This window comes from Drosophila eugracilis, unplaced genomic scaffold (assembly GCF_018153835.1).
Source record: "Drosophila eugracilis isolate 14026-0451.02 unplaced genomic scaffold, ASM1815383v1 contig_90, whole genome shotgun sequence".
Lineage (NCBI taxonomy): Eukaryota > Metazoa > Arthropoda > Insecta > Diptera > Drosophilidae > Drosophila > Drosophila eugracilis.
Window position 1 is genome coordinate 1,051,846 of NW_024573812.1, and position 102,297 is coordinate 1,154,142.

The 102,297-nt window shown below is 42.5% G+C and overlaps 19 protein-coding genes and 1 non-coding gene across 22 annotated transcripts; 11 read left to right on the forward strand and 9 right to left on the reverse strand.

Annotated features, from left to right (window-relative positions):
- Positions 1-11,403: 11,403 nt before the first annotated feature.
- Positions 11,404-13,276, forward strand: LOC108106708 (guanine nucleotide-binding protein subunit beta-like protein 1). Its single transcript, XM_017213939.2, has 3 exons — positions 11,404-11,620; positions 12,063-12,576; positions 12,642-13,276. The coding sequence occupies exons 1-3, from the start codon at positions 11,483-11,485 to the stop codon at positions 12,959-12,961; spliced, it is 972 nt and encodes a 323-aa protein (XP_017069428.1). The 5' UTR covers positions 11,404-11,482; the 3' UTR covers positions 12,962-13,276.
- Positions 13,277-13,343: 67 nt separating this feature from the next.
- LOC108106707 (sine oculis-binding protein homolog) lies at positions 13,344-26,012 on the reverse strand. 2 transcript variants are annotated; one of them, XM_017213938.2, is made up of 4 exons: positions 25,737-26,012; positions 24,262-24,411; positions 15,987-16,461; positions 13,344-15,294 (listed from the first exon to the last, which is right to left on the reverse strand). In XM_017213938.2, exons 1-4 carry the CDS (start codon positions 25,815-25,817, stop codon positions 13,544-13,546), a joined length of 2,457 nt encoding a protein of 818 aa, XP_017069427.2. In that variant the 5' UTR covers positions 25,818-26,012; the 3' UTR covers positions 13,344-13,543. The 2 variants fall into 2 exon arrangements, with proteins under 2 accessions (XP_017069427.2, XP_041675624.1); XM_041819690.1 differs by lacking the exon at positions 25,737-26,012 and adding an exon at positions 25,391-25,717.
- A 1,990-nt stretch (positions 26,013-28,002) lies between these two features.
- On the forward strand, positions 28,003-28,622 carry LOC108106768 (LYR motif-containing protein 2). Its single transcript, XM_017214007.1, has 2 exons — positions 28,003-28,117; positions 28,302-28,622. Exons 1-2 carry the CDS (start codon positions 28,079-28,081, stop codon positions 28,533-28,535), a joined length of 273 nt encoding a protein of 90 aa, XP_017069496.1. The 5' UTR covers positions 28,003-28,078; the 3' UTR covers positions 28,536-28,622.
- On the reverse strand, positions 28,557-30,632 carry LOC108106765 (membrane-bound transcription factor site-2 protease). The gene is made up of 3 exons (XM_017214005.2): positions 30,338-30,632; positions 29,844-30,281; positions 28,557-29,780 (listed from the first exon to the last, which is right to left on the reverse strand). The coding sequence occupies exons 1-3, from the start codon at positions 30,410-30,412 to the stop codon at positions 28,767-28,769; spliced, it is 1,527 nt and encodes a 508-aa protein (XP_017069494.1). The 5' UTR covers positions 30,413-30,632; the 3' UTR covers positions 28,557-28,766.
- Positions 30,633-30,816: 184 nt separating this feature from the next.
- Positions 30,817-31,456, forward strand: LOC108106766. Its single transcript, XM_017214006.1, has 2 exons — positions 30,817-31,124; positions 31,178-31,456. The coding sequence occupies exons 1-2, from the start codon at positions 30,909-30,911 to the stop codon at positions 31,361-31,363; spliced, it is 402 nt and encodes a 133-aa protein (XP_017069495.1). The 5' UTR covers positions 30,817-30,908; the 3' UTR covers positions 31,364-31,456.
- A 366-nt stretch (positions 31,457-31,822) lies between these two features.
- On the forward strand, positions 31,823-39,065 carry LOC108106610. Its single transcript, XM_017213809.1, has 6 exons — positions 31,823-32,605; positions 35,546-36,527; positions 36,595-37,047; positions 37,103-37,705; positions 37,894-38,020; positions 38,084-39,065. The coding sequence occupies exons 1-6, from the start codon at positions 32,573-32,575 to the stop codon at positions 38,463-38,465; spliced, it is 2,580 nt and encodes an 859-aa protein (XP_017069298.1). The 5' UTR covers positions 31,823-32,572; the 3' UTR covers positions 38,466-39,065.
- Positions 39,066-39,353: 288 nt separating this feature from the next.
- LOC108106609 (nucleoprotein TPR) lies at positions 39,354-47,919 on the forward strand. The gene is made up of 5 exons (XM_017213808.2): positions 39,354-39,639; positions 40,417-46,546; positions 46,601-46,929; positions 46,984-47,117; positions 47,394-47,919. Exons 1-5 carry the CDS (start codon positions 39,489-39,491, stop codon positions 47,685-47,687), a joined length of 7,038 nt encoding a protein of 2,345 aa, XP_017069297.1. The 5' UTR covers positions 39,354-39,488; the 3' UTR covers positions 47,688-47,919.
- Positions 47,920-48,200: 281 nt separating this feature from the next.
- Positions 48,201-48,806, forward strand: LOC108106355. Its single transcript, XM_017213335.1, has 4 exons — positions 48,201-48,331; positions 48,381-48,466; positions 48,520-48,652; positions 48,702-48,806. The coding sequence occupies exons 1-4, from the start codon at positions 48,223-48,225 to the stop codon at positions 48,761-48,763; spliced, it is 390 nt and encodes a 129-aa protein (XP_017068824.1). The 5' UTR covers positions 48,201-48,222; the 3' UTR covers positions 48,764-48,806.
- A 514-nt stretch (positions 48,807-49,320) lies between these two features.
- LOC108106299 (extensin) lies at positions 49,321-50,041 on the reverse strand. The gene has a single exon (XM_017213270.2). It carries the CDS (start codon positions 49,996-49,998, stop codon positions 49,402-49,404), a length of 597 nt encoding a protein of 198 aa, XP_017068759.1. The 5' UTR covers positions 49,999-50,041; the 3' UTR covers positions 49,321-49,401.
- A 721-nt stretch (positions 50,042-50,762) lies between these two features.
- LOC108106318 lies at positions 50,763-51,796 on the forward strand. 2 transcript variants are annotated; one of them, XM_017213287.2, is made up of 4 exons: positions 50,763-51,028; positions 51,093-51,175; positions 51,235-51,373; positions 51,427-51,796. In XM_017213287.2, the coding sequence occupies exons 1-4, from the start codon at positions 50,926-50,928 to the stop codon at positions 51,504-51,506; spliced, it is 405 nt and encodes a 134-aa protein (XP_017068776.1). In that variant the 5' UTR covers positions 50,763-50,925; the 3' UTR covers positions 51,507-51,796. The 2 variants fall into 2 exon arrangements, with proteins under 2 accessions (XP_017068776.1, XP_017068777.1); XM_017213288.2 differs by having other exon boundaries at positions 51,273-51,373.
- Positions 51,797-52,632: 836 nt separating this feature from the next.
- On the reverse strand, positions 52,633-53,937 carry LOC108106304 (caspase-6). The gene is made up of 5 exons (XM_017213275.2): positions 53,752-53,937; positions 53,624-53,671; positions 53,361-53,568; positions 52,889-53,300; positions 52,633-52,822 (listed from the first exon to the last, which is right to left on the reverse strand). The coding sequence occupies exons 1-5, from the start codon at positions 53,782-53,784 to the stop codon at positions 52,753-52,755; spliced, it is 771 nt and encodes a 256-aa protein (XP_017068764.1). The 5' UTR covers positions 53,785-53,937; the 3' UTR covers positions 52,633-52,752.
- Positions 53,938-54,327: 390 nt separating this feature from the next.
- LOC108106280 (caspase-3-like) lies at positions 54,328-56,212 on the reverse strand. The gene is made up of 6 exons (XM_017213247.1): positions 56,153-56,212; positions 56,049-56,093; positions 55,429-55,518; positions 55,117-55,360; positions 54,645-55,056; positions 54,328-54,503 (listed from the first exon to the last, which is right to left on the reverse strand). The coding sequence occupies exons 1-6, from the start codon at positions 56,192-56,194 to the stop codon at positions 54,386-54,388; spliced, it is 951 nt and encodes a 316-aa protein (XP_017068736.1). The 5' UTR covers positions 56,195-56,212; the 3' UTR covers positions 54,328-54,385.
- A 1,101-nt stretch (positions 56,213-57,313) lies between these two features.
- On the reverse strand, positions 57,314-75,012 carry LOC108106611 (midasin). The gene is made up of 13 exons (XM_017213811.1): positions 74,776-75,012; positions 74,493-74,713; positions 73,476-74,436; positions 73,259-73,422; positions 68,037-73,200; positions 67,810-67,969; positions 65,939-67,755; positions 59,473-65,868; positions 59,286-59,412; positions 58,744-59,215; positions 58,572-58,677; positions 57,829-58,512; positions 57,314-57,771 (listed from the first exon to the last, which is right to left on the reverse strand). The coding sequence occupies exons 1-13, from the start codon at positions 74,890-74,892 to the stop codon at positions 57,595-57,597; spliced, it is 16,566 nt and encodes a 5,521-aa protein (XP_017069300.1). The 5' UTR covers positions 74,893-75,012; the 3' UTR covers positions 57,314-57,594.
- A 531-nt stretch (positions 75,013-75,543) lies between these two features.
- Positions 75,544-77,055, forward strand: LOC108106723 (protein cutoff). The gene is made up of 4 exons (XM_017213960.1): positions 75,544-76,104; positions 76,169-76,295; positions 76,355-76,568; positions 76,639-77,055. Exons 1-4 carry the CDS (start codon positions 75,567-75,569, stop codon positions 76,897-76,899), a joined length of 1,140 nt encoding a protein of 379 aa, XP_017069449.1. The 5' UTR covers positions 75,544-75,566; the 3' UTR covers positions 76,900-77,055.
- On the reverse strand, positions 77,001-80,403 carry LOC108106722 (protein disulfide-isomerase A3). The gene is made up of 4 exons (XM_017213959.2): positions 80,096-80,403; positions 78,265-78,705; positions 78,006-78,119; positions 77,001-77,945 (listed from the first exon to the last, which is right to left on the reverse strand). Exons 1-4 carry the CDS (start codon positions 80,242-80,244, stop codon positions 77,180-77,182), a joined length of 1,470 nt encoding a protein of 489 aa, XP_017069448.1. The 5' UTR covers positions 80,245-80,403; the 3' UTR covers positions 77,001-77,179.
- Positions 80,404-81,342: 939 nt separating this feature from the next.
- On the forward strand, positions 81,343-84,786 carry LOC108106543 (elongation factor 1-alpha 1). The gene is made up of 2 exons (XM_017213696.2): positions 81,343-81,448; positions 82,807-84,786. Exon 2 carries the CDS (start codon positions 82,827-82,829, stop codon positions 84,216-84,218), a length of 1,392 nt encoding a protein of 463 aa, XP_017069185.1. The 5' UTR covers positions 81,343-81,448; positions 82,807-82,826; the 3' UTR covers positions 84,219-84,786.
- Positions 82,364-82,438, forward strand: LOC121530540. Its single transcript, XR_005993986.1, has one exon. It is a non-coding gene; the product is annotated as a small nucleolar RNA snR61/Z1/Z11 (small nucleolar RNA).
- Positions 84,787-85,362: 576 nt separating the features above from the next.
- Positions 85,363-93,118, reverse strand: LOC108106588 (microcephalin). Its single transcript, XM_017213769.2, has 9 exons — positions 92,698-93,118; positions 92,285-92,531; positions 91,820-92,041; positions 91,562-91,754; positions 88,088-88,231; positions 87,873-87,961; positions 86,483-87,800; positions 85,993-86,211; positions 85,363-85,929 (listed from the first exon to the last, which is right to left on the reverse strand). The coding sequence occupies exons 1-9, from the start codon at positions 92,897-92,899 to the stop codon at positions 85,525-85,527; spliced, it is 3,039 nt and encodes a 1,012-aa protein (XP_017069258.1). The 5' UTR covers positions 92,900-93,118; the 3' UTR covers positions 85,363-85,524.
- Positions 88,693-90,545, forward strand: LOC108106590 (zinc transporter ZIP11). Its single transcript, XM_017213771.2, has one exon. It carries the CDS (start codon positions 89,115-89,117, stop codon positions 90,138-90,140), a length of 1,026 nt encoding a protein of 341 aa, XP_017069260.1. The 5' UTR covers positions 88,693-89,114; the 3' UTR covers positions 90,141-90,545.
- Positions 93,119-93,482: 364 nt separating the features above from the next.
- Positions 93,483-102,040, reverse strand: LOC108106589. The gene is made up of 5 exons (XM_017213770.2): positions 101,647-102,040; positions 94,990-95,128; positions 94,759-94,916; positions 94,012-94,672; positions 93,483-93,931 (listed from the first exon to the last, which is right to left on the reverse strand). The coding sequence occupies exons 2-5, from the start codon at positions 95,095-95,097 to the stop codon at positions 93,617-93,619; spliced, it is 1,242 nt and encodes a 413-aa protein (XP_017069259.1). The 5' UTR covers positions 95,098-95,128; positions 101,647-102,040; the 3' UTR covers positions 93,483-93,616.
- Between the last annotated feature and the right edge of the window lie 257 nt (positions 102,041-102,297).

The window sequence follows — 102,297 nt, forward strand, 5'->3', positions numbered from 1 at the left end:
CTAAGTTAACACTTCTACCATTGTACATTGTAATATGTTTTATTCCTAAGCCGAGCATTAAATGTAATTATTTATGTATAAAAGCAAAATGATTCTTTCGCCCATGTATAACACTTTGCGCCCTCCTCTCCCCCCCACAATTCTCATCCTCTCTATCCAAGTCTGTTTCCCACTCCCCATTCTCTATTAATCTCTATCTTATATATACGAATATATAAACGACTATTTAATTGCATTTCTTTGTATTAAAACGAGTAACAACACACTAGAAATTGAATAAAAAGCCTCAACAAAATATTCAACACTTTTCATTTTTCTTATCAGTTCGCTTCATTTTCCAACTCTTCAAGATAAATTCTCAGTTGTTTCCTCTTTTCTTTTTTTGTTGGTTTACGAATGTGTGCAGAAAAATCGTATAAATAAAAAATATATATAAATTCAAATGGAATGCGATTTTTGAAATTTATTTCTGATGGAAGATTACTATGGCCTGTAAAGTAAGTATTGAAATTGCTATCCTTTCCAGTAATAGTTTCTCTCCGTGCATTGGTATGAATATATCATAGTCATTGGCCCTATGTTCCTCTGATTTCGTAGAATATCAATTGCACATTCCAGCTAGCCATGTTGGTCGGACTTGTAAATTGCAGCCAAGAACAAGATAGGTGGTCCCCCGCCTCTGGTGACAAATGTTCCTCGAGGCGACAATGTAAAGGGAGTCCGACGACCACCGACGCAGAGTCCTCGACAGACCAGGTTTCCTCCTCCTCAAGATGACAAATCACATGTGCTGACATTTGACATCGGTGCTGGGGGATTAACATGTTATGGCCAGGGCCCTCGACTCCTTCGGGGCAGTAAAAGTGTTGGCCATCGCCCAAGGCAAACACAGTTATTAAGGGGAGACCTGCCGATGGTATGCTTGCTCCTCCGCCACTTGGGCTCCTCCTTTTCATGACCAGCAGACCATGGACAGACCACACAAGTAGTGGCCAAGTGGCTCCTGCTTTGCATAAATGTCCCAGCCTCCTTTGATTCCAGCCTATCTTCTCTACCGGCGGCGGCCTCATCCACATCGGTGGCTTGTTTAATTAAAAAATTAAGTTCCAAATCCCAGACCATTAAAAAGATTTTTATTTATACCTTTTAATTTCATCAATCGTTGCGACGGCAGGTGCCGTCCACATCCACATATCCATGTTCCAGGCACCGTCCTTCGCCATTTACCCACTCTCCCCGCGAAGTTTGTTTTCTTTGCCTTCCACTCTTTAGCTTTTAACAGGAAACAATTTCATTTGCGAGCAGAAATTCTTTTCAAATCTGCCGCCGTTAAGCAAAAAGAAAACATGCCAAGAAATAATAATAAAAAAATTGAAAAAAAACCTATAAGGTGACTGAGAAAAACCAATCGCTGCTCTTACAAAAGGTATTTCGACTTTTTGAACAAAGTTGATTGGATCGATTGTAAGTTTGAGAGAGAATTTACATAATTAATATATTTTATTCCATTTTAATTTTATTTAATCAACATTTTACTTTCATGATTTGGGCAATATTTTTTAACAAACTTTTTCTTTACTTTAATTTAAAGATGTTTAAAAAATATCGAAAAATCCTTTTGAATTTTTTAAACCTTCGTTTTGGGAAGAAATCGTTACCCTATTGTCATAGTGCATATCAATTTCGATATGGTAAAACCCACAACAATTTCCCCACCTTATGGTAAGTTTGGTTTCCTTTTTGGCCAGAACGTTTTGTTGGCCGTTCGGCTTTTGGCCAGCCCGAAAGCCAGGCCAAAAACCCACGGGCTGCAAGTCAGTTGCCTTTGGCTTTCGAGGAGACTCTGTGGCTCAGTTTTGGTTTATGAATGTCGCCATGTTGCTATAGCAGAGTGGTGCAGTGTGTTGCCGTGGCACATTCCACACACACACACATACTCACACACACAGACAGATCGACAGGATGAAACTGTTGCCTGCATACGGCATGCATATTTCGTATTTTTAGTACAGCCATTTAACATCATCAACTTAAATATGCGTGCAAGATTTATGCACACGTCGCTCGGTCCAAAAGGGGCGGCGGTCTGGTCGGTAAGGGGCGTGGCCTGGCCAGACCTGGAATGGATTGGCATAAAGAGCCATCGAACTGTGGCCCAAAATGAAATGCGAACAGCACGAGCACGTGATACTAAAGTATTATCGCATTTGAAAAGCCAAAAGCCATAAAGCTAAATTTCCATAAATATTATTTTCAATAAATAGTTCTAACAGATTAGTGACAGTCTAGATGGTTCTTTTGGTTTTTTTAACTTCTAAAACTAAAAAAAAATAACTATATAAGACAAACCTTATTGGCAAACTAAATCTAAAGATCATACAAGAGATTATTCTTTATCAAATTATTCAATTATTGCAAATCATATTACTCCATTCCAAGAATCTAAAAACCAATTTGTAAAGCTAAATAGTTGCATAAGCAGATGGCAAATAGTTTATTTCTCGTTTGCCCTGTCAATAACTCAGACAGCCTATCTGCATATTAGACATTAACATATGCTCACTATTTATGCATTTCCCAAAGTAATAATCAAGTGATTTCAGACCAAGAGTGAGACTGAGACTGAGATTGAGATTCACCCACATACTGTTCTGTGCAATTGAATAAAATCATTATGGAACGCTGTCCGATCTAATGACATCTGCAACTTGCACAAGCCGAAAGATACTTTATTGATTTCTGACGTAGTCCGAACATTTTGCGCAATTCCGAGCTTGAAACCAAATCCGAATTGTGGGTAACTGGGTAAACATCTTCACCTGCTGTGCCGCCTGCTGCCGCCGTTCAATATTGTGGTTAATATTTAATGAAAAGCCCAAAAAGCCAAATAAAACCGAAATATTCAAAATGAATATGCAAGAAATAAATGACATAAAAATAGCGAAGTGGCGCCGGCGCATTTGTTTATAACCGCCAACATTTCGATGATAAATCGACGATGCCGCGGCTAATTACGCACGGAGTATGAGCAAAATCGGGTCCCAGATCGGAGTTCGAGATCGGAGTAAATACACCGAATCAGCAACTAAATTTGTCTTATGCTTAACGCTTAGTTTAACCCACTGATAACCGGTTGGTCTTAACGATTTCCATTTATTTGTACTTGTCAATGGCAACATGAGGACTTTGATTTCAAGATTCATTTGCCATCGCATATTTCTTACTGGCGTGTGTGTGTGTGTGTGCCTAATTAACAGCAAATGAAAGACCTGGATTATACCTAACCAATGCATTAACTAAGGCTTGACTTGACTGGCGAATTTGTAAAAAGATTTTTCCCTTGAAACTTTTTATATTTGGTTATTTGTTTCATTTACAACTTTGATATAAAATTATATTATGAGCAGTTTGGTGACACAATCGACGGGTGATATTTATTTCTTATTTAATATTATTTTTCCAATTTGTGTATTTTAAAGCTTTATGCTGTGAATTTATTGAGTGATAAATATTTAGCCTGCTAGCCATTAACATTTTTAATAAAAATCGAACCGATCTGCTGGATTTCAAATTAAATAGTTTTATCTTTACTACTTGGCTTACATAACTTTCGCAGACTCAAATCAGTAGCCAAACTTCAAGCTTAAAATTTGTTCATAAATTAATTGAAAATGTTCAATAAAGTCTAACTAATATTTTAAGCGGTAGTAAACGAAACTTTTATGCATTACCAGTAGCGGTTTTTAAAAAATTAAGATATTTTTTATGTTAATCTCACAAACTATAATCTCCAGAGTAACATCCTTTAAGGATCAAACTTAAACCTACTAAATCTACAATCTTATAACATAGGAAAACATATATTTTCCTCAACTCTCCCGTTTCCCCGTGACAATGTTGCAGACCACCGGTGGTCACCTGGCAAATGCCAATTGATAAATAACTGTCATTAGAGCCGAAACTGCGGTTCATTTTCCCATGGTTCCGTTGGCTTAGTTGGGCCGATAGTCCAGATCATTTTGGCTTGTTGCAGCGGCGAAAACTTAAGCTATAAATAAAAATTAATGCTTTTGAATAAATTGTGCCGGGCGAAACGAAGCGATACCCCTACTTAGCATATCGGGTCGGTATCTTTCAGTTCGGCTCAGTTCAGTTCCATTCGACGGTGCCTCGGGGTAGGCATTTAGCAAAGTGTCAGTTGCGAACAAGGTTAGGCTTTGGGTATTAGAGGCGTCCCACGTCGCCGCCGGGTGGTTTCACTTACCACTAACTTAACTAACACCACACCGTGGTGTTTCGTTGGGTTTTTTCTATAGTTGGGTGGGTGGCTGGCCGCTTACGGGGTTTTAATTAATTTGGTGCAACATTTTGCACTGAGCCGTGCCAAAAAAAAAAAAAGCCCGACTTGGTCAATGGGCACGTATATATCAAGACAATCGACTGATTGGCAGCCGCATACATTATCCACATCCCAGGTGGTTGGGGAGTAGTAGTGGGGCTGGGACCCACCTGTCAGCGGTGCTTATGATTAACTGTCAGTTGTAACTGGTTATGATGGATTTATTGCTGTCAATTTGACAAATCAATGCAGCAGTTGCCCGTCCATCGAAGGCGTTCATTGAGGCGATCAGTGTTCAATTCGCGACGAGTTAATTGGAAAATCAACCAAGGTTTTTGGTAAGGGGAATGGGGAATGCAGATTAGACAGGGTGATGATGCAGAGGTAACTCATTGGACACTGATCAACCATGTTAACACACCTTTATGTTCTATGGATTAGGTGGTATTAATGTAAAAAAGGCTGATTTAGGAATTAAATTTGCTTAAAATACTTTATCTTAGAGAGAGTAGTTATAAAATTAGAAAAAAATAATAACATAAATTTAAAAAATAAGTCTGTAGTGTAGCTTATAAATGATAACCATTAACTTAGTATATCAAAATTGACATGTTTTCTAACCAATTTTATAGATTTGCTGCAATTTTTAATCTTCAAAGATATTCTTAATATTTAATCTTTGAAAAATTGTTATAAATATTTTCCGCAACTTCAAATTTAAATTGATTATTTCAACTATTGAATAGATTTATTTATGTAAACCCCAATAATTCAAGTAAAACATATGCCTAAATCCTGATTTTGTAATCGGTTTATTCCTCAATCAATCAGCTGAATTTTGAGACATGAATTTTTAGCCGCAACTCCTTTTTAACTTCCCAGACTAAAATAGATGAAATAGAGAGAGAGAAACTGTAGAGCCCCTCGACTCTCGACCAGTTTCGTTTTTACTACCGTCTGTCACCTGATGGCAGGCAAATATTAATTTACCGATATATCTTTTGCCAGTGATTTTGTTTTGCTGCACAGTTGGCTAATGAAATCGTAAGTGCTTTTATCTTGCAAATAGTTGGCTGGCCAGGTTCGGTTTGGGTTTGGGTTTGGGTTTGGGTTTTCGGAGTCAATGGTTTTTCATTCCTGTTTCTCTACCACCGGTTTGATTTTGATTTGCAAACTGCAGCAGCATTTAATGAGCCACTGGAGTAATTGCCTGGATGTTTTAATAAAGAAAAAAGCAGAAGTCTTATTTCCAACCAAAATGACCAGCTAATGGGTCAAGTTTCACTTTTCATAGAATCGAAAATCAATCTGACAACCGGACTGTGAAATATTTTAACGCCATTTATCAAAATGCCAAGGAAAATTGCAGCCCAATTCTGAGTGCCTGACTGAATGACTGACTGACTGACTGACTGACTGCAGCTTGAATTCGCTGGAAGGCTTTTGGTCTGTGAGGCTGCGGGGTTCTCCAAAAGACCCAGACAGCCACTTTGTGTTTGTGTCAGTCAGTCACCGTCCGTTGGGTCACTCAAGCACAGCACCAAATGAATTATACGCACTTCAAAGTTTCAACACATGCAACAACACCATCGGGCGCAGCAGCAACATGCAACAGCAGCAATATGCAACAGCAACGGCAACAGCAAGAGCAACATTATCGCCCACACACAGCTGGCAAAATAAATTATCATCGAAGCTCACATGCCCTTAGGCGGTGGCCATCCCAATGACAGTCGACTGATAAAGTCATGGTCGCCTCACCGACAGTTACAAATAGTTACAGAAGTAGGTAACGCCAGCGGATTGAATCTTAGCTGGAGATATGAAATATCGAAGTTATTTGTATGTCCAGAAAAAGCAGGAAGCTGGAAGATATGGGTTGGATACTCAGAAGCTAAGATCACTCAATAGTGGAATGGAACTCCCACAAGGATTTAGCTGCCTAAGCTCATAAAGATTGCCCTGATTTGGTAGGATAGCTGTTTTGCTCGCATTTTATGTTATATACGAAATATATTTCTAAAAGTATCTTTTGGCTTGGGTCTTATAACATAAAGTCGTTGTTGATCACTATCAAAAGATTAGTTAATAAAATAGGTTATATGAGATATAACTTTCCTGTCAGCTAAGTACTGCCTAAACTCAACTTAAAATACTAATAAAATTAGTTAGTACCCTGCTCCATACTTAAGTTGCCACCTGTTATCTCATAGCTTACAACACCCTCTTCAAGCCTGAATAACTTTCGCTGGCTTTAACTTTCTTTAACTTATATTTTTCCAGCCGACTGCTGTCAATATTTCATGCTGCGACTTCTGTGTAACTTTCGGGCTTAGTTGTTTGCACTTTCGGTTGGTTGGGCCACCAAGTTTGATGGCCCTGAATAATTGATGTTGCATGCCACGCAAAGACAGCTGTCGCTTTGGTTTCGTGGAACTGGGTCACCTAATCCTCCGGGGTGCGATGGCCCAATGTTGCGATTGTCGTCGCATTTAGTGGCTCATTTTTGAATCAGGGGGCTGTGCAGCAAATTACAGTAATTAACAGGCTCATATTTAAGGTGTTTATCGGATGGCAGGAGGTTCCACATCCACTTCCAGGCCACCAATTACCGATGCTCGTATGCACAATGAGATGCTGATGCTGATGCTGATACTGATGATGGTGATGGCGATGGTGATGGCCTCGCCCCATGATGACGGGCTTTTGGCACCGCAATTTGGTTTGGGGCCACAGATAAATTGATTTCTGTCGGTCAGTCGGCGGTGTTTTAATTAAACGAGCGCCGTTCATTATGTCCCGAAATGGTAATGGAAACCGCAATTTCATTCATAGCCATGGCAAAGAGAGTGCTGATTGATCCATTAACTCTAGCCACCAAGTGGCTAGTGACACCTCTTGGCATTCAAATTGCACACTCCACCTGAAGAAGATATTAACTTCATAATTGATAATTGAAAGTAGTTCTTGTATGCAAAAACACCAAAACCCAAACTCCAAGTCATACCCATCTCAACCCCCTGGTTATGTCAGCCAACAGCCTGGCCAGTAGCAATTTAAGCCGCTCCCGTTTTTCATCCTGCGTTGTCCGTTCAGACATGATTATATGCCCTCGGGGCCAGTGCTTCATATTGTGGATGCATTGGAGAACTGAGAGCTGGCCACTGGTATACTGATACCCAGGGACCTGCACTTGCAAATGAGCTGCATTTTGAGACATTAAAGGGCACTTAGCATAATGATTTACAACTTTGATTCACGCAATTAAATTGGAATTTCTGAGCAACGGTGGAGCAAGCTTGATCTTGCTACATAAATCAAACATTAAATTAGTTAATATATTGAGGTTTGAAAATTTTAAACAAAAACAAATTGGTTCTTAGGTGCCACAACACGTGGTTTAGTATAAAACTTAGAAGCCATAAACTATAAATAGAGTAATGTTTTATGTAATTCGATTAGTGGTCTTAGCATTAACATTAGCAATAAGCTAGTACTTTTAAGTAAAATATGTTTTCAATTTAATCTTTAATTTAACAGCCTCACCTAATAACCAAATTCCAGCGTCCACTGTACCGCTTCTACCAGTTCAATGGAGCTGAAAACGCATTCACATCATCAATGGCCGCAACAACGACCAGAACGACGACAACAATCATGCCCGGAGGCAGTCACACGGACAATGTTATTGACACCCCAGCGACAAGGTTTCGATTTCAGGCCCTCCGACATCCAACGTCCAGTGCCCCATCCCACTGTACCTATCTCTACTCGACATTCACACCCAGGATTATGGGCAGACGAACGCATCCTTTGTCGACATGTCCTGCGCTTGATTGGCACTTTTGCTGAGTGCGTCTGATTGCCGCTCCGAGAGTCCGCATCGGGGGCAATCAAGTGGAATGTCGTCGTTGTCGATATGTGGGTGCACCTTCACCAGGTGCCATAACTCTCTAACCTATATGGAGATGGTGGGTGCTCTGCCTGGTTAAAAGACAAAACGGGCACAAAATATGTTATCTAAAGTGGCATTTCATTAGCCAAGCCCTCGTCGAAATTCATAAATCAGTCGAAGATCAAGTGGCCATCACATTATCCAATTCAATCGGATCTGGGCAACCTGCGGGTCTGCCAACTTCTCACTTCTTTTGGCCAAACTATCCGATCCGATACAAACCGATTCGATTCGATCTGATCCGGTCTGGCTGCTCGGCGGAAATTGATCAATTACAGAGAGCACTTCGCCTTGCATTTGCCGTTTTGTGGACCAGTTTTTCCCGTCCGGCAACGGATAATTTGCATAAATACGAAGCAAAGTTCAGACGCAAGCTCAAGTGCCCCAAAATGTGACTCCATCTAAGTTTGGCCACCAGCGCATTGGATGCCATATATCCGAGGCCTTAATCTCGTCGTCGACAACGACGTTGGCCGGCATGAAAAATGGCCGAAACGCCTTTAGTGTCAATTTTATGTTATCGTTTGATTTATAATAACGCTGATAGACGTCGATTTTTAATTGATTGCGCTTGCTTGGAGTTTCCAACTTATTTTTGGGGAATCTGTAGTCGGTTTCTACAATGATTGCATCAGTCGGTGACAATCACTTTCTATAAGCTTAAAACAAAAGACAAACGAAAGCAAAAGTGGCTATAAATTGTGGCGGTATCTGTTTGCAAGTGCCTAAAAGTAGTTGGAGAGATTTATTATGTGTCTAATTATAAAAATGGTTATTTAAAAGTCAAAAATATCCTTGGACAGAATCTCTTTAAGTACTCAAAGATACTCGTACTTCTCAAACAAACTAGTGGACTTGAGAGTGGTAACAAATATTATATTCTATAAACTTCACCTCACCTTAATTCCTTTTGATTCTGGAACACCTTCTGCCCAGCGAACTTGAAATCAAAATACCAGCAGCTAGACCCCATGGCCACCCTTTTACCCATTCGAGTGATTCATGGACATTGCAAAGTAATGCGAAATAAAAACTCAGCACAGTAAGGAGTAGGGATCCCAGATTCAAGGCAACAAGAAGGTGCGGGGAGTAGAACAAATCGCCGTCTCAATTTCGAGTAGATGAAGCTCCATTAAGGTAGCACATAAATAAGTCGGGTAGTCATCCAAGTGTCGTCCTCTGTGGCCGTTGCCATTTAATTTCCGACTAATAATGACAACCATATAAAGTTATTGGTGGCAGGGGCCGGGAGCAGACATTGTTTGTCGCGTGATAACTTCATTTGCATAGCCCGCCTCGCAAATACGCGGAATACTCGCCCAGCTGGGGGTATACCCCTTGGATATATAAAGACCATTATCTGCTATGAGGACGTATCCTTTTCGGAGAGTGGCGGCCTACACCAGAGACCGACTCTGTCAGCATATATCAGCCTAAGCCTGATTAACTATCGGCCAACGGACGCGTACATATGTGTGCCAAAACACTTGGTATACGAGTATCCGAGTGGGTCTTCTATCCCGAAATGGAATTCCTTAGAAACCTGTAGCTCCATCGACTTGGACACCCGACTCCAAAATGGGGAACTTCTCTTCTTCTTCTTATTCTTCTTCTTTTCCTGGCCAAGATGCCCCGAATGCGATAGCGAAAATTTATGACTTCATTAAGGTAACAAGCCAATATGTTTTCAACTTCGAACTGGGTTGGGTTATTGGAAACGTTTAAGGAGTTTTATGAGCTCGTTGTTCCCGTTGCCGTTCCTATTGTTGTTGTTGTTGTTGTAGTCGTTGACCCATTTCAAATGGATTACCCAACATGCATAAATAGTTTAAACGCCTCACTTCCAGCGATTCGTGCCTTTGGTTCTGTGGCGAAAAGATTTATGGACTTGTCGTTCAGCTACCTCTCCCCCCTCTCGAACTCCTCCTTTATCCTGTGGGAGACAAAACAAAAAAAAAAAACACAAAAATTAACCGAGTCGAAAGCAAATGAGCTGGAATGGTCATACGGGCTTGAACCCTTTTTATGATTGGCTCAGCAGTTAAATGAACTTATAGCATTTTCAACTGTTCACCAGACGCCTGAATGGGGGCCAAAAGGGTTGCGTTTGTTGGGTTAGGGGAAAACGTGTTAACTTGTTGCATCCAAATCGAATTATGAACTGCGTCTGGTTGTCTAGTCAACTGTGGAAAAGTACAAAATCGAATGTATCAGGAAATTGTAAATACGTAATCGATTTATCTGAAACTAACAAATGGTTTTAAAAATATATCTTTTTAATTTTCTTTACTTTAAATAGGAAATACATTATTTTTTGAAGATCTAGAGATTTTAAGTAAAAACTCTATTACTTAAAAAATATTTAAGCTTAAGAAAATATTTGCTCGACACTTTTTCCAAATCATAACCCTTTGAAAAAACTGCAAAAATTTCAAATAAATTCTTGCACTCAATTAAAATATAGCGCATTTTTTTGGGACAGTAAATCATGCTGAGCCTGCGGCACAACAGGAGTCTCGGACTTATTTGCCGTTTGCGCTGGTGTTGGCTCGCTAAAACCACTTAAAACTGTCAACTTAGCATTGATTAACGAGCTTATGGCATGTTTATTTTGCGATCTTTGTTGCGGACGGCCGGACTCTAAATATATATACATATAAATATATATATATATATATTGGGCCGTTTTCTTCGCTCGCAATCTGGCCAAGTGCGCGCGGCTGACAAGTCTTTTACGATTTGGGCCTTACCGTCTAGGCCACATGAGAGACGAAAGACCGCTGACAAAGTCCATTAAAGCCGCGTAAGCCTTTGGTGCACGTTATGTTTTTTAATAGTCTGCGCATTTAGAGACTTAATGATTTTTCGCTGTAAAATTTTAAGCTTGTTTTCTCCGCAAAAGGCTACCACGCTTAATGAAAAAGAGAAACATTCGCCAGGGTTACTATATAGCGTATAGGTCACACAGCTGCGGGTGGAGAATCATTTGAATTTAGTGAAATGCGCGCCAATAGCAGCGCCCTCTAACGTTTTTTGCGAGGAACTATGACGCGATATGGCAACTTTGTACATATTTAATCGATAACATAGGACTTATATTTTAAAAAGTTCCCACAACGGTCACACTACCACGAGACCAAACAAAAACAAACTCATTTAAGTTAATTAATTTAAATAAATTTTAAAATATGGCTGTGCTACCACCAGATCCTGTATTCAGCCTGCGATCTCCGGATATGGGAGCTGTGAATTCGCTATGTTTCCAGGAAAACGAACGACTGTTGGCGGGAACAGTTAAAGGCAGTGTTTTCCTTTGGGACTTACAGGTGAGAAACTGTTAACTTATCTATTTCAAAGGTGTATTACGTTGGCATTAAGGGAAACGGCTAGTGATCGCAATTATATATTTAAAATGCTGTATTAATGACCAAGATTTTTACCTGTTGATCGTTCCCGTGACTAGTAGTTCGATCCTGATCCAATATTCTTGTAATATTTTTAGCACTATCACAGTGTCAGGTGCCAAGTTTAAGGCAATTATATTTAGAAGAAAAAAAAACATTTCTTATTCAACAAATCATTCATTTGAATTCAATGTAAAAACAATGGCTTCTTGAGCACCAATTATCTTTTTTCAGTGACTAGACTAGGATTATCGCTTAATTAGTATCTGTCATATGCCAATAATTTAAAACAATCCCAAACAGCACTTACAATCACTTTTACTCTCTTTTAATTCAATAAAATAACCAATAAATCCTCCTACAGACCAACCGCTGCGCCCTGCACTTTGAGGTAGGATCCGACCCAATAACAAACCTACATCACACTCCCGATCGACTGGTGACCCAGGAGAAGGGCGGAACCATCACAATGTTCTCAATCGGTGGCAGTAGCTACGTTAAGGAGCGCAGCATTCCGGTCAACCATATGGGCTTCTGCCGATCTGCCCTGCACACGGGCACTAGCAACACTAACGAACAGCTGCTGTTCTATCCATGCGAGGAATCATCCATCGGAGTGCTACACGTGACAGATGCGGCAGCTCCCACCCAAATGCTGGTCCCAGATGATCCCCAACTCCCCAAATTGGGCAGTGTCACCTGCTTTAAGCCTTTTGAGTGCGCTTCACAGTTATTTCTGCTGGCTGGGTATGAGAGTGGGCACTTCCTTACCTGGGACATCAGTTCTGGCGTCATAGTAGATGTGCTTGAGCTAGCAGTAGATGCCACGTCAGTGGACTATGACCCAGTCACTAATCGCGGCATTGTGGGTAGTCCGAGTAAGTCAAATTTTCAGTCTTAAAAGATTTCCTCTGTTACTTATAATATTTCCCTTCCTCTTCAGCTGACAAACTAATTAGTTTCAGTTACCAGCGTCCCTCGATGCAATTGCAGCGTGGCTCAGAAATATGCATCAAGAATCCGGGTGTGAACTGCGTTCGGATTCGCTCCGATCAGAAAGTGTTTGCCAGTGCCGGCTGGGACGGACGTATTAGGATCTTCTCCTGGAAGAGCCTTCGGCCCTTGGCCGTTCTAACGCAGCACAAGAACGGCGGCGTAATGGACCTGGCCTATTCCAGCCAACCGGTGGCCATGTGGCATGCTCCTATCATGGCGGCGGCAGGCATGGACAGCCAGATATCATTGTGGGACCTCTACAACTGAGCTATCATTTAGTCTTAAGTGTTACAATGTCTGATCCAAATTCCCTAGACTGCAACGGTTCAGAAATCCTCTTGAAATAGCTTTACGTTTACAAGTATTTTTGTAATAACCTTTGGATGTTTGCTTCGGTTCAGAAATGGTTAATGAATTTGGTTACTGTTGAGGCCAATTAAAAGTGTTGGCAACATATCTTCTTAGGTGCCTGCAGCTATTTTGGTAATATTAAGTAAATTGAATTCAATTTTGGTACCACTTGAAGGAAGAATGGATATTTTTATGAAGTATATCTTATTAAAGGTTATATTATATTACTAACCATTTAAAATACTTTTATTTAATTAAGTGGTTAGATTAAAACTATTTCCGACCAATAATCATAAAAGTTTCCTTTTAATAAGTTATGTTTTAGTTTATTAAGATTCAATTCTGATTACCGCATGCACTTTGTGCCTAACCGCTTGCTCTCCCTCTCTTTATCTTGACTTCATTTCCGCTTTCGCTTAGACAAACACACAGACACACTCACACATACATAGATAAATACATTCTACTACTTTTTAAGGGTAAAACTAAGGTTTATGTCTACTTTTTAGCTTTAGCACTACCACTGTTGCTGTGGTTGCCACTCATATTGCACTCTTCATCCGGATCCGCCTCCTTGTTGTCGCTGCCGTTGCTGTGGTGGCTATCGCTGTTCACTTCCGGCTCCTTAATGGCCATCTTCTGGAAATCGCAATCGATGATCCTCTTGCGTTTGCGCAGCGGTCGACTGCACTCGGCCGCCGCCTCTTTGGTTTGGATGAGCGTCCTTTTGGTCTGCAGCCGCGTGATCTTCAGCTTTGGCAGTTTTTGACTGTCCGACTCTGGTTCGGATAGAGCTGAATCCCTTACGATGCAGTGTGTCTCTTGCGTTGAGGACGATGATTCCTGCGAGATTGATGGCGAAGCCGGGGTGGTCTCTCTATCTGGATTTGTCTTTGGTATGGATTCCTTCTCATCCTCTTCCTGATCTTTGTCTATTTCCTCATGAGGCTCCTTTGGTTGCTCCACATCTGGCTTATCCTCCTCCAACTCACTTCTGGTTTTGCTGCAGTCCAGTGGCTGTGGCTGTTCCTGTTCTCCTGGGTTATCTCCCCTGCTCGAGGCAGCCCGTTCCTCGTCAAAACGCTTCCTTTCCTCAGGAGTTAGGTGTGCCTTATAGAAGTCCATCACTGGTAGGGGAACGGGAATGGGTATCGGCAGGGGGATGATAATAGGATATGGCACCATCACGGTCACTGGTGGAACAGCACCCAGCAAGGATCCTAGCTCGGGCATTTGTGGCGGAAGAGGTGGCCCAAATGGCGGACCGAATCCCCGCGGCATCATTCCGTGTGGAGGAGGATGCATAAAGTGATGCGGTGGTGGTGGAGGACGGCCTACAAAAGGATGTCCCATGGGCACACCATTTGATGGCGTTGCAAAGTAGCTGGCCGGAATGGCCGTAGGTCCACGTGGAAGAGCTTGTGGAGGAGCCACCTGAGGTGGAGCCTGTTGCTGCTGTGGTGACTCCTGCATGTTTGGCATGGGTGAGAGAGGAGGTAGTGGGACACTGGATCCCGCAAAGTCAGCTGTTAATGTTGGAGGTGCCTGATGTTGCTGCTGTGCCTGTTGCTGGTGCTGTTGCTGCTGTTTCTGCAGCAGACTGGCCACTGTTTCGGAACCCGATGAGGAGGAGAGACCTCGGCGCTTCCGGCGACCCAACTTGGCACCCAAGTGCCGCTGGACAGGTGGCGGCGGAGGTGGTGGAACTCCTGCAGGACCAGGACTCTTCTGAGCCAGCAACTTGGAAACGGGAGCCACTGAGATCAGAGGTTTGCTGGGATGTTGACTAGGCGGTGAGTCTGGACAACGACTGGATGCTGGTAGAGCAGGTGGTCCAGGAGACACCGAGAGCGTAGAGGCAGGCGAAGCCGAGCGACTTCGGCAGTTGCGTAGCCACAGATCCGGGGTAATTAACCCAGCCTCACTGCCCGCATCCAGAGCCTGATCCCGCAGGTGCGGATGCATGTCCAGGTGGGCCTGTGTTTCGTGGCAGAAGATCTGCATCTTGTACTGGTTGAGGCACTTCTCCGAGCAGAACTGTAGCTGGGAGGCACCGTCCTGGAAGTCAACATAGCTCACCGCATGTCGGACATGTTTGCACCAGTCGCAGGTCTTGGCCTTCTTGAAGGATGCCCTCCGGCTCTGGGCGAAACAGGATTCCGAGCAGTAACGCGGTCCGTCGCAACTAGTCAGGTAATCTGGCGCATTCTCCGCAATCGGTCGATGGCACCAGCAGCAGTTGCTGAAGTCTGTAAAGGAGACAAATAGATGTTAGTGAAGGGCTAATTGATATTTAATAAAAAGACTAACTAAAATTAAACTGCAAGTTATAAATGAATTGAAGAAAGAAAAGCAAATTTTAAAATCATAAAAGTACTTTTTAAACTGAAATTGATTCCTTTCGAACTGCAAATTTGATTTTCACAAGCTGGCAGAATATCCAATTCCTAATATAGCCGTGTTCCTCCTGCTCCCTGGTAGCCAAAATTGTGTAAACCATATTTGGGTCTTAATGAATCTGTTATTCGATAATGCAGGCATCGGCAAACTCTGAACGGAGTTGATGAAAAGTTAGCACAGTTTCAAGCCTGTCTGTGGATCCAAATGCACGAAAGGATTGGAGGGATTGCAACGGGTATTCGGGGAAGCACAAAAGTCGAAGCTATCGAATTCCGTTCAGTTCAGAAAACAAAAAGCACTCGATGATGAGTGGGTTGTGGCTACGGGAGTTTTTTAGGTCGGTTACAAAATTTTTGATTTTGACTTTTGCTGTCGATTTTCGGTTACACTCTACTCGAATTACCTGTTATATGCTCTGCTTAGAAACTATTTCTTAAATTTCTTTAACTAAACTACGAAACAGCTCATCTTCAAAAAGCATATTTTACTCTCTAAGGCTTAACTAAATTCTTCTTGGTGTACAAATTTCAAAAATACGCACCTATTTTCTCCTCCGTGTGCGGTACTACCGCTGGTTTTTCGATGGAGTGCGGACTTTTCGAGTCCTCCTCCCGTGAGCTGCGGGTATCGTGGTCCGATGGCGTGGTGGTGGTGCTGCTGCAGTTCAGCAGACCGCCCTTTCTCCCACTCACACCACATCCACTAGCACCTACTCCACCGACTCCTCCTACATTATTCTTGTTGCTGCTGCCATTGTTGTTGTTATTGTGATAGGCTGCTGCCAAAGAACTGCGACTACTGCGCAGGAGACTGCCCCGCTTCCTTTCCAAACTTGAATGCTGGTGCTCCATCTGGTGAAGCTGGTGGCTCTGATGGTTCTGTTGATTGGCCACCGCAGCAGCAGCAGCACTTTGCAGCAGGCGCGACGTCTTGGCGGTCAGTTCCAGACGATCCACATCAACACCCTCGAATCCATACCAGCCAAGCAGCTCGTTCATGGTGTTGTGAGCGAATTCCTGGAATGAAAAGACAAAAACAAAAAAATGAGTGGTGGAAAAGTGGGAATCGCTGACACAGTCCCCTGGATCCCTTTTACATGACCCTCGGGACACCCGATATTCACGGAGATCGAATCAGTAGGTATACACTAAGAGAAAATTTTTAAAACATGTTTTTTAAAATCAAAAAAGAATATGTAGATGCGATTCTTATTAAGGCTTACATTTCAATTTATTTGCTCAAAAAAACTATTACTAAGAAATATTACTCTAATAATATCCCAATTTAAGCTTTTATTTCTTGTTAAATATTTCTTAGTGTCTTCTTTATTTAACTTGCAGCTGAAACATGGACAAATACACAGCCAAGCAGGTGTAAAATTGTGGCCAACTACTGGTTTTATAACCGAGGACCATGAAAACTTAAAGGGTAGAGTGACCAAGAACAATATCCACCGACCGAACGTTACTTTCACTAATTACAAATTGACTTGCCCGTTGACCTCTGATCTTGATGTCCAATTATGCGACTTCTTATCTAACCATATCAAAGCAAGTTTTCCCCGAGGCTAACAAAAGTTGCAGTGTAATCGATAACTTTGGGGGAAACATCCACGCATGAAACACCTCCACACACACCTTTTACACCTCGTACACCCGATTTTCCACAAACATATCACAGCACAAACAGGTAACAGAGAGCTTCATTACGGCCAGAGGGCCGGACTAGTTGGCTTTTTCAGGTGGCTGGAGTGGGCGTCATTTGCATATTTCCCTTGCAAGGGTACGGGTATCCTTCCCCTTATCCCCCACATCTCTTTGTTTTGGTACTCCCTGCATCGACATTGATATCCAATACCTCCGGACAAACTCTGTCCGCTTTGCGTGTGTCTCCTGCCTTATTGCCTTTAAATTTAAGCCGAAAATTCAGCCTCAGTCTGAAGTCCAAGATGCAGAAAACATTTGCGGCTTTTGAAGTTGTTTGTTTTTTTTCTTTGTCATTTTGAGGCTCTTCCAATTCCATTCCTATACCAAGGAAGATATATGTACATATGTATCATTCTGTGCCCGTCTGTGGTGCACATAAAAATTTCACACAAGGCTGTGAGAGCTGCACAAACTTGGGGATCGGGTTACATTGAAATTCTCAAATTCAACGTGGTTTTTACTGCACAAAGTCTTTAGCCAGAGGCGGGGCTAAGAGGGGTCTCACTATTTGTGATATCAAGTGGGTAGAAGATAAAATTCCACAAAAATTAAAAATACATTTTATTTCTTGATTATACCCGTGTTTCTCCCCCTTAAATTATATTTAAAACACCTAACCAGATTTAGCCCAGATTATTCCGATTTGTTACCAAGTTGTTTCTCTTTCCCTTCAGTCTTTTGGTTTTCATTTTCTCTTAGCTACTTCTGCGGAATGCCAAATTGCTCATACGCCATGTGACCACAAACGGTGTCCAATACTGAGATTCAGGGAAAATTGGTATGCGCGACAAAGCCAAAGCCACAATTGGCCAATGCTGGCCAAATGATTCATCGCCTTCATTGCATCTATCATAAAGCTCCAGACAAACTGGATATCCCCGGCGACATCCGATACTCTTCAAATTAAGCGTTGCTGCCAACTTGCTGACAAATGCAAGTCGTCTAATAAGTCGCCGTCTCTTTCGTATCCCCTCTCGTTTACACCACAACATCCCTCTCCTGCACACTCTGACTCCTTTCTCTTTCGCACTCGATAAACAGCGCTCACACGCTCGCTTGGTTATTTTTTGTAGAGCTGCAATTCGCGTATCGGTGACAATCGTATTCGCATTCAGGTTTTCGCTGTCTGTCGCCTCGAAGACAGAAAAGGCGAAAAAGAGTATTAACAATTCGCACGATAAAATCTACGGAGTCCGCTGCTTCAGCGTATCAATTACACGCCTCAGGTGCGACCTCGTCCAGGTGGGATGGAGAGATATACGGCTAAAGGGGAGGAGTGGGCTATGAGCGACGCACGCTTGGCTCAAGTTCAGCATCTTGCAGTAACCGTAACCCGAGGAACGGAGATACGACTCCACTCCCTCCGTCTCTCTCATTATCCCATGCGCCGTCTCTTTCGGCAGCTCGGTTTTTAGTATCATTTGTCTGTTAATTTATGTTCGGTTTTTAATTTCTGATTTGTGCGTTCGTTCAGTTTTTCAGCTCTTTGCTGCCTGACAGTGGCTCAACGGGTTCGAGGGGTGGGCCAGAAGGGGCGGACAAGTGGAGACATACACAGCGAAAAATTTCATGTACTAATACTAATACTAAAGTATATTTATACAATATTAAAATGGTCTAAATTTAACTTATTTAAACTATTGGAAGATCTTAAATTTCATAAATTTGTTCAACAGAAAGTTTATAATTACAAAATAAATGTTATTGGCTTATATTTTTTAAATTAAAGGACATAAACTTGATCTTTCGCTTAGTAAATGTCCAAAATAATGAACTTGGTAAACATTTTCCTCAGTGCATTCTCCGCAAGCGACATTCAAACTCGCGCCCATGCTTGAAACTCTACACCGAAATGCGAATAAAAATCAATTAATTAAAAACTGAAATCGTATGCCGTCTGTTGTTGTTGATGGAGTTGGGATCTGATTCGCTCTGCCCGTCGAATGGTATGATATAAAAGTATTTAAAAGTTTATATATATTAAGAAAAATACAAACACACACGTCTACCTTTACATTTCCAATTCGAATTTCCTTTTTTCATTCCCACCCCCTGTCTCGTCAAGCAATCAGATCTGTTCAGATTCTTCGGTTGGCTTTTCATTTCGCTTTTTTTTCGTAATTATTGCCCAAGAATCCAGTGGATACATTTGCAATACTCGTTCAGTATCTGACTGTTCAAGTTTGTTGTGTTTTCTTTCATTTTGCAAAATCTCAACTTACAAAAACATATCATATTTTCGTTTTTACTATGAATCGTAATGAACCAACTTGACGGGTGAGAGAAGTGGGAACTGGGAACTCCAAGCCGACTGCCAAGTTCGTTATATGTCTGGCATTGAGCGCACTGAGAGAAATAGTGAAAGATCTAAGAAGAGTTACTTTATCGTAAGTAACTTCTTATAAAACCTTCATAAACTAAAGCATACTTTTCTGAGCTCTTGTGGGCTAAGGATTCTGGTATCTATTTTTGATTCCTTAGTTAGAATTAACTTTAATTATAAGATCTTAGTACTAAAGCTCTAAAGTAATATTACTATATATCATCTTCAGAAACAACCTATCCTTAACTGATTAAAGATATACCCCCAACTATCGATCGAAATTGATTTCGTTTTCCTGACCTACTTCCGAACCCATCCGAGGTGGACATTCAAGGGAGCTTATCCCGCTGCAGTGGAGCCGGCTGTTATGCGAGTGGCTCGCATTAATACACGTCTAGAGTTACCGTCGAGGAAACCTAATAGAATAATGTAAAGTACCCGACGCGGCAATGCTGGCAGTGCCAAAGCAACGAGACCCAGACTGGGTGACTGCGGCGGAGCGGGGATAGGAGGAAGAGGAGCGGGATTGGCAACCCAATACGCTTATAATAACTCACCCTGAACCCAGTAAACTGAACTGAGACTAAGGCGAACTAAAACCGAGCTGCAGCAGAGCTGGTGTCCGTACCCCAAACCGAATCCAATACCAGGCCCCTCGAATACCACCCCGAAAAAGTATATATGGTCGTCGTCGTTGTCGTCGGGCAGTGGAAACAACACCCAATGGCAACAAATTCTAGAATTACGCTAGTTTTCTCAGACACATATATAGGTACATACATACATACATACAAATGTGAGTCGAGCACAAAGTCAGTCGGTTTTTAGTTTGCTGTAATCGAATATCGATAGCTCAGGATTGAATGACGCGCGTCCTTCTTTTGAATTCTTACATGACATACTTGGCCTTTGCCGTTTGTTGCTTTTGCTCAGCGAATTTTCATTTCCCTTCCAATCCCCCTTCCGCCCTTTGTCAGTGATATATTCTATTTCATTTTAATGTACACCAGATATGGGTGGCTCACTGTTCAGACGGAGATGTATATATCTGAGCCAAAAGCACTCAAAGGGTGGAGTCAGGAAAGGAGAAACCTAAGGGTTTGCCCTCATATGCACTATTATTAATCTGTGAGGTAGGTCAAATAGAAACATTTTAAGGTAAAATATACTAATATAAACTAATTTAAATAACCAGGCAAATCAAGAAAATTTACCTTGCTAAGTACTTATATTTCCCTTCAGCAATAACTTTAAATGGCATTTGCCCAAATAATTTTAATGATTTAATCCTAATAAAATTTAAGAAACTGGATATCATGCACTGTGAACATCGATGCCTTTACCTGCAGCATTTTGAACCACCTACAACCTGGCAGAGTCAAGGGTTTTTTGCCACCCATTCATCCATCTAGCCATCCGTCCAACCATTCATCCATCCATTCATCCATCCACATAGCCTCTTGGCCACTCGGGTTCGCTTTCGTAATGCTGGGCCATCAGCAGTGGCTCGAATTAATTTAACGCTATTTTAATTTGAGCTGCTGTTTGGGGGCAAAGTGTGGGGCATGTTGCATGTGGCAGGCAGCACAGGGTGCCTCACGTTACCTGTGCACACTACTATAAGGACCACTCCCCCACACCCCCCTCCTGTCACACCTTTGAGCTCTGGTTCCTGGTGTTTTGTGTAGAATTTATCATATTCTATTTTGTTTGTAACTCAATCTGCGGCGCTGTTATTAAAGTTCTGCTGCTGCGGCGACATTTGAGCCCAGTTGCCACCGCTGCCCCAAAGCTCTCCTCTGTTTCCCCCCTCTGTTCCGCCCTGCCCTCCTGAGTGGCTGCCTGTCATTGTGTCATCGTCATCGTCATCTGGCCCCTCGCAGTCTCCCCGTTCCATAGACACCCGGTTGTGCGGAGTGTAATCCAATCCCTACTGTCGGAACCCTGGGTTATATGCATAGAATGTTGCTTAGAGTCTGCCATCACTTAATTCGGTGGCGATTTCTAGACAGATGCATATTATATTTGCAACACTCTTGCCAGTGCATTTGATCAGAACTTATGGAATAGGCTAATTGCAGCTTTGGGCTAAACATGTTTGTGATTCCAGGAAATATAAGAAATAATTACTTTTAAAAACCTGAAGATATGTTATGTGATATGTTTTACACATTATTATTAATTTTATAGTTATATTTTAATGTTCGTAGAAGAAATTAATAAAATAAATAAAATTAATTTCCCAAAAATAGTAGACACCTTCTATTTTTGTAAACAAAACATTGTTTACCATTTCTTTCACATATTCCGCCCACAAAGAGTTATTGATTTCATTTATTGATGGCCACCTTGCACACTTTGTCACTCTACCTTCTACTTCCCAGGATAATGCCTCGAAGACATCCTTTTTGGGTTGATATATATGTATACGTATAAGGCCCAGCCTCAGCGTCGGTTTGACATCGGTCGCAAAGCGGAAACCTTGAAGGATATCGCCTTACCACAGTCCTATCAAATTGCACCCATGAAGCGCGTACACCTCCCCTTATCCCATATACCTTATCCCTTACCCTCAACCGATTTATTGTTGTTGTTTAATTACGCTGTGTGTTTCTGCCTTCGGGCCATTAAATATAAAAAAAAATTGTCCTGGTTGCTGTCTTTGCAGTAAATGCAGCTTGTAATTATGGCCAAAAGGGGAGCTGGCGGAGGACTAAAATATTGAAAACGACACCGAAACTGGGTGAGGTGAGCGAAAATGGAAGGTATGAATTACAATATTTTTAATTGATATTTTTAGTCAGCAAAGTGTTGCATACTCAAAGGAGGTTGGGCGACATTAAGATCCTGAATGAAAGGAAATTTCAGGCCAACATGGAAAAGAAAAATAAGAGACGAGAAATTGATATACAAAATGGTAATTTCTGGCAGGAAATAGTTTAAGGTGAAACAAAGTTTAAAGAAATCCCTCTACATACTCTACTTAGAAATAAGTTCTTATGAACTTATAACGATTGTTATGACCTGACTGAAAATTACACTTGACTACATATTAATCATGCTTTAAAAAATATATAGAACCAAGATAATGCTATCATGTTATTATACTTTCTAATATAATGTTAAACGTTAAATATATTACTATGTCAGGGACCAAATCCAGTTTTATAAACCGACAATTGCATTACAAATATCATGAGATAGACATAAATAAATATACAGATATCCATATAAATCCCACGTTTACCTAGAAAACCAGTCGGCAACCTCAGTCCCCAGCGGATACTCAGTTCCCAAGCCCCCAACCAGCTCATTCATTATAATAATTTTGGTTTTGCTGCTGCCACTGTCGTTGCTTTTGTTTTTGTTTTCCCTCTTTATGCCCGACAATAAGTATCATTGCGCCCAACTGCAAGTCAAGGGGTATAATTTCAATTTGCCGATCAGGTTACACGTGCTGCAAAAATGTTGCTTCGGGACTCCTCTGCCCCTCTGTCTGCTGTGGCATTAAATTAATTTTGCTCATTTGGCGGATAAAGCAAATATGAATGGATGGATAAGGAGGGAACACAGTGCGGAATCGGAATGGGAATCGGACCCGCTCACTCGTTAAAATGATTATAAAAATTTATCAATATAATATTACCGCCAACTCTACCGCTCGACTTACGAGAGTACGTCCGTCCGCGTAATCGCGTTATCGCAATTCGCAATCGGAATCTCCTCAGCTGGTTGCAACTCCTCTTACAAAAATTCCGTACCCTGTGTCGGTCAGGCAACAAAGTTGCAAGGAATTTTTGTGCAGCACAATTCTACGGGCGGGTGTTGTGGTGGTGTTGGTGTTGGTGTGGAAGTGGGGGTGTTGGATTATCATTGCCATTGCATAAACATTTCCAAATACCACAAACTGCAAAAGCAGAAAGCTGAAAGCCGAAACGATTTTTAGTTCTCTGGCCCAGGCATTTCGAATCCGATTCTTTGATTTCAGTGCTTAGTTGGAAATGCTCGTTTAGCTGGATTCGCTCGGTTTGTAAATGGAAACTAATTATGTGCAACATGCAGTTCCTCAAATATATTTCGGGGCTCGTTAAGCAAGTAACTTGGTAACGCTTTGGTAACTATTGCCCTTAAGGATGGTATACTTGGGAGAAGGGATCTGATGCCCAGGTATTTCAAGGGAATTCATGTGGAAAGTTCATGTTAATAACCTTAGTTCCTAAAGCTGATTTCTGCGGATGCAAATCAGTAGTTGGAAGTGGAAACTAACTGAAACTGAACAAACTTTTTAGATTTCAAATTACCCTCTTTAATAACCTTAATAATTTTACACCATTTAGAATACTATCTCACTTTCGTGATAAAAATAAATCTAATAATTTATGAAAAAAACAAATTTAATATTTATTCTCCCGTTATGTGCAGCCGAATAGTAATTTACCTCCCACTTGATATGGGATCCACTTCAAAGCTACTGCTAACTTGAGATATAGATGCGCAAATTGCGAGTGGGTGTTATTCACCTTTTCCCCCATCTAAACACAAAAACAAATAATAATAATAATTCGGCGTATATGCAATTCGCAGCAATTCGAGTGAAAATGTTTTGCGAAAAGCAGAACGAAAGAAAATCGTTTCTTTATTTTTAAATTCAACGCACACGTTGGCTTCCATACTTTGTCAGCATCCTTGTTATTGAATATTCAGCAAAATAATGTGCAGACAGGGGCAATTAATTAGAAGAAGCAAGAAAGTATCTCAAAGTGTTTCATTCAAGAAGACGCACTCACCTTTATCTCATCGCTGGGCAGTTCTTTTTTGATCTGAACGGGAATTGCACTAGAGGATCCCACGTTGGCATCTCGAGAAGTGGACGATGGCGACGTCTTGGTGGACATTTCAGTTGGATATTGTATGTGTTTTTTTTTTTCGGGTTGAAACTGGAACACAAGAGAGGCCAAGGGTCAGAGTTGAGCCAGCAGATACATTTTAGATAGCTAACGGATAGGGGGTATGTATTTATAGGGCGCCGAGTCATTGATCTTGGCCACTGTAAACAAATGAACTTTTGGCTACATCAATCATTGGATACTGTTCGGCCCCAAAAACAATTAATTACATCGGTTTACAGTTCCTTTTCGATACTCTCGATTCTCGGATATACGTATGTATATTCTTGGGCCCTCCGCTTTGCAGGCCGATTCGCATCCATTGGATACGCATGCGGCAGAATCGGACTGCGATATATTTATACACCTCGCTGTATATGTAAGTATCTGTGTGAGCGAGCGTGTTCGCTTGGCGCGCACTTTGGTGTCTTGTAATTCAATACCCTGTACGAAACGAAACGTTACCACCTATCGCATGACACAAGACTACAAATTCGAATTCAAATACAAAATACAAAATACAAAGCACCAAGACACAACAACACTGGCGATATATACTTGTATATATATGCATAATGCGGACTGTATTTATTGTTGTTTCAAAGGAAATCAGACAGAAAAGAGACTATAATGTCGCTACACAGAAAAAAATATTAATAAGATATCTGTCCTTTGGTTCGTTGGTATTTTCAAACAAAAATTTAAATAAAAGCTCTCGGTAGGCGTTGTTTTTGACGTCTAATTCTAAACTACAATCACAATATTTACATTTACGTTAAGAACCAATTTGATCTTATTTTTCCCTGTGGAGCTCAAAAGGGAAGTAATCGGAATCTGAAGGGAATATTTTTGTGTATCCAAAGTTGAGCAATGGGTATTTCCGGAAATTTACTAAATTTATATATACATGCACTCCAGTTTTAGCTATAGAACTGGAAGCAATCCTTCATCAAGTTCCACCAAGATCATTTAAGTATCCCCACTGCTCATCTTTAATGCGTTCTTTCTTCGTTCAATCCGATATATCTACCCGATCTTCATCATTTCTGATTGCCCATTAAAAACATTTCACTTTAGCTGTTCTTTCGCCTTGGATTATTTTCTTTCTTTTTTTAATTTGTTCTTTTTGTCTTGATGACTGTTTTGGTTTTTTATTTTTGAGAACTTTTCGAAAAAACGAGATGCAATTTATATTAAAGCGTATATCTTGGATTTTTAAAAGATTATCATTTTCTCGAGGTTTTTTGTGTGTTGCTTCACTTGAGGTATAAATTTTTCAATGCAGCGTGTGGGAAAAAGCAAATATATATTCCAAAAATAGCCAGATATTTTCAACATTATATTTTTGGCGTGTGTGTTATTCAGCTCTCACTCACAATTGGCCTTTCTGCTTTCGCACGCTCTTTTACAGTTTTCTTGAGATGGATTTTCCGAAAGCGAACGTCAAGGAAACTCATGCACCGTTCTCATTTTCATTCTTCATTTCGTTTTCACTTTCACACATGCACGTACCCGAGAATTTCGTTTCGAATAAACCGATTAAACCGATTCGGATTTACAAATTGTTTTTTCGAAGCGGTTTCGCGCAAAACGACGTCCACACGCGTCCGCGTTTCATGAACATTTGAGGCACCCGTCCGCTGGCGTGTGGATTTTACTTGCTTTTCTGCTTCTGCTGCTTTTGCTGCTCCTCTGCTGAGCCGCTGCCTCGGTGTTGTTGCCTTCGTTTCTTCGTCATCGTTGTGCCGCAGCTGTGGGTCGGAATTTGATGACGTAGGGCCCACCCCCTCAGCGCCCAAAGCAGCAGCCACACAGAGAAAAATACACCCTTAGTTAACTTATAACTTAAAAAACTTAATAAAACTTTTAAACTATAAGTTGTCTTTTAAAAGTGAGAAATTTAAAACCCGTTTGTATTAATTTGATATTTCTAATAAATATACGATATAAATATACGTATATAACAATTAAAGGGATGCTTCCAATTAAAACATAAAATCATTTAAAAAGAAACAAATTGAATTGTTATTTATTATAAATAGAGCTCGCATTTTCTCACAGTGCAATGACTCAAGAGAGCAGCGCAGACGCTGGCATCTCTGGCGGATGAAAACGAAAACGAAATTGCACTCGGCTGCAGCGCGAGATTCTTTTGCATAATTTCCTATATGTAGGAGCATTGGGCAGTTAAAAATAAATCGCACCGCTTCACCTGCCTTCGTTTTGTTCTGCCTCGGATATTTATGTTATGTCCAATTTTTGTTTTAATTTGCACAAAATACTTGTGCTGGTGGGGAGAAAAACGCACTTGGGGCAGAGATCAGAGAAATGGCTATGGGAAATTAATGGGGAGCAACTTAAGTAATGCGAGGAGAAAATGCATTTTGACAGCCAGAAAGGTCGTATATGGCGTACCGAGGATAAATAATATCGAAATTGATCAACCGTTGGCTTGTATTTTGTATGGGAATTTCGATCTTTTTTTTTAATATTAATTATGTCTTTTATAAAATATGAATTATATCATAGAAATCTTGTACAAAGAGGGAAATAGGATCGGTTCCAACTTTTAGAAAAATATTTTGAATATTTTGTTATCATTATCAGTGATTTGCCAACCATTAACTTTTTGCAGTGCAGTACCAGGCGATATTGCTGGCTCTGAATTTTAAATTAAATAATTTCTAACCTGGGTGAATCACTTACTCTCTATAGGGCCCAACTGCTGGCCAACAGAGAAGCTATTGGTAACTGTAAGTGACCATGGTACTGGGTCTGGAAAAACAGTTGGCAATTCTATCAATACGACCGGTACTTGGAGGAGAACTTACCACAAGCCGATGCCAAGTACCAACTATCAGGAGATAATGCCAGTCCCTTTCACGACTATTGTTCTTGACGGTTAATAACCGAAATGACCGAGGAAACAATTGAATCGCTTAAGTAGAACATCATAATCAGAGAAGAAACAGAGGCGAAGCAGCTGGCGTGCCAATCAAGCAATGTATTCGTCTAGATAAATGTGGCACTTAATGCCGAGACTTTAATTTAAATTGAACACGAGCCAGATAAATTTAGTGTTAGATGTCACTGCCTTCGTTCCCACGCCGCATCAATGCGCAAAAACATAAGTTTGTTAAGACATTACAACAATTTATTTTATTTCTGCGACTGACTCATTAGTGACAGTTGATGAAATTTGCAATTTAAACATTAATTGCCTTTGACTTTTGGCTACAGATTGTTTCCCTGCCACGAAAAAAGTAGATCGCCTTAAGTGCAGCCAAATCTTAGTCTCCCAAGATAAGACAAATGTATATCAAACATTATTAACATTATTTTCAGGTGCGTAAGTGTATATTAATACAAATAAATCATGGTAAATTATGTTTCATAATACTATTACATTTAATCAGCAATTAACGGTTACCGCCAGAATAAAAGATTTCGGTGTATTCACTTTTAAACGCACAAGTTATATTCAAATAGAATTTTAAATTGTAACGTGCTTTTATAAACGTAATGAACTATCGCCAGAGTGCGAGCTCTAGAAAATTGCTCTCATCTCTAAAAAATTAAGCAGCTGGCAATCAGCTGTTCTTGTTTTCATTTTGCTTAATTGGTTACAACAATTTAAGAAAATGGATAGCAAATTTTATTAATAATAAAAATAATAATTATCATAATATAATAAGCAAATAAACTTTTAAAATCTGAAATGTCCAAGTTACCAAAGGCATCTCTTAGTTTAAAGCAGGTACGCAGAGTTATAAAAAGCTCTTTTTTAGTTTTGAATAAAGATTATGCGAATTTGATTCCATAATAGTTAAGTTTATGAGTTGATCATAGTGTATAAAAAAAATACTATTCGGAAATCATGCCAAATTATAAATCAATTTCCAGAAATGTTTCATTCAAATTTTTTAAAATTTTTACCTCAGTTTATGCTGCGCCAGGAGGTCTTGAAGCTCTATCGGGACATCTTCCGTACCATTCGCCAAGTTCCTGACAAAAGCAGTCAGGTAGAGTTGAGATCCTGGGCGAGACACGATTTCCAGACGAATCGCCATCAGAGCGACGAAGTGGCCATAAAAATGCTCATCCAGCACGGCAGACGCAGCCTCACAGAACTAAAGACTAGCCTCCAATTGAGTGGAGTCAGCGAAGGCAAATAGAAACAATATTAAAGAGAAATCTTAGCTTAATTTGATTTTATTTTTGAGCTCGACAACCGTACGAAAATAAATACGAGTTAAGACTAAGGACTATGACAAAAAGCTTTCGAATCTTAGAGGTGCTACAATTCGCTGTGTTTTCGTGTGTTTCGTGGAGGTGAAATAGCAGTCTAGCGTCTTTGGAGGGAGTTGGACTCCGAGGTTCCATAGAACAGTTATCAATATCAGTTCCTAAAGCAGAGGTCGCAAAAAACTCAGCCAAGCCACCTTAATCAGAGCCAATCCAAAGAGCAGAGAGCCCACGCTGGTGATGATCACCGAAATGAGATCCCTCTTGGCATGCTGATCAACTCTGCCCACCAAGAAGCTGTGAATCACGGTGCTGGTAATGTGGGCGCCATCGAAACCGAAGCAGGGAATGGCATTGATTAGGGCCAATCCTATGCTGAAGACCACATTATACTTGAGGAGCAGCAGCCATGCATCTGGCCAGGCAGCCTTCACAAAGGAGTATCTCGGCACAAATGCGGATACCTCTACTGTTCGTGTGACATCCCACGGATGACCCACATAGATCACCGGCGGCAATTTCTCGCCGCGTAAATTCTGACGCTTAAACGTCATTATGGCAGTGATATTCCGTATCAACGGACGCAGGCAGAATCCCTCGTTGCAGACCCCCGAGGAACAGTGCTCGGTAACTTCCTCCACAGTTCGACGCACATTGAGACACACGTGCTGCGGCAGCTCTACGGGCACATCTCCATTGGCATCCTCCACCACCTCGAAGCAGCTCACATTGGGATTCAGTTCATCACAGCACTGCAGCTGTCCATCAATGCTGTGATGTGAAATTGCACTGCTCTCGTCGTTAAGCTGCACGAATTCTGCACTCACACAGTAACCTGGCTTCAGTTTTAATGAGTTCTGCAGGCAGGCCACCCAAGACTCCTCACTGTTCACCGGACACCCGTTCACTTGGGTGATTTGGTTGTCCACCTGCAGGCCGCGTTCTCCTCGCAGCGGAGATTTTCTTGTTAGTTCAGTGACCACAACGTGTTGGTTGTAGGCGTAAAGTGGTGACATGGTAATGCCCACCGTTGAGATTAGGAGGTAGCATACACCAGCAAACACAAAATTGTGCCAGATGCCGGCGCACAGAACGCGTAACTTGCGGAACCAGCGCAGGCTGTTAAGATGGTCGTGGGAGAGCTCCGTGTATGCCAACGGCAGGCAGAAGATAAACTGGAAAGTAGAGGAGTTCATTAGCACATTGTCATCAAATGCATACCCAAAGCAAATTCTCACCTTAATCCCAAACCCTGTGACGGGAACCTCCTCCATTACGGCAGCCAGGGCATGGCCCATTTCATGAACTACCAAGCAGAGCACTAATGTGGTGATATAGTAGCCTATCTCCTCAAGCGGCAGATTGACTCCCGGCAGCAAAATCTCCAGCTGTACCGGCACTCCAACGGCCGAGGCTGCGGATGAAGAGCTGTCCTGTTCGCCACTGCTGAAGATGGTTGCTATGAGCAGGATGAGACCAATCGGGAGCAGCGAAAAGGTGACTAGGACACCCGCATTGAAACTGGTAAGCATTACTCTACGCGTACAGCTGTTCCCAGCGGATCCCCACCGGAGGAGAGTTCTATTAAAGGCACTCGTATGCCAATGGAGGCTCAAAAAGTTGACACTCAGTCCGGTATTCTTGAGGAAGGCATCGTATGGATAGTGCATGCAGCTCTACGGTGTTACCATTTAATATTTAAATAGGGTATACTGGATATAATAGAACGCACCTTAAAGAAGCGATCGAAAAAGTAAAGAATGCCATATAACGAAGCCAAAACGATGAGGAACAACAACGGATCCATGATTTGTGCACTCTCAAGAGGTCATCGATGTTATGGTCTGATAATACAGGTGTATTAGAACCTATTTCGGTGGCAGGACTGCTTGTTGGCCTCCCTTCCGCCCGGGAATCTTGCCCGGAAACGTGATTATCCGGTGCCTAATCGAAGAACTGACACTACTTTAAAATCCAGACCAGAAATCAACATTAATCACGTCTGGAAATCTTGTGCGCAATTTAGTCTGCGTAAAAAATATAAATACTAAAAGCTAATCGCAAAAGGGTTAACACTTTAATCGATAGTTGCTTAAAATATCGAAAGCTACAGATATGTGCTGTCAATATGCGCGGTAAAAGTTTAAAAATTACCAGATAACATGTTAACTGTCAAAAACCAAATAACTTATTTCAAACCTATCAGAAACATAAAAATAGTAAAGAAAAATGAATTCCCGATAATCTTAAAATTTAGTTTTCGAATATCAATAATATGAACCAAAATAAAAAATACTTCCCAAATGAGCGAACACGAATTTACCTATAGAAGACTTTTGCCGACAAGCCGGATGGTCGTCACTATAATGGCCTGTATATCCTTCATGTCAGGTTTATTCGCCGGTTACCTATTCATGACCACTTCTTCGGGCGTTTCTGAGGCAGTTAAAATTGTTTGGACCACTGGATCGGCCTTCTATGCATTTGTCTCGCTTTTGCTAATAATTGGAGTTTGGAAGGTGCTAACTTATTCAATTAAGATCATCTATCTAAGAATCCTTTCACTTCACAGCTAATTAAATGGCTGATTTATCCGTACATGTGCCTGCTACTCATGGCAATCGCTGTCTACACGATAATCCTACAGTGGTTATTCAAGAATCTTCCGGTTGCCGTCCTCGTATCCGTGGCTATCAGCTTTATATTTCTGGGAGTGGCTTTGCACATGACAAAAAGTCTGGAACAAATTCGCAGATAAAATACCACCTAGCTTTAGGAAGTATTCAAAATTGTAAAGGTGGAATTTTTGATTTATATAAAATTTGTAGTGTAATTAAAGAGTGACATATTTGAGAAATTGGTAAAAACTTATGTGATTAAAACAGAAATACAGTATCAGGAGTCCCATTAACATTTGTTTCTTTAATTTCTAGTTCCCGCAAAAAAGAAGGTTCATTCATCAGCTGTTGTCAGATATTAAAGTGGGTGGTTTTTCGTGAGGTGGCATTGTAGGCAACAAGCGGCCAAAAGAGCCTAGCAAAACAAAACGAAAGATGGACAATCGGAAGGAAGAGAGGACCTCTCTCTCTGGTTTTTCCTTTTTCTATCAGTTAATCCACCTTCACCTAGCTCACCACAATTGAGTTGGATTTTCCACAGTCCTACAGAGGACACGAAAATCATCAGTTTAGTCGTCAGCTTGAGCAGCAGCAGAGCAGTCGCATCCGCCGAAGAGGGCAACAAACGGAGAGTTTCAAAGGAAAAAAGGGTTCTGCAAGGGTTTTTCCCTCTCAAAGAAAGTCTTGGCCAACTTCTGGAAAATAAAGGCACATCTTTGACTGATTTAAATGATAAAAACGATCGAATTGTACATGGAGATTGGTTAAACTTAATACAAAGGACTTCAGCTGGAATCTGGCCACATATCGATTTGTTCCAAAAACTGCATATTCGCCAAAGAGTGAGTGAGAGAGAGAGAGAGTGCGCTTGTGCTGAAAACGGTATCGGAAAGGGGCGACAAGGAAGCGGAAACGGAAACAGCTGCTGCATAAACAAGAATAAAAGGGGAACTGTGTGTGTCCTATTAACGCATCATGACGCCCGAACAGCAAGGATATCGCCCCTAAGAAAACCCATACAAGTTCCTCAAGGAAGCCATCAAGTGAAGAAACTTAACGAAGAAATCAAAATCATAAAGAAACATTAAAAGTAAACCCATCAAAACGAACCCGCAAAGGATTCAGTGCCAAAGGAGCCGGTGCGGCAGAAGCAGACGTAACAGCAGAGTAACTAAATTGGGCCAACCGGTGAAGGCCCGCGAACGTCAGCTCTTCAGGATTTTAAGGACCCAAAGCAGAGGCAACCCAATGCATTTGGGTGCACAACAACAACGCCCCAAGCAACAACAACAACAGCGCGAGCAACAAGAGAAACATCAAAGGCGTTTCACGTTCAGTAAAGGACGGCAATGTCGTCCCTACAGCGTGACTGGCATTTACAGGTGAGTGGTAGTAGTAGTAGTACCCATCCATCCAGCAGCACATTCCTTTCGCATCCTCTTATCCTTTCGGGAAGGTCAAGAAACTCCCCTTTCCCCCGTTACCAATTTCCCATTTCGTTGGATTCTGGGGAGTGGGCCAATGGCAATTTTATTGAGGTAGCTGGAGTTTGAGTTCCTTTGGTGAGCATGCGCAGTGGCCAACAGATAAAAGAGTCTGCCTTACTAGTACGTAAACATTGTAAGCGATACGAGAATGGGTCAACGTCACAAAGCGCATCCATCATAATCACTATCGAAACGGGGACAAGGAAGTAAACAAAGCGTGGCCCTGACTGCACAAAGGATGCAGTTAGCAGGGGTTACACTAAACCACATTTCATTCACATATAAATCTTAACCAGAAAGCTAAGAAAAATGTAGTACGATTTGGGTCAGGGTCTTTCTAAGACTTAGTAATAACGCAGGTGTTTGGAAGAACAGCAGCTTTTCAAGGTAATAAACTATAAATTTTTAGAACCTTTAATTCCCCTTATTCAATCATTTAGTGACTTTAACCAACTTACTTATTTTTAACCAATTTAGATTGCCATTGGTTTGTTTTTGTGAATAGTGCACTCTTACACAATTGTCCTGTTGATTGCATAAACTGTTTGGCCTACTTGGAGGCCTCTGTGACCTAATAGCAATCTTTACAGAGAACTGGCCATGGCTGCCTTCTATCCTTTGTTCAACAAGTTGTTAGTGGTGCGTTGAATCCACCCCAAACTAACAAACTAGCAAACTAGGGGCCACCCTTCTCTCACCTTGACCGCTTATCGTACAGGCGCCCACACACGAGCCACACTAACTTGGCCCGGGGGAAGGTTCTTCCGTTTCATTAAGCCCGGCCAAAGGCCTTGAAATGTTAGAAAATTGAAAACAAACAGCGATTGCAGAGCTACCCCAGCGTAAGCTCACTGACAGCTTAAGCCGGATACCAGTTGACAGCAGGAGGCGGTCCTGGCGCCCAGGATATGCTACAATGGTAACATACCAGGCCGACTTGCGCTTTGACATTCGACAAGGTCACAAGACTATGGATGCTGTGACTCATGCTCTTGTGGGGGAGTTGTCAAATGCCAAGAGTTGGCCAACCCTCATTAGCCCTGTCAGATATTTCACAACACGTTGCATTCGTCTTTGAATGTTGCATGCCTATTATTTGGCATTCGCTATGGTTATTTTTCGCCATCAATATGGCAGGCAGTTCATTAGCGGCACGTTCACGAAATTCGACACACGCTACGTCAGTTTCACTGTACAAAAATATTATATAATGAGTTTATCTAATAAAGAAACCTAACAACTTAAAATGAAATTAAAACTTAAAATTAAGAAAATATTTAAAATTAGGAATTAGTATTTATGATTAAATATCTATTTTGCTATGTTATTTTCTCATATACTGAAAAAGAAAAAATGAGTACGTCACCTGTTTTATATAGCAAATGAGTTAACCCAAGGCCCCATCAACTTTCCAATGGGCTTACGCGCCGCATACTTGATGTTTGTTGCACAACAGTATATCAAATTACGTATACGTCATGGCGAATACCAAGAAATAGGTATGAGAAGGATAACAAAGTGCTAAACAAAAAGCTTTTAGGAAATGAGTTAATGGGAATTATTGAAGATTAGGTTTAGATAATGTTAGCACATACATATTTGTAGGTGCAGGTAATTCGAACCAATTAGGAAAGTGTTTCAATAATCAAGCAAAATCTATAGGTTCAGGTACAAAAAGAAATTCAATTTTATTTATAACTGAAATATTATATATTAAATAGTTGTATCAAATTCTAAGGGTTGGCCAAGTTAGAAAAAATCCAAAAGTATTCATTTAGTTCATATTCAATCTGTTCGCCAATAATACCTAAGATCAACATGCAAAATCCTTCATTTGACTGCATTTCGAATTGCGTATTCCTTCGAGGGCTTAGCAGAGCTTAGTGCTTTGCCTTTCGGCGTTATCAGCATGGGTATTTCCTGGCCATAGCCTTGGGTTCGAACATTGCATCAGCCTTGGATTGGAGCGAATTACCACTCCCCCGTTCGCTGCCAATCGAACACCCCCATCAATTTCCGGCAACAAAGACAGACCCTAAAAAACAAAAAGGCAACCGCAGGCCAGACCGCCCCCAACCGCCTTGCACTTGACCCTGAATTGTTGGAGAACGGCAGTTTTTAGTTGGAGGAAGTGGGAGAGGATCCCGCAGACAAATGGAAATGGAAAATGGAAAATTCCCAGACGTCATGCTAGCCCGAAAGGCACAGCATGCACCTTGCAGCTCGGCATCGATTTAACAAAGTACATATAACAATATAAGCAAACATGAAAATCCGCTCGGTCCGCGGGTAATTACAGGCCCCCCAAAAAGGAACGGAAAAAGGGGGAGAAAAGCGGGATGTTAACTCAATTAAACAAAACGTATTGCATATATTAGGGCGCTGCAGGGATATCGTCTTCATAAGACGAAAAGGTCGCGTGTCCTCCTCGCATTTCATTTAGCAATGCAAATTGGGCTAAGTTGTTGCTTCCTTGACCCGCCCCTTCAGTCGATTTGTCAACAGACCCGGATTTATGGCAAGTTAACCCATTTTTTAATGGTACGGAATGAAGGCGGAATTTTTGATGGATGCAAATTTGCGACATTTAACTCATTATAATAAGTGCTTGATAAATACTTTTGCAAATTAAACTTTGTCAATTTAGCGGTGACAGTTTATTAGGGATTACTAACAAAAAGGTCATGCAATGGGAATATTAATAAGTGTACTTTTTTTCTCGGGCTTGATAAGCCGAAGAATACCATAAATATTTTAGAAATTAATAAAATTGCTTCTTACTCTTCTCCCTTACACTTAACAAAAAACTTATAAAAACCAAAAAAATATTCGCAGGGTTCCCGGGGATCGGTATACTGCGCGAGTGAACCGGACCCAGCTGGTGGAGTCCAGTACGAGTCGGGAGGGCGCCTTCTCGACACGAACCAGGTTGAGGGCACCGGCGGAGGAGGAGCAGGCGTGGATGTTTCCGTCGGAGGCGTGGGCCTCGAGTGCGGCTCACTGTTCTCAGTGGTGTCGGCGCCACCGGCTCCACTGCCCGACATCATTGTGCCCACCGAGCTCGATGTCAAGCACATGGAGTCACTGGGCATGCCCGCCGCCTTCCGGTCCGGATGCTGCTCACCCAACGCCTCGCCAATGCGTCGACCCGCCACCCTTAGCCTGGATACCCAATGCTGTCCCAGAACCCTGCACGCCAGCCTCTTGGAACACCAGATCTCCGAACTGGAAGAGGACGACAATGAAAACCTGCTGACCGTATCCAGCATCACGGCACGTCCGCTGATCGCAAAATCGCACGAGCTTCGCAGTAGTCGAAAGTCCGGTTCCGGTTCTGGAACAGGTTTAAATACGGCACGGAGTAAGTGCGTCCGCAGGGCCAAGGAGCGAGAACGGGAAAGAGTTGCCCTACCGAAACGAAGCAAGCAGGTGGCCAAGGATCGGGACTCCTCAACGACCACGACGGAAAGTGGTAATGGCAATGTGGAGCCACCGGATGGTGGTTATGGCTGGTTTATCGTCTTCGGTGCGTTCTCCGTGCAGTTCTGGGTGGCCGGATTGGTCAAGTCGTATGGTGTGCTGTACGTTGAAATCATGGAGACGTTTCCCAGTTCCACGGCCACGGTGGCCTCCTGGATTCCAGCGATCCTATCGGCTCTTTGCCTTGTCCTTGCTCCATTGTCGAGTGCCCTGTGCCAGCGATTCTCCTGCCGGGCAGTGGTCTTCGTCGGCGGCATCTTCTGTGCTATGGGCATGATACTCAGCTACTTTGCCACCAGTCTGCTGCACCTGCTTTTCACCTTTGGCATACTTACAGGTGAATTGAAGATAGTAATTGCCCTTTAGAAAAAGTTTATCATGAAAGTTTCATATTTCTTGTACAGGAATTGGTGGAGGACTCTCGACAACTCCGGGCATTGTAATAGTGTCCCAGTACTTTGATAAGCACCGTGCTCTGGCAAATGGCATCTGCGTTTCGGGCACCGCAGCTGGTAGCTTCATCTTGCCCGTGCTGATAAAGCACCTTGCGGAGAACTGTGGTTTCCATGGCACCATCCTCATCCTGGGCGGCTGCATGCTGCACGTCTGCGTCTCCGCTACCCTGTATCGCCCAATCAGTGCTTATACGGATCAGGACTCGGGGCAGGGGCAAGAGGAGACAGCGAAACCCCTCAACGAGGATATCAATCCGAGTACCACGGGCATACTGACCACATCCACCTACCTGGACACCTGCGAGGTGGGTGCGGGTCATGAGCTGAGCGACAAGTTCATTGAGCATCTCTTTCTGGAGGAGTCCAAGAACCACCTTAACTACTACGCCAGCAAGCAGCCAGGTGAGGCAGATAAGTGTTCCAATGTCCTGATTACTTAATCGAATTTTTACCTCAGCCCAGGACAAATCAGCTCAGGAGAGCGACGACGAGGTGAAGGACATTATTGGTGAGACCACCTTCATCAAGCCCATGAAGAAGGTGCGCAGCTCCGGGCTACTGCACTCTGTGGAGGATCTCAGCACGGATTCCACATGGGTGTACCGCAAACACTCCGGCACGGATTCGAATCGTGGAAGTCGTCGTCGGCGCAATGTCTTTGCCAACGACGAAGTGATCTCAAAGATCCAAGCCCATTTGGAGAAACCTCTGTCGCCACCGAGTGTGGTTAGTCGTGGTCTTAGTAAGAGCATGGAGATTCCCACCCCGGTGAGCAACCTTAGTGATCTCAAGCAGCAGCCGACAGAGCAAGCGGAACACGTCATCCTAGACTCCCAGCTGGTGGAGTCCATAGATAGCGACTGCCATGGCGCCGTCGATGACGATGACGAAGATGACGAGGAGCAGGGACCACGCACTTGCTGCGAACGCATAGAGATGTACCTGGATATAAGCCTACTACAGGATCCGAGCTTCATCCTGATGTGCCTCTCCGTTACTCTTATGTCCGTCGGATGTCCCTATATGCTGTACTACCTGCCCGCACACGTTATCTCGATAGGTAAGAAAATAATTTATTTTCCGAGATCAGAGCTTTGATCAAGCTTAACAAAGGCTAAGATCAATACAACAATATCTAGATTATTCAAGTGGGTAATCTTTATCCTTTAGTGAGAGATCTAAGTACCTAAGGATATCTTTAACTCAAACTTTGCTTAGAATTGCTTACACATTTGATTTTTCTTTCAGGTTACAATAAAAGCGAAGCTGGATACCTGGTAGCCATTAGTGCGGTCCTGGATTTAATAGGACGATTGGGACTCGGCTGGCTGTGTGACCTGCAGCTCTTTGATCGCAAAAAGACCTATACCTTGTGGTTAGTAGAGAAATGTCGGGCATTTTTTGATCCAAACTAAGATGATTTTTTTTCTATTGACAGCATTTTGGGGGCCGGATGTGCTGTCTTAACGATACCCTTCGCCAAGACCTTGATTCTGGTTGGTCTTTCGGCTGCTGTCTACGGTCTTTGCCTGGGCAGTTGGTATGTCCTGATGCCCGTTCTTCTGGCAGATGTATTTGGAACGGACAGGATTAGCTCAAGCTATGGGCTAGTAAGAATGTTCCAGAGCATCGGTGCCATTTCAGTGCCCCCGTTGGCGGGACTGATGCGAGATCTCTCCGGGGACTATGAGATCTGTTTCTATTGCATGGGATCCTGTATGGTGCTAGGCTGCACTCCGCTGGTAGTGTGGTCCATACTGGAGGCCCGCAACCATCGGTTGTTTGTACATCGCGAGGAGGAGGACTGCGAGGAGGCCTAGGAATAGGTGGTTGCTAATTAGTTGGTTGCCCCCATAAGTTAATCGTGTTTTAGTAGCGATCAAATACTAGTTGAGTTCCTGAGTTTCAGAGTTCGAATGCCTCACCGATATTGCTGATTCTACCAGTTACTATTAATACTATCCGAACGTTCTCATCCCTTTAACCAGTCTTAACCAATCCATGCCCACTCGCACCCAAACGCTTGTTATCCTTTGGTTGAGCAACAGCAAAAGGATGTGTGAGAGGAGATTCAAACGAAGAAACCAAAATGTAAAACAACCAACCAACAACTGAGCACCAAAAGTTGCGCAAAAAGAACTGAGTTTAAAAGACATGAACTACAAATACCCATATATAACTTTATAATATGATAGTTACGATCCATGCCCGATTAGATGGTTATATAGGCCGACTATAGATCTAGGTTCGCATGCCCATATCAGAACGAACTCAAACGTGGTGCAGGAAAATAAGAAGAGGCTATAGCAAGATCGGTGGCTTGACTTAAGAACATCGCATTACATTACCCTAGACTTAAATTAGTTGTTGTGAGACATTTACCCAAAAAAAGGAATTACAAAATAAACACCAAATCAAGAGGTTTAAAGAGTTTTATGGGGTTAAATAGAACGAATATGAAAAGCAAATGCAAGTATTCTTATGTTTATGATTATTTTCCATTTTCTACTCGTTTTTTTTTATAAATATGGATCGTTCGATAACTTTTCAACCACAGTTATACAAGTTGGCCTGTGTGAACATCCTACACCTAATTCCCAAACAGCTGTGCATGGTCGTATAACAGTTACGGTAATCGGCAAGGAAGACATCGATATTACGAAACTGTCGATAGTATCGTCGATACATTTTTTGTTCCATCGCTACAGCGTCCAGTCACTTTATTCCATTTTTTCGCGTCTCTGGCGGCTGAGTGCAAATTTGCAAAAAACTAAGCATAATTTATATATTTCGCACCGCTAAACTTGATATTCACCACTGCTTGACAAGGACCAACTGCGAACATGGATCTCAGCGGTCCACAATCTCTGAACCAAATACTTCAGCCCGACGAGTTGAAACTCGTGCCGGAAGACGTTCAGACGAAATTGTCGGCGTATATACAAAAATTTTCGGATGAATACTGCAATAACCGAGCGGCCGCCAATCGGTTGGGTGAGTTTGTACAAGTGCCTTTTATGTATATATTGTCCGCTTTAGGTCTCCTAATACCTGTGAGTTACATTGCAAGTTTCTTAGAGACTCCCATTTTATTTTTGCCTTGCCGGCTCATTACTACTTGTAGCTTGCAAAAGAAAGCAATAAATTGGCTTGGCTCAATTTTAATCTTGGGTTATGAAATCCACATACAATCCACATTATTCTAATATACATTCACTCATTTGTTGCATTTTCATTGACATTTCGGCTTCTTGCAACCGAAAAACAATGGCTGCTGCAAGTACTTTTTTCTGCTTAATTTTTATCTGCAGGCAGTGTGGTAACACCGGCCTAGCCATTTTCCCACCAAAACATTAAATCGCCGCAATATTCAAATCTCATTTTGAAATCACTTTGCTACATGGTGGTAGATATTAGAAGTCAGAAAATCAGGTGCTGGCAATCATAGGCGTTTATGTCCGATACATGTAGGTTATCCAACATGGCCTTTATATTCCTTTATTCATTTGGATACAGCTAATGTCAAGAGTAAAAATATTTTACAAAGCCATGTCCCTATAAGAGCCAATGTTCTTTAAAGGACCCGGTCGAAAGTTTTTAAGAAAAAGAAAACCGTTTTCTTAAAAATAATTATATAATTTGTTAAACCTAAAACACTATTTCTTTGTGGCACTCCAAGTTATATTTTACAAAATAGTTTAAACTAATGACTCCATTATACTACATTAAAAAAAAGCATGGTTATTAATCATATTTTCCTTTTTCCCACAGCCGAAGCAGAGCAAAAAAGCGAAGAAATGGGAAACAAAATGGAGGACTACCACGTCAAATTCAACAACTTTGAGAAAAATGTTAACGAGCTGCGCGACCAGCTGGACCAAATGTCATCCGAACGTGCTCAGCTCCTACTAACAGTTGCCAGTGCCGAGCAGAATGTGTCTCAGTTGCGTAAGGAGAAGAGCTCTGTTGTCGAGGAACGGGATTCGCTGATGAACGTGATCGAACGCCAGCAGGCCGAGTTGGAGCGGGTAAAACAAGATCTGCATACCTATCAACAGCAGCTTAGCAACGCCATTGCTGCCAAGTGCGAAGCCATAGCCCGCTTAGATGAAATCCAGAGCAAGGAGGTGGCTCTGGAGCTCAAGGAGGGCCGCATGGAGAGCGAACGTCATATGCTGCAGAAAGAGATCCAACTGCTAAGCGCAGATCTCAACAGAAACAACTCTGAGCTGCAAAACATTCGGCGTGAGCATGCACTGAATATCATGCAACTGGAGTTGCAGGTCAAGGAGAAGACCGATTCCTTGCAGCTGATTCAGGGTCAGTATGACCAGGCGATCAAGAACATCGAAGATCTAAACCGCAAGGTGGAGACACAAAACGACGTCACCTACAAGCAAAATCAGGCGTCGGAAGAGTATGTGGAGACGCTAAAGAAAGAACTCGATGCCAAGGAGAAACTTATCGATCTCTTCAAAAACACCGAGGCTGACCATATGTTCCAACGTGAGGAACTCCTACAAGGCATCGCCGAGATGAAACGCCTGGTAGAGGAGGGCGAGGAGCAGGGTGCCCAGTTACAGGCGGAAATAACAACTCTTAAGCAGAAGCATGCCGCTGAGCTGGATGAGCAAAACCAGAAGATTGAAGCTCTAAAGATTGAGTTGGCCAATGCAAACGAATTACTAAAGGCAGCTCAAGAGAGCACCCTGGAAAGCGCTATTTGTAAATTGTCCCCAAGTGCGGCGGTGGCCAGTCGCCTTATGCGCACCGATCTATCACTCACAGAACTTTACTCTATGTACGCTAAGAACAGCGAGGAACTAGAGTTGCGCAACCGAGAAATCCAGCAACTGAAACTGCAGGTGAAATCGATCCTTGGGGAGATCAGTGAGAATGCCCCGATATTGGATAAACAGAACGCCGAATACAACAAGATGAAGGAGGCTTACGGCCAGCTAATGCAAGAGCATGAAGAGTTGGCCGAGCGGAAGATATCCCTAGAGCATGAACTTGACCGGACTCAGTTCAATCTGACTCACTGCCAAAAGGAGAATAAGAAGCTTAAACAGACGCACAACGATCTTGGCCGACAGGTGTGCATGTTGCTGGACGAAGTGAACTGTCTAAGGGCCGGAGTGCCTCACATCCGCAACCAACAGTCAAGACAGCCGACCACCAGCGAGCATGTGATCAACGATAATTTGGTAACTTTCAGTTCTATAGAGGAGTTAGTCGAAAAGAATGGCCAACTCCTAAATATTTCTCGGGATCTTGCAGAATTGTTAGAGGCGAGTGAAAAGAACCAACACAAGCTTTTGCTGGAGCAATCTGAAGAGCAAGTGAACAAACTCAATGCACGTTTTGCCGAAATGGAGGTGCGATTGGCGCAAAAGAACAACACAGTCACCTCATTGACGTCCAAGTGTGAACGGTACAAAAAGTTCTATTTCGCGGCTCAGAAGAAGTTGGGGCAAAAGACTGTGGACTTGGACGACTCCAATCTTGAGCTCAACGACTCTGTGCTCGAAACATCAACGCAGTCGACCGCGAAGGCGGAAGAGATCAGCAAGCTGGAAAAAAGAGTTCGCCAGCTAGAGCAGCAGTTAGAAGAGGAGGTCAGGAAGTATGCCTCTCTGAAGGAAAACTACGACTACTACACCAACGAAAAGCGTAAAAACGAGGTTCTGGCCCAAGAGCAGTTCGACGCTATGCGTAAGGAGGTGCGGGAGCTAACCAGCACAAACTGTAAACTGATGAACGCGACTGAATTCCAGAAGGAGCAAATAGAACAGGTGCACAAAATGATAGAAACATATAAACAACAGATCGCCACTTTAGAAGAGCGCACCAAGAGTTACGAGAAGACCATAATCAAACACGAGCAAACTGTTCACATGCTCAAGGATGAGGTGATGTCCGCCCACCGTAAGCACGCAGCGGCCGAGTCAGAGGCCCACAGTCTGCTCCAGGAGAATCGCATCCTGAAGGACACAACTGCCCGTCTACAGGTCGAAAAGGAGACCTACTACCGGGAACAGCAGAGCCAATCCCTGCTCTTGAACAGTCTAGAGTTTATAAAGACCAACTTAGAGCGATCCGAGATGGAGGGACGCCAGCGCTTGGAGCAGCGTTTGGATGACACGGTACGGGAACTGTCTGCCCAACGGCGTCACTTCCAAGAGGAGGAGGAGAAGTTCCGTGAATCAATTAACGAGTTCAAGCGACAGGCGGAGACAGCTATTAAGCTGAAAGAGGAGGAAAAGCAACAAGCCGAGAAGTGGCAGGCGGAGCTTACTAGTGTCCGAGAAGAGCTTGCTCAGAAGGTGATCCAGGTCAATACCTTAAGCAAAAAGCTACAGGACAGCCTCACGCCCTCGATTAACGAGAACCCCATCGCGGCAGCTAATAAGCGAGCCCGGGAGTTGGAACTCAAACTGGATCAGGCCACAGTAGAGATACAGTCGCTTACCAAAGAGCTGGCAAAGGCTCGGGAGCACGGAGAGCAATTCTACAAGATGTCACAGAGTGCCGAGACCGAGATCAAGCGTTTGCACGATATGCACAGTGAAATGGTGGCGCAGCAGGAGGAGGAAATTAAAAAGCTTAAAAATTCCGAGGCTGAACTTAAGACCCGGATCTCCGATTTGGAAGCGGAAGCTATGCTGTCCAACGTCACCGAGCAAAGCAAAACTACAAACCAGTCTAGTCAGTTACAATCAGCCCAAGAGGAGCTTAAGAGTGTGTTGGAGAAGCTCACGGAATCTAATCGCACCATTCGCACACTGCGTAGCGAAAACAGCACGCTGGCTGAGTCGCTAAATGCCGTAGAGGTTAAATACGCCAACGGAATGGTACAGCACTCCGCGGACATCCAGGAGCTAACCCGTTACAAGACCGAATTCTATAAGGCCAACGACGAGCTCAATCAACTGAAGTCCGGTCGCGAATCACTGCAAGCCGCATACGATGAACTCGTGCGTTCCAATGAGGAAGCCAAGAAGCTGCTCGACAAGGAGAAGGAGGAATCAGAACAGCGCTTGGCCGATTTGCATGCTTTGAACTCCAGTCTGCACGATCAACTCGAAGCCCTGGCCACCAAACTGGCTGTTCTGGCCAGTCAAAGCCAGAATCCTAACACTACGCTGAATGAGTCTGTCGTGGACGCAGATCAGAGCTTAAATGCTTTTGGACTGACCGGTGGCGAAGAGGGTAAAAACAACGAGCAGCTACTGAAAATCATCAAGTTCCTCCGCAAGGAGAAAGATCTCTTCGCGGCCAAGCTGGACATCTTAAAGGCAGAAAATGCGCGTCTGATGTCGGAGCACACCATTCAGCAGAAGAAGGTGGATGAACTCAATGGCTATCTGAACCAAGAGCGTACCAAGAGCCAAACGGATGTAGTGTCGGCCAATAAGCATGAGGAGGTGCTGCGAAAGATCGAAACCCTGAATGCCATCACCGACAGCAACCGCATTCTGCGTGAGGAGCGAAATACTTTAACTCTTCGCGTCACTGAACTCACTGACCGCATCAGCAGCGTGGAGAAGGAACTTTTCCCACTGCAGTGCGCCAACAAGGAGTTGACATCGAAGATCGAGGAGATTAATGTGGAGAATTCCTCGCTGCGCACCGAAGCCCTCAGGTGGCGGCAGCGTGCTAATGCGCTTGTGGAGAAGAGCAATCGCAATCCCGAGGAGTTCAAACGGCTGCAGGCTGAACGCGAGCACCTGGCCAAGTTGCTCACCGCCGAGAAAGAGCTGACCAAGAAGCAATCGGATGAGTTGACCTTGCTGAAACAGCGCATGGACACAGAGATACCATCTCTAAACAAGCACCTGCAACAGCTTGACGAGGCTCGTAAGAAGCAGGTGGACGAATTCAGCAACCTTAAACAAAACAATGCGCGCCAAACCCAGGACATCATGGAACTGAAGAATCGCTTGCTACAAAAGGAAGAAGAGCTCATAAAAGCTAACGAAGATATAGAAACGAAAGACAAGGCCATTGCAGACAAAGACACTAAGGAGCTGCAGTTGCGCAAACTGGCCAAGCGCTACAAGGACTACTACATTGGTCTACAGGCCCAAGCCGGAGGAGCCGAGTCCGTGGCGGAATTGGAAAAGATTCGCGGCGAATTGGAGGAGGTCAATAATCAACTTCGAGCATTAAAAGAAGAACATGAAAAGGTTACCAAAGAATTCGAGGAGCTGAAGAAACGTTCAGAGCCAGAGACTGATGCAAGCGCTGTGCGCCAGGAATATAAGGCCAAGCTGGACAAACTTGTACTGGACCTTACCGTGGCTCGTACTGATTTGGCCAACCAGGAGACAACCTTAGCTGGCACCAAGTCCTCTTACGACGAAACCATAGCGCGTTTGGAAAAGGAGCTGCAGGAGAACATTGCTGCCAATAAAGACATAAATCAGCGACTTACACGTGAAAACGAATCCCTTCACATGAGAATTAATCAGCTAACCCGTCAGTTGGGATCGCAGCAGTCCACCAAACCGTCAACCAGCTCTGTTGCCGAGAAGGGCAACATCTCAGAGAGTTCTCCACGTACTGCCAACGTAAAGCCCATGTCCGGATCGGCCACAGTGCAGCAATCGGCCACCGTGACTCCCTGGCGTGGCGGCGAAACTCCTTTGGCCAGCATCCGTCCCATTTCTGTGCAGAACAGCCGCACGGCCGCTATTCTGCCTACCAGTCAACAACCTCCGGCTGGATCCAGTACGTCCACTTCTTCATCATCTTCATCGACTTCAACTACATCCGCTGCAGCCAGCGGAGGGAGCTCGGCTGTTGCCCAAACTGCTCTAGTGCCACCGCAGCAGCAGGTACACACCACTGGTAATGCCGCTTTGGAATCGATGGCCTCCTCATCGCCCACGTCCTCGCACACCGATTATATGCCATCCACCAGCTCTGCATCTGTGGCCGTGGCTGCTATTCCACCAATGGGTGCCTCATCCGCAGCGGAAAGTTCCCAGGAGGCGGAGAGCATCCAACATCCGCAGCAGAACGACTCACAACTGTTCGTGGGCGGAGCCCAGCAGCAAGTTGTGGCTCTCGTATCGCCTCGCGTGGAAGGATCGTCATCTTCATCCAGCTCCACGTCTGTACCAAATGCCACTGCTCCCAGTGTACAGGATGGCGGGAGTCAAAGCCAACAACCCAGCACTTCGGGCAGCAGCAGCAGCTCATCTACGGTGGTGAGTAGCCACAGCAGGCACACCCCATCCAGCAGCAATGTGACGACCACCCAAGCCGGCTGCTCATCCCAGGGCATCAAGCGACCACGCGACGTGGAGGGTGACTCTTCTACTACCAACGAAGAGGGCGTTCCCGAAAAAATGCCAAAGATGACAAAGCGACTTCGCGTACCCATGCATAGTGGAGAACTCTCCGCTGGACACATTGGCGATTCCGGAATGGATGCCGATCAGATGCCAACATCTTCGCAGCGCGATCAGGAGGACGACATCCAAGTTGTTGACTCAGATGACGAGGAAGACGTTCTAGCCGATGCTGATGATGGCCCCATTGACGGAGGTGAGGCTGAACAGGAGGGTTATGAGGATTCCTATGAGCAGGACAACGAGATGGACGACAACGAGGGCGCCGACGATGACATGGCTGTAGATGCCCAGGACAACAACGAAGTGGATATCGAAGAGGTGCCTGAGCAGCATATGCAAGCACAGGAGGAAAGTCAATCGCTAGATAGCCAGGCAGTCGCGACCGCATCTGCTTCTACTCAGGAGAACAACCAAAGCCAGGCCATTACCAGTGGCAGTGGCGAGTCCTCGAATCCGGTAACTTTGCCACAGGCTGAAGCATCTAACTGGAAACAGGCAGCGGCCTCAACGTCCACAGCAGCCGCTCGACGCAACGAAAGGTAGGTAAATCGATTTTCATTTATGGGCAAAACTAATTGAATTGATCTTAACAGCTCCGTTGAGATTGTGAGCTCACCGCAAGTGTCAAACTTTAGTGAGCAGCCAGCCTGCTTGGAAAACGCCGAAGTCGACGGCACCGCCGAGGTGGCCGAGGCTGCTCCGCACGATATCGCAGGACCGAGTGATGAGGGAGCTGCCACCGCCAGTTCTCCGCAAAAACAGAGTGATGCAGGAGAAAGCAGTGTCAGCGACGCCAACAAGGCAACTCACGAAGGTGATCATGCTGGGGAAGCAGAAAATGCCAGCGAGGCAGATGAGGCTTTCGCCGAAGAGACAATGGCTACTGGCCAAGAAGAAGACTCACAGCCATTAGGAAATGATAGTAAGTTAGAAAAAGTGCCCCTAAGAAACAATAACTAATAATTAAATCGTCTAGATCCAAATGTGGGCACCAGTCAATCTGAGGTGTCCCATAACCAGGCCAATCTTGCCGAGGGCAACCCCACCGAGGACAACGAGGGCGCCGATGGCGTCTCCTCTGAGGGTGAGAAGCCGGCGGTGGGTGTTGAGGTAAGGACGAATTCTTGTCCAAAATAGCAATTTCTTTGATGGCTAGATAACGGTGGAGAAAAGCAGGTTGGTCCGAGTGAGACCCTGCATGGGATTGAATCTGTTTTGAATGTTACTAATAACTCCGAGTTACGGTTTTAGCCATTTCCCACCATTCGGATTTAATTTTAACTTCGTTTTAACATTAAAAGCAAGTGCAAAATTTTCGATTTATAATTAGCTAAAAAGAAACTTGTGTCTGCGCCAACTAACGTGATGATTTTTCTGCCTTTCTAGGAGGAGGGTCGAGAGGCAGAGGCCACCTCCCCGTCGGAGAACACGCGTTTTCGGACACTGCGCAGTGCAGTTCCCACACGACGCGGTAGTCGCGCAATGATGCGGGGAGGCAGCCCAAACAATCAAAACCGGCCGCAGCGCATTGTCTGGCAAAGGGAAACATCGCCAGGAAACATGCAGAGGGACCAGATGCCGCCAGCCAATAATCGCCAATTCTCGCAAAGGTCCCGCAGTCGGCGTCCAATCCGTCGTCCATCCCCAAACAACTTCAATAGCGGCGGACGATTCCCCTAGGGCGAGGAGTTCGGCGGACCCGAAGACGAAAGTCCGCTATAGGCTGACTATAATCATTGCGTGTACGGGCCTAGTATTTAAGAATTCTCCTCGCATTTAACTATTATTAATCTAAGTAGACCTACAACTACACTTTTTACACAACATTCTTTTCGCCTGCCAAGACGCAAAGATCTTAGGTTCTTGTACATTCACCTAGCTATAGATATCCGAATAAACAAATATGTATGGTCAAAAATTTGAGGCTTTTATTCTGGTTGTTATTGGAAAATGGAATTTCTTTTATTCGCTAGACCCTAATTTTGTATGGTTTATTTCTCTAGTAAACTATATAGACTGATAATCTGGCACTGCAATTCGATGACATTGACCCTAATTGGTGTAAGCCCACAAAAAGCCTATTAATTATGCAGACCGCAATAGAAAATTAAACGTGATCAGAATTTATGCCTCGAACATAATTACCGGCTGTTGTAAGACAGTTGGCCAGGCGTAGAGTATCTAAGACAGCATTGAAAATCAAACTGAACCGAAAATGATATACACGGACAATTGCTGTTGCTGTGTAGAACTTAAGTGTGGCTGCATTCTGATAGCCATCGTTGAAGTACTCATCCGTGGGTTGGATCGGTTCTTTGTGGATCGTAAGTATCGACTCACTATGTAAATGAATACTTAACCCTACTTTGCAAGGCGACAGTCTCTTGGGACTTTTCTCTCTCATCGTAAGCGGTACCTATGTAATCTGCTGCTTATTCCTTCTCCTTGGAGCCGTGCTGGTGAGCTTTTGTACTAGTTTGGAAATACAAAATACAAATATTTGTAATTTTAGGGATTAAGATGTTTTCTGTTGCCGTACCTCTCGGTTTCCTGTCTTCGTTTTATTCTTTTGGTCGCCGAGGGCATATTTGTAGCCACAGAGGGAATTGTCAATGAATATCTTGTCTTTGATATACTCCAATCCCGTAAGATTTTATTTATTTTTAGGTATTTGTTTGTTAAACTTCATTATAGTTCTTGGCTTGTACTTCTGGTTGGTGGTCTTCTCCTATTTTGATCGTCTGAAGGACTCCTGAGTTTAATTTTAATTGATTTTTAATTTAAGACCAATTCGATTGATTACTTTACTTATATTTTATATATTATATATACAAATTATAATAATGATATACATAGCTAGATCAGCAAAAAATATATCACCAAAAAAGGTATTTCAATGGATTTCAAAGATTAGAAAGCCTATCTATCCTTGCCAATTATAAAATTTAATATTCTTTTTGGTGTACCTAAGGTTACTCAATGTTTATTGAGCACAAATAATAAGTATAACTTTCCATTTGTTTTTCTCACTTTTTTTAATTGCAATTATCGTTTCTCAATCTCTTGTGTAGGTGCTATTTATCATAAAAATAAAGCCTCATTTGTATGCAAAAAACGCCTTTTGACAAACAAAATAAATATTGAGTGCTGAGCTCATTTTGCTCAGAGTGACATGTTGACTTGCCATTGTTCATATCTCAAGCTTTCGATATTTACAAGGAACATCTTAAATTGCCGTTTACCAAGTTATCCCTTGAATAAGTAATTATGCAGTCTGTGATATCCTAAAGATTTAAAGATCCGGCTGATTTTGCATTCTATAAACTCTCTTTAATGGCAGCGATCATAAATAATATTTACATTCATGGGCTGTGGACCTAGGCGATACTACAAACTAGAACTGCTCGACGGTGCGTGGGGCAGGTGGTGCTCCGTATTCCTCCGAGGGGGCAGAGGGCGGTGGACCGTACTGGGTAGCAGGCTTGGCCTGTTGCTGCTTGTATTTGATGAAGTACACCTCCGGCTTGCTAGGCTCCGTGGGCTCGGGAGCGGGCAGGATGAGGGGCTGTTGCTCTTCGGGCTTCTTCACCAGTACATAGACCAAGGTCTTGTGCTCATCCTGAACCGGTGGTGGGAGCACCTGGCGCACGGGTGTCGGTGGGTTCGGTGCCTTGATAAAGATGATCTTATAGTGCTTCTTGGGAACGGCTGTCTGGATGGGCGATGATGCCGGATAGAATTCCGGTTCCTCTGGGGGCACATGGACATACACGTTCTTGGTAACGAGAGCCTCCGAGGCAGCTGGCGGTCCGTAAAAGGCTGCTGGTGGTCCATAAACGGGTAAAGGCTGGGCCGCTTGAGCCGGAGGACCGTATTCCTTTTGTGGAGCTGGTGGTGGTGGTGGTCCATATCGGGATTTCGGTGGTTCCGGACGGGCCACACATATGGCCAGACTGACGGCCAAAAGAAGGAGGATACACTGCGTCTGCATGTTGTTGATCTTGTCAATGGTTCGGCTGCGAATGAAGCTACTGCTGCAGGTCAATCAAGCATTTTATATGAATCCATAGCCACAGACATTCGCATTACCCCCGCCTTTGCATAATATTTCCGATGGCTTCCCAATCGCGTTACGCGGAGCTCTTCAATCCCCGCCTGCAATTCGCGATGCATACAAATTACCCGACGACGCATTGTGCCCATTTCGGTTTCGTTTTCGATTCGAGTTGACTTGCATTCCGTTTCCGATTCGGATTCGAATACGGTTTCCCTTCCCTCCCATTAGTGATGAAAACGAAACCAAAAGCTGCCCAGGCCAACAGATGAAATGGTCGGGAGGGGCCCGTCGTCGTCACGTTCTGTTTTTTGTTTTGTTTGGGTCTTCCCGGCTCCTTTTCGGCCAATATTTGCGAAAAGCATACACTTTAATGGTCGATTGCGATGTTTCACTTGTAATTTATTATATAACTCGATTGACACGATCGCACGTTCCGTTGTTAGGCCAGGGACGGTCATTGCGATCGACGATCTGGCACATAAAAATTAATGGGGTGCTCGGGCTATCGAAGGGTTACTAACCCATGAAAACGGGTAAATACCATTAATATACTTGTTCTTGTGATGACATCAAATCAAGGATATTGATTAGGTTATACATACTTATAATAAAATAATACATTTTTGACGATCCTCGTACAAATCTTGTATTTATATCAGTAATTTTAGTATTTAGTGTCAAAATAATACAGTCTTGTTTCCAATCAATTTAAAATCCATACTTATTTACTATATTTGTAATCCTTCCAAAACGCATTATGAGAACATATATTCCTATCTTGAGTTCTAAGCCCATTGGTTCTCTGACGATTGCTGCGCCTTTTCAATCAGTTTTCTAGCCTTTATTGATCAAAATTTTAAGATGCTCAAAAGATGCTGCTTTTGCATTAAATTGCGCAAGGCCTGCATCATAATCGCTGTGTTGGATTTCCTCATCAACGTGGTGGTGCTCAACCTGTCCGGTCGTAAGTGTCTGATTGATATATCCATTCATAATCCCATTCTTGTAATGCAACCCCCAACATTTAGAGGAGTTTGTTGCACACATTGAGCAGGCAGTTGCCATCTGCCATTGCATTGGTTGCACCTTCTTACTGGGCGGAGCTTTAATCGTAAGTCCAGGCACAATCAGTAGCTCATCCCATTATCCTAACTCAAAAATGGACCATAGAAATCAACGATCCTGCTGATGTTCTTTCTTATCACTAGCCTGACCAACTGCTTAATCATGACTGTGTACTGCATCTACCAGCTGGTGAACGAAGAACCATACCGGGAGGTAGTTGTCCCTGCATCGGTTATATATATTTGTGAGTTACTTGTGGATTTTTGTTACTGCATGCTGTAAGAACATAACTTTCAGGCATTGCTATATACTTTTGGCTCGTCGTCTACTCGTTTTATGTCCAAGTGAGAAGTCCTCCAGAAGTCAGAGAAGCTTGATTACCTCGACATAAGCTCTAATTGTTGACGGATTGTTTTATCCTTTTATCCAAGGGCTACTATCCCCAATAATATTTGAGTTAATTGCAATACATTGTATGCATCTATTCAGTTAACTCATTTAAAATTGAGATATCCTTTGGGCGACTCGATTTACAATCCGAACACGACACTAAAAAACCTAAAGTTTCTGTATCCTGCTATCTGACAAAATCGACTCAACGATAGTTAAACAAATGGACTAGCTTATAAAAAATTTTAATTCTAAATCATTAAAAGCTGTACGTCTTTTAAAAAGTGTTTTGAATACAGAAATATCTGTTTCTTGGAATAATCGCTATAAAAGAAAACAAAAACTTACTAACTATTAAATATTTGTTAAGAAATATTGTCAGCTTGTGTCCTTACCTATCAGAATTCCTCTGAAGTGATCTGAAGATTTTCTTCATCCTCCTGTTAGGATACAACAATAAAAATAGTAATTGATGGCGCTTAGTCATTTTTAGATAAGCACCTCTTCACCATATAACTAACTTTGGCGTTAAGAGCGATCAGCCATTTTAAAAGCCGCTGGCGCATTCTTAAAGCTTTTCTAGAGTTACCACATCTCTGAAATATATGTTTAAAAAAATTAGTTTTTATTGGTCTGATGAATATAAGAGTGATTGGAGTAAAGTGTATTATTTCAAAAATTTCGATTATTATAGTGTAGAAAATTGTTAATATTTCTGCAATAAGTGAAAAAATATTTTACAATTTAAATTGATTCTTTTTTAGTAAACAAATTATCGTTTTAAGCACTTGTTATTTATTTATAATTGTTTTTAAACAGTTTATTTTTATACTCGTATGAAGTTTGATATAAGGTTGGTTCAGTTAAAGGGTTAGTCTTTTAGACAACTGGAGTACTAGTTACTATCATTGTTTGCATTTCCAAAGGTTCATTCTAATCTTTTAGTTGTAAAGATATCGTTTTTTAATTGCTTTCTATGAGTCACATTTTTTTTCAAACATCTTCATGTTAAGTGTCATTAATTACTAAAAACCAGTGGGTAAATCAAATTGTTATTAATTTATTTATAACTAACCAATGGACAGGGTAATGAAGAAAACAATCAAAAGAAGATTTTAAGAAATATGTAAGTCATTTAATATCGTTATCATATAGTTTATACAATTTTATAGGCTTTTTAATATTTTTGGAGACCTTAAAGTAATTTCTTTTCGTGCTCACAATTTATTTACTCTATGGATCATAGTCTCCAAAACAAAATGGTTTTGTTAGATTTGAGCACACAGAAGGTGTTTGCTTGCTTCTGTAAAACAAAGAAACAAAGTTAGCATATTAATAATGAATTCAAAATAAATTTACTATAGCATACCCTTCCAATTTGGATTCATTCTCGACCTTCTGTTTTACATTCTCAATGATTTTCCGGAAATCCTTGGTAAGGCCGTCATGATCCATTTCGTTGCACAAGGTTTGTATAAAAATCGAACCTTTAGATGGGCGACGATAGCTAACAAAACCCTCGGAGCTGCTGTAGCACTTAATATAAGGTTCGTTGTTTCTTCTTATTAATGCCGCATCTGCTTCCCATTCGCCCTTGCAGGCCTGCACAATAAGGATCTTTGGCTTGCCTCTCAAAGATTTATTTGCGAACAGCGGAAAGAGAATGTCATCATCCAAATGGTACATGTTACTGTCACATGCCACAATCCTCTCTCCTCGTCCTCCATGACTCAAGATGACGATGACGAATCCGGACAGACGGTCGAATGATTTTCCAGCCACTGTAAACTAAAACTTTTGAATATCCAAAGCAAGAAATAATGGTCAATTCTTATTCTTACACTCCCTAATTTTATTCTTAACCTCAGCCGATGTGGGATTGGAAATTTCGTTAACCTCACATTTCATGTTCTTAAAGGTTTTACGCAGAGCTTGGACGTCCGTTGTGCTGCCTGGTCGGTTTATAGATTTATTTGTGAATTCCTCGTGGTTAAAGATATATACAACAGGTCGTTTTAGGTTCCCATTAAATCTTTGAGCATCGGAACCCTGATATATATATTATATTAAAATAGTTCGAAGGTGTCGTATTACTAATACATACTCTTGCAATGGGATTATACTGCTCATTCCCTTCATAAAGCTTTGTAATCTGCAGATTTTAGGTTGCAATAATATTATTTATAACACTAATAACATTAATATTTGCATATATATATTTATAATACGTACTTTTTGGTGCTCAGGCTTAGGAGGGAAATACATGGTGTTCGTTTGCTGTCGTACAGTAAACTGATTGCCGCAATTGCAGTAATAGACAGTAAATTTTTTTACAATCGGTTCCTATCTTTATACAAATAAATATCTATATAAATTCACGTATCCGGACGAAGTGAATCAATATACACAAAGGCGGTGGCAAATGCCAAATGGAGATACGCTACTCACAATTTCTTATTTGTTGTTAACCTTATATTAGTTGATAACGGTTATTTCAACATGTTAAACACATTGCAACATTCTGGGGTGTTCAGCAACATCTGTGCCAGTGATGCCCGCAATACGATGTTGCTGAAGTTACCTGTTCAAAACAATGTCCAAAGTTTCAAGGCTAACATTACCCAAAAGTTTCATATTTATACAATCTCGAAAAAAATGTCGTACTCTTAAATTTTACGTTTTTTATTGATAAACTTAACAAAAAAATAGAGTTAGTTAGTCGCCGCTGACCGCTTTAGTTAGTAGACATTAGGTAGACAAATTTCTCCTTTTACCTTTTACCTTTTTTCATCCGTTTTTAAAGACTGATTGGAATAATAAACTCTTTTATTTCTCTCTCATTTTTAAAAAATATATATAGGTTAAATTATTGTTGATTAGTAGTTGAAGTAGAAGTAGAAGTAGAAGCATATGCGTTCGATACAAAATCTCCAAAGCAGAATCTTTCTCTCAGTGTCGATGTATATGATGGAATTTGCTTCAACCTGGAAAGCAACGAGATAATATTATCAAATTAATATGTATGTACTCTTAAAGTAAAAGGTTATAGTGTTGTGCCTAAAAAATGTTCAAAATTCGATTACACATTGAAAATTATTTTCCCGGATCTCAAAAAATACACTCACCCTTCGGATAGGCATTTATTTTTGACCTCAGTGTCCACCCTTTCAATAATTGACTTAAGGTCCTCCACAAGGGCATATTTATCCATCACTTTGCTTACGGCTTGTATAAAAATCGAGCCCTCTTTTTCATGACGATGGCTAACAAAACCCTCTGTCGAGCTGTACCATTTAATATAGGAGGAGGGATCCCTTTTAGTTGTCACAGAATCCACCTTCCACGAACCCTTGCATGCCTGTACTATTAGGATTTTAGGTTTTCCAGCCAGGGAAGGATTTTCGAAGAGGGGAAATAAGACATCAGAGTCCAAGTCGTACTCCCTGTGGTCGCACGTAATAATTCTTTCTTTTCTATCGCCATGGCTCAAGATGACGATGACCAAGCCAGCTAATAGTGCAAAATCCATTGAAGACACTATAAACAGATGTAATTAATATTATTAAGTTCATAATGAAAATGAAAAAAAAAACCCACACATTGCAACTGTCTCCTTGACCTTAGCTAATGTCGGATTGTCAACTTCTGTGATTGAACATTCCAGCTTCCAGAATGTGTTGCGCAGAGCCTCCACATCCTTGGTGCTCCCTTTCCTTTGCATTTTGGGATCATTCTGAAAGTCCACGTGATGCAAAATGACGACAAAGGGCGGCTGCAGCTTAATTTTAGAAACTGTGCCGAATGTTTGCGCTTCGGAACTTGGGAATCCCCCAAGTGCATCCTATTGAATGAATTTGAAATAAATCATATTTTTGGATAGTTTTTCTTAACAAGTAATAATATACTTACAACTTGAAAAACCATTCTCTCAGGGCGCAATTCACTTTCCTTGGATCTATTATCAGGAATCCAATTTCTATCTCGGGCAATCTCTCCGTTCTAAAATAATAAAAGAAGAAAAAAAGAAAACCATGCTGGCTGTTCTTGTATACTATATATCACAGTGGGGGTTTCAGTCAAGGTAGTGACGAACAGATAAAGAAATTGTATGTTCTTTCCAAAATCTAAATGGTTGAATCAATGCTTACATTATTTACTTTGGATTATTGTATGCATTGAATCTTTATTCTAAGATTTTGTCTTATCAAAACAAAAAAATAAACATTGCGCATTAAAGGTGCTACGTCACGGTTTCCTGACCTCGATAAGAGTCTTCTGATTAAAAAAAAAAAGCAAAGTAAAACGCTTATCTGTCGATTTTGGAATTCTCTGGAAATTAATTTAACGAATAAATATATGTATGTAATTCAACTTCATAGATTCAAACTAATAATTGGTGCTTGGATTTTGGATAAATGTTAGTCATTATGTAGTGTAATAAATAAAATTGATTTATTTTCGTTTAATAAAAATTTGTAGGTTATAATTGAAAGCTTTTAGGGGGAAATTTTGTTGCCTAGCGTCCTTACCCATGAGAATTTCATTGAAGTGGTCTGTAGTTTTTGCCCATCTTCCTATTAGGATATAAAAAAATGATGTTTAAATGAGCTCAGTTATTCTTTTAGATAACCACCTCTCCACTTTCTTTGTCCGGCTCTTGCACCTTCGAGTCCATTGTGAGACTAATCTTTTTGTTTATACTACTAGCGATCAGCCACTTTATTCAGACCAGAGTTCCCACATCAGATCAGTTTAAAATACATATTTCTGACTAGAGTTTAAAATATAGCTTCATAATTGTCTTAATTTATAAAGACGGTAAATGTTATTGTGAACGAAAAATGTGTTACAGCTTTAATTAATTCTTATTAGACCCAACGTTATCGTACTTAAATTCTAAAATATTTATAGGCTTAAGGGGTATCGTTATCATTGATTATTACATTATTATTGCATTCGTCCGACCTCTTAATCCACTGATACCAAATGTGTATTCTATTCTTTTAATAGTATAGATTAAATTTTGTTGAGGCCTTGTTTAATGATTCCCAACTTTGTTAAGGTAAGTTAAGGGTAAGTTATAATATACTAAACGAACAACTGAAAAAATACAAATTTTATTAATTATACTAAAATGTAATTTCAAGATTTAATTTTATTATACCCGTTACTCGTAGAGTAAAAAGGTATACTAGATTTGTTGAAAAGTATGTAACAGATTGAAGGATGCGTTGCCGACACTATAAAGTTTATATATTCTTGATCAGGATCAATAGCGAAGTCGAGTCCGTCCGTCCGTATGAACGCTGAGATATCAGGAACTATAGCAGATACAAAGTTGATTAAGCATGAAGATTCTTGAGGTCCCGGGACAGCGCATCCTGCCACGCCCACTCTAACGCCCACAAATCACGAATGCAAAAATCTCGGGAACTAAAGAGCTAAAAAGTTAGTGTTAGGAATATGTATTTTAGAGATGCGATACTCGACTATAACGTTTCCTCTTGTTTTTATAATAGAGAAAACAATAATTTGTATTCTTTCTGTTTTACATTTTCAATAATTTTCGGAAATGCATTGTGAGACCATCATGATCCATTGGTTGCAATAGCTAACGAAACCCTCCGAGTTCATTACTAAAACATATTAATCTGGAGATTAATGTAATCTGGAGATTTTAGGTTTAAATCACTAACGGAGTTGGTATCTCCCAAGAAATTAAATATAATATTAAGAGCTCTAGGACTCCAATTAAGAATCATGTACTATCGTACTTAATCAAACAAAACACGAGTAAGGTTTATATACAAATTTTAATTGAAAAAATATAATATGTAACATTTTCAAATAAATCCAAAACGTAACTAGGAGCAAGACAAGCTCTGTGCTAAAACTAAAAATGGATACATTTTCATTGTGTACCACTTGTTATTTACATAGGCATTATATCTAAATGTGTCAAATATTAAAGATTGTTTAAGCTCTAAAGGTATTGAATGATTATAACTTCGCAATAAGTCATTGAAAATTAATTTTGGTTCTGATTTATACAGTAGAATTAGTAATTGAAAAGAGTTATTCGCTGTTAACCAGCTCGAACCATTGTCGCATGGCTTCACTAAGCACCAGTGGCAGTTGGTTGAGGTCCCGGACGATCACATAGTAGGGGAATGGAAAACTGTCCAGGTAGGAACTGATATTCACTGATCCATCGGAATTAACCGCCACATGTTGAATGTCCAGAATTGAGTTCTAAAAGTAAATAGATTTGAGTAAATTGCATTATAATTTGTTTATAAAACTCAATACCTTATTGTCCGGATTATCGATGATGATATAAACAAGGAAGATGCGCTGTAGCCTTGCCAGCTTAATGGCGTTCTTGACCTTCTGTGCACCCTCACTGAATATATTTCTTCCATCGCTGAGAACGAGCAAAAGGTTCTCAAACAGACCGTTGTCTCCGCCCAAGCCACTCTCCTCCGCATTAGCAGTGCGTATAAAATCCAGTAGACCAGCTATCTTGGTTTTGTCTTGGGAGAAATTCAGGGCATTTACTAGGCGCGGACCGTCAAACTGTTCCGTGTGGTTCAAAATGATCTGCGGTGCCTCTCCAAAGGACACAATGCTAAGGCGACCGCTTTCAAGTAGCGTCAACGCCTGCGAAACAAGTGAAATAGCCTCTAATGTCAGCGTCTTGGAGTTATTGTGGTGCATCGATTTGGAATCGTCGATGGCAATTGTAATTTTATAGTCGCGCTGGGCTGGCTTTGTCCGCCTTAGCCAGATTTTATCCTTGCGGAATTGCGATGCGATGTAGGGAATAATTTTCTTCATGTTAATTCGTCGTCCAGTACGGTAATCACCCTTCAACCGGGTACACTTGGTGGGCTCAAGGATAAGACGCAACTGTTCGCAGAGCTCTCGAGCATTCTGGGTCATGCGATTGGAGATGCCCTGCCAGCTCTCGTAATCTTCGTGCTGAGGCTGTGCCTAAAGTAAAAAATTAAATATTGAGCATTGACAATATTTTATCAAAGAGTAAAACATACCCCTCGGAATGTGGTCAACTGTTGTTGATACTGTTGCCGGAGCTCAATCTGTTCCGCCGAGCTTAGTTCCTGTGCGTTCGAGCTCTTGTCCAAAAGAATTTCCGCGCTGTTAAACATCACAAAAACTTATAAATATATCCCGAAGGAAATTAGGACGGTTTATTATACTCACTTGCTGTGCGCTGTGGTTTCGGAGCTGCGAGGAACCGTCATGGTGGGCACCACCTCGCCTTCTATCTCCATACTCTCAGGATTTTCCAAGCGCTCCTTTGACTTTTCGGTTTTTGAGGGCTTTTCGGACTTTTGCTCCGTCTTCTCGGCACCTAACTGCTCAAGTTGAGCGTCATCCTCAGGATCGGCTGCTGGTTCATCGGTTTCCATCAACTCATCCACATTCTCCGCCTCTGCTTCCTCTTCTTTTGGTGGCTCATCCTCCTGGTGCTGGATCTTTTTCGACTGCTCCTCGGTGGCATTATCTAGTGTGGTTTTGTCGCTGTTTTTAGGCTCCTTTACATGCTGATATTCCTCTGCTTCCGCTTGCTCTGATGGATCTGGCTTCTCCTGGTCAGCTTCGTCTGATTCCTTAGAATCTTTAAGTTGGTCGATTGTTTTGAGTTGCTTCAATTTATTTTGCTCAGCTTCGCCTGAAATTGATGTTTTAAAATATTCAATAAAAAATGTGAATAATAATTATAAGAGTAGTCTGTTGCATACCTAAGGACCGCTCTTCGTTTGTTCGTCCCTGCTTGCGCTTCTCTTGCGTTTGCTTTTCGTTTTTACGATCTTCTTGGGAAACCGTCTCCTGGGTCTCTGCAATGCCCTGATGGCCGCCATCGTTGGTCTGCAATAATGGCTTGTTTCAGTAACAAATACATTAAGTAAAACAAAAACTGAAACTTACATCGTTCTCGGCCTGACCGACACCATCTTTCTCTTCACCTGTCTCCTGTTCATCGAGTTTCTGGTCCTGTTTAATATCTGAGTCCTGGGGCTGCTGTACCTGATCCGCTGAGCTGCTCTGATCCGTATCCGGCATAGACTGAATATTTTCCTCCTTGCTGGCTTTGTCTTTAGAATCTGTATGCTGCTCTGGCTTGTCCTCGCGTTTCTCCTCCTCCTCTTTAGATTCATCTGGATTATCCTCTGCCTTAGGATCATCTTCATCCTCCACTTCCCCGCGTGTCTGGGTTTCAGCCTCTTCTTTTTCTTCTTCTTCAGGCGTGGCTTCATCCCCCTCACCCTGGTCATCTTGACCTGGTTTTGCTTCCGTACCAGCCTCATCTTCTTCAGAGTCGCTGCCGTCACTTTCGGGATTACCTTCTGCCTCTGGAGCTGGCTCCTCTTCGCCATCTGCCTCGGGCTCCTCAGGTGGTTGCATATTCTCTTTCATCGCATCAATGTCAAATGGATTCTCGTCTGTGGGCTGATCCTCCTGATCGTCGTGACCCTCATCAACGTTATTCATATCGCCAATATCCATTTCTTCGGGCTCGGGAGGCTCCTCCAGTTCATTATGAATTGCATTTGTTTGCTCCTCATCCAATTCGGGATCTTTCATGTCGTCAATGTCATTAGCCTTCTCCTTACGCTTGTCTTCACCGCTTGGTTCGTTGGTAGCATCCAATCCGTCCTTTTCGTGCTCATCCTTACCATCTTCCTTAGCCGCGTCGTTCTTTGTATCCAGATCGTTGTGGGCATCTTTCTCATCCTTGCTGCCTTTACCTTGATCCTCCTCGTTCATCTCAGGTTCTTCTTCCTCCTCAGGCTTTTCTTCTTCGTCATCGCCCCAGATCTGGTCGTCTAGCTTTTCGGCTCCCTCCTCTGTTTCGCCCATTTCCTTATTCAGATCCTCCTCCTCTTCGGACTCACCGCTGTCGTCCTCTTCGGGTTTCTCTACATCCTGCATTTTGGCATCAAAATCGTCGCTCATCTCAATACCCTTTTCTTCCTTGCAGTCTGGCTCCTGTTTGTCGCCTTCGTCTTTTCGGTCTTCCGGCCGCTTCGCATCGTCGAGTTGATCTTCGGATTCAATTTTGTCGGAGGCATCGTTCTCACCAGTTCCATCCTCTAGACCGAAACCCTCGCCGTTCTTGGATTCCTGCTTGGACTGGCCCTCCTCATCCTGCATGAGATCCGGAGGCACACAGAAGCCCTTGCTTCCAATCTCCACGAAAACTGTGAGTACTATGGATAGCATTTTGGCGGAAACCTTATGAGTGGCCAGCTGTTGAAGGAACAAATAATCCGCGAGTAGTTGGTACTGCTCCAAAATGGGCAGTAGACCGATCGCTCGTCTTACGCAAATAAGCTTATCCTGGTCTTCGTATTTAGAGTGCTTAAGTACCAGAAGTACATTGGAAAGCTTACCAAGCACGCGGGGCAGGCTAAGCTGTTCCCAATCCGAATTCAATTCTCCAGTAAGGCATTTTTTGAGATGCTGTTCCTGCAGCGCCTCTTTAGACTCTTCATTCTGAGTCTTTACATCGCCATTTTGCTGCCCCTCATCAGGCTTTGCGTGGTGCTTATAAATCTTCTGCAGCGAGATTAAGACACTATGTGCTATGTTGGCCAACTCTGTGTCCGCATTGGCCACATCTATGCTCTCTAAAGAAATCTCAGTTGGCTTTTCCATTCGCAAGCTGGCCAAAAGCTCGATAAGTGGTTGAGCCAACGGCAGATGTTCATTTTGACCGATTCGAAGAATTTCCAATGTCTTCTCTATGATCTGCAAGATTTGCTGATAGCTCTTCTGGTAATTTTCACACTTCTCGATAGATAGGAACTCCAAATTAGCTGTGTTAAGTTCATTTAGCAATTTATGGCTGCTGCTTATGATCTGACTACTTAAGTCCTGGAGCTCAATTTGGGCCAATGGAATTGTCCTCACCAGTAAGTTATTGCCGGAGCTTTCTTTGAAGGCACTTGGAGCACAGCTTAGCAGCAGCTTCCACTGCTTCAAGACATAATGAATCTGGCACAGATTACGTTTTATATCCGTGGCTATATCTGCGTTTCTCACAAAACTCGGAGTGACCGAATTGTTCTCGGCCTGTGAAACAATCTCAGCCAGTTTTCGCAAGCTTTCCATCGAATTTCTTAGATCATGAAGCTCTTTGGTGGCTCCAGAAAGCTGCTCCCGCTGTTGTTGCACCAAAAGGAACAAATCCACCGCAAAGCCCTTGATGCGCTCAATATTAGGCGGACCCAGTTCCGAAAGTGGTGTCAACATTATGTTTTGCAATAGCTTTAACTTGAACACACTCTTCATGTAGTACAAGTCCAGATGCTCGTCCAACTGCTGAGCAGTAGAATGCAGTCGGGGTAACATGGATCGAATTGAATAGGGAGGCAGCTGGAAGTCCTCAAATTCATTGCGCAGCGAGAGTTCCAAAAGTCCAGCCTTGTAACTGGCACCCAGCCTATGAAGCATCTTGAAGAGATCTGTGAGAGCCTTGCGCTTTTGTTGAAGGATTTGCTTGGCTTCCTGCTTCTGTTGGGGTCTCTCCTTGGACCGATCAACGTTCAAGGAACGCAATTGCTCACATCGCTCCAACTGGCTGGCCAGCAAGTCATCCAAGTCTGTTATTAGCTCGCCATAGGGAACATGTCCCAAAGTTTCTTTCACAACATGACGTGCAGTCCTGAAATGCTTGTCTAAGCGTTGGAGCAGAGCATTATCCGAAACGAACTCCGCCTGAATAGCGAACTTCTCCAGAAGCTTTTCACTGGCCACGAACTGTTGTCGTTCAGTATTCAGATACTTTATCTTATTGTAGTTCCTCAAGCCCTTGCCCTTGTCGGTGCCAAAGGTGTAGTCCTTAGCAGTGGAATCCTTTGGTTGAAATACCTCGCTGATCTTCTCTTGGATCGCCAGTCGGTATTCTTTTAGAAATTTGTTCAGGTTGCGATGAACAGTGGCCACACTGTTTCGCATGCTGAAGTAGCTCAAGTCTTTGCTATAGCTCTGAATCTTCACAAATTCTTTTAGTTTCTTTTCGATGGGCGAACGTCGGGACTTGGCAGAGTCTGCAATCTCACCAGCAAACTGGGAGAAATACAGCTGGAGATTATGCAAGGCTGCAATTAGAGGAGGCAATCCTGCAATCTTTCCGGCTCTCTCCACATTATGCAAATATAACTCAAATCCTTGAAGGAGCTGCAGGCGTATATGGAAATCACCATAACAAGAGGCCTCCATAAACTGTCTCAAAATTCGCACAACTTGAGGAAGTTCCAAGCGCTGAGCTACTCCTAAGTCCTGGGCATCCAGCAATTGTTCCTCGGCAAACCGTTGCTCAGCAAACTTGATGTCGGTATAGGACTGATCCAGTTGCTTTTGGTGGAGGAACTGCTGTAGCAGATTATAAATAAAGAACCAGTACCGATAAGCCTGTAGCTCCACTTGAGCGGCTGTCTGTCCCAGGCAACTACGCCAGTGCTGCAGCTCCAACCTAGTCCAGCGTTGAACAAACTCCGCCACCTCGATTTCCTCCGAAACCAGATTATTGTTTTTGTGAGCTACTTCATTCCAAAGAGCCAACTTCTGCCTCAGCAGCTGGAAACCCGTATTGAAACGAACCACAGGGGCGTGAGCCGGCAATCGACGGATTCGTGAGATCACTAGCTTGATGTCCGCCAGTCCCGCGTGCTCTGGATACAGCTCCAGTTGTTCCATTACACGCTTCTCTATCCGCTCCATGACATCCAGACACGTTTGAATTTCACTGATATTCGAGTCCTTGTAGAAATCGTAGGGGGAACTAGCCACACCCTCCTCTAATTCAATATCCTTAAGCTGTTTCTGCTGCAGAGCCAGTCCAAAGGCCAATCCGTTACAGATCTTTTCATCCAGATTTGATCCCAAGGCTGTCTTATAGTGACCATGTAAGTGTGCAAACACCTGGAAGCGAGCACGATAGGGTGCGAGCAAATGAAGCTCCGACTCCTTAAATGACTTTGGCCGTTCTCTATAATAAACTGGAGTATGCTGTGTCATCACTTCAATAAAGTTACGAGCCAGAAAGGCGTAATCCTCCTCCACCACAATCTGTGCCTGCTTGGCCTTGGCACTGGCTTTTTTGTCCAATTTTAGGACCTGCTCCAAAGTCGGCTGCGACACGAACTCGGCAAAGTCTTCGTCTAAGTTTGTTGGGAAGTTCTGCTCGATTTCCTGCATCTCGATAAGTTCTTCACTATCCACTCCTCCCTTCGTCTTGGTCACATACAAACTCTCTGCCTCCGCTTTGAGTTGACAGCGACGTTGCTCCTCCTGTTGCCAGGTCTGATTGCAGATACTCAAAGCATCATCGTAGGCCGCAAATGTCGCTTCATCTATCACACTTCCCAGTGAGATATAGTTGCTCAGCTCTCTTAACTTGGCTTTCAGCAAAGTAAAGTACTCATGCTCGCTATGAGGCAGCTCGGCAAGTAATCCATAAAGCCTGCTGTTCCTTATAACCAGTGGCTTCTGAGATGGAAATTCAACTATATCCCCGATGGTTTGCTGCAGTTCTTCGGCCAGCGAAATACTTCCTCCCTGCTGGGCTCTGGCGAAGACCACTTTAAGTGATTCTAATCCAAAACGCAACTGGTTCACAGAGCATTTTATCGGCTCCACAAAGTCTTGATAGTATGAAGAGTATCTACAGAGTGTGTGATGGATAAATCTCTGGGCATTGGCTAACCACAGCTCCAGTTTACCTAAAGCCTCTGCGCTGCTCTTAAGTGTCGCTTTTGTGGCAGGAAGGGGTCCTTTGAAGTTATCCCATTCAGTTCTTATAAGCTGGAACAACTTAAAGAGCGTTTCACAATCACCATTTGAGTGCAGGAAGTGAGTAATATCCTGGACCAAAGCAGCATACAGACACTGTTCCGGACGCAATGCCAACTTTTGTGAAAGCTGTTGCTGCCGTTGGTGAGCCGTTTTTAGCCTGGCCTCTAGTTCACTAAATATCTCCTCCCCAAAGTGCCGGTATTTCATAACAATTTTCATGAAATCATAGGTGGTTGACAAAGTGCTTAGGCAATCGATATCCTCTGCTATATATAGATTCTTAAGGCGATTCTTTTCTACAGGATCGATCAATGGGGCATTTGTGAGCAGGTACAGCTCTATGGCGCCCACTATGGCATTAGTTAGTGAAACATTGAAAGCTGAAGTCATGGAGTCTAAATTGACATGTTCTTCCTGAAGACTTGCAAGCATTTTTTCAAGATCTTTGGCACAGCTTTCGAAGCCTGGATTTGGTTTCTGTTTCTGTTGACTTAAATGTCTAACATATTTCAGCTCTTGCAGCAACTGACTAGCGTTTTCCTTGGCCAGCGCAAAATTATTTACCCGTCCGCTGTATTTGGTACTCAATAGCTGAGAATTCTCCCATAGCAGGTGCCGTGTTTGCTGCAGAGATAAACGCCATTCCTGCAACTCGCTTAGAGGTACCGATCGTAGTTGTCCATTTGGTTGACATATCAGTGATAAAAAGACACCTGATAAAGCTGGTCCCTGATAACTAAATTGACTGGATATAACCGCGCTGCCCTCTTCTGAAGGACCTTGAACACAGTCCAGCCGGGTGGATAAGTTATTTAACTGGAAGCATTGAATAGAGTTGCGATACTGCCTTTGATAAGTCCGTAATCCTTTGTAGCTGCTGCCAATCTTGTACAGCAGAGCTGCAAACTCCTCTTGATCATGTAGACTTTCCTTTTTGAGTTCCTTCTTTAGTTCAATCCAAGCATTAGTGACTTCCGCATAAGGAGCACTTTCAAGCGTTTTCAGGCACCGCCAAAGATTACCGTTCAATGTGAGCAATTGATCCGTGTACAGCGGGTTCACTTGCTCATCGAAGTCCTCGCGAAGAGTTCCTAGCAATAGGCGCTCAACAAATAATTCCCTCAAAGCAGCTAGTAATAGTGGTGGAGTGTTGGTTGCTATACTATCTGGATGAATGTAGGATTGACTGTCTTCCGTTTCGGTATCCAAAAGCGTCTTGAGACTATTAAGGTCCAACTCCAAACCGAATCCATTTTCTGCATTGTTTTCCTGAATTTCCTTTAACTTTGTTTGTAATCGTTGAAGGCGAGATTGCAGAGCTTCATTCGGCAAGGATCCACTTAATTCAAAGGGCTTGAGTTGAAGACCGTGGGTGTGACTACGAAGGAATGAACGCCATTTGTTCGCCTCATCTGATTGAAGAAGCAGCCATCTTTTGTGCCAGGAAGACAGTTCTAAATGGCCGTAGCTGGGTACCACACAGAGCAGTTTCTCCAATTCATCCAATTCCGTGTGCAGTTGAATCTATATGTAAAAAGAATATCAATTTATATAAAATAAATTTAATTTAGACATAAAGCTATATTCCACTCACCTGTTGATCTAGGTAATAGGGCTGGAACTGGGTAAACTGTTTCGAATAAATTTTGCAAGTTACGTTTAGAGGGCGTCTTGTTTCCTCGATGTATCCTTTGATTTTTGGAATAGTTGCTTTAATAAATTGCAATCTATCAGAGGAATTTGCGGCATTAAGTTCAAGAAAAGGACTTAAAAGGTGTTTTTCAAGCCACTGGAAATGCAGCACCAGCTTGTGCATCAGCGGCACATAGAGCTCATTGTTGTAAAGAAGCTTCTGCTGGGCCGTGGCCAAAATTCGGTTAAACCAATGGAAACGTGTCACCAATGTTGCATATTGCGTCAAATCCAAATCGACTGCCTCCAAATCCTCCAGCAAGGTGGCATGCAGAACCTCCAAAAAGTTTGATAAATTGGATAAGAAATCATTGGCGTACTTTAGAGTAACTTCTTCGTTGAGCAGGGCCTGCGAGTACTGCAGTGCATTCATTTTCTGTACACTGCTTTCTGAATTGGCAGGAATGTCATCGAGTACAAGGCGCGCCAGAAGCAAAGCACTTAAATTTAGAGGCTTTAATTCAGAAACTTCATTATCCGTTGAGTAATCACGCAGTCTTGGGAAAAGTTGTTGATTCCATGGCAAATTTACTAACTTTCCTTTAACTAGTTTACTCCTCTTCTCAAGGCAAGTGTAAAGATTTTCAGAAAACTCTTGGAGGGAAGTGTGTTTCTGCAACCAAGGTTGCAGGTATAGATGCCTCATTTCCAAGTCCCCGAAGGCTGAAGACTCGTAGAGCATGTACAAAAAGTGGCGAATCAGTTGCTGTGGATTAAGCTGATCCAATTTCAGGTTCTCTATCTGTTGGAAAAGAGCACCCAACTGCTTTTGCGGAATATTTGTTTCTGAGGATCCATCGAGTAAAACTTTAAGTGCCACTGTCTGAAGTTTGATCAATGTCAAAGAGTTCAGGTTTCCAGAATTTAGTATGACATCGCTGAGAAAGTCCTCCTGAATAATAACATCCTCCTTGAAGTCTTCGGTTTGTGCCAGCACCACTTCGCGCAGTTTGTTCTGGTAGTAAGACAACCCATAGCCCATCAAATCCGTGCTGGCAGAGTACACATAAACCTCCATGGCGGCCACATAAATTGCCCGTTTTAGTTGGTAGCCAATTCTCTTATAGCCAGCGCTCAAAAAAGCGAACTGCGTGAGGTGCGATATGGTGTAGTTGTTAAAATCTGTTAGCTGACTTATGCTCTTATGAACTCCCAGAATGCAATCTATGGCCTCCGTTTGATGCACACCCTGTTCATGGACAAAGGCACGCATATCATCTACAGAGTAGGAATCTTTGGATAAACAGAGCTCTACACATCGGTTTCGCATGGCTCGCGATAGTTCACCGTTCTTGGGATCAACGGTTAGGAAGGCACGGAAATTGTTTGATTTGTAAACAACTTCAGCACTATCCTGCGCACTTATTCCTTTCTCAGCGATTAGTAAACTTCCGTTTGGCTCAAAAACAGGATTCAACCGATCCAGAACAGCAGAAGAACAAAGGTTTACATGCTCCAGCAAGATGAACTGGCCGCATTTCAATGAGGTCACAATTTGAGAGTCCACCCATTCGAAAGATCCGCCCGTGTTAAGGGAATCTGCTGTTCTTATATAGGCTTGAAGTAACAAGAACTGCGACTTGATTTCCGGCAGATGCTGGATTGCCTCCACTTGACAATCCTCTGGGGTGCACTCGAGCACTTCGATGATGTTACCTAAAGATGCCAGACGTTCGCTGAACAATTTTAGTTCATCCAAAACACTGTGTTGTTGGGACTCTACAAAGAATTAACTAAAACTTTTGCGTTTCACACTAGAAGACCTTCACTTACCTGTTGTTACCTGGGCCAGCTTGTTGTATTTGCTCCAGTTGTTCCACAACTGCTCCACAAACTCAGCTTGAATATGCCGGACAAAGGCCCGTTGGACACAGGCAAAGACAAGCGTCTCCACTTTTTTGTAAATTACTTCCAAATGACGGTTCAAGTCAATCTTAAATACCAAAAAAAAAAAGATTTATTTACATGGGTTAAGTTAAAGATTAACTCCAAAATCTCACCTGCTGGAAACTTCCAGTGACGGAGTCGTCGATGATATCCGTATTGCAAAGACGATTGGACAGAACGCAAAGGGTATCTATCAACTTGGTTTTTCCACTATCCGTAGATCCGCACAGGAGAAGGGGTTTCTCCATGTGGACTGCCTCGACGATTTGCTTGAGCAACTGCCTTTGGCTGTCCAGCAGCAAAGGAGCCTGCTCCTGACGGGTTACCAAGTCCAACACATCGGCTTGTTCTCGCTCCAAAACCACATCGTTAAGATACACCCTATCCGCTGTCCAATAAAGAGCCACATCGTCCGACACCTGATTTAGCTGTTCGGCATCGCATTGGAACACAGTTGAAAAGACATTTCGAATGTACATTTTATCTTGATCGCAGCGCATCCTTTGGTAGTACACCAACTGCATCCTCTCGTAAAGGGTCAACAAGAAATTCTTGAAAGCAGACTGGAAGGATGACGGTGAAGATGCCAAGATATAGCCAGTTTTTGGGTTATGCAGCAGATCGCACCACCGAAGAATATCACGTAAGTTGAACTCGTAGGGACCGCCCTTATATCCGAACTCCATGGTAAGCACTCCACGATCCAGTTGCTCAGAAAAACGGACCAAACGAGCGGCCAAATCGAATGAATTTGATTCACTTGAAGCTTCTTTTCCTGCGTAGATCTCAAAAAGGTTGCCTTCTTTTTCCTTACTTAATAACTTCGAGAAATATTCATTTAGTTGATCAAAGTAGTTTCCGTACTTCATCTGGACCACATGGAGAAGATCCTGAGTGGAAAGCTTGCGTAGATAAACTTTAGTAAAACGATTTAGAAAAGATTGAGGTAATCCCTTGCGACCACCGCCTTGCTTTAGGGGATTCTGGCAGGCAAAAATGCGAGTCGAGCCAGCCAAATGGAAGGTTTTGTTCAACTCCGGGATATATACTTCTCCACGATGATCAAGCACTGCATTGAGACCCTCTAGCACGGATTGTGGGGCTAAATTAAGTTCGTCCAGTAGAATCCAAGTGTTCTTTGCCTTCAAAGCGGCCAGAAGTGGACCATCGCGCCACACAAAGCTGCCTATCTGTCGACCAGAAGACACTGTATTTCCTTCTAGCAAATTATCTTCGGCGGGCAGATCGGTTCCAAACAAATCAGCCAAGTCCGTGTGTTCACAAAGATTAATGCGTACAATTTGATAGCCAATGGCAGCCGCTATGCTCTCCACAATGGACGTTTTTCCCACACCCGGTGGACCCTCCAGGAGCACTGGCTTTTGAAGGGAAAGTGCGGATAGCAAACGGAATAGATTCTGCTTGGTAGTAGGAGCATCGAATAAGAAATCTTCCTTAACCGGCGTCAAGCGATCCTGGTTAACATCTATGAAAAATGGTCGTATACCAAATCGGTTTTCATCCAATTGGACTTCACATCCTCTCTCCTGAGTAACTTGATCCAAGGTAAAATTTTCTTTTAGGATAAGACCCGCCTGTTTGATGGCCTCGTTTACTATACTGGATTTAAGGAGCTCCACCTGTTCCTGTGATTCATGGGGCAGCATTTCCAGGGCATCTAGAAAAATAGTTTCCAAGCCGAAGATTGCCTGCTCTGCAAAACTCAGTTTTTCATTGCTGATCATGTAATTAGCCCAGGCCAAAATGTCACGCACTGAGAACTTAAACTTCTCATTGGCATCGCGAATGTGAAGCACGATTTCGACCAGGTACTCTGCCACTTTATGGGTGTTAATCACTTGCTTTTCATGATCTTTTTGACGATTCATGCAATTGTAGGCAATTTCAATGAGATCTTCTTTGTTATCAGAGGGCAAGCACCAGACCTCCGTAAATCGATTTCTTAAGGCAGGCGAAAGCTCCTTCTTACCAAAATCTCCGCCGGGGTTCATAGTGGCAAGGAACTGGAAACCTGACTTGGCCTGAACTACAAAGTCAGGATTTGCATCAGCAACGCCACCCTTTTCAGCCAACAATACTGTACGTTCTGGTTCTAGGATGCAGTTCAAACGCTCCAGCACAGAATCCTCGGCTAGGGATATCTCATCGGCCATGAAATAAGAACCTTCTTGCATGGCGTATATTAACGGACCATCGGACCACTCGAAAAGTTGTGTTGAATCCTTTTCTCGACAAGGGCGCAATCCTCCCAGAAAATCTGCTCCTTCGGTGTGCATGTGACAATTAAGGATACGCAGCTGGACATCCGCGATGCTGGCAAGGAGTTGACATACTGTGGTCTTGCCACAACCCGTGGGCCCAACCAATAACACTGGTTCGTCGAACTCCAAAGCCTTTGCCGTAACCACAGCCATGCGTGTCATATTTCGCGTCCAAACAATGTCTCTACGAAGTTTAAAGTTTCTAATGGCATCAAGGATTTTCTTACTCACCATTGAGGCGCTCTCTCTCTCCGTTTGGATATCAAAAAGCAGCTGCAGATCCACCTTCTTTCGGAAGTTGGCGAAAAGAGTTTTCTCTATCAGCTCATGTTCATCCTGCGAACGCACTTTTGAGGACAGAACTAGATAGCCCTCCTCCACGAGATGCTGATTCCAATCGTACTTGATGTCCTCATGCAGGGACTTATCCGCGTGGGTATATCGGTTTCCCCACCGGAAGAGATCACGCAAAGTGAACACTTGTTTGGAGGTATTTTGACGGTGTTGCTGTAATTGGGTCATACAGTGCACCATTTTCCGGGCATAAGTGGGTGGAATTAAGCAGCGCTTTTCCAGAATTATCTCCAACTCTCCGCGTGGTATGTCAGCAAAGTGGAGCTCTATAAAACGATTTTTAAAGGCACGGGATAGGGTCTTTCTTCCACCATACAGCCCTGGAGGATTCTGCGTAGCGAACAACATAAAGTTGGGATGTGCCTTTACCAAGGTCTGTGTCTCCGCAATGTATAGCTCCCTGTTATCATCTAAAACTCGATTGAGAGCCTCTAGAATATCCGTAGACGCAAGATTGAGCTCGTCCAGTATAATCCAGAATCCATGTCGCATGGCTTGCACCAGTACTCCCTCCCTGAAGGTTAACTTTCCATCTAAATCTGCCGCATAGGTTCCAATATACTCCTGAAGATCAGTGTGCTCGTGATTGTTGATTCGCAGACAGCGATTTCCACTCCTCCTAGCCACGTAGTCAATCAAACTGGTTTTTCCCGCACTGGTGGGACCCTGAAGCAAAATCGGTAGTTTTCCAATCGAGATGATACGAGCCAGATCTTTAAGGTTCTTTTTCACACTTTCTGTAAGAATGTAGTGCGTGCACGGCTGCGGTTCCAAGTTGCCCGGCTGAATCCAGTAGCCCTCGAAGTCCAGGTAGTTTTCACCTAACTGGGGCAGCTGCTTATTTAAAATAGCTTTAACATTTGACAGCAATGCATCCTGTATAAGGAGAAGCACCACATGATGCGAATCTGGATCCAATTGGGTAAGAAAACTTAGGCAAAAACTTTCGTAAAGATTTCGCTCGATGGAGCCGCACAAATTCCTTGCACAAATGCGCAGACTACGACATAGTGTACGCAGGGAATATACCGGGCGATTTCCTAGACCATCATTCAACTGAAGATCGGACAGTTTTCTCAGGGATTTGTATAGCTTAACGATGCTGTGAACGGACTTCCTCTGAATACCTGTATTAACCAAATAATCGCTGATCAGCAAATTTAAATCTGCATCCGTTGTCAGTTCATCCACAAAGAATTCCGTGAACCGATTACGTATGCCCACGGGCAAATCTTTCTTTCCAATATCCGTGTTAGGATTCATGCAGGCGAAGATTCGGAAGTTTGGATGTCGCTTAACTGGCGTAAAATCACCACGTTCCAAAAGTACCACGGAGCCCTCTGGTTCCAAGATAGTTGAGAGACATTCCAATGTCTCTGCCGAGGCTAAATTAATCTCATCCAACAGTACCCAATCTCCGTTGCTAATACAGTTAACCAGGGATCCGGGTATGAAGGCGAATGAGATGTTAATGCTCTTTTCTAGTTGCATCTGAAGCTTTTGCAGCTTTTCTCTTAAAGTTTGCCAGCGGGGAAGCAACTTATTTCTCTTCAGTTCCGGATTCTTGGCCACAGATAAACAGATATTGATCATGGTTCGGACAACTACGTTGTGCCGACCGCTGTTATAGTGTGTGGCAAACAAGCGCAGGAACTGGAAGTTCTTCTCCGCATTAAATGTTTCGCACAGAAGATACTCGAATTCCATTCGCAGTGGTGCTAAGACGTAGTTAAACTCCACGGGCTTAAATCCACCAACCAAATCCGATACATCCGACTGGTTGTTCATGTTGACTACCACCAATTTATGTTCCGTTCGCTCGGCCAAATATTGCACTGAAGAGGTCTTGCCCACTCCAGTTTCACCAACCAAAAGAACAGGCTCCGAGTGGCTGACACACACGGCAATCCGCTCCAGGATACAGCTGGCGAGCCGAGTAAACGAAAAGACCGTTCGCTTTCCGTCGACTTTACCAATAGCCCTTCTTGTTTGCTGGGATAATTTTTGTCGCTTAAGGTCCTGTTCGGAAATATCCTTGTCATTAATTTCCGATTTAGCCAAGAGACTAGCTCTTCCGATTTTTATTTGCTCTAGCCCAAATTCCACTTCTGGTTTGTATTCATTGGCGAAATGTTCGCAACGAGAACGAATGATGCCCAGCTTGGCTCCTATGCTTGTGATAAGGGTAATCTTTTCCTTGCTTTGCGGCAGATATGAACAGAAGACATCAACTGCGTTTTGGAAGACAAAGTAGGCGCACTCCGAGCTGGTCACCGAAAACTGTGAACTTGAGCGTTGGCACAGCTTCACCAAATCACGTGTGGACACCAATCGGCCAGAATTGGGGCTCGATGTGAGAGAGACTTGCTCAAAGGGAAGGGCCACGTATTGCTCCGTGTTGTCTGCTTTGTCGCCTGATTCCTGTTGCCTTAAGTTATCTGCCGATGTATGATGGCCGCTGGAGAAGGTTAGAAACACATCCACGATCCGATTGGCCACTGTAGAAAGCTTGGGATAGTTGGTGCTAACCACTTTGCACAGTTCATTACGGGAAAGAGGTAGAATGTTGATGGTATACAAATATTTATCCAACAGGGAGTAGAGGGATTTTTGGCTTGAGTTGCTGGCAGACTTGTTGGTTCTAAAGGATTTAAAATGCTATTAAATAAAGATGCATTATTTCCAAATAATTTACATACCGCACTGTGACAAACAATTGAAAACCTGGCTCTATTTTCACTGAATCACGAAAGCCGGGAACGCTAAGGCACTTGCGTTCTAAGAGGCTACTTAGAATGGTGTAAGTGTCTTGAGTGGCTGCATCCAGATCTTCCAGCAATAACCAGTAGCCATGCATAACGGCCTTAAAAAGAAAATATGTGGTAGGCTAATGAATTTAAGAATTCCTTAACTTACCTGGGTCAGAACGCCAGGTAGCCAAACGAATTCGCCGGGCACATCTGTACAGCGATATTGTCCAAGTAGCATTTTGCTATCTGTCTGATCTCCAAGTTGAATACGTAAAAATCCATTCTTTTGGGTAGTCTCACCCAACTCTAGCAATTCTTCCAGAGGTATCTCCTCCAGTTTTCTCTTGCTCGCTGTCGTTTTTGGCTTCTTTTTCGGCGTCAACAGCTGCTCCTCCTCTTCAGCTTTCTTTAAAGCTTTTTCTCTACTTTCAATTTCATTGGGTTTCGGACAAATGCGTCCAGTTTTTCGAGCCAGATATTCAATAAGTGTTGTTTTGCCGCAGCCAACGGGTCCAGATAGGCATATGGGCTTGGTAGCTGCAACTCCGAGGGCAATACTTCGTAGATTTACCACTGTTGAATCCACCTTTACAATGCGATCATAGCATCCATCAGAGTTAGCGTAGAACTCTAAGTTCTCCTTGTTAAAAGTGGGTAAAAGAACACCCTCGATGTTGGTCACAGCCTGATTAATTCCCTGCAGATTCAGGTTTAGTAGTTGATCGGAATCGTCTGTATTATAATTTGGAGAAGAGCTCCTAGCTAAGGCCCATGCGTTCTCCTGCTCCTGGTTGAATTCCAGACGTATTTTTGGTGATATTTGCTCGTTTAATGCATTTAGCTGGGGGGCACTCATGTCGGTCAGCATAGCCATGATGTGGTTGCAGTAAATCTGTGTCTTCGGGCTTAATGAATTTTGTGCATAGCTCGCTATAAAGCTGGACCAGTCCCACAGCTCGCGGAAATAAGGTGTATCACATTTTAGCAATTGATAGCAGCATGTAATGAGGTCCAGTTCCTCTAGATCGGCGGTTTGAGTGCCATTCTTTAACTTTTTACTGGGTACGGTATCATTGATTTGTTTCTCAAATGGAGGTGGCTTGTCGTGGAAATAACTTTTGGCAAACCTAAAAAAGGACATATATATATATTGTGTTTGAAGGAAAAGCAATTATGAACCAACCTCTGTGCATCTAGGGAGCAATCCAAAAGCTTGGCCAGCGCTACGCACTCTAGTTGATACTGACGAAAACTTTGGTCAGCGGAATCCCAACGGAGTGCCATCGAAAGCAACAGGAGGAGCTGCTCTTCGAAACTCACAGCCACTGGCACTGTGTAAGCGGGCACAGGCAACTGCTCGCTTAGTGTTCGAAACAGTCGCTCCACATCCTGAGACACATATTTCTAAAGTACCGAAAAAAGATTATCTACACATAAACAATTTCAATTTAAATCATGAAACCCACCTGCTTTTTGATAAACTTCTGTAAGCTTTGTGAAAACACGTTGTCTTCAGACTCATGTTCAGTCAACTGCAGCAATCGTTTTGCCCCAAGCCGCAGCTTGCTTGCATTCACCTCCATCTCGACAGGCACCAGTCAACCGTATTCTTAGTGATATTTCAAAATTATTTCAGCTTTTTCTTGTTAAATTGCACCACAATAACCCGGAACGAAGAGCAAAACACACCCGAATTTAAAACACGTGCAGCAGACACAACCAGCGTTGCCAGCCAGCTATAAGACAATTATCTGATTGGAACAATCCGGCAGGCTGTTGGTTTGTTTACATTTTTTACCGGGACGCCATAGAAATCCGGCAACGCTACCGGCATGTTTTGATACTTTTTGTTGCTATTTCTTGTATATTTTTTGAAACCACAGTAGTCACTCGTTAGTAAAAACTAACAGCTTAAGTAATTTTGTTTTATATTTATGAAAAAAGATGTCGGTTTTAGATATCAAAATGTATATATTTCTTGAAAAACTTGTAGAAGTAGATCGAAAATTATTATGTTGTTAAATTTTAATGCTGTTGTATTTTGGTTTTTATAGATTAAAAATCAAGTCGTAATATATATGTAAGCTATTATTATAATATTTATAATTTATTTATTGTATAAACTATATAATAATTAAAATCTGTATGTTTTGCTAAAATCAAAAAATGTGTAATTTAAATCATTTCTATGGCGTTGCCATATGCCAACAACAACGGTTCTTTTTGCAAAAACGATCAAAGAAATAACTAATTAGAAATGATCTCAAACTATCAGTTTTTAAATATTCAAGTTCATTCCTGGACAGATAAGGACGTGCTCATCTTTCCAACAATTAGCAAGCCAATTTCGTATGGCGGGTTTACTTTATCCCCGTCAGGACATTTCGAGCGAAACCCGCAAAGAATCCGTTATATAGTGGTGCCGCCAATCAACCGATTTCCGATCTGTCTGAGAGATAATGAGCACACTCAGAAAAAGGAGAAGATCCCCAAAGTGCTTTTGGACAATATGCTTCAGTTTATCGATTCCTCGGGGTTTTCCTTGCTCATGCTGACCAATAACATGCGTGTGGAGGTTAATGCCCATATAGTATGCAGTAGTGAAGTTCTCGAGCTAATGATGTGTGCTCCTTACGAAAGGATGACGGGATGGTCACTAGGAGTCACACGATATCGCAACACTATGTACATTTGCCGCATGGACAGCGATCAAGCCAACGCCTTCGACAAGAACAATCAAAGGAAGATCATGCAAGAATCCTGGCTTAAGGAGTTGCACAAATATTGTGTATTTGGTAGGAGAACTCTGGAAATACCATTAAATCAACTGAATCTCTCTTTTGATTTTGGTTCTTTTAGAAAACGGTGTCCTAGTGCCCTCCTCTAAAGATTCTGGTCAATACCATGGTGTCTTTTCCATTGAATTAAACGGCATCCGAGTGTTGTTCGATTCACCAGTACTGGCCGAGCCGAATCCTAATGGATTGTAAGTTCTTACAAAATAGCCTTCAATAGAAATATTAACCCTTATACTTCCGATTCCAGGGATGGCCCCGTTCAGAATTGGGCAGAACTGCAGATGCGCCAGGTGCATATGAGCAGACTGGATTGGACATCCCACAATCGATCGGAAGCCCTTAAATGGTGGGTGAAGTGCTATCTGTTGGGAATCGATAACCTTTACATAGCTTATCGCGACGATAATGGATTTGTGCTTAATATACAGAAAACCTACGTGCGGAATTTGTGGAAGGACTGCGTTAGTATACTCATATATATATTTAAAAATATTATCTTAGACAAAACTGTGTAACTGTTACTATCGACAGGAAAAATATTGGTCCACCAGTGTGTGCGCCAACTTTATGGTGCGCCTACTTGGCTGCATGTCCCAGATCATGGCCCCGATCGACTGTCCCAGCACAGTATACCTCTTCGATTTCGTCGCAAGGCATGGGAAATTTGGCTACAAGGCCTTTCAAGGACGTAACCAATACACATTCATTTCGGACTGGTTCCGCATGATGCTGGACGAACACCTTGAAGACGCACTTCGGAAGAAACAGGAAGGACCGGCTTTGTCTAAGTAGACTCCTATACCCTCAAAGGACGCAATCAATTTAGATTTAAGAAGAACAAAACCATTCAAAATATATTTCCGAAGAAATATGAAACGAAAATGTGCAAACTGTTTAACTAATTAAATGAAGATTTAAGTTTATTGCGACATAATCATCAATTTGTGTTCATACGCGTTTCATCACTATTAAATAATTTAATACAATTTTCGCTGAAGTATTGTGGAGAATGCATTCGATTTTACAAAAATATGGAAATGCTAGTTGGCGGCCAGTCAACCCGGCGTGCAGCTTAGAGCTCGGTCTTCTTGGGCTTGCCGCTGCGGTCGAAGCCCTTCAGTTCTGTAGTCGCCTCCTTGGCAATGTACTTCAGGAAGTCATCGACCTCGCGACCTCCGTTGTAGCTCACTGGCTTGTTCTTAGAGTCCTTAGGCAGCCAGAAGAGGGTGGGGAAGCCGCGCACATTGAACTCTGGCGGAACATCGTTGGCGGTGGCGTCCATCTTGACGATGGCAACCTCCTCGTTTTGCAGTTTCTCGGCCAGCTCTTCGTAAATGGGAGTCAGCTTCTTGCAGTGACCGCACCATGGAGCGTAGAATTCAATCAAGGTGTCCTTGCCATTGTTGATCACCAGCTCATCGAAGTTCTTGGCAACAGCCACTTTGACGGGAGCGTCGTTCGACTCGGGGATAGGTTCACTCTTGATGTAAGGCTCCAGCTCATTGCCCAGTAGCTTCTCGACAAAGTCCTGCAGATTCTCGACAGAGAACTCCTCCTTCAGGGCGTATTTGAGATTCTTTTCGTCGCGGGCCAAGACCACAGGCTTGTCGCCAACGAAATCGTAGCCGTACTCGTTCAACTCGTGCTGGAATTCATCCTTGGAGGCGATTGCAAAGTTGATCTGACCCACAAACTCCTTGGCCACCTTAAGCACACGGTTGCGCCAGTAGTTGGTTCCCTTGGGGTTCTTCTGGTAGTCTACGCTGTAGTAAACAGTAATCAAGGGGTTCTGGAAGTCCTTGACCGAATCCTGATTGCGGTGACCCACAAGACCATGGCTGTTGGAAAGATTGGTATAAAGTTATTTCTCCCAAGCGGAATGCGATAACTCAACTTACAAGTTCTCCTTGACGAAGGTGGTTAGATCGGAGTCGGAGCTGCCTTCAAACTTAATCGAGGAAGACTCGAACTTGTTGCTCAAATGAGGGGCACGGATCAGGACAATCTTATCGCTGAAAGGGATTAATCAATTAAAAAATTGAAGTTAAAAAACTCGCACTTAAGCTATTTATTAACAGTTATAAAATATATAAAACAAAAAACAGTCTTGAAAATGTTCGAAAAGGAACTCAATCTTGAATAGATCCTCCCACTTACGTTTCGCCCTGCTTATCGAGGACCTCCTGCTCGCTGGAGTGTCCGAAGCGGTACTTCTCGCGGTTCTTGTCGGCAAACTTCAGGAATACCTTAGCCAGTTTGGAGTCGATGTCACTGAAGTAGCCGAACACAGTAGTGTCCTTGCTGTCCAGGAACTTGACCAGTTCGGCGACGGTGCGCACGTTCTTGGAAGCGGGTCCAACCTGGGCGCGCATGTACTTTGCAATGCCGCTGGCCTCGCGCGGTCCATTGTAATCCTGGGACACTTCATCCTGACGGAAGATCTTCAGCGTGGGGTAGCCGCTGACTGAGTACTTGCTACAAGTCTCCTTGCCAGCTTCCGTGCAGTCAACCTTGGCCAGCTTGATTGGTGGATCATCGTCTTTCACGAGCTCGGCCGCCTTGGCATACTCGGGCTTCAATCGCTTGCAGTGGCCGCACCTTGAAACAAAGAGAGAACAACTCTATTAGGACACGTCAGTTAAAACATCTTTTGGGAACAGCACTGCCTAATTCATCATTCGTTATCAAGGCAACGAAAAGACAAGTTCCCGAAAAACGGCCTTTTAATTAATGTTGGGGTGTGGATCATATCAAGTGCCTTATCAAGTACAAGGGGCCCATTAAGTCTACAGGCGGAGAAACGCCTTAGTTCTTATCTTAAATAATAGTTCTAAAAGTCAATATCAATACCCATCATCAGTATATTTAAATAAGTACAAATTATTAAAAAAACTACGTTAAAAAATGTGTCTATAAATATTTAACAAATAACTAACATTTTTAAGCAATTAACATTAAAAAAGAAAGAAACCAAATATTTGTTTAGATTTTAACATTAAATTATTTTCTGCGTGTTTGTGTTTTAGTGATGATAAGGTTTATGGTTTGTGGATTAAAGTTTCATGCCAAAGTAGTCCAACAGCTCTTTCGGATTTTGAGCGCGCCGGCCGGCAAAAAAAAACAAATAATTTACTTAGCAGGTTCATTGCTCAAGTGAGTTTATAGTTTTTCTCAGATAGTAGACAAACATATTTGCTCAAAGCGAGTAAATATAAATATAAATAAGAGCTATAATGTTCATTTACATACAAACAGATTTCAAAGATTTGTAGTTTTGAGATCACTTTAAGGTTAAAATAAATAATCTGTTTTCTCAAGTTCGTATAAAATATATATTTTCCGACCTCTTAAGGGAATAAAGGTGCATTTAATGGGTTATATGTCTGTATGTAAATTTTTGAATTGCTGACTTGGCATCAACGAAAATTTAAATATACATTGTACATATATTCATATATTAGTTTAACCTATAACATTGGCTGGTTGTCAGCTTAATCACCACCATTATGTACTAGCACTCGCATATGAACCATATCAATAGGAAGTTGATTATTATAATATGAGCCCTCAAACTGGGATGATATAAGCTATAATAATGGAAATAGTCCAAAATACAGAGTGGGATATAGGGCGCTAACTATCATTATCCCTAAGTAAAAGAGTCACGGACAAATTGAGAGGTAATTGTATGTACATTTATACCAACTTGACACCCCGCTCTTTAAAATGGCCGACAACACCAATACTGGCATGTCATCTTTGTGCTGTTCCTTCATATCGTTTCGTTTCTCGTTTCTTCTTTTCTCGCCTTTTCCCTTTGTCGTTTTTTTGCCGGCAAAGCAAACGCTGACGTGTACTTAGCGAATACAAATGCCGGGGAATCGGGAATTAAATTAAGTTGCAGACGCAACAAGCTGATTAGCCACGAATTGCACACGCAATGCATTTGGCCTACACTACAAGACACCCTGCCACGCCCACCACTCACCAGGGGGCGTAGAACATGACCAATGTAGTTTCATGTTGTTTTAGGGTGGTGGCGAAGTCGTCGTCTCCCAAATCCAGAACATCCTGCTCCGATCCGAATGAGATGGCAATGAAGCCCAGGAGAAGAACTCCAGCAAGACGCCACATCATTGTTGGATATTATTTAAAAAACGATATCGGTAAATAATTTAAGTTCAACTAGGCCGTCGACCGCCTACTACTACAACAAAAACTTAGGACCGGACCGGTTCAATTTTCTTCAACGATTAACTTTGCGTTTCGCCTCTTTCGCCACGTCGCTTCTTATTCTGCTTCGTGGTGGTGTGCCCAGGCGTGATTAAAGCAAAAAATCAAGATATAAGAAAGCTTTATTTAAAATTTAATTTAATTAATTAAGAGCTTTTAAGATAATTTATATTAATTTATTTTTTTGCCTATAATTTGGTGATTTATCGTATTTATAGTACATTTTTTAGATATTAAGCGATAACAAAGCATTACTTTCGAATTTGTTTAATAAAAATAATTTTAAAATAGGGATGAATAGCTATAGCGAAACCCAATTCGATTTGATCTTTGTTTTATAAAATTATATGTACATATGGATATAATTTATTATAACTTTATCTAGTTTATAAATTCATGGTTTAGTTTAACCCAATATAACCCAATAACCCAATATAAACTAATTTCACAAAACGAGGAAACGATTTGAAAAAGCTTTAAATGGTTTGCATTATAAGGCTGCGGCGTATACTGATTACGCATATTTTTTTCACAAGGGTGAGTGACAAGTGGTGAGTAATAGTTAAAAATTGAATGCAAATACATATATATGTTTTTATTTTTCAATTAACTATTCAATTTTCAATTAACTTTGCAATGTTCTCATTAATAAGTTTTCTTGCATATTGGAGCTAACTGAAAAATAAATTTTTATTAAAAACTAGATTGTTGTGAGATATTGACGTAATACATAAATATTCGAAGATTAAACAAAATATTGCTATTGCAAACAGATATAAAAAACTAGACATCTATTTATGAAATTTGAAATCAGGGAAAAATATAAAAAAAAATTTTCCTTTTTTATTATAAAACATATATAAAAAGTCGTAACTAAACAGTGATATTATAGACCTACAAATTGACGCGCCCTGAAATCGCATTTAGTGGAAACGGCTAAGTGGAAACACCTCAGTGCGATAGTATCGCTGGTTTGACAGCTTCTCAGCTACGGCCACACAGCGCGTCAAACGAGGCTTCCTGCGCTCAGCGCTACCGAACACTCGTTCACTTTGTTCGAATCCGTCGCCGCTTAGACTTCGTGATTTCTCATTCAGCTTATTTGAGAGTAAGTTCATCAGTGAGACTATATAATTAAGTGAATTCTGCAATCGAAATGCAGGTAGCGAACAATTAATAAACAAATATGCATTCAAGACGCCGAATTTGTGCATATTTCGTGATGTTTTCTCTTTGTGTGTGTGTGTTAGTTTTGAAGATAACCTCTAACGGCGATTTTCCAAAGTGAAAGGTGGCCATCCAGCAAAAGCAAACACGTGGCAGTCTGCAAAGCCGAAAAATTTTAAATCGCCTTGCGTGGCTACTACTTATTAACACCCTCAGTAGCTTAGTCATTTTTCCGGCTTCTTCAGCCGCATTTTCATTTTCAATATGGTACAATTGGTGTGTAATTAATTTGCCACGCCCACGCTGCACACAGAGGTCATCCACCAGATGTACTAATTAACACGTGAAAAACGTGGTTTCATTTTTGCTTATATTGTTGCTTCGAGATTTTCATTTTCTCGATGTATGCGGCATAGTATTTCAAAATGGCGGATCACGCTATTCATTGGTGTGAGTCAAGTGGGCGAAAAAAACTTCTTAGCAACACAAAAAAAATGCGATTTTTCGAGTTTTCAGCACATTATCATATCTGGCGAAATAGCATTTACATATTCGATTTTGCAATTTCCATTCGGTTCAGTCAATATGCCTGCCGTTGCACTTACAATTCTTGATGAAATCGTTTTCCTTTCTACTTTTCAATTTTCAATTGTGCCACCGCGGCGAGATCGCTTGCGTTTGTATAAGTCACACGCACTCATGCCCAGTCGCCATTTTGCTTGCTCTCTTTTCCTCTCTTTCTTTTTCCTCCGGCCGGCAACAGCGTCAGACACATGGACACACACACACAAGTAGATAAGCACATGTGTATATTCGCGAATTAAATTTGCTGGAATTTTCCTTTGGACTTATCGATTCAATATGATGATGATTTTTCAGTTCTGCTACTGAAGACATTTGACGATAAAAAAAATACCAAAATCACTGAATGAATCGAGTTTCCTATAGGAATATTATTTTGCACGCGTTTTTTATCTGTAGTCTTGTCTCCCTTTTACCCACACCCCTACATGCTGGCACTCAACCTAACCTTAAAAAACACGTTTTGTGCGTTAGTCAGGGTTTGAGGTTAGGTTGAGTTTGGGCATGCAAACAAAAGTCGAAAGTACGCAAGGGAATGAGAAAATTTGTTGTACCCACTAATAATTGTAGTAGATAAAAAAAAGTAGAAAAACCAACAGAATGCTAACGAAATGTTTTACCCTTTGTTTTTTCCAACCTTTCTTGCTCGCCAACCCACCGAAACCTGCAACCTTCCAATGTTTCCAACCTTCCAACACACGAACACAAAATCAACAGCCATCGTGTAATCATCCAACATGGGCAAGGAAAAGATTCACATTAACATTGTCGTTATCGGACACGTCGATTCCGGCAAGTCGACCACCACCGGACACTTGATCTACAAGTGCGGTGGTATCGACAAGCGTACCATCGAGAAGTTCGAGAAGGAGGCCCAGGAGATGGGCAAGGGCTCCTTCAAGTACGCATGGGTTTTGGATAAGTTGAAGGCCGAGCGCGAGCGTGGTATCACCATCGATATTGCCCTGTGGAAGTTCGAGACTGCCAAGTACTACGTGACCATCATTGATGCCCCCGGACACAGGGATTTCATCAAGAACATGATCACTGGTACCTCGCAGGCCGATTGCGCCGTGCTGATTGTGGCCGCCGGAACCGGAGAGTTCGAGGCTGGTATCTCCAAGAACGGCCAGACCCGCGAGCACGCCCTGCTCGCCTTCACCCTGGGTGTGAAGCAGCTGATCGTTGGTGTCAACAAGATGGACTCGTCTGAGCCACCATACAGCGAGGCCCGTTATGAGGAAATCAAGAAGGAAGTCTCCTCTTACATCAAGAAGATCGGCTACAACCCAGCTGCCGTTGCTTTCGTGCCCATCTCTGGATGGCACGGCGACAACATGTTGGAACCATCTACCAACATGAACTGGTTCAAGGGATGGAAGGTGGAGCGCAAGGAGGGTAACGCTGACGGCAAGACCCTGATCGATGCTCTCGATGCTATCCTCCCCCCAGCCCGTCCCACCGACAAGGCCCTGCGTCTGCCCCTGCAGGATGTGTACAAAATTGGCGGTATTGGAACAGTACCCGTGGGCCGTGTGGAGACTGGTGTGCTGAAGCCCGGTACCGTTGTGGTCTTCGCCCCTGCTAACATCACCACTGAGGTTAAGTCCGTGGAGATGCACCACGAAGCCCTGCAGGAGGCCGTTCCCGGAGACAACGTTGGTTTCAACGTCAAGAACGTTTCCGTTAAGGAGCTGCGTCGTGGCTACGTTGCCGGTGACTCCAAGTCCAACCCCCCCAAGGGCGCCGCCGACTTCACCGCTCAGGTCATCGTGCTGAACCACCCTGGTCAGATCGCCAACGGCTACACCCCCGTGCTGGATTGCCACACCGCTCACATTGCTTGCAAGTTCGCTGAGATCAAGGAGAAGGTCGACCGTCGTTCCGGCAAGACCACTGAGGAGAACCCCAAGTTCATCAAGTCTGGCGATGCTGCCATCGTCAACCTGGTGCCCTCCAAGCCCCTGTGCGTGGAGTCCTTCCAGGAGTTCCCCCCTCTGGGTCGTTTCGCTGTGCGTGACATGAGGCAGACCGTGGCTGTCGGTGTCATCAAGGCTGTCAACTTCAAGGACGCTTCCGGTGGCAAGGTCACCAAGGCCGCCGAGAAGGCCACCAAGGGCAAGAAGTAGCTGGCTTGCACCCACTCAGAAACAAAAACAACAAGCAGCAGCAAGCAATTAAACATCATAATGCAGCCAACAACACCACTCAACAATACCAGCAACAACAGCAGCAGCGAGCACAATAGTAGTCTAACACCAACACCTGTACTGCGCAAGATGACCGATAAGATGATGTTCCAGCAGAAGCAAAAGTTTAATTTCTTCCATCGAAAGGAATTTCGACGGATACGAATGCTAAATGCAGTCGACGCCGCCTAAAACATGGGAAACGGTGGATCCCAAGGATGAGTGCGCACTTTGGGAAAAAAAAACATGCATTTATGCATCCACTCCTCCTCCATCTCCCCGTCGATCTTTAGTTTACTACGTATGATATTATAAGGAATTGACTTCTTTATGGTATCATATATAGATATCCTCTGTAGCATTTATAATATCGTTTAAATTAACCTTTTTAATTTGATATGTATCGTTTATCTTACCCTATTTTTGCACACACTACTTTGTACACATGAAAAGAACCAGAATAGAAGCGATAACTTTATTTACAAAAAATAAAAACCCTATTTTTGTATTTATTTTGTTTTAAACCTTTAACCACCCAGCCATTAAAAGCACCATCTTTTTGGTTGTTGCTTTTTTGATTTTCAGCGCTATTGACCACCCGCAAGCCACATTCCCCTTGTCGATGCCACAAAGTACAAACAAGAGCTAGTTGATGAGTACAACAATCAAATCTGACAACAAATACCTCAATCGTTTAAATAAAGCGAGCATTTGCAACTAAATGTGTTGAAATGTTTCATTGGGGGTAGTTGAATACTTCAACGCAGGTAGAAAATTTTAAAATTTATTTGGTAAAGCAAAAAAAAATTTTGAGTACCAGTTTCCAGTTTTTTTAGTTTTAGTAAAGAGTAATTACTAATTTTTTGCATACTTTTATACAGCAGGTGATTTTAATCTTTACATAAAACAGCATATATTGGTCTTATATTTAACATTATTTGGTTCTTTTTAAAGTATACTTAAATGTAGATGGAAATAATTACACTTTTTAAAAAAATATTTTAATCATTTTAAACCACTGAATTCTAAAAAGTACAAATTAAAAGTTTCGTAAAGACCAGAAAAATAAAAATCATTAAAACGATTAAAATCAGTCAAATCAAAATAAAATTATCTAATGTATATAATTATATTTACATAGGGAGGTTTAAAAATTGTAGCGCAACAAAGAAGGCGAAACAGATATGGAAAACGGTCCTCTAAGTGCGATAGTTAATTTTGTAAGGTGAAAAGCCGCCGTCAAGCTTTATTTGTCCATCACCAAGGGTGGGTCGACGTAGTCATGTCGTCTATGCGAATGGCTGTCCTCATCACGCTCTCTAGGATCCTCGTACCTGATGCCCCCGGCCGTGATTATGGCACTTTTCATTAGGTATTTCCCAAACTTCTGGATTTGCATGCAAGTGATGCTGTCTAGCACCCAAAAGGCATCCAAGTAGATTCGCTCATCCTCGGCTCGTCGCTTGTCCCCAATTACGTATTTAGCCTTAAAGCGATTTTCGGTCAAAGTGGCGCCACCTAGAATGAGCAACTCCTTCATATTGTTGAATTGCATTGGCCGGCAAAGGGATGACACATAAAAGGGCTCCATGAAACGGAACAACTCGCACTTGTAGTATTTACCAAAGGCTTGCCTTTCAGTACGGCAAATCTAGAGAAGAAATATGATAAATAAGAATTGGTTGTTAATATAAAAACTACTTATAGAACTCACCTCGATGGCTCGAGAAAACCTTGTTAGCTCGTAGGGCTCTTCTCTGATCCACTTGCCGGCCCGTATTGATGCTAATACCCATTGATAACTAACGATCCAGACTCCGCGCATCAAGCCGCGCAGGAGATTCAGGGTTCGGCGCGGCTCCAGGCTAACCAGGTGGGTGGTGCGCTCGGTTACGGTCAATTCATGCCGCATGCCGCGTAACTTGCGCAGGGCCTGGGATTGAAGGGCGGTTTTTCGATTAGGATTTATGACCGCCACGGATATTATTTATTCAATTGTGCGGGAGGCTTTACAAATGAGGAACTTCTCTACCAATCTACCGAGTGTTGTTTATGCTTAATCAATAATTAATATGGGCCATTAACGAGTTGCGAATATGCTAATTTACAAACTATTACAGTTTACTAACTATTCCTACAAAGGTTACAATCAGAGGATAATGGATGGATGGATGGTGTACTGGTCACTCCTTCGTGCTACCAACCTTTTGGATAACCTGGACCTGCTCCTTACGCATGTTGGTGTGTACTAGAGTGCGAGTACGTGAACGCGGCTTGCTCTTTGGTTTGTCGTTCGCTTCCTCAGCAGTTGATATGGAATTCTCTAGCTCAAGATCGCCATTGATGGAAGCCTCAGGTGTCTCTTTTTTATTGGAGTTTTCACCCTGAATGGTTGTAATGGGGTTGGGAACGGGGACAGGGATACACATCTCCGAAGACGAGGTTTTGGCAGGAGTGGCAAGCGAACGTCGACGCTTTTGGACTGAGCTGGATGAACCAATTATGCTGAGACGACTCTTCCTACTGCTCTTCGGTGGTGAAATGACAACCTCGTCGTTTGGGTTGAAAAGGCGCCGCCTTTTCGGTTCTTGCGATAAGTTCGCTTCCGCCTGCGGTGGTTCTTGTGTAACTTGGCGACACTCGCCCAATTCTGCTTCGTTTGCCAAAGCTAGGGATCTGCGATGCGATTGGTTCAGTCTTTCGATGCTTTCGTTTATCACTTCCATGTCCAGGTTGAAGATGGTGCGTCTCCGGTTTCCTGTGGATTGACCGCTCGGCAGTCGCGTTGAACTGAACAGAGGAGTCAGTGGCTCCTCCACGTTGGAGATCGAAGTCTGGGTAGTCACGTTAGTCAGATCTGAGCTTGATGTGGCCACGCTGCGACGTCGAGATGCACTTATATCCATACTTTCAGCGGCATAGAGCGTGCCACGCCTGTCAGCTTTGTAAGAAGGTTCCGACTCAACTGCGGACATTTCAATTGATTGCTCAACAATATCCGTTTGATTGATTATCTTTTTTTGGGTCATAACAATTGAATTTCTGTTCTCTTGAATGGGAGCCAGCTCCTCGGCTATGGTCTCTATGATCTGCTTTTGCTCTGATTCCTCTGTTGGCGTGGAAGCCAATAGTAATGAGCTCCTGCGACGAGTCATTCTGGGCTCTAAAGCTGTGGATGGGTCTTCTTGTATTGATTTGACGACTACGCTAACGTGGAGTGAGCTCCGGCGTCGAGTCATTTTTGGTTCCAATGCCGCGGGACTGCCGATTTCGGCCACACAGCTGCGACGTCGACTTGTACGCACTGGTGGCGTCATTACCGGTGGCGGTTCCACTGTGCTCCGCCGTGGGCGTGTAGTGCTGGAAGGATTCGGCTGAGGTGTATTGTTGCCGGCCTGCTCTCCAAACTGCAAACTCTTTTGGGCTTGCACTTTTTCGGTTCCAGCATCTCCGCTTCCATTGGTTTCCTTCTGCTGGGAAACACCAACTGCCCCCAAAGGAGTGTAGCAACCACTGCTTATTCTGTGTAAACAGAAAATGTTTTGTATTAGTAAAAAGTCCTTTTTTTTATGTGAATATATTTTTTAACCCCACCTGTTGAGTAGTTTGGTGGCTGGTGACTCGACTCCCTCATCATTTGAAGGTTTTCGGTTAAGGCTCCTGAAGAAACGGCTGATGTCATTCTGAAAGAAGAAAATTAAAAAAATATGTTTTCAACGTAACATAGGATTATTTTTAACAGTAAAAAACGTTTTACATTTTTATAGGTATTAAAAACTTGATGAAATAAAAAAGAGTTCTTTTTATACCTTTGGTGTGGTGGTTGTAGGAGTTTCCGGAAGTGCACGCTTTTTGGCGGATCCTGACTCATTATCCTTGGAAGATGTTGGAGTTCCTTGGCGTTTACGTGGTTTCTGACTCAACTCAGAATCCGGCTGCATAAATTTAACACGCTGCAAATTCAAGAATAAATTTAAGTTGGCTTAAGTCTGGGTCTAATTATGGGGAGCAGCTCATGCCCTTTGCTTTTATTGTTGATGCTGCGGATGCTGCCGACTTTTTGTCCGACTCTGTCAGTCATGTTGACTAGAAAACACTGTTTTATTTGTCTATAACTACGTGATAGCTGGCCCGTTGTTTAAATAAAAAACGTTCTTATCTGGACTGAGACCAATATCGCTGCCTGCTGAGAAGGTTTTACACTAATACATAATCGATAATACTCAATCATGCATAAATTGATATTTCATTAACTTAAATTTATTTATTTTTATAACTTCAAATTAATTATTTTTAACGACGAATTTTAATTTAAAAATGGCGCCGTGAGAGTGCCATACCTAGCACTTGTCGTTTATCGATAAACACCACCGATAGCACTATCGATAGCTGCGGCATACAGCCAGCGGCCCTATAAAATTTGCTTTTTGTGGGGCTGTCAGCTCAGTCAGCGGCTCATTCATCACTTTCCGACGCGCTCCAGTAGAGCTAGTAGACCTTTTTTTGTAATCAACCCGACAGTATTACGCGTCCCCCTACATTCCCCCGCTGCATTCTATAGCATTCCATTAAAACAAGACGATAAGCAACAAGTGTTCCCGGAGATTCCCTTGAAAAACACCGAGAACTTAAAACTCCATTGAAAATTGTGTTCAGTTGTTTTGTTTACCCTGCAATCAGTGCCCAAGAACGTGGCACATTTCTGCGCACAATTGCAGGTAAACAATCGTGGTACAACAATTAAAAAAACTTGTTTTCCCCGCACACGCGAATAAAACTTGAGAACAATTCCATACCAGCCGGAGACGAGCACGGCGGTGGAGCTCTATAAACAAAATGATTCCCGGCTATGGACCCGTAACGCAGGCTCTGCTGGGCACCCTCCTCACCTGGGGATTGACGGCTGCTGGCGCCGCTCTGGTAATTTTCGTGAGGGGAAACCAGAGGAGATCCCTGGATGCCGCCTTAGGATTTGCAGCTGGCGTGATGATAGCAGCATCGTTTTGGTCACTTCTCAAGCCAGCCATTGAGATGGCCGAGAGTTCCCATTTGTACGGAGTCTATGCATTTTTGCCTGTGTCTGGAGGCTTCCTCCTGGGATCCATTTTCGTCTACGGTTGCGATAAATTGATGTCCTACCTTGGCCTTAATAGCACCAACATGATGATTCAGATGACGCAATCAAACAAGGACAAAGCGGACATTGCCATTGAGGACTCTAAACGAAATGGGGCGTCTGATAGATTGGCTTCCAAGAGTTTGGATAGCTTTTCGGACTGTTTGAGTGTCCAGCACAGCGGGGAATCGAGGCGCCGGAAGAAGGGAAGCAGCATTAACGATATGGAGCAATGCACCTACACCACACCGGAGGAGCAACAGCGCGCGGAGGAGGCCTTGTCCCAGTGGAAGAGGATTATGCTATTGGTTGTGGCCATTACAGTCCATAATATACCCGAAGGATTGGCGGTGGGTGTTAGCTTTGGAGCCATTGGATCTACAAACTCTTCGACATTTGAGAGTGCTCGCAATCTGGCCATAGGCATTGGAATTCAGAACTTCCCCGAGGGATTAGCCGTTAGCTTGCCCCTGCATGCCGCAGGATTCAGTGTGAAGAGGGCCCTATGGTACGGACAACTGTCGGGAATGGTGGAGCCTATCTTTGGCGTGCTTGGTGCCGTGGCTGTGACCTTTGCCAACCTAATCCTGCCGTATGCCTTGTCCTTCGCCGCTGGAGCTATGATCTACATTGTGTCGGATGACATTTTACCCGAGGCACATGCCAGCGGCAATGGTACGATCGCCACGTGGGGTACTGTATCCGGATTCCTGATAATGATGTGCCTGGAGGTGGCTCTGTCGTGAAGAATCACCAGCCAGCCATCGCCCGCCTCGCAGAACTCCTAAGCTAGTGTAAAACTCAAAGATTCCATTGTACTTAACGCTATTCCTCTGCTGGCTTGTAAATAGAAGCGGGCATTGTACAAATCTCAAAACCAGCCCAAAACGAGAATCTAATAATCTAACGTAGAGTGTAAGTTTTGTAGAAAAGAAACTTGAGAATTTGCTATGCCGCGGTGGCATCCGTGCAATTGTAATCTGTGTACTGTATGACAAATTCCCAGCGAGTTATGTAAATGAATCGTTCTCGGAAAGATTGTAAACAAATGTGCATGTGAATTAGGTTTTAAGTTGTCACCGGCGTCCAGCAGCTTGTGTCTTTTAAACTGTTTAATGTTTAAGCAATAAAACAAAGCGCATTCAAATGAACATCTCTCTGTTACATCCATTTGCTTCTTCTCCGGACAGATAAAGCTGGCCTCGTCGTCCGCACAATTTCCTGGCCGTCGCCGGGGCCCTACTATAGCTTGATAAGTACAAGTAAATTCAATTAGATAACCCAAAGAGCCAACAACACAGTTGGTTGACTCGCTGTCAGCGAGTGATAAGTGATAAGAATCTGGCGGACACGAAGAGTTCCCAATATTGCGCGTATTCCGTGTTTGAGATACGTGCAATTTCAGACGGGCCACGGCCCTGCGTTTGTGCTCGCCATTTTCTGGATTAACTAATCATTTCTGATATTTATGTATGTACCAGCACAAGTGCCTCGGGCCACAGTCCATACACTGTGATCGTGGTCATCAAGAAAAGTGTTCGATAAGACCTCTTGGTAGCTTTGAAGGAATTTCCATACCTGAACTTTAATAGTTCTTTATTAGCGTCATAAAGCCATAAACACTGCAGCCCTCAATGACCCATTAGTTAGGGGCATATCTCGAGTGGAATTAATGCTTTTGCTTCTGTGCCCGAAAACTCATAAATTGATAGTGCTAACGATTAAACTAATTAAAGGCTTTCCTATTCCCCCTGTAAAAAAAATGTTAGTAAACATCTGAGTCAGGAAAGTCATATATATATATTGGCCATCGATTAAACTAATTAAAGGCTTTCTTATTTGTTTTAAGAGGAAATGTTATTTAACTTTAGCTAATTTCAACCGGTATCTCAAGTGGAGTTGATGAATTTGTCTGTACAACGTTATCAACTAAGAGCTGATAAAGCCTTTGAACAGGCTGTTAAATCGAATGTATTTGAATAATACGAATATGAAGTCTAGCTTCGTTATCAACTGAAGCAAAATTCCATTTCGGACATTGTAGCGAACTGTAGATAAACGTCAAATAAATCACTACAGTCCTATTAAAAAACAAGAATATCGTCTGTGTAAATCCCATATAAATCCCAGTCTATTGAAATTGCATATAAAAACCAGATTCACTTACCGGTATTTTACCGAAGAGTTCTGGATACTCGTACATTCGTATATTGCTGATGGGAAATTGGCTGGGATCGCATATTTTGCGCTGCACTTTGCAGGCCTCAATCCACAATATTGAGACGACTGGTATTTTCCACTCGACTGCCTTTTTGTAAGTGGACAGCAGACCATCCTTGAAGACGACATGTGTGGTGGTGCTGTAACCAAATTGAAAGATGTTTTCAGTATAATTTCTTATGAAAATGCTATATTATTAACTTACCGCGTTAGGCGATCTTTGACTTGGGCTCCCATTTTGGAAATGATTGTTTTTACGCCCTCTGAACGATTGTCGTTGCCAGTTCGCACCTCCACGTAGACGACGATGTCTTTGAGCAATTCAGGTAAGCTAAGTGGCTGTGGTGGATTGCGTTCTTCCATTGTAATGATGCTTTGCTCGGCAATTGGCACATCGAATGTATTGTACGCCGACTTAGTGGGGCTCCTAAAAATACATATGTATAGTAGATGCTAGTTTAAATAAGAATTAATTGCGCAATACGATATCTATAGAAAAACAGATATAAAATCAATATACAACACATAAAGCTGAAGCAAAAGTATTAAGACCTTTGGCCGTTTTAGCAAGCAAGGTTTTCATATAAAAGATTCTTGGAAATCGTAAATTAAATACATTATTCTTAAGTCATAGTCATTTGGTGGCTGAGCAACAACAGTTTGATCTTACTTTAAGGCACGTATGGCGCGCAGACGCAGTGCAGCATTGGGGCTGTTGAGATCTTGCTGCAGTCGTGCCCACTGTCCTTCCTGCCTGGTGGGCGTAGCTATCCTGCTCGGAGGAACTTGAGCTGCTTCCGGTGCTGTCGCCTCGTCTTGATTCTGGTCCTTCTGGAACTCGGAGCGGTGCTGACTGGTAGCTTTGATGGCGGCTAGGTTTTGCTTGAGCATCAGCTGATCCCTGGCCTTCTGGTCATCTAGCAACAGAGAACGCATCTTGTTAGCAATGTTGGGGTCATTCCTCCACATGGTGATCTGATATTTTTTTACTACTTTCTACAACTAAAAATTTTGGGTTAGCTAAGCATCCGGAACTAAAACTACTGGGGTGTTAGATCTCTAAAAACGGAATGCACAGCCAACCTGCCAGAGCCTGAGATTGAGATTTCGAAGGCAGGGTAGTAGTTGGCTTAGACCTGGTGTCCCCAAGATTTGAATCCTGCAACGGCCGGCGGATGGGTGACGCCGCTATTTTCTTGGCGGCGACCGAGGAACTGGAACTAGCCACGACCGAGCCATATGTCTTTGTCTTCCACGTCGGATTGCGCAGCAGGAACTTGTCCATGGTTACGGGTTAGGTGCTCTGCACTAATCCGCTCTTTATTGCACTTAAAGTCGGTCGCAAAACTCTGCAAAAGACGCGCCAATATCTTTCTAATCCAAACCTTTAGAAAAATGCAACACAATGTTTAAGTGTGACTGTTTAAGGGCAGTCCAAGATCTCCAAATGTGCGCGATCGGTTATCGGTATATGAAAAAGATATATTTGGTTTTGAACTCGGGTAGCCGATTTTAGTACCCGTGGCGTGAATGTGGGCGATTTGTTATCGGTCTAAGAAATCGATATAATGGGTTCGGAACATGAATATCCGATATTAGTACCTTTTTGAATCGCACTTTTAACGGTCTTTTTTGAGGATGTTTTCTTTTAAACGAAACGAAAGGTTAATCAATTTACTGGTAAATTCAAATTGATTTAAGCTTATTAAATTAATATTATTTATTTTTTGTTTTGGTACTCGTAACAGCAATATTTAGTTTTCGCTTAGGTTTTTAAGCAATAAATATTTTGTAAATGAAGATTCCCAAGATTCCCACTTAATCTAAACAGGGTATCAAATATCCAGTTTAAAATCAAACATCATAAGTGACTTTTAGAAATTTCTTTTAATGAATACTAATATCGTTTACATGTTTTTAAATCGAACTTATTTACATATGAATTGTATGTACAGCAAAAAATAATAAGAAAACAATAAATTGAACTCGCCTAAAGTAGCAATTAATTTGCATATGACATATCTCCGCCCCCCCATCCTGAATCTTTGCCAATCTCTCCGTGCACTTTTCGTGGGCGCTCTCTAGGACATTGGTGCTGGTGCTGCGCCGAGATCTTCCTCGATATCTTCGGCTCCTTCTTGGGCTTGCTGGATGCTCCGGGGCAAGGCTGCTTCGAGGACTTGATAAAGTTGGGAATCCGCGCCAAGAGGCCGCAGTAGTACGGATCATCCTGTTTCTTCCTCTGTTGGGGTCCGCTGCTCTTTTGCCTCTTCTTATCCGCATAGATGGGAGTCAATGAACTGACCTCGTAGTCCGGCTGTAAATCAATTAAGTAATTTAATTACATAATATAACTATTATAACCTTATACTAAGTATTAACTAAATTAAAACCCACCTTAGGCACATATGGACCCTCGTTGAGGAAAGCGGCACTGAAGATGCTGCGCCGTCCCTTGCTGGAGTTGCTCGAGTTTTGGGAATTCTGGGAGTTCTGTGAATCATCCGATGCCGCAGGCGTGGGATAGATTAATCCCACCTGACTTTCAATAGTGGAATAGGGATCCTCACTGCTGTTCGTCAATGGAACTCGCATACCCATCGCATCCAAAGACTTGGGAATGCTTTGAAGGCGACTCCTCAGCATGTCCATGGCCACCACATTGACAACGAGTATCCAAACCGGAGAGTTGATTAGATTATTATTCGACTTGACCAGCGATACGGCCGACAGGCACTGGCGCTCCAATCGTCCACGTTCCGGATATGTGCGTGCGAATTCGCGGTTGATGTTCGTTTGGAACTTTTTCATGTCGAAGAGCCGGGCTGAGGTTCCCGCGGTGAGGGACATCTGGGGCATTTGGATAATGTCGCCACCAATCACAGTCTCTTCGTTCCCCTGCGAAGTGCTGTTCACATAGATGCTACTCTTGCCATAACGCTTGATGAATATATTGCCAGTGTCGTCCATTTTGATCTTGAATCCATCGCCTATGGACTTTTTGATCACTTTCGTCTCCGCATCGCGCATGGGATTATCAAAGCCATTTAGGCCAATGCTGTGGAGCCAATGTTACAAAATTAGTTAACAATTTTAAATTAATCTGGAAAATAAAATTCTTTCTAGTGTTAAAATCAAACTCACCGCACACCATCGAATCCATTCTTGGATCCATTTATGGTTATCACAGAGGAGCGGGCGTAGGCCTTGGCCACGCGGCGGTTCTTCTCGAAGACAATTATCTTGGCCCAGATCTCGTCATCGATCTGCTCCCACTTGGACAACACCTCGTTAATGTGATCCTGCGGGCAGTTAATAAATGAGATATAATTATGACACAGATTTCAAATGAGATGTAATGGGCAAAGCACACACCCTAAAGAGCTTCTCTCGATCATGCCAGACGTCTTCCTCCTGCTCTTCCTGCCCAATGGCATCCAAATTGTCCAGAGAACGCGATATGATCTTGCGGCGAGAAATCATCTTGTCCGTCTATTCGCTTGATTCGTTTCCTCTGCAACGGTAGATAGAACATTTTCCAAAAAATTATTATAAATAAATAATTATGAGACAATTAACTTGAGCCAAGAGCGGGTGCGAATGTCTGTGATTGGATCTGACTAGCAGTCAAAATTAAATCCCCGGGTGAATGGGACACGCACTGAAAAGATTATTAGGCAATCAGTCCAATCAATCTGCGAGCCAATGAACTCTGCTCCATGGATGGGGACAACAATGGGTGGTTTTTGGGGTTTGGTGTTTTTGTAGATACACATGGTAGCTCCTTGGATCGATCGAATCATCAATGTCACCGCCTCTAATTGACCAACGGCGATGCCTTGACAATTGTTCGATGTTAAACACTTTGTCGAACACTACTCGCATTTTTGCATTTTAGTTTTATTTCTCATTTGTTCGGGTCAGGTTAACTGGCCTGGCATTTCAATTGGCCATTTGGGGTTTTTCTTCAAAGTCAGTTAACTGATTTGCTTATGCACCGCACTGAGCTGTCAGCGGTTTTTTTGACAAAATCCAGTAGTAGTGGTAGCACCAGTCAGGTGGATTGGCGGTCAGCCACGTGATTGGCATTAATTGTGGGCCAAATGCGATTTACCAATAAATGTGTGTCACATATTTAGCTTCGACGAGTGGCAATGAAAGTGAGTCTGGCTTGGGGACTTTAGCTTCCCATTCCCATTCCCATTCCCTAGTCAAACTAGAAATACCAAACAAAAATGTGACATTTTTGAGCGTGGTCGAATTAAGGGCACGACATGCCCAGCATTGTCTAATGAAAAACCATTTCATGCCCTAATTTAAATGTTTTCCAAATTACCCAGAACTGCAGGCTGAACATTAATGGCCAACGATCGAGTTTCCCGTCCAGCATTTACAAATACTGAATCCCCCCACAAAAAACAAAAACAAAATAAAACCATTGAAGCCGCCGACTTTGGCTTTCTATTTGGCTAAGCGTTGGCGTTGGTTCTTTAATTAACAAAAAGAATGGCCATAAAACCTGATAAATGTCACGCACTTCTCTGTCTCCAAAACAGAACTCCCAGCTCGAAGATCCGTTTTGGCCAGAAAGAAATTTGAAATTATAACTGGTTTTCTTTTTGGCAAAGGTTTTAGATTTATGGCGAATAATATTCTGTTAGAACTTGTAGACACGCCCACGAGCCAAGAGATTTTGTCACTTTTTGCGGCTCAAAGAAATCTTTGAGAAATATGGAAAAAGTTCTAGGAAAGTTACTTTACTTTCAAAGTAAAGTGTTGACGGTCTTGTAACTTGCCAGAGATTCAATCTTACACAATCAGTAACCTTTTTGAGAACTATTAGAATTCTTGTGAATTGGCCAACATTTGCTTAATTAGAATTCACTCCACTTTCATTCATGAGTCAGGGGCCCTGCTGTTAATGATGGCCAAATATCACAATAGTATCATTGCCCGGCCACGACTTGACCTCTTCTCGACTGGAAGTCAAAACCCCAAGAGCAACATTCAGTTCTGACTGTTTTATCTTCTATTTTAGAGCGTTATGATTAAGTTTTTTGGGGTTCCTACGTCAATGGGGTTCTGGTTTCCTACCCCTCTGTATTGTGTTGTCTTCTCTTGACAGACTGTTTTATATTGTATAATATATACGCATAACATTTCGTTCTTTTCACCATCACCGGCGAGGTTTTGCTTCTTTTTTTCTCTTATTTTTCTGATGCTGCTGTTGCCTGGCTAATAAGTATATAAAATCTTTTTGTATGCCGAACGTGATGTTGATTTTTTGGCGATGATCGCATTCGACAACAACGAGAACCACACTCACCCGAAATCTCATATATATATATATAGATATATATATACAAAGACAGGGGTATGAAATTTAATTATCTAGCTGGCCTTTGGTTATGAAAAGTTTAAACTGCATTAAATAATTAAAGCTTCTTACATGGCCAGCAGATGATTTATCTTGTTTGCTGATTTATTAATCCCCAGCTCGGTATGCTTGTTTGGTTTTATATTTTTTTAATTATTTTTTTTTTGTTTTTGTTTTGGGAAACTAGCTGATATGATAAACAAAGCGGTGTCTTGAAAAGAATGTTGCCCTTTGAGGAGCAGTGCAGCAAGTGCTAATCAAGTTCGTGCCTGGAGTCTTTCGATGCCCGTCAAAAGTTCGTGCCTTGAGTCTTTCGATTGAGCACATTTTCCGCATACTTTGCTGCGAACCCGCAAACCCGCTTGCAATTAATTATGTAAGCCCCTCAAGGCCGCTGCCAGTGTATTTTTAGCAACGCGGCAACTGTTCTGTGCGTGAGTACGCAGTTTATCAGAACTACATACATATATATATATAGAGCTATATAGTACCAGTTCCCCAAGGCCGTGGCGCAGAAGGAAGTCTTTCGTCTTGGAACTTGGCTCTCCTTTGTCCGCTGGCTAAGCCGCTTAGCAGTCAGTTAATTGGCGAACTACTGTGTGGCTATGAGTCAGTTGCAATTGCGCAATTCCATGGCTTGTGCCATGCACTTCTAGGCGCCTTGTGCCTTTCAAATGGCAGGCGCGTGTGGTAGTGTCTTGTCATCTGGAGACCCACACCCAAAATGTAAGGCAAAGAGACAAGCTGCAGTTTGCCTTTCAGCTGTTGTTGTTACGGTTTCTGCAAGTTCTTGTCGCCCCGAACAACCTTGAAAGTGAACCGCACGGAGCTGTGAACCGAAACTGGAGTTCGCATATTTACCCCATGCGTTTACATGTCCGGTTGGAACAAGTTTTCGGCGCATTTATTTAAGCATTTATCATTGAAAGCAATATTTCTGCTCTTACTTTTCGGATCTTGGTAATAAAATGTGTATTTTCGGTTTCAATCAACGCAAAATTATGAGCACTCAACAACCAGTCAAAAAATGAGACATTTTAATTTGAAATTTCTTTTCATTTGCCACCGCCCGAAATTGTCTTTTAATGGCATAATGATTTAAATGCAAAAACAAAACAAGAAATCATATCAAATTGTATGAACTGTTTGCACAATGTCGCGGGCGGCTCTGCACTTGTTTCTTATTTTAAGGCAACGCAACAAAAGTCAGTCAACAAACAATAACAACAACAACAACAACAGTACCATTAACAACAAAAACAAGACGGCCATCTGTGGCTTACATTATTATGAGTTGGCACTTTACTTATTTCGTCTCCATGTGAGCAAGGCGACAAAACAAAACAAAACAGCCACCAAGAAAATGAAAATTAAATCGCATATTGTTGTTACTGAAGAAGATGATGATGATGAAAAAAAAGAGATATATATATATATATACATGGTGGGGCACGCAACATGCAAGAAAATCCAAGTGAGGAACTCATGGATGAAGAGTCTGTCTTGGACGAGACGAGACGCTGGGCACGTGTGAGTGTCATAACCATCGGGGGGTCTTCAGATATATATATATATATAGTTTATATTAACAAAGCAGGGTAAGTCTGGGGTATATGTACATTTTTAAAGTTTAATCTTTAACTTGTTTTAAAATCTACAAACCCATTTTAAAGGCTTATTCGAAAGTTGTTCTTTACTTTAACTTTAATCAATATTTTTATATTGCCTCTTAAGCTTGTTAAATATTGAACTTTTGTTGTTATTATTTTTACTTTTAAGATATGCTGAGATTAAATAACCATTAATCTGATTTAAAAACTTGTAACTAGCTTAATTATTCATTTTACATTGATTTTTATTGGAATTTTATGCATATTTTTTAAGACACTCCGCGGAAAACTGTTTTAATAACTTTGCTCTTAATTAAAAGACACATTAATCATATTTTACACTAGTTCAGAGCTTAATGGCTGCTTTTAATTATTGCACAACTGTAATAGTTCTAGAATGTTTGAAATATTAACTTAAACTAAGAGCAAATATATAAAGTAAGATCTTGGAAAAAGATAATTTCACAGTTTTATCGATTTAAATTCTACTTTCATCTGATAGACTAATTATAAGCTGTCTGTAAATGTCCCATTTCTCTTTGTAATCATTGTATCTTTAACTATTTGTTAAACATTTCTTTTGAAACCCATCTAGATTGCGGAACTTTAATAAAGTTAAATGCTAATATTTTAATGCCTTGGCACCTATCTCATCGCATCTGAGCCAGTTCGTTGGATTTATGGTTGGAAAGTTAGGGCATTGGGGCTGCGCCATTGTGTTTGGCCTGTTCACTTGCTCCAATTCTGGTTCGGATTCGTATTCAGATTTGGAGATGGTCTGGCTGCGGGGCCAGCGACTCCCCACTTGGCTTTCATCTTTGTGGAGCTCTTGGTGTACAATGCGGCGTATGCGCAATGTCTGCTCTGTCACTCGATGTGCATGTCAAGCCGATGATTGCATCACCATCACCATTGCAGCAAATGCTGCCACAGCAGCAGCAGCAGCAGCAGCAGTGGCAGTGGCAGCTGCTTGGGGCACCGTTTTTGCGGTTGGAAAATCGGCACACGAAAATTATAAATTCCGATTTTCACTTGCCTCGGCGCCTTTCATAATATTTTCACTTATTTCTCTCCCATTGCAAAGCTGAGAATATGCAATTCTCACCAAAGTATTTCGTGCCAGGAAGGCGTCGAAAAAAAAAAAAAAAACAAAATAAAAAAACCAAAAATAATAAAAGAAAAGACAAATCAAAAAAAGGAGTAAGAAAAAAAATGTTGCACAGCACTTTCGTGTGGCTTTGACTTCCGCTTTTGTTGCTGTTGTTGCCATTGAGTGATTATTATTACCCGACATTGTTTTTAATGTTCAAATTACTTGCAAAAATTCGGCTTTTATTTGGCCAAGCACGTTTTGGGCCTTGGCTATGATCTATTCTTAGGCCTCAACAAGTGGCGCACAAAATTCTTGGCTCCAAAGATAATAGCTCGAGATGGAAGATGACTTGACGTGTCTTTTTTCTTCTCATTTTTTTGTTGGCTAATTAAAATCTGACTTTGTTATGTTCTCTTCTGACATTCGTTTGCTTTCGATTAGTCATCGGTTTCGATTTGTTTATGCTAATATTATTTGACAGGCAGAGCCAGCCAGCAATGCAATTGATAATTGGCAGCTTGGCAGTTGGCCCATGATTCATGACAAGCATTCGGCACCGAATTACATCATGGAAATGGTAACTCTTCAAACCGATTTATGCCAATCAATAGAGTTGTCGGCGACTACAATGCAGCCGAAAAAAAATGAAATACAATTAAAGAGCAGGAAAAGACTCGTTCAGCACTCCAACAAAGGCCGTTCGTATTTTTTATTTCCCATACATATAATTTTTTTTTGTTTTCTTCCACCCAACGCTTAATTAGAGTTCATTAATTTCGGCTTCGAAATGAAATTGAGCCGTCGCCGGGGCACAATCAAATGCGTAATTAACAATTGCGTGGATAATTGGGTGTAAAATTCTATCTAAAGTGGACATAATTCAGGGGCAACCGAGATTACTTGAATGGCAGAATGACCACTTGAATGTAGGCCAGGCCAAAGAAACCCTCGTCGTCTGTCCTAATTAGGCTTTCGTTTTGGCATGCAAATAAGTCTTTCTGTTTACATAGATCTCCAGATGTGGGGAATGGCAAATCCATAACAAAAGCCAAGAAAAATAGAAATAAATGTAAATGGCGAATAGGCCAAAGACCTCCGGAAGATGGTGCCGATACTATACTATATAGTTGGCTGAATCACATGACGAGAGATCGCCAAGATCTCGGCAGGCTTCCTTAATTCTTTTTTGTTTTTCGGGAATTTCGTATGCATTGAATGTTTCAGCCGAAGCGGAGATTACATCGCTCATAAATTCTGGCCAAGGCAAGCGGCCAAAAAACCGCACTGGGCTTGAAATTTTTTTTTTTTTTTTTGGGTTAATAAAAATATGAAATTATATCAACGTTAATGCTAATCTTTGTGTAAATTAAGCACACGCATTTCGAACCGCGAACGGGTTTTCCCAGGGCCAGTGAAGGTTGTTGAACAGTTTTCCACTGCACTGGCGGTAGCTTGGCATGACTTGGTTTCCATTCCATGTCCGAGCCAAAGAACCTTTTGTGCACGCCAAACAAAAGACTCAGGCAACGAACTTGATTTTGTAATTTACATGCTAACACACATTTGGCCCAGTATAGAAATAGTATATAGTACTATATAGCATATGGCTTTAGCTTTAGCTATAACTTTAGCTTAGCTTTTATTTAACACTCATGGACAGCGCGTTTCAGTGGCCTTTGGCGTTTAGCACATCCACATCCAACCATAAAACCATGTTTATTTATAAGACACCACAGAATGCTAATTAAAAACTCTGTCGGCTGTGGCTAAAATCTTGTCTTGGACAATTTTGCAGCCAGATGATTGGTACAACACAATTTAAGTGCCAATCAAACGATCCTCTCCGCTTCAGCGTGCATTCATTTCAATTAGCAGAGAACGACAAAATCAATTCCATCAAATGTCAAGGTCGTGATGGGGGAGATGGGATGGGATTTCACTTGATGACTTACCTTGCTTTAAAGTGCAATGCAGTATCCGTAAGTCCCCTGATCGATGCTGGATTTATTCCCGAGTGTGAATCAGAAGTGTACTTGTTACGCCCACAATCAATCAATCAGCCAGGTTTCTCCTCAATTATGTATTGTTTTTTGTTTTTTGTAATTCTATTATTTCTATTTTGTTTTTTGATATTTTTGTCTTTAAATTTCTATAAATATTGGCACAACACTCTCAGAACTCTGCGCTCGCGACGATTACGTTGGCGATTACGTCTTCTACTGAGACACTGCTGTGGGTTAGTAGCTTCTCGCTGTTAAAAGAGTTAAGTAGTTAGGCGGTTTGTAAGCGCGCGCAAGAACCGCTCGCCTCAAGCTGCGTGTTTCGACTGCTCGGCTAACGGTGAGCCCCACAGCAAGACAGCCCAACTTGTTGGCTTACCAAAACTGGCCCGAAGTTCCCATAAGCCGAAGTCGAAAACGAAAACGAAGCTCTTAGCTCGTTGATGGGCACTCTGAATTCCCGCTTTTCTCAAACTCTCGCAGACGCCTGCCGACTGCCAAACCAGAAGGTTGACTGCGATTCTCTAAGAATCTCTAAGAAGCTTCTTCAAACAAGAACAATGATTGAGATTCTGTAAAAGCTTCTACTTGAAACAAAACAAG

What these genes read in the sequence shown, in the direction of transcription:
- LOC108106708 (XM_017213939.2), top strand. Translation starts at nt 11,483, where the DNA reads ATGGCTGTGCTACCACCAGATCCTGTATTCAGCCTGCGATCTCCGGAT. An exon ending in TTTTCCTTTGGGACTTACAG is followed by an intron (nt 11,621 to 12,062) that starts GTGAGAAACTGT and finishes ATCCTCCTACAG; the next exon opens with ACCAACCGCTGCGCCCTGCA. An exon ending in CGGCATTGTGGGTAGTCCGA is followed by an intron (nt 12,577 to 12,641) that starts GTAAGTCAAATT and finishes CTTCCTCTTCAG; the next exon opens with CTGACAAACTAATTAGTTTC.
- LOC108106707 (XM_017213938.2), bottom strand. Translation starts at nt 25,817, where the DNA reads ATGAGTTTCCTTGACGTTCGCTTTCGGAAAATCCATCTCAAGAAAACT. An exon ending in CGAAAGCAGAAAGGCCAATT is followed by an intron (nt 24,412 to 25,736) that starts GTGAGTGAGAGC and finishes CTTGTGTTCCAG; the next exon opens with TTTCAACCCGAAAAAAAAAA. An exon ending in TGCCCAGCGATGAGATAAAG is followed by an intron (nt 16,462 to 24,261) that starts GTGAGTGCGTCT and finishes TTTTCATTCCAG; the next exon opens with GAATTCGCTCACAACACCAT.
- LOC108106768 (XM_017214007.1), top strand. Translation starts at nt 28,079, where the DNA reads ATGTCCAAGTTACCAAAGGCATCTCTTAGTTTAAAGCAG. An exon ending in CATCTCTTAGTTTAAAGCAG is followed by an intron (nt 28,118 to 28,301) that starts GTACGCAGAGTT and finishes TTTTTACCTCAG; the next exon opens with TTTATGCTGCGCCAGGAGGT.
- LOC108106765 (XM_017214005.2), bottom strand. Translation starts at nt 30,412, where the DNA reads ATGGATCCGTTGTTGTTCCTCATCGTTTTGGCTTCGTTATATGGCATT. An exon ending in TTTTCGATCGCTTCTTTAAG is followed by an intron (nt 30,282 to 30,337) that starts GTGCGTTCTATT and finishes GTAACACCGTAG; the next exon opens with AGCTGCATGCACTATCCATA. An exon ending in TCACAGGGTTTGGGATTAAG is followed by an intron (nt 29,781 to 29,843) that starts GTGAGAATTTGC and finishes TCTACTTTCCAG; the next exon opens with TTTATCTTCTGCCTGCCGTT.
- LOC108106766 (XM_017214006.1), top strand. Translation starts at nt 30,909, where the DNA reads ATGAGCGAACACGAATTTACCTATAGAAGACTTTTGCCGACAAGCCGG. An exon ending in TAATAATTGGAGTTTGGAAG is followed by an intron (nt 31,125 to 31,177) that starts GTGCTAACTTAT and finishes TTCACTTCACAG; the next exon opens with CTAATTAAATGGCTGATTTA.
- LOC108106610 (XM_017213809.1), top strand. Translation starts at nt 32,573, where the DNA reads ATGTCGTCCCTACAGCGTGACTGGCATTTACAG. An exon ending in AGCGTGACTGGCATTTACAG is followed by an intron (nt 32,606 to 35,545) that starts GTGAGTGGTAGT and finishes AAATATTCGCAG; the next exon opens with GGTTCCCGGGGATCGGTATA. An exon ending in CTACGCCAGCAAGCAGCCAG is followed by an intron (nt 37,048 to 37,102) that starts GTGAGGCAGATA and finishes TTTTTACCTCAG; the next exon opens with CCCAGGACAAATCAGCTCAG.
- LOC108106609 (XM_017213808.2), top strand. Translation starts at nt 39,489, where the DNA reads ATGGATCTCAGCGGTCCACAATCTCTGAACCAAATACTTCAGCCCGAC. An exon ending in GCCGCTCGACGCAACGAAAG is followed by an intron (nt 46,547 to 46,600) that starts GTAGGTAAATCG and finishes TGATCTTAACAG; the next exon opens with CTCCGTTGAGATTGTGAGCT. An exon ending in AGCCGGCGGTGGGTGTTGAG is followed by an intron (nt 47,118 to 47,393) that starts GTAAGGACGAAT and finishes CTGCCTTTCTAG; the next exon opens with GAGGAGGGTCGAGAGGCAGA.
- LOC108106355 (XM_017213335.1), top strand. Translation starts at nt 48,223, where the DNA reads ATGATATACACGGACAATTGCTGTTGCTGTGTAGAACTTAAGTGTGGC. An exon ending in GGATCGGTTCTTTGTGGATC is followed by an intron (nt 48,332 to 48,380) that starts GTAAGTATCGAC and finishes CTACTTTGCAAG; the next exon opens with GCGACAGTCTCTTGGGACTT. An exon ending in CTTTGATATACTCCAATCCC is followed by an intron (nt 48,653 to 48,701) that starts GTAAGATTTTAT and finishes ACTTCATTATAG; the next exon opens with TTCTTGGCTTGTACTTCTGG.
- LOC108106299 (XM_017213270.2), bottom strand. Translation starts at nt 49,998, where the DNA reads ATGCAGACGCAGTGTATCCTCCTTCTTTTGGCCGTCAGTCTGGCCATA.
- LOC108106318 (XM_017213287.2), top strand. Translation starts at nt 50,926, where the DNA reads ATGCTCAAAAGATGCTGCTTTTGCATTAAATTGCGCAAGGCCTGCATC. An exon ending in GGTGCTCAACCTGTCCGGTC is followed by an intron (nt 51,029 to 51,092) that starts GTAAGTGTCTGA and finishes CCCAACATTTAG; the next exon opens with AGGAGTTTGTTGCACACATT. An exon ending in TACTGGGCGGAGCTTTAATC is followed by an intron (nt 51,176 to 51,234) that starts GTAAGTCCAGGC and finishes AATGGACCATAG; the next exon opens with AAATCAACGATCCTGCTGAT.
- LOC108106304 (XM_017213275.2), bottom strand. Translation starts at nt 53,784, where the DNA reads ATGTATTTCCCTCCTAAGCCTGAGCACCAAAAA. An exon ending in CTAAGCCTGAGCACCAAAAA is followed by an intron (nt 53,672 to 53,751) that starts GTACGTATTATA and finishes TAAAATCTGCAG; the next exon opens with ATTACAAAGCTTTATGAAGG. An exon ending in AGTATAATCCCATTGCAAGA is followed by an intron (nt 53,569 to 53,623) that starts GTATGTATTAGT and finishes TATATATATCAG; the next exon opens with GGTTCCGATGCTCAAAGATT.
- LOC108106280 (XM_017213247.1), bottom strand. Translation starts at nt 56,194, where the DNA reads ATGGACTCGAAGGTGCAAGAGCCGGACAAAGAAAGTGGAGAG. An exon ending in CGGACAAAGAAAGTGGAGAG is followed by an intron (nt 56,094 to 56,152) that starts GTGGTTATCTAA and finishes ATATCCTAATAG; the next exon opens with GAAGATGGGCAAAAACTACA. An exon ending in CAAGGAGACAGTTGCAATGT is followed by an intron (nt 55,057 to 55,116) that starts GTGGGTTTTTTT and finishes ATCTGTTTATAG; the next exon opens with TGTCTTCAATGGATTTTGCA.
- LOC108106611 (XM_017213811.1), bottom strand. Translation starts at nt 74,892, where the DNA reads ATGGAGGTGAATGCAAGCAAGCTGCGGCTTGGGGCAAAACGATTGCTG. An exon ending in TGCTCCCTAGATGCACAGAG is followed by an intron (nt 74,437 to 74,492) that starts GTTGGTTCATAA and finishes GTCCTTTTTTAG; the next exon opens with GTTTGCCAAAAGTTATTTCC. An exon ending in CAATTGTTTGTCACAGTGCG is followed by an intron (nt 73,201 to 73,258) that starts GTATGTAAATTA and finishes TAAATCCTTTAG; the next exon opens with AACCAACAAGTCTGCCAGCA.
- LOC108106723 (XM_017213960.1), top strand. Translation starts at nt 75,567, where the DNA reads ATGATCTCAAACTATCAGTTTTTAAATATTCAAGTTCATTCCTGGACA. An exon ending in GCACAAATATTGTGTATTTG is followed by an intron (nt 76,105 to 76,168) that starts GTAGGAGAACTC and finishes TGGTTCTTTTAG; the next exon opens with AAAACGGTGTCCTAGTGCCC. An exon ending in GAGCCGAATCCTAATGGATT is followed by an intron (nt 76,296 to 76,354) that starts GTAAGTTCTTAC and finishes TTCCGATTCCAG; the next exon opens with GGATGGCCCCGTTCAGAATT.
- LOC108106722 (XM_017213959.2), bottom strand. Translation starts at nt 80,244, where the DNA reads ATGATGTGGCGTCTTGCTGGAGTTCTTCTCCTGGGCTTCATTGCCATC. An exon ending in CTCGATAAGCAGGGCGAAAC is followed by an intron (nt 78,120 to 78,264) that starts GTAAGTGGGAGG and finishes AATCCCTTTCAG; the next exon opens with CGATAAGATTGTCCTGATCC. An exon ending in ACCTTCGTCAAGGAGAACTT is followed by an intron (nt 77,946 to 78,005) that starts GTAAGTTGAGTT and finishes TCTTTCCAACAG; the next exon opens with CCATGGTCTTGTGGGTCACC.
- LOC108106543 (XM_017213696.2), top strand. Translation starts at nt 82,827, where the DNA reads ATGGGCAAGGAAAAGATTCACATTAACATTGTCGTTATCGGACACGTC.
- LOC108106590 (XM_017213771.2), top strand. Translation starts at nt 89,115, where the DNA reads ATGATTCCCGGCTATGGACCCGTAACGCAGGCTCTGCTGGGCACCCTC.
- LOC108106588 (XM_017213769.2), bottom strand. Translation starts at nt 92,899, where the DNA reads ATGGACAAGTTCCTGCTGCGCAATCCGACGTGGAAGACAAAGACATAT. An exon ending in AGGTCCAGGTTATCCAAAAG is followed by an intron (nt 86,212 to 86,482) that starts GTTGGTAGCACG and finishes CTTCAATCCCAG; the next exon opens with GCCCTGCGCAAGTTACGCGG. An exon ending in GGTTTTCTCGAGCCATCGAG is followed by an intron (nt 85,930 to 85,992) that starts GTGAGTTCTATA and finishes TTTCTTCTCTAG; the next exon opens with ATTTGCCGTACTGAAAGGCA.
- LOC108106589 (XM_017213770.2), bottom strand. Translation starts at nt 95,097, where the DNA reads ATGATTTCTCGCCGCAAGATCATATCGCGTTCTCTGGACAATTTGGAT. An exon ending in ATCGAGAGAAGCTCTTTAGG is followed by an intron (nt 94,917 to 94,989) that starts GTGTGTGCTTTG and finishes AACTGCCCGCAG; the next exon opens with GATCACATTAACGAGGTGTT. An exon ending in AATGGATTCGATGGTGTGCG is followed by an intron (nt 94,673 to 94,758) that starts GTGAGTTTGATT and finishes TTGGCTCCACAG; the next exon opens with CATTGGCCTAAATGGCTTTG.